At 39.1% G+C, this 144,179-nt stretch overlaps 1 protein-coding gene across 1 annotated transcript; it reads left to right on the top strand.

Moving 5' to 3' along the window:
• Positions 1 to 34,288: 34,288 nt before the first annotated feature.
• AEBP2 (AE binding protein 2) lies at positions 34,289 to 104,634 on the top strand. The gene is made up of 9 exons (XM_035028120.1): positions 34,289 to 34,974; positions 57,135 to 57,342; positions 65,461 to 65,568; positions 84,431 to 84,617; positions 88,544 to 88,668; positions 95,270 to 95,337; positions 98,773 to 98,886; positions 101,311 to 101,337; positions 101,886 to 104,634. The coding sequence occupies exons 1-9, from the start codon at positions 34,316 to 34,318 to the stop codon at positions 101,929 to 101,931; spliced, it is 1,542 nt and encodes a 513-aa protein (XP_034884011.1). The 5' UTR covers positions 34,289 to 34,315; the 3' UTR covers positions 101,932 to 104,634.
• The last annotated feature ends 39,545 nt before the right edge of the window (positions 104,635 to 144,179 follow it).

Raw genomic sequence — 144,179 nt, 5'->3', positions numbered from 1 at the left:
CCATTCGGGTCATGATCTCAGTGTTGTGGGATCCAGCCCCGAGTCAGGCTCTGCACTCAGCAGGGAGTCTGCTTCAGTTTCTCTCCCTCTGCTCCTTTCCCACCCTACCCCTACCCCCATCCCCCGTCGCTCTCTCTTTCTCTCTTGCTCAAATAAATAAATAAATCTTTTTTTAAAAAATAAAAATAAATAAAAGATGCTTTCTCTACCAAATCCTTATTTTCCTTCCAGAGATTTATCTCCACCTAGGATAGCCTGCCCTTGTGGGCTATTTCTGCAGCCTGCTGAACTGGGCCTACAAAGATGACAAACAAATTACACATTAATGAATCCTGGGCTGGCTGACAGGTTGAAAAAGAAGACTTCAAAATAAGAAATGGTTCTGGAACTATGCTGGAGGTAACATGGGTTCTAACATGGCTTTAAAACCCCATGAATGTTAGGGGCACCTGGCTGGCTCAGTCGGTAGAGCATTTAACTCTTTTTTTTTTTTTAAATTCTATTTATTTATTTATTTATTTATTTGAGAGAGCAAATGAGAGACAGAGAGCATGAGAGGGAGGAGGGTCAGAGGGAGAAGCAGGCTCCCCGCCGAGCAGGGAGCCCGATGCGGGACTCAATCCTGGGAGTCCAGGATCATGACCTGAGCCGAAGGCAGTCGCTTAACCAACTGAACCACCCAGGCGCCCCGAGCATGTAACTCTTGATCTTGGAGTTGTGAGTTTGAGCCCCATGTTGGGTGTAGGGATTATTTAAAAACAAATAAATAAGTTATAAAAAGAAAAAAAAAAGAATCCAGGCCAATTCACTCAGTTTGTTGGGTGCTGGTACCCATGAGGCCAAGGGTTTGCCCCCCAGGAGCCAGGAGATTCAGAGGATAAATTTCTTCCGTCATCAACACTCCTAATCCCTCTTTGCCATCTCAAAAATGAATGCTGTGAATTCCCAAGTGACTTTGAGGAGGCAGTGTAGACAGGGCCTTTTCAACACTCCTGGGGAAAGTGTGTCTTTATATTTTCGTAATGTATCAGCATCATCTTCACATTCAAGGGACTGCCCAATCTTAGAAGATAAACTCGAGAAACTTCTATGAAGTGAATAATGTTGAAGTTCATGTTCAAAGGCAACGTGCCCCTTGACAAAGGAGACGTGGACACATGAGAGACCCCCATTTGTAAGTGCTTTAGATCCTGATTTCCTTGTAGGTCACAGGTCTCTCTTCCCTTGCCAACCTCATACATAATGCAATGGCATCCGCTTTTGGTGAAAGCTTGATTGATTCCTTCTCTTTCAAAAGCAATCACGAGAATGAAGCAATTAAACTTAATAACATGAAGTAGAAAGAAAACAGCTCTGTTTGTGTTTCAGTCCTACCTCAGGAAGATCATGTGGCTTTTGCATAATCTTAAAGAATTTTATGACAATAGTTATATGGGTTTTTTGTATACTCTTAATTGAATCAACCTGTTCAAACAGCTCATAATTTATGAAGTTTAAGTGTTCTTAAGTAATTGAATAGGAGCTTTCTTGGTAGGATATTAAAGGGCATTTCAAGTGAATAAGGACAGCATTGTAGACATAACTTATGACTTGGGCTCATCTTACAAATAGGCAAACATTAGCGACCTAATGTCCTATTTTTTCCCAAATGATATAGAGGAACAAATCAGCAGAGTCACGCAGTGGAAGCGTGCTGGGCCCACAGAGCAACAAATCATTGTCATTTAATCAACAATGACTAATAAACTTCCCAAAATGTTCCTTTAAACATTTCGTTATTCAATCTGCAGGTACACTCAATACCTAGGTCTTTCTTGTCCTTATTAATCTGCCAACGTTATGCTTGTTATAAGAATAAAGAATATTTTTACACACTAATTGGAGCCAAAAAAATAAAATCCAGATTTTATTTCTCAATCTAATCTTCAGCAGGTTTTGGAAGTTTGAGTTTGCAGTTCACTTACAAGGGAAACCCCTAAGTAATTATTAGCTCTGAGCTGCTTCACATCACCTTACCAATAAATACAAGCCATCCATTGATGTAGGAAAAAGAAATTTAAGGTATTTCTGCCACTCAAATAGTATGTAGTGGTGTCAGCAAGGATGTGGAGCAACAGGAGGTCCCATTCCTTGTCATTGGGAATGCAGGATGGAAGAGAGTTTGGCAGTTTCTTACAAGACTAAACCTAACCTAAAACTTACCATGCAATCCAGCACTCACCCTGTTTGACATTTACCTGAATAAATTGAAAATTTATGTACATATAAAAAAAACTGCACCTGGATATTTATAGCAACTTTATTCATAATTGCCAAAACTTGTAGGCAACCAAGATGTCCTTCAGTAGGTGGATGGATAAATCAACTGTGGTACATCTAAACAATGGAGTATTATATTTAATGCTAAAAAGAAATGAGCTATCAAGTCATGAAAAGATATGAAAGAAATTTAAATGCATATTACTAAGTGAAAGGAACAAATCTGAAAAGACTACAGACTATGATTTCAACCCCACAACATTCTGGAAAAGGCAAAAAGTATGGAGACAGTAAAAAGATCAGTGATTCCCAGGGGTTAGAGAAGGGAGGAAGGAATAGGCAGAACAGAGAGGATTTCTAGAACAGTGAAACTATTCTGTGTAACACTATAACGGTGGATACAAGTCATTATACATTTGTCCAAACCTGTACAATTTCCCATACCGAGAGTGAACTCTAATGTAAACTATAGACTTTGGATGATTATGATGTGTCAATGTGGGTTCATCAATTATATCAAATATAGTGCTCAGGTGCGGGATGTCCCTAGTGTGGGAGGCAGCATGTGTGGGGGCAGGGGTTATAGGGAAATTCTGTGCTTTCTGCTCCATTTTGCTGAACCTGAAACTGCTCTAAAAGATAGTGTATTCTTTTAAAAAAATGTGTTGAGCGCTTCCTACTTCATGCTAAGCAATGTACTGTAGATACAAAGATGGACTAAGACAACATATCTGCCTTTAAAGAGCTCACAGTCTTCTAGGGAGACAGTCCCATACACAAAGAAAGGCTCAGTGCTCTACTGGAATTATGGAATTATGGGTGGTGCTATGATGGAAGTATATCCTGAGTTCAGGGAGATCCAAAGATGGCATTTTCTTCTATGGGATGGTGCATTATTATATAATGATTTATAAGAAATATATAGTCAGTCATTCAGATAATCAAAATCTTTTTCTCAGATATATTTGGCCTTCACCCACAGTTTCTGAAATCAGGGCCATAAATGTGAAATGGGTGTCTTCTTATCGATGAAGGTGACTTCTGCATCCCATCCAAGTGTGGGGGCTGCTGCCAGGATTAGAGGGTTGGAACTTTCAGTCCCACCCTGTCCCCGACCCCTGGGGAGAAGAGTGGGACTGGAGGTTGCCAGGGGCCAAAGGCTTAGTCAGTCATGACTATGTAATGAAGCCTCCATAAAAAAAACAGGAGGACAGCTTTTTTATTCTCTTTTTTTCAGAGAGCTTCCACACTTGGGGACCCAGAATGCTTGCACATGCCACCAGGCTCCATGAGGATAGAAGCTCCTTTGTTAGGGACCTCGCCCTATGTGTCTCCTCATCTGGCTGTTGATTTGTGTCCTTTGTATCCTTTACAGATATTGGTCAGGGTTCTCTTCTGTGCTACAACCAAACACACACACACACACATGATTCCTGGCATTATCTCTTTTCTACTGCCTAAAAATTGTGTAATTGAGAGGGAATAAGGGAGGTAGGTAAACCAGTGATATTTCACTTGCTCTTATGACAAGCCCAGAATGATGTCCAAATAATCATTGAAAATATTCTTTAAATGTTATTCTTCAAACATTTATTCAGTACCTATTAGGGACCAAATGATAAGACTGGAAGAGAGGACAGTTTGGTCAAATTCCTGAACTAGGTAATCAGCCCATGCTTCAGTGTCCAGCTTTTCTCACTTTATATTATGTCCTTAGGTGATCTTATGAGTATCTGTAGCCAGAGCTATCTGGAAGCATGTCTTTGCTGTGAATGAATATCCCCAGCTGCTTGTTTGACAGGCATCCCACTTGAATGTCTCAAAGTCACCTTTAATAGAACGTGCTACGCACTGAATTCACACACATTCACACTAACCCAGTCCTCCCCCAGTTCTTACCTCATGATTCCTTCATCACTCTCCTTCCAGCTACACAGACAGATCCCTAGGAGCTACCCCTGACATGCCTCTTCTTGCTTCACCTCTGCCATGCAAGCCACCTCCCCATCCTGCTACTGTTCTTTCATAGCCCTTGTGTATGCTCTTCTCTCCAGCTTTTCCTCCATCCCCTGGATCAAGCTTCCAACAACACTCACTTTGATTTATCTCCCTCAGTCCATTTTCCATCCTGCAGAGTGCTATTTTCAAAAATGGAAACCTGAGCATATCCTTCTACTTGAAACCTGCAGTACCATAAAAGATAAATACTTAGTCTTTGTCCCCAGTTCCTAGTGTGCAGCTCATAAAATGATTGGAAGCTCTGGAGTGATGACAATGTCTTTTGTATGCTATTGAGGTGACTGGTGGGGGGGGGGTGGCCTCCTAGATAGCTCCAGGGTGGAGGTTGTTCTCCAGCAGAACCCCTAAATTATGGGGTTTGGAGAACTTCTGGGTTGGTGAACACACATGGAGGTGCCGGAAGGGTGGCCCACCCACCTAGAGGGCATGGGACCTCCAAGTTCCTTCCACATACTTTGCCCTGTGCTGTTTCTTTCTTTTTTTTTTTTAAGATTTTATTTATTTATTTGACAGAGAAAGACACAGCGAGAGAGGGAACACAAGCAGGGGGAGTGGGAGAGAGGGAAGCAGGCTCCCCGTAGAGCAGGGAGCCCGATGCGGGACTCAATCCCAGGACCCTGGGATCATGACCTGAGCTGAAGGCAGTCGCTTAACCAACTGAGCCACCCAAGCACCCTGCCCTGTGCTGTTTCTGAGTTCTAGGATTTTTTAAGTTTTTAATTTTTTTAGTAATCTCTACACCCAACGTGGGGCTTGAACTCATGACCCTGAGGTCAAGAGTTGCATGCCCTTCCAAACGAGCCAGCCAGGTGCCCCTAAAGTTTATTTATTTATTTATTTATTTTAGTAATTAAAAAATACTTGTTTTATTTATTTTTTAAGATATTTGTATTTTATTTATTTATTTATTTATTTATTTATTTATTTTATTTATTTTAAGTAGGCTCCACACCCAACACGGAGCCCAATGCAGGGCTTGAACTCACGACCCTAGGAGTAAGACCTGAGCTGAGATCAAGAGTCAGATGTTTAACCAACTGAAGCACCTAAGCACCCTTTTAAGATTTTATTTTTAAGTAATCTCCAACATGGGGCTTGAATTCACGACTCCAGGATCAAGAGTTGTATGCTCCACTGACTGAGCCAGCCAGGCGCCCCTGAGTTCTAACTTTTATAAGAAGCCAATAATAGGAAGCAAAGCCCTTCTCCTGAGCTCTGTGAGTCATTCTAGCTAATTATCAAACCCGGGAGGGGGTTGTAGGAACCCTTCACTCATAGCTGGTCAGTCAGAAGGAAGAGTGGTCCAGACTTATAATTAGTGTCTGTGGTGGGAGCAGTCTTGTGGGATGAAGTCCTTTAACCTGTGGGAGCTGATGCTAATTCCAGGTAGAAAGCGTCTGCATTGAAATGAATTGTTGCACATCCAGCTGGTGTCAGATAGTTGAGAAAAATCTCCTTTGTTGTCGGAAGTGTTGTGAATAGACACTACTGAAACTCTTCAAAGGATTCCCATTAGTTTTGGGCCAAAGAGCAACATGCCTTAAGTGCCACATGCTTACTTCTTCAACCTTAATGTGGATGTTCTCCTCCCTCACCAATTCTCTGGGCACTCTGGAGTCCCCTCCGTCCCTTGAGCAGACCTCCTTGATCACACTTTCTGCAGATCTTGGCACAAATTTTGCTTCCTGAAGAACTTGTCTCTGATAGCCTCCCCCAACACACACCAAGACTAGCCCTGTTCCCCAGTCCATGCTCTCAAATCACCTTGTATTTCCCATCAGAACAATGATCACACTTCATAAATTATGTTCTCAATACATGCCACTCCATTAAAATAGAAGCTCCCATAAGTATAGAGACTGTGTCTGTTTTGTTCATCATTCTAACCCAGCTCTTGGCGTAGTGCCTGTTCTATGATAAATGAGTGAGAAATATTAAATTAATAGTATTTTATAGTATACTGAAGAGAAAAGCCCGCCAATTATTTTATGTGAGAGTATGAGCCCGCCAATTATTTTATGTGAGAGTATGAGCTCTGCCCTTTAAGATGCTGGGATGAAAAAGGGCCGCTGTGCCATTTTCTAAAAGTGCTAAATCTAAAAATAATCTAAACTATCTAAAAATAATAAATCTCCTTATAAAAGAGCCTCATGGATTAACTAAAATATCAAGTCATTTGCTTTGAATGAAATGATATATGTCAATATGTTATCTCCATCCTCCTCCGAAGCTCTGATTACAAGATTTATTTACCTTTGACTAAAGATCAAATTAATGGTTACATAAAAAGATAGTTTAATAGACAAAATGAGATGTACCAAGGAGCAATGGAAAGCAGACTGACTTTGGAATTCCAGGAACTCCAGGACTGGGGTGTGACCATGGGCCTGTTCCTTAATTTCTCTTAGTCTAAGTTTCCCCATACATAGAATGAGTTTAATAGGCTATGCAGATTAAAAATGAAATAATAGGGGCACCTGGGTGGCTCAGTCACTGAAGCATCTGTCTTGGGCTCAGGTCATGATCTCAGGGTCCTGGGATTGAGCTCCAGGTCAGGTTTGCTGCTCAGCGGGGAGTCTGCTTGTCCCTCTTCCCCTGCCCCTCCATCCACTCCTGTATTCTCTCTACCCCCCCAAATAAAGTCTTTTAAAAAATGAAATAATACATTTAAAATTCAATATTTTGGGGGTGCCTGAGTGGCTCAGTCAATTGGGCATCTGCCTTTGACTTGGGTCGTGATCCCGGGGTCCTGGGATCAAGTCCTGAGTTGGGCTCCCTGCTCAGCGGGGAGACTGCTTCTCCCTCTCCTTCTACCCCCCCCTCCAGCTCTCTCTTGCTCTCTCTCTACCTCAAATAAATAGGTAAAATCTTTAAAAATAAATAAATAAAATAAAATAAAATAAACTTCAAAATTTTGGGGCGCTTGGGTGGTTCAGTTGTTTAAGCGTCTGACTTTGGCTCAGGTCATGATCTCAGAGTCCTGGGATCAAGCCCCACATCGGGCTCCCTGCTCAATGGGGAGCCTGCTTCTCCCTCTCCTGCCCCTGCTTGTGCTCTCCCTCTTGCGATCTCTCTCTCTCTCTCAAATAAATAAATAAAATCTTTTTATTTATTTTTATTTTTTTATTTTTTATTTTTTTTAAAGATTTTATTTATTTATTTGAGACAGAGAGAATGAGAGACAGAGAGCATGAGAGGGAGGAGGGTCAGAGGGAGAAGCAGACTCCCCGAGCAGGGAGCCCGATGTGGGACTCGATCCCGGGACTCCAGGATCATGACCTGAGCCAAAGGCAGTCGCTTAACCAACTGAGCCACCCAGGCGCCCCTTAAATAAAATCTTTTTAAAAAATTAAATAAAAAATTTTTTAAATTTCACAAAAGTGGTGCCTGGGTGGCTCAGTCGTTAAGCGTCTGCCTTCGGCTCAGGTCATGATACCTGGGTCCTGGGATCGAGCCCCACGTCGGGCTCCCTGCTCAGCGGGAAGCCTGCTTCTCCCTCTCCCACTCCCCCTGCTTGTGTTCCCTCTCCCAATGTGTCTCTCTCTGTCAAATAAATAAATAAAATCTTTAAAAAAATTTTTTTCAGGAAAAATAATGGAAATCATTCTGAAAGATAGTCACCAGATAGAAGATACATATCATTATGAACATAAAAACTAAAGAAAAAAAGGTTATCCTGCACAATAGGAATAACCATTCAAGAGATCAAAAAATTGTAATAAAAAAAAGATCTGAGGGACGCCTGGCTGGCTCAGTCAGTACAACATGCGACTCTTGATCTTAGGGTTGTAAAATCAAGCCCCGTGTTGGGTATAGAGATTACTTTAAAAAATTAAAAAAAAAAAAAAAAAGATCTGAGTCATGATGGCAACAGAGCCCCTAAATTGCCTTAAAAATAAACTTAACAAGAAATAGAAAACATTAGTGAAGGAAGTGAAAGAAGGTTTAAATGGAGAGACATACCATATTCCTAAATTGAAATACAGTCATCCCATGAAATCAGCCTATGAATTCAGTGTCAATCCTCATTATTTCTCATAGAGATTCTTTATGTAAATTGACAGGCTGATTCTTAAATTCATTTGGTAGAATAAATGACAAGGAATAGAAAAAAACAATTTTAAGGAAGGAAGATTAGTAAGTAAAATCTTGCCCTATTAGATTCTGAAGCATAGCCTGGTGCCATAGTTATTAAAACCATTAAGATATTGGTATTTGATATAACAAAATATAGCCCCGAAAGAGAACAGTATCCGGAAAGAGGGAGACTTTCAAATGAATAAAGAAAGAGTGGGCGATGTCTCCCTATTTCATCATATTGAAGGAAAAATAGTAATCTCTTTCTCACACTGTTCCCCAAAATAAATTCCAGATGAATTAACCTTGAGAAAGTTAAAATCTAAAAAAAAAAAAAAGCAGGAAATATAAATTACCCATAAGAAAAAGTTTTTTAAAAATGACCTGAAATAACATATTTAAGCCTATCAGATTGGCAAAGATCCAAATATTTGCTAAGACACTCTGTTGTGACATGAGAAACAGACACAGAAACTCATATTTTGTGGTTAAGAGTATAAATTGAGGGGTGCCTCACTGGCTCAGTTGGTAGAGGTTGCAAATCTTGATCTCAGTGTTGTGAGTTCGAACCCTACGTTGGGTGTAGAGATTATTTAAAAATAAAATCTTTAAAAAAAAAGAGTATAGGGGCGCCTGGGTGACTCAGTTAAGCGTCTACCTTCAGCTCAGGTCATGATCCCAGGGTCCTGGGATTGAGTCCCACATTGGGCTCTCTGCTCAGCGGGGAGCCTGCTTCTCCCTCTCCCTCTGCTGCTCCCCCTGCTTGTGCTCTCTCTCTCTGTCAAATAAATAAATCAATCTTTAAAAAAACAAAAAACAAAAAAAGAGTATAAATTGATACAACCTCTATAGAGGCAATTTGGTGGCACCTATAGAAATTACAAATGCATATTTAGCCTAAAAATACACATGTACACATGTGAAATGACATACACTACAGCAGCGTGGTTCGTAATAACTGCAAAAGATTACAAAACACATAAATGGCCATTGGTAGGTAACTGGTAATATAAATACTAGTACATCCATACCATAGAACTAGCAAATAAACTGAAAAAACTCAAAATACCAATATAGAAATGTCTCCAAGATACATATTCAATTACTTTTTTGGCTAATTTAAACAAAATAAAACTAGACTTCACTTTCTTTCTTTTTTTTCTTTAAGTTTTTATTTATTTATGAGAGAAAGAGCTGGGGAAGGAGCAAGAGGGAGGGGGCAAACAGACTCCGTGCTGAGCATGGAGTCCAACGTGGGGCTCAATCTCAGGACCCTGAGATCATGACCTGAGCCAAAACCAAAAGTTGGACCCCCAGCCAAATGAGCCACCCAGGCGCCCTTAGACTTCACTTCCTAGAGCAGTTTTAGTTTCAGAGAAAAATTGAGAGGAAAATACAGAGCATTCCCATATACTCCCTACCCCAACACATGCACAGCCTCCCCCAGTATCTGGCACTAAGGTGATACATTTGTTAACAATCGATGAACCTATATTGATACATTATCACCCAAAGTCCATAGTTTACATTAGGCTTCACTCTTGGTGTTGTACATTCTATGAATTTGGACAAATATACAATGACATGCATCTACCTTATGGTATACAGAATAGTTTCACTGCCCTAAAATCCTCTGTGCTCTGCCTGTTTATCCCTCCCTCCCTTCTCTAACCCCTGGGAACCACTGATCTTTTTACAGTATCTATAGTTTTGCCTTTTCCAGAATGTCCTATAGTTGGAATCATGTAGTATGTAGCCTTTTCAGATTGGCTTCTTTTACTTAGTAGTATGCACTTCATTTTCCTCCATGGCTTTTCATGACTTGATAGCTCATTTCTTTTTAGTGCTAAATAATATGCCATTGTTTAGCACAATCTACCCATCCACCTACTGGATATCTTGGTCCTTTCCAAACTTGGGCAATTATGAATAAAATTGCTATAAACATGCGGATACAGGTTTTTGTGTAGACATAAATTTTTAACACATTTGGGTTCATTTCAAGGAGCATGTTTGCTGGATTATATGGTAAGAGTAGGTTTGGTTTTGTAAGAAACTGCCGAACTGTCTTCCAAAGTAGTTGTACTATTTTGCATTCCCACAAACAGTAAATGAGAGTTTCCACCTTCCCCATCTTTGCCAGGATTTGGTATTGTCGGTGTTTTGTATTTTGGTCATGGTAATAGGTGTTTAATGGTATCTCATTGTTGTTTTAATTTGCAATTCCATAATGACATGTGATGTTGAGCATCTTTGCCTGTGCTTGCCTGCCCTCTGTATATTTTTTCTGGTGAGGTGCCTGTTCAAGTCCTTTGTGCATTTTAAAATCTGGTTGTTTCTTTTCTTTTCCTTTCCTTTCCTTTCCTTTCCTTTCCTTTCCTTTCTTTTCCTTTCCTTTCTTTCTCTTTTTCTCTCACTTTCTTTCTTTCTTTTTCTTTCAAGGAGGGGGGCAGGTTGTTTGTTTTCTTATTGTGAGACTTTTTTTCCCCCAACACCAAATATATGGTGTCTTTTCCAACACCAGTCAATTCTCCAATTCTCTAATTCTCCGTGACCAACTGGGTGTCCAACAACTTGATTAAATTCCTGACTATCTACCTAGAGTCAGTATCAGATGCCACAGATAAAAAGGCTCACACTCAAAAGTCTGCCCCCACTTCAGATGCCAACTGCAAATGAGGTGCCCAGGCTATCCACACTTTTTGCCTAACCAACTACAAACTCAGGGGTTCCCATGAACCCCTTTTGCATTTAGTAATTTGCTAGAATAGCTTACAAAATCCAGGAAAACACCTTTATTATGTTCACCCATTTATTATAAAGGCTACAACTCAGGAAGAGCCAAATGGAGAGATGCATAGGCAATGTATAGGGATGGAGGGATGTGCAGCTGCAATCCCACTTGGGACACACACCCTCCTAGCACTTTAATGTGTTTACCAACTCAGAAACCCTTCCAATCTCTTTGTCAAGGGTTGTTATAGAGCTCAATCTCTAGCCTCCCTTTCCTCCCCCAGATTGTGGGTGGAGCTCAGTGTTCCAACCCTTTAATCACCAGGTCAGGCTCTCTTAGGACCCCTACTCTGAGTCACCTCATTAGTATAAACTCGGAACTGGTGCAAAGGGGCCAGTTATGAATAACAAGATACTCTTGTCACTTAGGAAATTCCAAGAGTTTTAGGAGCTCTGTCAGGAATTGGCGACAAAGACCAAATATATTTTTATTATACCCACTTGTCAAGTTTTAAGACTTCTTTGTATATTTTGGATAACAGTTCTTTATCAGATATGTCTTTGCAAATATTCAGTGGCTTGTCTTTTTATCCTTTTGGCAGCGTCTTTCATAAGAACAGAGTTTTTAATTTTGATGAAATCTAGTTTATCAATGATTTCTTTCATGGATCACCTTTGGTGTTGTATCTAAAAGGTCATCATCAAACCCAAGATCATCTAGGTTTTCTCCTATGTCCTTGTCTAAGAGTGCGATACTTTTGCATTTTACAATTAGGTCTATGATCCATTTTGAGTTAATTTTTGTGAAAGGTGTAAGGTCTGTATCCAAATTAATTTTTTTGGATGTGGATGTCCAATTGTAGATTTTGCTCCTTTGTCAAATATATTTTGAGGGTTAAGAAAAGAATACAGATTAATATTTTGCAATGTTATCCTTTGTATAAAAATAAAGATTGGGGTTTAGGGAAAATATATATGCAGTTACTTAAATGTCCATAAAATGTCTCAGAAAGCGTTATATTCCTCACTGCAACAAAAACAAAGCCAAAACAAGCTTATAATATTCATTTTGAAAAGCAAAATTGGGCAGCTAGGAGGTAGAGTTGGAAAGACTTTTCCTTTTGGAGGGACTGAGGTCAGGCTGCCCCAAGGTGGACCACTTCGTCATGAAGATTATTCTGAGCTGAAGGCAATCAAGACCCTGTGGGCTCAAAAGAAAAATCCCCCCCACCCTAACTACATAGAAGAATCTAAATTGGGGGTCTTTCCCAGAATTAAGGTTATTAGCAAAGAAAAATTTTTCTGAGTGACCCATCTCTATGGCAGGGCAAACATCTAATTACCAAACATCAGTTCTTCTTATTGCCCTGTGAATTGTGTTCCTTCCCTTGGAAGTCCCAGACCCCTACCCACTTCTCCTTAGTTCAGATGACATATATACTCCATTTGCCTGACTTTTTTTTTTAAGATTTTATTTAATTAATTAATTTATTTATTTACTTGACAGAGAACGAGCACAAGCAGGGGGAGCAGCAGGAAGAGGGAGAGGGAGAAGCAGGCTCCCCACCGAGCAGAGAGCTCGATGTGGGGCTTGATCTCAGGACCCTGGGATCATGACCTGATCAGATGCTTAACCGACTGGGCCACCCAGGAGCCCCTGCCTGACTGCTTTTGGATTTCAGTATCTGTGTGGATTCCCCATGCGTATGCTATTAACTTTTCTTTTCTTTCTTTTTTTTTTTTTTTAAGATTTTATTTATTTATCTGACAGAGAGAGACAACACAAGCAGGGGGAGTGGGAGAGGGAGAAGCAGGCTTCCCACTGAGCAGGGAGCCCGATGCGGGGCTTGATCCCAGGACCCTGGATCATGACCTGAGCCGAAGGCAGACGCTTAACGACTGAGCCACTCAGGCGCCCCTTAACTTTTATTTTCTTCTGTTAATCTGCATCATGTCAATTTGATTCTTCATTCAGTTAGAAGGACCTTGAAGGGGACAGGATATTCTTGCTCCCCAACACTGTAAACCCTTTCTCAGTTTGGATTAATGTGAATGAATACATACTGTCAAATGGCAAAAACAATTTAGTAGGGGAGCCTGGGTGGCACAGTCGGTTAAGCGTCCAACTTTTGATTTTGGCTCTGGTCTTGATCTAGTCCTGCATCAGTCTCCATGCTCAGCATGGAGTCTGCTTGGGATTCTCTTTCCCTCTCCCTCTGCCCCCTACCCCCAACGGTCTCTCTCTCTCTAAAATAAATAAATAAATCTTTTAAAAAAACCAATTTAGTAACAAATCTGATGTGCTTTATTCAAGGGAAAATAATCTATGGATTAGAGGAATACATATAGTGTCTCACAAGCAGTTGAGCATTCTTCCTGAGGTATGCTGGGCAAGAGGGAGTTTTATAAAGCGTCAGAAGAGGCAACCCAGAATTGGGGTATGATTGGCTAGGAGGTCCAGGATTGCCTTATAAGGTTAGCAGGTCCTATTTTCTAGAGTAAGGTAAGCTAGCAAAAGCTCAGTTAGCAGTTTGTGAGCAGTGTGGGGCGCCTGGGTGGTTCAGTCGTTAAGCGTCTGCCTTCAGCTCAGGTCATGATCCCAGGGTCCTGGGATCGAGCCCCACATCGGGCTCCCTGCTCAGCGGGAAGCCTGCTTCTCCCTCTCCCACTCCCCCTGCTTATGTTCTCTCTCTCACTGTCTCTCTGTCAATTAAATAAATGAAATCTAAAAAAAAAAAAAAAAGTTTGTGAGCAGTATATGTTAGGACTCTTTGACATGTGTTTCCTGTAAGTGCAAGCTGACTTACTTTTAGATTTGTGACATGGTCTGGGCCACGGGCACAGCTTCCATTTTGTGGATCCCAATATGTGAATTAACTTTATCAATACAAAAAATAAATACAAAAAAAATGCAAAAGTAAAGGTTTTTTTGTGTGTGTTTCTCTGCTAGAAGATATATCTTATGCGTATATAAGCAAATATGTATATATCTTTTTTTTTGCCTGGAGTAGAGTTTGGCATAAGATACGGGGAAATTAGGCCAGTGAAGAAAGACACCCCAAAACAAATCCAACCTGACAAAAAAGCCAGCAATCTTCAACTACTGATTTTTAATTAGCTTGCTTAATTTTGCAACACCAAAGCAAAAAAACAATTTTTCCTGCATCATTTAATCTACCTGCATTGGTATTTCTCTGGCAGGTGGCTACAAAATCACATTAGTTCAATTACAGAACTTTGCATTATATTAGGCACACTATTTCCCATGGGTCCTAATTAAATAAGATGGAGTCAACTTCCTGCCTACAGCTTTTGTGCTAAAAAAAAAAAAAAATCCCCAATGCATTATTCTACATATCCTTAGAAAAACAAAAGAAAAAGAGAATAAACATCTTCTTTCAAAGGGTTAAAATTCAGAATTTTTTTTTTAAACCCACTGGAAAATGGCTTCCACATTCCAAAGGATGAGGAAGGAAAACTATGAAATCATTTTGAATGGATTTGTTCAGCAGGGGAAGAGCTTGCTCATTTTCCACGTGGGCTGCCAAGTTCACCAGCCGTGGGGGGGAAATGATTTTACTCTTACTTTCTTACTTCATGTACATTTTAAAACTGTAGTCTTATGGAAATGAAAATCCCATTTGGAGATCAGATTCTTCAGATGGATTTAATTTATATACCATTTGACCAAGTCAATCAGACCAGGCTTAGTAGACGGCTTTTTTCATTATAACGTGGTAAGCTTTGCTTCAGAATCGTTTTTCCGTAAGTTACAGAAAGTCGATTTAGCAAGTACTGCATCTAATTTAGGTTTTGTAGCTAATTGTTTTTGGGCTGCATTAAAATTTTCTTCTGAACAATAATTCATATTACCTTTTTTATTTTATTTTATTTTTTTTAAGATTTTATTTATTTATTTGACAGAGAGAGAGATAGCGAGAGCAGGAACACAAGCAGGGGGAGTGGGAGAGGGAGAAGCAGGCTTCCCGCTGAGCAGGGAGCCCGATGCGGGGCTCGATCCCAGGACCCTGGGATCATGACCTGAGCGGAAGGCAGACGCTTAATGACTGAGCCACCCAGGCGCCCACCTTTTTTATTTTAAAGCAAACTTTCTGAATCACTGTCTGATTTCACCTTCTAAAATCTAGAGTACCCCCTAGATTCATGGGTAGCCTCAGTATGCTCCAGGGAACTGATTTCAGCCTGCATGTAGCTTGTTTGTGTCGTTCATTGTCAGATATGGGCAAGAATGGAGCCGAACAGGACAAGAAAACAGTACAAGCAGCCCCCTTCTAAGAGATCAGACTCTTTCTAAAATAGGGCCCCGCCCACCAAAATAAAATAAAAACAAAATAGGGCCCAGTGTCCTAACTTCACAGCTAAGCCTCCTTTTTTGTTGTTGTTGATCGAAAATATAAACGAATTCATTCACTCTCTCTTACAGAGCTGAAGCCTGTTGTACTTAACAGAAAATCACATACTAGCATGCGCACCCACACGGAAATGTGTGCCCTGGGATTAACCGAAGAAACTTTTGCAGCTATTCTTGCCCTTCAAGGGAAACTGGAGTAAAACACACCTCCTGCCACTTCATTATGTCAGAGGTTTGTGTCTCCCATTAGTAAATCCACAGAGAGCAGGGACTTCCTGCCAGCCAAATGGTGTAGATGGAATAGATTCAAATATTTGAGACAGAACCTGCTTTGTGTCTGGTCCTTTACAGACGGTTTCTCCAGCGGAGAGCCCCAGTTCAAATGCCTTGCTCTCTCCAAAGCCTATTAGTGCCTCTAGGAATTGCAGCTCTCTTGTTTCTAGGCTTTATCCACCCCTTCTCCGACCCAAACCGAGTTTTGAATTCTTTGCCAGAGACCTTACAAATCCTGGCACATAGTAGGGGTTCAGTACGTATTTGCTGAATCAATAAAAATACCGTATTATCATGTATGGGACCTGTTGGCCAGACTGCTGGTAGCGACCAGAACTGTTTCTGCCCAAGTGGACCTTGAGAGCTACAAATTCCTGGGGCTGGAAGCATTTGAAAGAGGTCTCGTTGCTGAGAGCTTGAAGAGAACTGTCAGTGATATGCTAAACTATGTAGATAGCCGCATTTCAGGCTGTGTAGGGGAGGCTTACTGTGCTTTACAAGTGCTAAGATGCAGAGTTTGTTTTGGGTAAACTAACTTTTGTTACTTAAACGAGAGTTAACTCCCATATCAATGGCAGAGAAGAAGTTGATGATGGCAGCGAGGAGTAGGTTCCTGAAAGCTCTTCAGGGAGGTTAGGTGTGAAACACACACCCATTTTGCTGACTGATAAACTAAAGAACTGGCAAAGCTGTTGGCAAACTATTAAAAGTCTGCGTGTGGGAGCTTATAATGTCAGATTTGGTACTGGATATTCTGAAAGTATTCAAGTCTGCTAAGCAGACAAACCTACCTATTCTCGTATTTCGTAAAACAGAGGAAATCGTCTTACGACCTAGTGTTCATCATTAGCTCAAGTGTTGTAAGAACTACACAGCTTATCTGAGAACACAGTATTAGGGATTGGCCAAAGGAGTGGATATAGCTCACCAACTCGGCATGGAAACCCCCCGGGCAGGCGGTGTGCATGACCTGATAGCCACATGGACTAGAGAAGAAAGATGACCATGTAAAGAGAGAATTTCCTCTTGTGCCTGCATTTCTTCACTTTTGCAAAGCCAGAGAAGCCCCTGGGCTCTGGTGAGGGGCTTCGTGCATCTCTAAATGGGGATTTTACAAATTCCAACCTCATGGTGTTGGGAGGATTAAATCCACGTAAAGTTTTTAGAACAGTGCCTGGCAGAAATGAAGACTTAATAAGCATTATTATTGGGGCGCCTGGGTGGCTCAGTCTGTTAAGCGTCTGCCTTTGGCTCAGGTCATGATCCCAGGGTCCTAGGATCGAGCCCCGCGTCCGGCTCCCTGCTCAGGGGTGAGCCTGCTTCTCCCTCTCCCACTCCCCCTGCTTCTCCCTCTCCCCCCTGTTTGTGCTCTCTCTTCATATCTCTCTCTCTCTCTCTCAAATAAATAAATAAATAAAATCTTTAAAAAAATAAAAATAAATAAATAAATAAATATTATTATTACTATGATCATCTCAAATGTTACTCTCCGGGTCCTGTAAGTGGGGGCGTGGCATATGAGAATACCGCCTCCTTCCATTTTTCTGTCCTAGGCACCTCTCCTCGCCCTAGTTCTGGCCTTGTCAGTAAACACTGAAGAGCTCAGGGGACCTGGATGGGTACAAAAGAGTAGAGAAGTGGTTTGAGGCCCAATCCTAGAGTGTTTTTAGAGTCATTTCTGAGACCTTGCATGTTATACTGTGGGTAAGTTTCTCAAAGTATGGTGTTGGAATCATCTGTGTTTTTATTTCATCTTTTAAAAAACATTTTATTTATTTATTTGAGAGAGAGAGAGAGGGAGCATGAGAGGGGGGAAGGATCAGAGGGAGAAGCAGACTCCCCACTGAGCAGGGAGCCTGATGCAGGACTCGATCCCAGGACCCTGAGATCAGGACCTGAGCTGAAGGCAGCTGCTTAACCAACTGAGCCACCCAGGTATCCCCATCTGTGCTTTTAACTTCAGAATTCCCGAACTGATTAGAAAGAAAGTTCCTCTCTATAGAGAATACTTGTTAGTCTGGCTGAGTTCTTTGGACACCTTCTTCCTCTTTGGGGAAGAAAAATGTGAGGGAGCTCCTGGCTGGCTCAGTCAGTGGAGCCTGCATCTCTTGATCTTGGGGTCAGGTTACTTTAAAAAAAAAAAAAAAAAAATATATATATATATATATATATATATATATATATGAAATAGATAAGATAATGTTGGTGAAAATATCTAGTAAAGTAATTGTGAGGTCTGTTGTTATCTTCAAAATATTGTAGCATATACATTGTGTTGCTATGGGTGTGCCATTTGGTTTAAACCATAACCCGGGGGCAGCCAGCGCTCTAATCCAGAAGTTACAAGTCATTAACAACCAAATGCAAGGCAAGATTCTCTTTGGATCTGGTATTTAAAAATCAACTGTAAAAGACACTTTGGGGACAAATGTGGAAATCTGAGTACAGACTGAGCATTAAAGGATATTACAGGATTACTGTTAATTTTATTAAGTGTGATCATGGGGAAATGTATTTAGGTTATAAGTGCATAGTAAAGTAATTAAGGGTGAAATGTCATGATGTATATAATTAACTCTATAATACTTGAGCAAATATGAGGAAATTATAAGAATTATTAAATCTAGGTGATGAGTGTTTGGGTGTTCATTATACTATTCTCTCTACCTTTCATATGTACAAAAATGTTAATATTGAAAAGCTAAAGGGGAAAAAAAGGAATTCACAGTGCAGGGTGGTGGTTTCCTAACATTCAGAGGTAGCTTTTACAAATGCTTCTGTTATCAGTATCTTGATCAACAATGATTCTTTGCAATTTGCCTACTAAATGTGAGAAATGGATTTTACCAGTAAAAACAGTAACTTGTTGACCAACATGATGAATGTTGGAAATGAGGGGGTTTTTTAGGGCAAAATGAAAAGATATTCAAGATATATGATTATCTAAAAATATTGCAGAGATTCTTCCTGCCCTGGCATAAGTAGGGTGTTCAAATCCCAAGAGACTTGTAGCCTGTATCCTTTTTTTTTTTTTTTTAAGATTTTATTTATTTATTTGAGAGAGAGAGAATGAGAGAGAGCAAGCACATGAGAGGGGGGAGGGTCAGAGGGAGAAGCAGACTCCCTGCCAAACAGGGAGCCCGATGAGGGACTCGATTCCGGGACTCCAGGATCATGACCTGAGCTGAAGGCAGTCGCTTAACCAACTGAGCCACCCAGGCGTCCGTAGCCTGTATCCTTAGCAATGATGCCCTAGGCTAAATCCTTTAAGGGGTCGGTCTCTGGTCAAAACACTGGAGCATTCTGGGTGCCTGACCCAATTTTCCCTCTGGAATCTTGGCTTTTACTTAAGAAGAAATTTTTTTGGTACTTGTATCTACCAAGAAGAACCTAAAAGTTGTGCCTACCCAAATTGACTCAGATTAATTTGCAAGAACAGGACTTGCGCATAATAGGTTTTCAATATTTTCTCATTGCTTCAGTTTCCTAGTTTTCAACTTTCTGCTATTTTTTTTTTTTTAATTCCTTTAAGTAAACTCCATGTCCAATACAGGGCTCGAACCCATGACCCCAAGATCAAGAGTCACATGTTCCACCAACTGAACCAGCCAGGCACCTCGACATTTTCATTATTTATTTATTTATTTTAAGATTTTATTTATTTATTTGAGAGAGAGAGTGAGAGAGAGAAGCAGACTCCCCGTTGAGCAGGGAGCCTGATGAGGGGCTTGATCCCAGGACCCTGGGATCATGACCTGAGCCGAAGGCAGACTCTTAACTGACTGAGCCACCCAGGCGCCCCTATTTATTTTTTTTATTCTTTTTTTTTAAGATTTTACTTTTAAATAATCTCTACACCTAATGTTGGGGTTCGAATTTACAACCCCGAGATCAAGAGTCACAGGCTCCACCAACTGAGCCAGCTAGGTGCCCCTACTTTTCACTATTTTAAATAATCTGAGAAATATGCTGTCTCCTTAGCTATATTTTCAAAACAATACCCCACTAGTCTCTTTCACTTACAGTATACTCCAGCTACAATTATTATTCAGCTATTAGCCAGATCTTCTAAATATACCCCCGTGCAACTTCACTTTCTTTGAAAAGAAGTTTTGGACATAGTGGAAACACCAGTGAAACCCGTGATGTCCTTGATCACCTATATTCCTCAGAGGTCGATGTCAAGGATGAATGCATGTTTCACTTCCCTTGTCATTACAAGTGTGCAGGAAAATCACACGGTGGTTTCCTTTACTCTCGCACTCACCATACTTCTGACACCAGATGGGTGAAACAGTTCTCAGACACCAGCTGGGTGTCCCACAATTTGATTCAGGTCTGACACTATCTACCTGGAGTTAGCCTCAGATCCCTCAAGTTAAGGCTCAGTCTCCTAACACTGTCCCTACCTCAGATGCCAATTACAAGTTCCAGGTTGTCACCTGTACTTCTGATCTACTGACTCTACATTGGTGTTCTCATGACCCCCTCTCAGGTTCATTAATTTCCTAGAACAGCTAAGAGAAATAAACTTACATTTACCAGTTTATTATATAATAAAGGATACAATAAAAGGTACTGATGAGGGGCACCTGGCTGGCTCCATCGTGGGAGTGGGCAGTTCTTGATCTTGGGGTTGTGAGTTCAAGCCCCACATTTTGTGTAGAGATTATTTAAAAATAAAATCTTAAAAAAAAAAAAAAAGATACTGAAAAACATCCAGATGTAGAGATACTTAAGGCAGAGTCCAGAAGGGTCCCAAATGCTGGAGCTTCTGTCCCTGCAGAGTTTGGGTGCACCATCCTCCCGGCACATGGGATGTATTCACCATCCTGTAGTTCAGGGATTTTTATGGAGGCTTTATCACATAGGCATGATAAATCATTAACTCAATATCTACTCCTTCTCTCCTCCCCAGAGGATGGGGGTGGGGCTGGACGTTCTAAGCTTCTAATCATGGCTTGGTCTTTGGGTGACCAGGTCCCATCCTGAATTTATGGGAGCCCACCAAGCATTGCCTCATTAGAACAAAAAGTGATTCTATCACCCAGGAAATTCCAAGTGATTTAGGAACTCTGGCTCAGGAAGTGGGGTCAAAGACCAAATTTTAGAACAAAAGATGTTTCTAGCACCTTTCTTTCTTTTTCTTTTTTTTTTTTTTAAATTTTATTTCTTGGGAAGCCTGGGTGGCTCAGTTGGTTAAGCGTCTGCCTTTGGCTCAGGTCATGATCCCAGGGTCCTGGGATCGAGTCCCACATTGGGCTCCTGCTCAGAACCTGCTTCTCCTTCTGTCTGCTTCTCCCTCTATCTACTGCTCCCCCCGCTTGTGCTCTTTCTCTCTTTCTCTGACAAATAAATAGATAAAATCTTTTTTTTTTAAGATTTTATCTATTTATTTAGAGAGAGAGTGCAAGCAGGAGCAGGAACAGAGGGAGAAGCAGACTCCCCGCTGTGCAGGGAGCTGCACTCAGGGCTGGATCCTGGGACTCCATCATGACCAGAGCCAAAGGCAGACGTTCAACTGACTGAGCCACCCAAGTGCTCCTTAGCACCTTTATTTCTTAGGAAATTACAAAGGTTTTAGGACCTCTTGGTCTGGTGTCAGGAATGAAGACCAAAACATATATTTCTTACTATATCACAATAAGATATGGAAAATGTCATTACTATAAAGTAGCAGTTATTAAAAAAATAAAGAAATAAAATAAAGTAGCAGTTATTAACACTACCAGATCATCTGTGGAACTATATATATATATATATAAATGGACCAAAACAGATAGCATTTCAAGTATATGCTGATATCTCTTTTTTTTTAATTTTATTTATTTATTTGACAGCAAGAGAGGGAAGACAAGAGACAAGCAGGGGGAGTGGGAGAGGGAAGAGCAGGCTTCCCGCTGAGCAGAAAGCCCACTGCGGGACTTGATCCCAGGACCCTGGGATCATGACCTGAGCCAATGGCAGATGCTTAACGACTGAGCCACCCAGGCCCCCCTGATACCTCCTTTGATATAAATAATATTCTCTACTACAAATGACTTAATAAAGTCCTGTGGGTTGTTTGTTTGTTTGTTTGTTTTCCAAGTAATCTGTATACCCAACATGGGGCTCGAATTCACAGCCTCGAGATCAAGAGTTGCATGCTCTACCAATTGAACCAGCCAGGCGCCCTCATAAAGTCCTCTTTTTACTTCCTTTTTTACCCAACTTAAATTTTCTTGTTCATGCTCCTGCTTATATCTTTAAGTCTTTTGTTTCTTTGCCCTTTTGATTTACTCTCCTGGCAAAACCCTGGTGCCAGAACAATCCAATACACTTGTCATAAACTCCTAAGAACTTCTTCAAGCATCTCCATCACCCCACTGAACAAAAATGTAAAGGTCCTCTAGCCTTACCAATCCAAATCAATTTTGGCATGAATCTCAGGCCCAAAATAGGACAGTTATAATCTCTTCCTCAAGGTATTTGGAGTCAAAATTCAAAGAGGCTTGTCAGTTTCTTCATGGCTAAAGAATTGAGCAAGAGTGTTATTGAACATACTCAATGGTTGGAATAGTATGCCCATACTATTCCCACACTGGCCATTCAGAATGATGGTTTACAATCGTGATTGTAAACCAGGTTACACTACAATGGTCTGGAAGCCCCTGATATGCTGTTTGTTGTCCCTGTAGTTGCTGGATCATGAGGAGAACCCAGAGGTCCTAAGGGAGATAGTGTCTTTCAGTATTCTAAAACCTGTATATGAAACTTGAGAGCTCTGTACAACCATGCTTCTTGCCATGTTGTTTTATTACTTCTGTTATAGTTTACTTTAAAACACTTCCTTATAAACAGTGTAATGTACTTGTGTGTAAATCAGCTTTCATCTACACCCTGGGGAAGGTTGGGTATCATTAGAGTTACCCTATTAGGAATCCACACTCTAGGGGAAGTTAGTTATAATCTGAAGTGCCCTAATCAGGGATCCATAATCCCCAGGTGGCTACTTAAGCATTTCAAGGATCTTTATTGAAATTTATATCAGAAGTTTCATTAATTAGCTTAAGGGACGTTAGAAATACATTTTCATTGGTGAAATAAATGATGTCCCAGATATATGGCTGGCTAGAAAGATGTCACAGCCCTGTCACTCATGTGAATGAGATGCAAGAAGATACCTGCCTCAAAACAAAACAAAACCAACCAACAAACAAAAAAACCAAGAACACACCTGACCAGAGTATAAGTTTCACAAGAGCAGGGATTTTTATTGGCTTTATTCATAGCTATATACCCAATGCTAAGAACAGTGCCTGACACATAGTAGACAATTTATTCAATACATGGTGAGTAAGTTGGTAGGAAGCCCAGCAATCTACCACCTTCTTGGTCTAAGTTCTATTTGATTCTGTGTTATCCATCTCTCCCCAATGCCTTCTAGTCCATTTTTGGGAATGACAGACTTGACAGACAGACCTGAATAGAAGGCTGGCTGATTCTCTGTTGGATATTGCTATGCCTACCTCAGAGTGAGTCTCTCATACAAGACTCATGTGGGCATACCTGAGGACAAAGTGTGAAGATGTCCTGAAACTTATATGAACATGTTATATGACTTTTTTGCCCACTTGGCCAATAAAAGTTTATACATTGGAAGAATTACGATGAAGTCTTGCTTTCCTTGTAATCTACCTCCTGCTATCAGTGCTGGGAGGAAGGCATGCCCAGCTTTCACTTAGTCCAATCAGTGGATGCTATTGACAGTTACTAATAGAAACTGATCATTGCTGGGGCACCTGGGTGGCTCAGTCGTTAAATGTCTGCCTTCGGCTCAGGTCATGATCCCAGGGTCCTGGGATCGAGCCCTGCATCGGACTCCCAGCTCCGCGGGAAGCCTGCTTCTCCCTCTCCCACTCCCCCTGCTTGCGTTCACTCTCTCGCTGTGTCTCTCTCTGTCAAATAAATAGGTGAAATCTTTAAAAAAAAAGAAACTGATCATTGCTAAAAAGTCAAATGGACTGAAGACAATTTGCAATACACAGGGAAAACTGAGGTAGAAGCACATAAAATTTTATATATTGGTGCCAATATAAATCAGTGATCTTCTTCCTCAAGAGAGAATCAGTGCTGTCCAACAACATGGAGGGTGAATACAGGAGCCTCTTGTCTGAGATCAGAATCAGCAGGACAGACGTTATTTGCCAGGAAGACTTCCTAGAACAAGAAAGAATGGGCCAAGGAGGTAGACTTGGGAACCAACATTTCAAAAACAGAACGATCAAGAAGAAACCGTGAAAGATACCAGCAATCTAGAAGCTGTGGCATTGTAGAAATAAGAGAGGAGAGGAAAAGAGGATGGAGCAGAGGAGAAAATGCAGCAAAGCGCACAATGCAGAATTTGGCCTGAGACTTAATTGCATTGCAATGTGATAGCAAGTTTGTAGGCGCAGAGCTGAGGAGTATCCTCCCGATTGAGTTAATGATTTTACTGAGAGTCATCTTAAAAAATGTGGGGATGAGTCCTGGGATCAAGTCCCTCGTTGGGTTCCCTGCTCAGCAGGGTGTCTGTTTCTCCCTCTCCGTCTGCCCCTCCCCCCCATTCGTGCTCGCTGTCTTTCTCTCTCTCTTTCAAAATAAATAAATAAAATCTTTTTAAAAAAATTTGGGGATGGATATCATTCTATAGTAGAAAGGCAGTATGTGGGAGGTAAGAAAGTGGAACAAACAAGTATAGTTCATATTTTAAGAAGTTTGGATGAAAAAGAAAGGAATACTTATTTGTAAGGATGGAAAAACTTGATCATGGGGGCGCCTGGGTGGCTCAGTCGGCTGAGCCTCCGACTCTTGTTTTCAGCTCAGGTTGTGATCTCAGGATTTATGAGATTGAGTCCTGCATTGGGCTCCACGCTTAAGATTCTCTCTCCCTCTCCCTCTCCCCCTTCTCCTCCCACTAGGGCACGTGCGCACTCTCTCTCTCTCTTTCTAAATAAATAAAGAAATAAAATAAAGGACTTGATCATGTTCATAAACTGAAAAGGAGCCAGAGTAGAGGGTGGGATTGAAGACACAGAAGAAGAAATGGAAGCTGATGGGTCAAGATGTAAAGTTTTCTTAATTGGAGTAAAGTTCATGTTGTCATTAAAAAGAGAGACCCAAAAATACAGTAGCTTGAATAAAATAGTTTATTTCTCTGCCATGTAACAGCCTGGTCAGTGTAAACTGGCCTCTAGCTCTACATGGCACAGTCACTCAGGGACCCATATTCCTTCCATATTATTTCTTCCATCACTGCATGTTGAAGGTGGGTTAATGGTACAGCTCTTTTCCAGCACATGGGGAAGGAAGTCAAGAACAAATTACATGGAGGTTGTACATATTATCTCTATTCACATTCTCTTGGTAAGAATTCAGTCATGGAACTAACATTAACTGTTAATATTTCCATAATTCAGTTTAAAATACCGTATTTCAGTTGGTTTGTGTGATATTATACCAACAGCGTAAGTTTTAATTCTATAGAGTTAACTAGTATACTAACAAAAAAAAAAATATCCCAGGTCAGTGGTCTTTAGCTAGCATTCTATCAGAAAGTGGCATACCCCGGAGGTTGCTGCTAACACATTTTTTACAATCAAGATCTCCACAAAGCCTCACTAAATGGCATAATGAATGTTATAAAAGGGTTTTGTATTGGGGAAGCTAGTGATTTGTTACACAGCAGGATGAATGTTAGAAACAGTGACATTAAACTTACTCAAGGTATAAAGCTTGTCTACAATAGTTAGGAGACTTTCCTTATGTTTGCAGATCAACAAGTTTTGTTTTATTATCTGATATCTTAGAGATTTCTCATGATGCTTGTCCTAAACTGTCCTATGCTGAGCTGTTGGGATTTCTGATTCCAAAATGGTAACTGCAGGGCACAGAATCCTGCCCCTGAAATGGTTTTATATTTCTCTTGAGGGTATCTTTCATTCAACATGTCACCAGAGCACCTAAAATGACAAAGAGAGCTGCAATTTCACCTTGCTTACACACTTGTTATATTTACAGTTTTTTGGTAGCTACTGCTCTCTACCTGAAAGAATCCAATATTTGGATGGACCAAATATTGCTTAGGTTAACTAACTGAATGTAAGGGAGCATAGGGGAGGCTGGGAAATGCCTCCAGCTAGGTAGCCAAGTGCCTAAGAAGAAGGTGAGGGTAGGGGGGAATCCCACCATGCATACATATATGGTCATTTTTTCTCTTTTTTTAGGACACCTAAGAGTTCACCACAGTAGAATGCTTAGGCTTGTTTAGAGAAGAAAAAAAATTAGTGTAGATATAGATGATTTTATAGATAAAGGAGGAGAAAATTGAAGGCCTCACTCCTGAGGGTCTCAGATTTCTAGGAAATAAGAAACCATGTTTGTCTGTTTATTTATTTTATTATTTCTAATTCTATCTATCTGTATCTCTCTCTCTCTATCTATTTATTTATTTTTAGTGATCTCTATACCCACCTTGGGGCTCCAACTCATAATGCCGAGATCAAGAGTCCCATGCTCCATGGACCAAGCCAGCCAGGTGCCCCTATTATTTTTAATTTTTAAGAAGATTTTAATTTGGGGGGTGACTGGGTGGCTCACTAAGTTGAGCATCTCACTCTTGATTTCAGCTCAGGTCATGATCTCAGGGTTGTGAGATCGAGCCCCACCTTGGGCTCTGCAATGGGCATGGAGCCTGCTTAAGTTCTCTCTCTCTCTCCCTCTGCCCCTCCCCCTTCTCTAAAACGAATAAACAAAAATTTAATTGAGAGTTTATTTGAGCAAAATTGATTCCAATCAGGGAGGACCAAACTGGAAGTGGTTAGGAACACTATCTATTTGTTCATTTAACATGCATTAATTAGGATATTGATTTGGCTGGTTTACAACAGACAGACAACATAAGACTTCTTTTTTTTTTTTTTTAAAGATTTTATTTATTTATTTGACAGAGAAAGACACAGTGAGAGAGGGAACACAAACGGGGAGTGGGAGAGGGAGAAGCAGACTCCCCGCCGAGCAGGGAGCCCGATGCGGGACTCAATCCCGGGACTCCAGGATCATGACCTGAGCCGAAGGCAGTCGCTTAACCAACTGAGCCACCCAGGCGCCCAAGACTTCTTTCTCATTACAAAAAATCTGAGTTATTGATCCAATGGAGTGGGCGGTATTGTAAAATGAGATCTTGATTCCTTCATCTTCATCTAGAGACACAGTTCCCTTCTCTCTGTGGCTCTGTTATCCTAGGGTGTGGTTCTGGTATGCATGGTTGCATACCATGAATCACCCCCACATTCAAGTCTCTGCCCCAACCCAAGGACAAGACACAGGAAGAGTGAGAGGGGGGAGGGCAACCGGCTTTCCTTAGGAGGATGTGATCTTTCTGCTCATACCTCATTGGTCAGAACTTAGTAACATGGCCAAATCTAGCTGCAAGTGATACCCAAGTGGGAGCGAGGTGGGAGGAGGATTAGCAGGTTCTGCAAAAAACAAAAACAAAATAAACCAACAAACCTCACTTTAAAAATTAATTTGAGGGGCACCTGGCTGGCTCAGTCAGTGAACATGCAACTCTTGATCTTGGGAGTCCTGAGTTCAAGCCCCACGTTGGGAGTGGAGTTTCATTAAAAAAAAAATTTTTTTTTGAGATAATTTACCAAGATGTATAAAGGGCTACAAAGTAGATATAAAACAAATAACAAAATAAGGGAGAATGGGAAGAACAGGGAGAAAAAGTGTATGAGTAAGGTTAGTGGTCAAAATAGATGCCATACATACATTCATCAGGAAAAGAAAGGGGTGGAACACCTTTTTTTTTGGCTTGAAGCCAAGGTAATTTATCCTAGCTGCTGAGTGCTTTTTTAAATATTTCACCCATTACGTATTTTGTTTAGTTTTTTCCCTCCCTTCTTAGAGATTTAGTACTAACTGGTATTGTAATTTGCAGGCTCTAGTAACTAATCCAGCAAATTCAATTTAGTAATTAAGAGTATTTTGAACATTGACAAAAGTTATTTGGTTAGCAAGTCAGATATAAAATACCTGAAAGGGGGCGCCTGGGTGGCTCAGTCATTAGCGTCTGCCTTAGGCTCAGGTCATGATCTCAGGGTTCTGGGACCGAGCCCCACATCGGGGTCCCTGCTCAGCAGAAAGCCTGCTTCTCCCTCTCCCACTCCCCCTGCTTGTGTTCCCTCTCTCACTGTCTCTCTCTGTCAAATAAATAAATAAAATAAATAAAATAAAATGCCTGAAAGCACAAAAAATGTGGTGTTCAACTTATTTACCTTTCACATTTGCCTACCCATCACTGCTAGTTTATAGGAAAGCATTTTTACTATATTCAAAATGAGGAACTATCCAAAATACCAAACATGTATATGATCTCCTTATTGTGGGAAGTTGTCAGCCAAATGCAGTTATGTCTCAAAATGGACACATTGACAAATTTTAACTATAATCTGTATGTGTATATATAACTATAAAACTATACATAAAACTATAGCCATTATTTGGTTGTGTTTTGGTTGGATGACAAACTGCAGGTTGGGGAAGATTTCATCTGATTTCTAGTTCTTTCCAGCTTTAGGATCCCATCATTCCTTCATTCTGTAAGATGTTCTATCTTTTCACGCATACTTTCTTTAGACCCCAAGTCCATCAGAGGATGAAGTCATCATGCAACTACCGATCTTGCTCACTATGGCAGTCTCAACATGCAGAATGAGGAGCCTGAAATAAAGGTGGAAAGGGTGCTATAGCTGCATGTTTTAGAGACGTTGTTTGTTTGTTTGTTTTTATTCTTATGTTAATCCCCATACATTACATCATTAATTTTAGATGAAATGTTCCATGATTCATTGTTTGTGCATAACACCCAGTGCTCCATGCAGAATGTGCCCTCCTCAATACCCATTACCAGGCTAACCCATCCTCCCACCCCCCTCCCCTCTAGAACCCTGTTTGTTTTTTAGAGTCCATCGTAGAGACGTTGTTTGCAGAAGTCTCTCGTGTGTGGTGGAGCAGGAATCTCAGCCTGAATCTCAGCTGGGTCTGTTGCTGGGTTCAAGCGTGTCTGGGCATGTCTGGCAAACTGGTAAGGCAGGCCTGAAAGAAACTGCTGACGTGGGGGCTGACACTGCTTCCTAGAACAGAACTCATTTTAGTGGAAAAGAATTAGACAGAGAAGCTCTGTAAGAAAGACTTAGTCATTGGATGGGGAGTAATAAATACAGCTTGGGGTAGTTGTTACTCAAATCTGTCGCCAATCTAGGCCCATGAAAGCATGTCTAGGTTCCTAAGAGGAACAGAGCTCTGAGTAAAACATAAAGAGCTGTTTCACTGAAAACCTTCTAAGATATTGGGCACAAGCAGTCTGCTTCGGGGTTCCCCTGAAAGAGGTCAACACAGTGGTCTCCCTTTCTTCAGGCTACACCATGGCTTTGCTGTTTGGCTTGTATCACAGATCCTGGTAAGGAGCCTGCAGTGCCTAGAAGAGCAGGGCAGGGGAGGGGGGCACTGGGAGAGAGGGGGCATGCAAATGTACAAGAGACCTCCCACCCCAGAGGCTCCCAGAAAGCTAGAGGTGTCCTTATTCTGTTAGCAGGCTTGGTAGGTAAAAAAGCAGGGAAAATTCAAGTTATTATTACTAATCTGCCCCCATTAGTACTGTGGTCGATGAGTTTGAATACTGTTCCCAATCAAATAGTTCTTACTCAGTGATGTGTTATTAGGTAACTTCTAATTATGCATAGAATCACACACTCTCCTAGTGGGAAGGAGGGAACTCTACAACAGTGATTTTCAATCTGTAAAGGACCAGTATTTTTTTTTTTTTTTTTAATTTCAGTGGACTGATACTTCTGCAAAATACAGGAAAGGTGAATTACAAGAATACTAGGATAAACTGATGACATCAAACATATAAGCCCCAATTGTTTATTATTAGATTCAGTAGGCATAAAATTACTCTGTCAAGGTGTTATGAAAGTTTCCAGAAGCTAATTTCAGTACTTGTCTAGCTACAGACGGGTCACAGTTTATGGAGGTGTTTATGGATGTGCACTGGTTGGTAGACCCTGCTTCTTGCGGGTTCATGTTTTCATCCCACCTCTCATCTGATGCCACCTGAAAGAACTCCATCATCCACAAGTCCGTCCTCTAGCCACACACTTCAGTGAGTGGGATAATGACATTTTGCGTCATTACCCATTGTGGTTATGGAGGAGAGTGGCCTTGTTCTAAGGAGATACATGCAGAGTAATGACCTCTGCAACTGAACCAAGGCTTAGAGAGAGAAAGGGAGAGAAGATAGAGGTGGGGGTTAGAGGAAAGAGGGAGGGAGATGGGGGGGGAGGGAGCGAGAGAACTTGTGGCTTTGATACCTGCCACCTCCATGTGTTTTTGTTTTTTTTTTTAAAGATTTTATTTATTTGACAGAGAGAAACATAGCGAGAGAGGGAACACAAGCAGGGGGAGTGAGAGAGGGAGAAGCAGGCTTCCCGCAGAGCAGGGAGCCCGATGCGGGGCTCGATCCCAGGACCCTGGGACCACTACCCGAGCCGAAGGCAGACACTTAATGACTGAGCCACCCAGGTGCCCCTCACTTGCATGTGTTTAATCCCCATTCACTTTCACTCTCTTCACACTTTTCTTCCTATCTCCTATACATTAGATACCCTTACAATTACCTTTTCTTTTTTTAATTTTTATTTATTTGACAGAGAGAGAGACAGCGAGAGAGGGAACACAAGCAGGGGGAGAGGGAGAGGAAGAAGCAGGCTTCCCGCAGAGCAGGGAGCCCGATGCGGGGCTCGATCCCAGGACCCTGGGATCATGACCTGAGCCGAAGGCAGACGCTTAACGACTGAGCCACCCAAGGCGCCCCCTTATAATTACCTTTAATCATATCATCACACCTTTAAAAAAATCTCAGTATATATCTCAGTTGTCTTTCAAAGTCAAATTTTTTTTTTTTTTAAGATTTTATTTATTTATTTGACAGAGACAGAGACAGCGAGAGCAGGAACACAAGCAGGGGGAGTGGGAGAGGGAGAAGCAGGCTTCCTGCTGAGCCGGGAGCCCGATGTGGGACTCGATCCCAGGACCCTGGGATCATGACCTGAGCCGAAGGCAGTCGCTTAACCAACTGAGCCACCCAGGCGCCCTCAAAGTCAAATTTTTTATTCAAGATTTTATGCAATCTAATCTTTAGGACCTTTTTAGTTTTCTAGATTGCTTACTCATGGTTGATTAACAGTCTCATGAATAAAATTTTATGCCTTTCCATGTTATTACTTCTCAGTCCTAGAATTCCCCCTCACACAGAATTCTATTCTATTCACTCTTCAAGATTCAGCTCAAATTAATTAAACTTAAATGTAGTTATATATCTTATTATACAAATTTGTTCAAGTCCTACATTCTTCTTGCTTTCCTTGATTAGCTCAGCTAAATGTTAACCCTAATTTCCAGGGTTTAATACAGTGCTTGGCACATATGCCTAATATATACTTTTTAAACTCTCTGATAGTACTTACTTTACAACACAGGATAATGCATTCCTGGTATATCTCAAAGAGTGGCTTTGAGGTTGAAATGTTTGAGGTTAGTAATTTGCATGGTATGTGTGTAAAAAGGTATCTGTAAACCATAATGCCCCATACTATTATATTTTCAATTGTTGCTTTCCCTTGAGGCAACATATGGAACGTATAACAGCTGTCCAAAGGCCTAAGGCAGTGGATAGAATGCTTGGGTACTCATGGTCTATGAAGACTTTCCAAGATGTGTATGAGCAGGACATTTTTTTTTTTTTTTTTTTTAAGATTTTATTTATTTATCTGATAGAGAGAGACAACACAAGCAGGGGGAGTGGGAGAGGGAGAAGCAGGCTTCTCGCCCAGCAGGGAGCCCGATGCGGGGCTCAATCCCAGGACCCCGGGATCATGACCTGAGCTGAAGGCAGACGCTTAACGATGGAGCCACCCAGGAGCCCCAGGACACTCTGTTTTAATGTAAGCAGTTCTCAAATCCTCACTTCCCTTAGGTGGCTGTTCTTAAAAGTGATCTGCCTAAAGATCCACCTCTGGGGTCAGAGTGTGAAGTTCTTTCCAGCCTTCTTTATCCCACTTGCCCCTCCCCTGCTTTACAAAAGAAAAGCATAATTCTTCCCCATCCCAAATCTTAGGGGTGGGTTGGGGGGGAAAGCAAAAATCTCCAGGTTGGGGACGTCTGGGTGGCTCAGTCGGTTTAAGCATCTGCCTTTGGCTGGGGTCATGATCCCGGGGTCCTGGGATCAAGTCCCATGTCTGGCTCCTTGCTCAGCGGGGAGCCTGCTTCTCCCTCTGCCTGCCGGTCCCCCTGCATGTATTCTCTTTCTCTGTTTCTCTCTCCCGACCCAGAGATCTTAAAAAAAAAAAAAAAATCTCCAGGATGCCAAAAAAGGAACAGTTGACTAGTGAATGAGAATGGGTAACACATCCTTTAGAAGTCAGGCGGTTTTCTGTTACTTGCTTTCAGCAAAGTTGAAAGAGAACCTAATCAGAGTTGTCAGCTGATAGATCATGAAAAGTATTTTTTTGTTAGTTCTTTATGTGATTTTTTTGGGGGGCATATAATTTGGAAGGAGTTCAAAGAATCAAGTGGCATTACTAAAAACTCCATTCATTTTCATCTACTTATTTATGTGAATAAGTTTGCTCATTGTGTACATCCATGGCATTGAAAACTAGGAATAGAAGTGATACTGAACTTGTTCTCATTCTACTCAACTACCGATAAACTAGTTGGGGGTGCCTGGGTGGCTTAGTCAGTTAAGCAGCTGCCTTCAGCTCAGGTCATGATCCCAGGGTCCTGGGATCAAGTCCCGCATTGGGCTCCTTGCTCAGTGGGGACCCTGCTTCCCCCTCTCCCTCTGCTCCTCCTCCTGCTTGTGCTTGCTCTCTCCCTGGCTGTGTTAAATAAATAAAATCTTAAAAAAAAAAAAATAGCTCAAGTTAAAAAAAGGTCCAACTCTTGATCTCAGCTCAGGTTGATCTCAGCTCAGGTCTTGATCTCAGGGTCATGAATTCAAGTCCTGCCTTGGGCTCCATGCTGAGTGTGGAAACTACTTGAAAAACAAACAAGCAAAAAACTGGTTGGAACTAGCAGTTCCATCTCTGTAACACGCATTTCCAACAAAAATTTACTTTTGTGTTTAACATAAGTATTTAAAGATTTATTTATTGTTTTAGAGAGAGACAGAGAGAGGGAGAGTGTGCATGCAGGGGTGGGGAGGGGAAGAGGGGGAGGGAGAGAAAGAATCTCAAGCATACTCCCTGCTGAGCACACAGCCCTACCTGGGGCTCAATCTGAGGACCCTGGGATCATGACCTGAGCAGAAAACAGGAGTCGGAGACTTAACGGACAGAGCCACCCAGGTGCCCCACTTATATAAGTATTTAAAATATGTGTTTTGATCAGTTGAAATAAGACTTCGAGTTTTCCTGTGATCACAGGAAATTAAAAAACGACCCTTAAATTTCAATTTATTTCATTTTATTACAAGGAAATATAAGATGATCAATAAAACAGTTCAAATATAAAATCTTTTATTAGGGTAAAATTCTGGAGGGAATATGGAATGTAAATATGAGTTCCAGAAGATAAAGGAAGGATGGAAATTGACCAAGTATAAAAAAAATTGTATTTTAAAAAGTGGATGTTGGTGGGTATTAAATCCCTGCGGTAGAGTTCACTGGCTTTATTTACAAGGGTGACAATTACAAAATATTGATAACATGCTGGAGACAAATGTAGATTCTTTTTAAACTGTACAAGGATGTACAGAATTTAGAGGACTCATGAGCTAAGAAGTTTGAAGATCTCGCACATAAGACACGTTTGCTCTGAGACTGACTTAACCGTTTCTTGGGTATTCAAACGAAGGTTGGATTGAAACCTGTGGCTCTGTGCTACGTGTGTGGACTTAGTACCTTGCATTGCGTTATTTATTTTTATTCATTTTAATCGTCTCTCCTCGTAGATTGCAAGCTCTCAGAAGACCAGGGGCTTGTTCGATTCCTGGCTCATTGCCCGTACCCGGGGGACACTCCCCAAACATCCCCGGAATGAATGACTTTACCGTGAGAACTCGGAGGGCTGTTAAAATCCCCGGCTAGCACTCAGGCTTTCGTTCTGCGTGTCCCGGCGGCTGCGAGGCGGGGGAAGGCGTGGGCAGGCCCCAAGGAAACTCTGAGCCCTCGGCGGGTCTGGGCGGGGGCCCGGCGGGGACACGGGTGGGGGCGCGGGCGCGGGCGCGGGCGCGGAATGCGCGGCCCGGGGGAGGCGCTACCTCGTGCCGCCGCGCAGGCGCGCAACCGTCTCCGCGTGAGTGCGCGCAGTCGCGCGCCTGTCCCCGCGCGGGCTCCGTAGCGCGTGTGCAGGCTGACGCAGCTCGCGGGCCCTCCTCCTGCTCTGCAGCGGCGTCGGCGGAGTTTTGGGCGTTCGGGAGGGGGCGAGGGAGCTAGAGTCAGGAGAGGGAGGCGGCGGCGGGGAGGAGGAGGAGGAGGAGGAGGAGCAGGCGCCGCCATGGCCGCCGCTATCACCGACATGGCCGACCTGGAGGAGCTCTCTCGCCTGAGCCCTCTGCCCCCCGGCAGCCCTGGCCCGGCGGCGCGGGGCCGGGCTGAGCCCCCCGAGGAGGAGGAGGAAGAGGAGGAGGAGGAAGAGGAGGCCGAGGCCGAGGCGGTGGCAGCGCTGCTGCTGAACGGCGGCGGCGGTGGGGGCGGCGGCGGCGGAGTGGGGGGCGGCGAGGCGGAGACGATGTCGGAGCCGAGCCCCGAGAGCGCCAGCCAGGCCGGGGAGGACGAGGACGAAGAAGAGGACGAGGAGGAGGAGGACGAGAGCAGCAGCAGCGGCGGGGGCGAGGAGGAGAGTAGCGCCGAGAGCCTGGTGGGCAGCAGCGGCGGGAGCAGCAGCGACGAGACGCGCTCGCTGAGCCCCGGCGCCGCCAGCAGCAGCAGCGGGGATGGGGACGGCAAGGAGGGCCTGGAGGAACCCAAGGGACCGCGGGGCAGCCAGGGCGGCGGCGGGGGCGGCAGCAGTAGCAGCAGCGTCGTCTCTAGTGGCGGCGACGAGGGCTACGGGACCGGGGGAGGCGGAAGCAGCGCGACCTCCGGGGGCCGGCGAGGCAGCTTGGAGATGTCGTCGGATGGGGAACCCCTGAGCCGCATGGACTCGGAGGACAGGTCAGTGCACTGAAGCGTTTTCCCTTCCCTTCTTCGTTTTACACTCGTGTGCCCCTCAGAGGGGGCCGGGGGGACTTTTTGCTGAGATCCCCCTGCTCCCCGAATCTTCGGCCCCTCCCCCAGGCTCTCAACTCGGAAATCTCTCCTGGCCGCCGCGCCCCTCTCGCTGCGGAGAGCCGCTTCCAACTCTCAAACCAATTCCCCCCCGACTCTCTTTCCCCGCCCTCTTTCCCCTCGCTCTGCACTCTTTACGGACCTACGGACAGCTCTAACTCAGAAACAAACCTCAAAGTAGGCCCAGATCCTCTGGCGGAGCTTAAGAGGGCCTTGATGTACACACCTCGGTACCCAGGGTTAGCTTCATCCGGCCGTGCTCGCGAACACTTGTCAGAACTATAATTGACAAGTGTTTTCCAACATGGCTGGTCTCGCCTGGATTTAACAGAACTTCCTTGTTAGGGAGGAGACCCCCCAACTATCACTTTTCACTACTTAAGGAAAAGACTAATCTTTTATATTGAATCAGTACTTCTAAAATTCCTCCTGTGTAGTCATTAAGATACTCTCCAGAGTGGTTTTAGTAACTTCTATATTTTTGTGTGTGTTTGATCAAATCTGGGAGAAAGTTTAAAACAGGTATAAATTAGTGTAGAAAGGAATAATGAATTGATGTCCTTTAAAATAATTTTACGGAATCAAAGAATTGGAATCGTAATAAAATACAGTCTGGAAGGTACATCATGATAGCATGTGGTTTATAATCCTTATATAATGCTTTAGCATGAATGTCGTAATTTTAGATGATAATATTTAAAGTCATGTATTGGAGAGATCTCCAGAAACTAGCTTTTTTCTAAAGCTTGTTAGAAATAACGTGGATACTGACAAAAATGCACTTCATTTTTTCCGAGACATTAAAATTTATTACATTAGTATGTTTTATTTGTTATTATCATTACTTCTGATCACTTTGGAAAACTTTATTTTAACTAATTGGTTTTTAAGGTACTTTTTAAACACACAGAGAGAACCACGTCATGAATTTTATGCTGCTTCTAGCATTTATTTTGACTATCAGTGTTTCGATGAACAGATTTTTAACCATCGGTATTGACTTGGCTTTAAAAGTTTAAGTATTCTAAAGTTCTAGGAATTCTGATTGGTAACTAATAAAAAGAAAACTTTGGTTTATGTTTAATGTTATAAGGAATACAAAGCTCTAAATATTATGAAAATACAGCATTAGATTCTGTTTGACGTTTACTTTAATATCTAGTGAAAAAATATTTTGGATGGGATAAAATAGACTGTACAAACCCTAGAGAAATTGTGCTGAACTGTATAGGCATGGCAGGAAGGAGAGTCTTCAAGACAATTTAAAATGGATGTGAACCACACAATGAAGCATGTTATTTATCATTTTATTATATCCTCCTTCATTGATACCAGTAGATATTTGAAAGTTGACATCAGTTTATAACGTTAGCATCTACCACAGCTCTTCCATTTACCTAGCGCGTGCGGGCACACACATAAACGCTTAGCACTGCACAGTTTAAATGTCTATCCCATTCTCAGAACTCTGGTGCAAGATAGGAATTATTTTGATTTCCATTTAACAGATGAAGAAGCAAGTTGAGTGTCTTACTCAAAACAGTAAGTCTAGAATGGAAGTGGTGGTAGAGCTGGATCTGAACAAAGGTTTTCAAGCCCCCTGCTATTTCCACTTCACAAGAGTTAGAATACTTCAACTTAAATAATAAGCTGTGTCAGGATTTTTTTCTTTTTTTTTTTGAGTTAATATCTATGCTACATCCCTTTAGGAGATGATGAACTATTGGTCAAGTAATATTTCAGGAAGTGGAGTTTTGGCTTCATTGCATATTTTAAGATACTCACTGGAATATCTAACTTTTACATAATCTTTCAGAGTAAGATATTAGAGCCACAAGTCCAAATAAGGTTAAAACTTGATAGTCAAACATACTTGCTCTTCTTAATTCTTAAACATTAGAGACCATAAAATATTGTAATCATTTTACTGTTTCAGGGTAATAGATTTATCACTTGTATGAAAAAGCTTTACTGGTGAAACTGGATATGGTGATTTTAATAATCTTCATTCTTAAATGACCAACCCCTTGTTGCCTTAAAATTTTTTTTTTTTATGAGTCCTTTTAAATTTGGAAAGGATTCATAGTTATTATGGACTGTCCTGCAGATTACACTAATCTATGTGGATTTTATAAATTGATTTCATGGTAGGAGGCTTTTATTTTTGTGACTGATGGAAGGATATCGTGATTTTAAAGTGCTTTTAAAAAACTTGGGGCATTCCTATCAATGATTTTATTATTAGAATTTACTGTTTTTTTTAGAATGCCTATTCAGTTTTTCTCTTACTTTGAAAGTAGATCATACTTTTGAGTTAACATACTTTAGAATTTGTTGAAATGTCTTATTTTAACTGTAAGTGCTTCTTTTTAAGAAACATTTAGATATAAAGGCTTAAGTATTAAAGCTCATGATCCAAGGTGTCAGTTTACAAACATGTATTGGAAGTGTTGTGTGGTGAAAAGAGACTAATTTATAAAATGAATAAATGACACTTGGTACAAAAACATTGATTATTTTCCCCATGAGAAAGTTATTCAAACCAGAGTAAGGGTGTTAGTGTGTTTATTTTGGTAAAGTTAGAAAACAATGTTGATACATAATTTATTTTCTTTAGGGGGATATTTAGCTACTCGAGACCACTATAAGCTAGCTTTTTTTTTTTTTTTACTTCAAACATAAGCTTAACTACTTTTTAAAAAATTACTGCCTTTTAAAAAATAATCACCACCGTTTTAAAGTTAATTTCTGAGACTAATTTTTGAATAGAATTTAAAATATTTCTGAAATTTTTTTAGTTTACAAATTAGTTCTAGCTATTGAATCAGATTATACATTGAAAGTATTCTTACCTTTTCTGTATAAGTGAATTGATAATAACTACTTTTGTGGTTGTCTCAGATATATATATAAAAAAATATATACACATATATATGTTCTTCTCCCCCTCCCCCCGCCCCAACTAGAATAGAAGCCAAGACTTGTTTTGAAAAACCAAGACCACTTTTAGATTTCTATCAGCCTTTCTGGGTAAATTCAGATGTCAGGCGAAAAGTGCACTTGTAAGGATGCGGTGATAGGGAAAGGCATATAGTATGAAACTTAATGATCAGGAAAGGCCACAAGCCCTTACCATTTTTTGGATCAAAATTTGGAAACCCAGTCTTAGGAGTTGCAAACTTTGAGGTGTAACTGACATTGCTCTGATGCTGGGAAAACAGGCTTATATTGCCCAATTTCTTAGTAGTATGATTGGGAAGATCTAATACGGAGCCTAAATTTCTAAATCCTATTAATGCCAGAAGGCTGGTTGCTGAAGTTATCATCAAGATTTATTAAGAATCTGTATGGTTGAGGCAATACAATACTTTTATGTAAAGTAATTTTTGCTCATACTTCATGATAAACTCCTTTCAGTACTTAACCTCTTCAGTTCTGAAGCAGCTGTCTGTAGTCTCTCAAATCATTCTTTTAGCTACCCTTTTAGTTTGATTAAATTTAGGGAAAAGAGCTTTTAATTTTTTTTATTATGTTATGTTAATCACCATACTTCACATCATTAGTTTTTGAGGGAAAAGAGCTTTTAGTAGGTCTCAGTTTTCATTGACGACCTGTAACTCCCAGTTAAGGAAGGCATGGCTCTGTGCCCAAAACAAAATCATGAAAAAACTGACAAGACTTCAGGATTGAATTTATGGAGAGATTCTAGGGGGTCATTTTACTTTAAGAAAAATTAAGACTACTATGTTGAGTCGATTAGAGAAACCTGTGTGTAAGTTGATTTGCTAACCAAACACAGGTATTTTCTGTGTGCTGAACTCTTTACTGAGTATTGTGGAAGATGGGAAGAAAAAATGCTTCCCACTTCATCTTGCATATTATTGTGAGACTTTTAATTCCAAGGTGTAGGTTTTTCCCTAGTTCCTAGCACAAAACTGCATTGACTCTAATGTAAACAAAGTCAAATTTCACACTTTGCCAATTGTATTAGCTATTTATTCCTGTGTAATAAATTTCTTTCAAATTTAGCAACTTAAAGGAACAGACATTTGTTAATTCTGAGAGTCAGGAGTGGATAGGCTTAGCTGGGTGGTTCTGGCTCAGAGTTTCATGAGGTTGCAGTGAAAAAGTTGGCCAGCACTGCAGTCATCTGAAGACTTGACTGGGGCTAGAAGTGTGTTTCCAAGATGGTTTACTTATTGTAGCTCTTGGCAGATCCTTCAGTTACTCACCAAGTCAATATTTGTTTGTGTGTCCTCATAACATAGCAGCTATTTCCCCTCAGAGCAAGTGATTTGAGAGAGCAAGGAAGAAGCCGCAAAGTCTTTTTATGACCTAAAATATTTGCTTATTTTTTATTCTTCCTATGTTTTCTTTTTTCTTTTTTTTTAAAGATTTTTATTTATTTATTTGACAGAGATAGACACAGCAAGAGCAGGAACACAAGCAGGGGGAGTGGGAGAGGGAGAAGCAGGCTTCCCGCGGAGCAGGGAGCCCGATGCGGGGCTCTCATGACCCGAGCCGAAGGCAGACGCTTAATGACTGAGCCACCCAGGCGCCCCTATTCTTCCTATGTTTTCATTTAGCGGATGAGTTTTTCCTGTTTTTCTTTTCATTCATACCCAGTTACACAATAATTCCTTCAGATTTTGTTCACCTAAGGCCACCTTTCAAAGCCCGTCAGAATGCCACAGTAAATCCTGGCTTTAATTTCTTTTTCCTTTTAATTCCCATGGATGTATTTTTGTTCTTTTCCTCCCTGCTTATGGCTCTGTTCTGTAGGTGGTGGGATGTAGAATATCTCTACATCTGTATACAGAGCATGTAATCTGAGTCCGTCTGAATTCAGATCTTTGTATTGCTGCCTGTATTATGATTTTAAGTTAAATCTTTGAGCCTTAGTTCTTTAACTGCGAAAAAGAGGTTTTACCATGAAGGTATTCTAAAGTCCAAATGAATTTCTGTTTGAGTCCTATGAACTTCTCTGAAGAATCCATGTTATTTAAATGCTTGGTTCATCCTTTTTGTTGTACAGTGGTATTTTTGAGAGCAGGGACAGTTTAGTTCATTTAGATCTAAACACAGTACCTTGGATTTGTGAGTACTTAATTATTAGAATTAAATTGAAATACCGACAGTAGCATTTATATAAATAAAGGAGATTGTAAACTGGGGGCCAGGAATTAGTGCCTTTGGTTGGATCATTGTATTTGGTGTTGGTAAGTTTAAAGTTTACTGGGTCCATGTACTCCAGTAAAGCCCGTGAGATCCTATTCAAAATTTCATGTGATTTCTCTGAGAAGATGTCAACAGCTTCTATCAGATTTTCAAGAGTTTGGTCCAAGTTAAGAACTACCTATTTAGGGGCGCCTGGCTGGCTCAGTTGGTAGAGCCTATGATTCAATCTCGGGCTCATGAGTTCAAGCCTCATGTTGAGAATAGAGTTTACATAAAACAACAAAACAAAACATGGGGCCCCTGGGTGGCTCAGTCGGTTAAGTGTCCTACTCTTGACTGCTGGTTTCTGCCCAGGTCATGATCTCAGGGTTGTGGGATCCAGCCCTACGTGGGGCTCTGCACTGAGCGTGGAGTCTGCTTGAGATTCTTTCTCTCTTCCCTCTGTGCCTCCCCCTGCTCACATGCATGTGCCCCCCTCAAATAAATAAAGTCTTAGAACAAAACAAAAACAATTTACCAATTTAGAGGAGATCCAGAGGTGCATAATAAATATTTATTAAATGATTGTGGACAAGTCTATAAAAAAAAAGTTGGAACAATTCTGAAATTGTGAATTTCTGTATACATATTTTTATAAATGAGTTTGGGTATGAAAAATCTGAAATGGATAATCACCACAGAGTTTTTCCCTAAATCATTGTTTGTTTTTTAAAAGATACTATTTATTTATTTGACAGCGAGTGAGAGAGTGAGGGACAGCACAAGCAGGGGAGCAGCAGAGGGAGAGGGAGAAGCAGGCCCCCCACTGAGCAGGGAGCCCAATGCCAGGCTCATTCCCAGGACCCCGGGATCATGACCTGAGCTGAAGGCAGAAGGCAGACGCTTAACTGACTGAGCCACCCGGGTGCCCCTCCTAAATCACTGTTAAGAAGCATTTACTGTAGGGGCACCCGAGTGGCTCAGTTGTTAGGTGTCTGCCTTCGACTCAGGTCACGATCCCAGAGTTCTGGGATCGAGCCCCGCGTCGGGCTCCCTGCTTGGCCGGAAGCCTGCTTCTCCCCCTGCTTGTGTTCCCTCTCTCGCTATGTCTCTCTCTGTCAAATAAATAAAATCTTGAAAAAAAAAAAAAGCATTTATTGTATAAAAATGCATAACATTTTATCAAAGTTAAGGAGGGAGAAAGTGTAGGGAGAGCAGTTGTTTAAGACTGATTTGAGTCAGAATGTGTGGTTTGAATTCTGGCTCTCACTTAAACTGGGTGACTATGGGACAGTTATTTAAATTACTTACCATCTTACTGTTCAGGTTTCTCATCTGCAAAAGGGGTCAATAATAGTTAATTATCCTGTAAGATTGTTATGGGGATTACATGTAGAGTGTTTGGCACACAATCTATTTTATTTGATTAAAGATTTTATTTATTTATTTGTCAGAGAGAGAGAGAGGGCACAAGCAGGGGGAGTGGCAGGCAGAGGGAGAAGCAGGCTCCCCACTGAGTAAGGAGCCTGATGCGGGACTGATGCGGGACTTGATGCCAGGACTCTGGGATCATGACCTGAACCAAAGACAGATGGTTAACCGACTGAGCCTCCCAGACGTCCCGGCGGCACACAGTCTATTTTTTTTTTTTTTTAAAGATTTTATTTATTTATTTGAGAGAGAGAGAGAGCACAAGCAGGGGGAGAGGCAGGCTCCCTGATGAGCAAGGAGCCCGATATGGGGCTTGATCCCAGAACCTGGAGATAGTGACCTGAGCTGAAGGCAGACTCTTAACCATCTGAGCCACCCAGGCGCCCTGGCACACAGTCTATTTTAAATGTTTACTGCATACATAGAACCCCTTTGTTTTGTGCCAGGTAGTATTCTAGGTGCAGGGTAAAGAGCAGCGAGTAAAACAAAGCCCCTGACTTCACGGGTGGGCAGACAGACTGCACAAATGAACTAGAAATGGTTAGTAATGATTTATTGTTGTTATGAAGCGATATCAGATCTGAATGCCAGAATGTACTAGGCCAACTGTTAAATGTGTGGCAGGTATCTGTAAATGAGTGCTGCAGAAACTTGCAAAAGGATATGCCAGGCCAAATACTTCATTGCAAAATCTACATTTTAATGGTTTTTTAACATATATATACACACACACACATATATTCAGTGGTTGACCTAAAAGGCCATATAATAGTTTTTAATATGTAAGTGAAGCTACTGATCTATTAGTAAAAATCTTTGGAGTGTATTCTCTAGTAATAGTAATGGATTTACAGTGATCTAATCACATGTTGAGTTCATTTTTATGATGGATAGTTTGCATTTGTGAAAATCATGGTTATATTGGCCTTGGAACTAAATGGACAATTTTGGGCATCAGAGGAGATGAGAGGGATGTATGGATGTTTAAAAAAGCCACATTTTGAGCATTTATTCCGATGGTTAGCATGGTGCTCTGTCTAGTGTTAAGAAAGAAATGTGATGGTTCCTCCCCAGTTTTTATTTTTTTAAAGTAGGCTCCATGCCCAATGTGGGGCTTGAAATCACTACGCTGAGTTTGAGTCAGATGCTCTTTACAGACTAAGCCAGCCAGGTGCCCCCAGATAGCTAGTTTTTAATGAGAAGACTAAAAAGATGATTCCACTGTTCTCTAGTTTTTCTGTAAAGCGTGACACAGTACATTAAAATAAAAACTGGCAAGTATTGTAGTCAATGGTTAAAGTTTTGGTGGGGAGGGGATTGGAGTTTAGGGTTAGGTGAGTGATGAGAAAATGTTTTTAAAGATTTATTTATTTGAGAGAGAGAGAACACAAACAGGGAGGAGGGGCAGAGGGAGAGAGAGAAGCAGACCCCCGTCCCCCACTGAGCAGGGAGTGGGACCCTGGGATCATGACCTGAGCTGATGCCTTAACCGACTGAGCCACCCAGGTGAGGGAAGGAGAAATTTTTAGAAAGCCTAAATGAAACATAGGAAGAATAGAGCCTACCATATTCAGGAGACTTCCTGCCTAGGTCAGAGGGTTCACATTGGAACTGAGAAATAAGAATGGCTAAAGTGGGATTTTTCATGCCAATAACAGATGTTGGCATTTTTGTCAGTGTAGGGGTGTGAATCAGTTTTTTGTTTTGTTTTTTTTTTGCCTCTCTCCAACTTCTCTTTGTAACTCCTAATCACATTCAGGTTTTATCTCAAACATTTTCACAGGCATGACCATCCCTGATTTCTTTGTTAGACACATGCTAGCACTCCCAAGTTCTTCATTGCCCTTGTTAAAATTTGAGTATTATTTACTGTTCATCTCTCCTGCTAGAGGTTATGCTCCCTGAGAACAGGAATCATGTCTCTTCTGATCATTGTTCTATCCAGAGCACCTGGCACAGTGCCTGATGCTTATTTTAGGTGCTTTTTTTTTTTTTTAAGATTTTATTTTTAAGTAATCTCTCCACCCAATGTGGGGCTCAAATTTACAATGCCATGATCAGGAGTTGCATGCTCTACTGACTGAGCCAGCCAGGCACCCCTTAGGTATTCTTAAATGTATTTTGGATGAATGATGAAACTTCTTTGTTACAGGAAAATTTGGCAAAAGTGGAGAGGAAATTTTGGGAGTTGGGAGACCAATTAGGAGGTGGTAGGAATAGTTACAGGTGTGAAATGAAGAGACTTGAACTAGGGTACAAGTTGGGGGAAAAGTCATGCTTGGGAAACTAAATCAAAGGAAAGAAAAACTAATTTCCTGAGTGGCTTATAAGAAAAATATTATGTTATTATTTTTGAGTAAAATGTTTTTTTCTTGAGGATTTCATTGGAACAATAGCTTGCTTATTTTTCCAGACACATCCGTCACTAAAATAACTCAAGGAAAAGTTAACCTTAACTTAGAAGGAATTATCATTTAACTTCTCAGAAGTTGTTTCCCTGTCTGTAAAATAGAATATCTTAGTGTTGTGATTAAATGAGATGGAATATGTAAAGGGCCTAGGGCTATATTTAATTCATAGAGTCATTTATGCTTCCATTTCTTATGCAGATAGATGTGGAAAGAAAACTTCTGTGAGAGTAAGTAATTGATATTATAGTACTGGCTTACTAGAGACTGCTTGCAAATCATTTCTCTGAACTTCAGATTGATTCCTTTTCTTAAAAGTGAGGGTTTTAAACAATGTAAAATAATTTGGAGCTCAAATTTGGTGATTCTGTTGTAGACTTGGCAAATGCTCTATTTTATCCTTTCGATAACCCAGAATATTGGAAGCATAGCTTTGCTATATCCAGGATCTCAAAGATACTTTACATAGGTTCTTCTGGGTTCAAAAATCACCATACTTTATGGTGTCATATTGAAATATCCATTTGTGTTTGTCTTTTCTAGGTTATAACATTTTTAAGAATTAAAATCTGGTTCAGTTTATTTTTATACTTCCATTCCCTACCAGCTGTACTTACCTATTGCACTGACCATATTCAGAACTTAATAATCGGTTGAATTCAACTGAATGTGGATGTATCTGATACGTATTTCTTCTTTTTCACTATCATAACTGTATGAAACAGGAAGGAGAACCGTTCTGTGCCTTTTATCTTCCCCAGTTCTTTTTTTTAAAGTTGGTTTACTTAAGTAATCTCTACATGCAACGTGGCACTCAGACTCACAACCCCAAGATCAAGAGTCCTCATGCTCTTGTGACTGAGCCACCAGGCACCCCTTCTCCCAATTCTTTTTAACAGCATATGTAGAAACAGTATTTGAAAAAAGTTGTGATTTTTGAAAAATTAAAAAAAGCAGACTTCCGCAACTAATATTTTGTTTCCCAACAAAAAAATAAATTTAGATACTATTTTAGGAGAAAACTACTATTCTGTACTTTGCTTATGAATCTGAGACTTTTGAGCTTATTGGAAGGATTTTATGAAGTTCACTTCATTGCGTCCTCACAAACTAATGAGGCAAGGAAGTGCAGACATTAGAACTTGCCCAAACTTACACCGCTCCTTGAGAATGCAGGCAGTCCTGGCTCTGGATGTGCTCTTAGCTACTATACTGCCTATATGACTCTTGTAACCAACCTTGACTGGGGAAGTTTAATTAAAATACTATTAAGTCAGTGGCTAGTTTAAATTTCAACTGCCTCTTTTGCAAAGAATAACTTAGGAGCTTGAATTCATTTACCTTTCTGAGCCTCATTTTCATTGGTAATTATAATATACATAGCCTAGAACCCTTTTAAGACTGTGAAGTATAAAAGTTGTTTTTAAGTGTTGTAGCTGTTCAGTCTTTAGGGGAATAGAGAGTCTTTATTGGCATTTTATTTAAGTTTAATGCTTTTCGAAGTCCCTGTCTTGCTTTCTGGTTTCCATTTATGTTTCAAATTTCTAAAAAGATGAAGTGTTACTAATTAGAGAAAATATAGAGACTGTAGAAGGGTATTTGTATTTCTCAGTAAATACATTTACTATATCATTGCTAAATTATAAAATTTTTGTCATTACTTTTTATAAATATTTGTTAAAGTACCGAGAGTGGATGAATCAGCAGATTTTTTAGTGCTTTACGTTCATGTTGGCAGTCATTTGAACATGTCTTTTGAGGTGTTGAGGACTCCTGTAGGCATTTTTGGCAGAAATGTGTGTACTGAAATCATCTGATAAAATCATTTTTATGATTTAACACTAACTTAAAAACAAGTAAATGTGATTGTTTCTTATAAAATGGGTGTTAGTCTTCATAGATTTTTTTACATACCGTCTTTGCATATAGGCATTTTCCTGGAAATCTTTTTGAAGGTAAAAGATTAAAAAAAAAGCAGGTAAAAGATAACTCCTTATAATGTAATTACATTGGAATAGAATGTTTTTAGTAATAGTCTTTTTGAAGGTAATTGCTTGCTGATCTGGTCTTAAACTGCGTGAAAAATGTGGGTGGAGTAATCTTAAAGAGCAATAGACTAGAAATGAGAAGCAGATTTAAAATGATGTGCACAGTGGCAATATACGAATGCAGCCTACTTGTTTTCCATAAGCTGTATTTCATCATTGTTGCATAAAGTCCCTTTTGACCAATTTAGTGAATGCTGCTGGGTCTTAGGGAAAAAATCTTTTGTTTTTATTCAGAGAAATAATTGTAGGGATGGAGAGTAGTCTTTTTCTTGATTAGAAAAACCCATTTTAGCTTTTTAAATTACAGTGATAATAGCTTGTAATTACAGTAACAATAGTAATAATAATATCTTGGTTTTGGCTAATGATTTTTAGTGTGCCTCCAATTAATTTTTATGATTATCTCAGTATGACAAAGCCATATATTTTACTTGCCTTAAATATCCTACTTAAATTTGTCACTAAAAGTATGTGAGTATTTACTGTGTGCAAGGCACTACACTACCTAGGCTTAGGAGTTTACTCTAAATGAGAGACTTTTAGGTGATTCATAGTACAAATCAAGCAGATCAGAAGGAGCAGAATTCTTTCCACCTTAGGTGAGTAGGGAGGGCCTTAAGGAAATGTGGCTTGAGCATATATAACGCATGTAATAAAACAAGCACTTGTCTTTACTTCTTTTTTACTTTTTTTTTTTAAAGATTTTATTTATTTGTGAGAGAGAGCACATGTGCAGAAGCAGGGGGAGCCTGCAGGCAGAGGGAGAAGCAGGCTCCCTGCTGAGCAAGGACCCTGGGATCATGACCTGAGCTGAAGGCAGATGCTTAGCTGACTGAGCCACCCAGGCAAACCTTTACTTATTTCTTCTGATCGCTTCTGAGCTTAAAGATCTAAAAGCCTTCAGCACCGTAGCAGTTTGGAAGGCAAAACCAGGAAGGCAAAAACAGAAATCTGATGTGATCTAAATTCCTTAATGGCATTTAAAACCCAATTTCATAATTTACTGTTTGTTCTTGATAAAAATCAAAGTGACTGCCCCTGTCCCTAGACAAATGAATATTTGGAGTTGAATTTTATGTTGGCACTCTTAGGCTCCTATCTGTTTTAGTGGCTTAAGTTCTAAATTTGGGACAAGTTCTATCTGAGGATAGTGTTGCTTTCTATGACCTTGAATTAATTTTTTTATGAAGCTAATTGGCTTGTAGGAATCTTTTTTTTTTTTTTTAAGATTTTATTTATTTATTTGACAGAGACACAGCAAGAGAGGGAACACAAGCAGGGGGAGTGGGAGAGGGAGAAGCAGGCTTCCCACTGAGCAGGGAGCCCGATGCGGGGCTTGATCCCAGGACCCTGGGATCATGACCTGAGCCGAAGGCAGATGCCCAAAGACTGAGCCACCCAGGCACCCCTTTTTTTTAAGAGCGAGAGGAGGGGCAGAGGGAGAGAATCTTAAGCAGGCTCCCTGCCCCGCTAGAGGCAGATTTGGGGCTCGATCTCATAACCCTGAGATCATGACCTGAGCCAAAATCAAGAGTGGGGCGTTTAACCAACTGAGCCACCAACTGAGCCACCCTGGCGCCCCAGGAATCAAATTTAATAGTTTATCTTGTTAGCAAAACTATATGCCTCAAAGAATCAAATTATATGTAAGTGTTAAATATCTTTTGTGTTGTGTGTGTTACAGATGTACAAAAGCAAAGAAACAACTTTCTGTATGAGCACACCAAGTGAAACTGTTATTTTGACATGTGATATGGGCTGCATTTCAGTATTTCTCAAATCTGTGGTTTGCCCATATTTTTCCTTTGTATAAATGTAGCAGCTGAGTTGTTTGGCATTGGTGTTTTGTATTTGTGTGACTTTGGGCAAGTCACATAATTCTGTGTCTCGGTCTTTTATCTGTTAAGATGAGGATACTGATGTTCCTATCTCATGTAGTTGTTGTAAACATTAAATGAGTTAATACATGTCAAGCATTCTTCCAATTACTATGGCTCCATGACAACCAACTCCAAAATTTAGTGATTTAAAACAATTACTTTGCTTACAAATCTAAGATCTGAGCAGGGCTGGGTAGGGTTAGATCATTCCTGCTCTACTTGGTGTCAGTTTAGAACAGCATAAAGGCTGGGAACTGTAATCACCAGAAAACTTACTTACCCACTCAACTATCTGTCACATGTGTGGTGCCTGGGCTGAGAAGACCGAAACAGCTGGGACTCCCTGGCATCTCTCTCTAGCTCTGTGTACTTTTTTCATGAGATCTCTTGAACATGGTGGCTTTAGGGGAGCCAGATTTCTTTATGTGGTAGTTCTGGTCTCCCAAGCTGTGTGTCCCAAGAGTGAGTCAGGCTGAAGCTGTAGTATTGCCTTTTATGACCTCGCCTTGTAAGTCTTGCAGTATCACTTTTGCAGTAGTCTCAGGCTTGTTCACATTCAAGGGGAGGTAATAATGACCCCCCAGCACCTTGATGCCATATTGTAAGAAAAGGATATGGGAAAGTGTATATGGTGTGGCCATCTTTGGGAAATAAACTCAGTAAGTTTTAGCTGTTATGATAAAGAATAGTAGCGCAGATTTAAATAGAGCACCTTTTGTGATGCAAATTTTGATTCAGTAGGTTATATGATCTTTTTTTTTTTCCTTAGGAGAAAGTCATAAAATGTAACAGGCAGGCAGTTCATAATATTCTTGAACTGCCTGTTTCTTTTAACTGGTTTAGTTTTGACTTTCAATCCCATTTTCAATGCCTAGAATAAGGAGCAGGGCACAAAATTATAGTCCATTGCAACAAATGGAGGTGAGGAATAGTAGAATTTCACTCTTAAAGTTTGTATATTCATATAATATCAGGTGTACAACTTCACACTTGTCAAGAATACAGGCTTGTCTTAAATGCTTGGCACTCCGGAATTTTAGCCTTTAATAATTTTGATTGTAAGCATGGGAGAGACATAGAGTAATCATTCTAGTAGTGAGTGGCAATTTCGTAGATGACAGGAACATCACCTGTTAGCCAAATAACAACTTACCTCGTTCTGTGATTAGATTAGGAATCTAATGTGGATATAATGCTGTTTACCTACAATTTGATAAATACCTTGAAAACTGTGTATAATTTACATATTTCTATGTAAAGCTATTACCAGTTAGAATTAAGCTAAGTTTATAATGCTTGCTCTGACCCTGTTAAATGTAACTTATAAATCATTAGAATTTTTATTTCTTTTTATCTCATGCCACTTTCTTCAGTCCATATGGAGGACCATGTTCATTCTTTTAAAATAAGAATTATAGAATATTTGTTTTATAGTAAGTCAGATAGAAGCTTACGAACCTAAGACTTTCTGAAGATTATATGGTTTTCATTGAAGAACAAAAATAAAACAGCCTTGATTCTTTAGAGATTAGGAAGGTTCTTTTGTGGAACCTCAATCAGTAACTTCGAGATCCTGAAGGAAGTGGTTAGATGCCTTGATCATCTTGTTTTCCTACTATATTCTTTTTTTTAGATTTTTTTAATTTTTTTTTTAAAGATTTTATTTATTTATTTGACAGAGAGACACACAGCGAGAGAGGGAACATAAGCAGGGGAGTGGGAGAAGGAGAAGCAGGCTTCCTGCAGAGCAGGGAGCTGGATGCGAGGCTCGATCCCAGTACCCTGGGATCATGACCTGAGCTGAAGGCAGACACTTAACGACTGAGCCACCCAGGCGCCCCTTTAGATTTTATTTTTAAGTAATCTCTACAGCCAATGTGGAGCTTGAATTCACAATCCCCAGATCAAGAGTTGCACGTTCCACTGACTGAGCCGGTCAGGTGCTCCTTCCTACTACATTCTTTAAGTTTATGGCACTTTTTTATCCTCTCTGTCACTCTGTATATGATACAGCTCCATGTTTTCTAACTGTTTTTTTTTTTGTTGTTGTTCCTAACTTTTTAATGTAAAAGTACTATCCATTTCATAACTTGTAGTTTGACAGTTTTGAGGACTATTGTTGAGAAAATAATCTAAACAATTTACAGACTGAGTAGTGGATGACATTTTTCCCCCAAATGAATTTTTGTGTGGAACCCCAATGCCTAAGACATATTAAAATGATATTTTATTAGTATTTATTTTTTATAAGTTCAAAAATTTTACATTAATTTATAAAGTCAGAACAGTAAAACTTAAGTGAATTTAAATTCGAAGTAGGTTTTGTAAATCAACATTACAAGTTTATGTCAGTTTTAATATTCAAACAAAATTTCCTTATTCTATTTTTTAAATTCTTTTTTTTGTCAGTCTCACCAGAGGTTTTCAGCTTTTTTTTTAAAAAAGATTTTATTTATTTATTTGTCTGGAGAGAGCATGTACAAGCAGGGGGAGTGGCAGGCAGAGGGAGAAGCAGGCTCCCCACTGAGCAAGAGCAGTGTAGGACTCGATCCCAGGTCCCTAGGATCATGATCTGAGCTTAACCCAATTAACTGACTGAGCCACCCAGGTACCCACCCCCCCTTTTTTTTTTTTTAAGATTTTATTAGAGAAAGAGGCAGAGATACTGAGAGAGATTACGAGCAGGGAGGAGAGGGAGAAGCGGGGGAGCCAACCTGAGGCTGGATCACAGGACCCTGGGATCATGACCTAGGCCTAAGGTAGATACTCAGCTGACTGAGCCACCAAGTGCTCCACCTTGTTCTATTTTGGCTGCTTAGTCTTGAAAATTTGACTTGCAGATATGGGCAGCTTGTCTTTCAGTCTCCATATACTACACTTAGTTCTACTGATCAAGAGCTATGAAAGGGGATTACTAGTAGGGAAATTTTGTTTGAAAAATACCATTACTTAATGATTTTTTTTTTTTTAAAGATTTTATTTATTTATTTTGACAGAGAGACAGCAAGAGAGGGAACACAAGCACGGGGAGTGGGAGAGGGAGAAACAGGCTTCCCGCCTAGCAGAGAGCCAGATGTGGGGCTCGATCCCAGGATCCTGGGATCACGACCCAAGCCAAAGGCAGACGCTTAACGACTGAGCCACCCAGGCGCCCCTAGAGCCTCAAACTTAAGCAGTAAAACTCTTAGTATTGTTTCATGTCAGCCCTTTAATTTGTTACTAGCTGCCTAGGAGGGGAGAGCATGGAGCAAGTAACTGTTGAGTCTTCTTGGAAGGTGTTTACTAGGTAAGGCATAAGGGTGTGATTTGCAAATCTAATTTTATGTAAATGGACGTGTGGAGGCCTAAATTAGATCTGCAGTACAGATCTGCAACTTTGCTAATCAGTGACATATTTATTAGGAAATTCTGATATTTTAAGTGTTTTGAGTGACAAGAGTAAATTATACTTGAATTGAAATTATATACCCATATACCTTCAGGCCCCTGTTCTCAACCCTCCTTTAAAGTTAGACATTTCAGGGGCACCTGGGTGGCTCATTTGGTTAAGCATCTGCCTTCGGCTCAGGTCATGATCCCAGGGTCCTGGGATAGAGCCTGTTTCTCCCTCTTCCTCTGCCTGCCGCTCCCCCTGCTCATGCCTTCTCTCTCTCTGTCAAATAAATAAAATCTTACAAATAAAGTTAGACATTTCAGTAACCTAGAAATTAGGAGCAGGGAGAAGAAAAGTATCCTTGGTATCTTACCAAGGAAAATCCACAATTCAAATGAATTTCCTCATTGGTAACTGAAAAGAAACCTCCTGCTAAGGCTTCTACTCATTGGGCCTCGGATTCAATTTCAAATTCAGCAATTACATTCAGAATAAAATAAAAATATTCCAGCTCAGAAACATACTCTTTCCAGTCTCTTTTAGGGAGTCATTTAAGCTTTGCTCCAGAACAGTGGTTCTCAAACATTTTGCTTTTAAAAACCCCTTTGCGTTCTTAAATATTGAGGAATATAACTTAGATCTCAGTAAGCTATTAAAAAAGTTATTGAAAAAATTAAAGAGCTTTTGTTTATGTGGGTTACATTTATCACTATTACAGGAGCAGAAATTAATACCAAGAACTTTAGAAACATTAATTTAAGAATAAACCAATATGGGGACGCCTGGGTGGCTCAGTCGTTAAGCGTCTGCCTTAGGCTCAGGTCATGATCCCAGGGTCCTGGGATCGAGCCTCACATCGGGCTCCTTGCTCGGCGGGAAGCCTGCTTCTCCCTCTCCCACTCCCTCTGCTTGTGTTCTCTCTCTCACTGTGTCTGTCTCTGTCAAATAAATAAAAATCTTAAAAAAAAAATAAACCAATATGTATATGTATTTTCTATCTTTTTTTTAAGGAGGCTCCCTGCCCAATGTGGGGCTTGAACTCACGACCCTGAGATCAGGAGTTGCATGCTCTACTGCCTGAGCCAGCCAGGCACCCCTAAACAGTATTTTCTTAGTGTAGAATAACTTTTCCAGTTAAAATTGAAGAGGGATGTTTTATATTTAATGTCTTTAATATCTGGCTTAACAGCTAGTTTTTCATATCTACTTTTGCATTCAGTCTGTTGCAATGAATTGTTTGGTTGAACTATACGAAGAGTACTTGGCCTCATACAGATATTTAGTTGGAAAAGGAAGGATATTTTAATAGCCTTTTTAGGTTAATTGTATGGCTATTTCATACAAGGCATAGTTTTTTCTTTTGTTTTGTTTTATAGTGTTTGCAGTGTAGAATCTGAAACCGGATCAGTGAACTTACTCTGTTACATGAAGACCATGGTCTTGTCCTCCATCATGATAATATAGCATCCTTGTATCACTTCCTCTTTTCCTGTATCTTGTCATTTAGCAAGCTGCTCTTTACTTTTCAGTGTTGGCAACCCTGTCAGCTGTGGTCATATCCACCACACAGATGTTTTGCTTGATAGTATTTGAGTTCTCAAAGAAGAGTCTGTTCTTACAGTGAGTTGGCCTTTGAATTCTCAGGGGAAATCATTTTCATAAAATCTGTGTACTTTAGATGTTGGGGTAAAAAAGTCTGGTGTGCTGGGTGTTTCTTAAGAGGAAAAGGGCCCATGGAAAAGAGGGTAAAGGGAATGTTGTTATGTTGAAAATGTCTCATGTCCTTCTCTAAATATTGCATTTGAATTTCCAACATGTGTTTTTTTCGAAACTTAGGGATTATCTGTTGTCACAGGTTGTGCGTGTGTGTCTGTGTGTTTTTGTGTATGCTTTAGTTTATCATTTTGCAATGGGAGATACTTCCTTACATAGTCTGATCAGTCTAACTTGGGTAATAATGGTAAAAGATCTTTTAGAGTCTTGCTACTTACACTGTTGTAGCAGTAGTCTCAACAAGTAGGTGCTTGTTAAAAATACAGTATCTTAGGTTCTACCCCAAAATCTACCAAATCAGTATCTATTTAATAAGATTCCAGGTAATTCATATAATATTGAGAAGCACTGCTTTAGATTATTATAATTATCTGAATAGTAAGAGTGCTTTTTCTGGCTTTGGTTTTTGTCCAAATACTAGTCTGCTTTTGTTCACATTTTACAGAATCAATAGGTGTTCATTGGGAAGGAGAACTGAGTGAAAACTTTTAATGTATTTACTATCCTAGGAATATTACAGGATCAAGTGAAAGGAATGTCCTCATCTAGTTCAGATCATCTTGATATCTTATTGTTACAGGAAGGAGGAGGACAGTGTTTTCTATGAGATCTACATCTAGCTCAGTGTCCTGTCAAAATCGGAGTTAACTACAGCTTGTCTCCTGTGCTCTCCTGCATCAGGACTTTTGCCCTTTATCAGTCTTAGGAATGGGGAGAACCACTGATTTCAGCATGACTGGGGCCAAAAGGGAGCCTGGAGGCTTAGGATTTGGGCACTTCCTAGAAATTGGAGGAACCTAAAAGGGCTATTTGGCAGGACTCCAGTTGGCCCTGCTAGGGAATGGGAGACTCTGTGGGTATTCTGCACGCGTGTGAAGGTCTCTTGAGTCTTCTAGGGCATGGGACCTGTCCCTTACCTCCTCTGCCACTGCATTTGCAGCTTAGTTGCCATTGATAGAATTCATGCGCTTAACATCAGCATTACACCATCTTTTTATGAGGATCTGTATCCACATGAAGTACTGTGTTTCAAGTGAAAGATACTGCACATAGACTGATGACCCAGTGCTTAGTGTTTATGGATATTTGGGCTTACAAAGTTCCCCTTCTATGGTAAAATTAATAAGCAGAAGTACATTAAGCACTGTGTAGATAGTCTTTATATTGCTAGTTGGATATGTTACAAGTAGGAGGCTCTTGACCTTTACTCTGTCCAATTTAAGGAGAAAATTGGTTTCATTTTCAACTAATTTTGGACTTTGACATGAAAGTAGTACATGCATGAGATTTAAAATTATACAAAAGGTATATATAGTCAAAGTTTCTCTCCTACTGACCCTCCCTTCCCCCCCTCCAAAAAAACATGGACAGTGTTTTGTGTATCCCTCAAAACAAGGTTTGCCTTTAGAGGATAGCTGTGTCTATATCTCCCTTTCCAACCTAGGTATGGAAATTAGAGCATTACTACCGTGTGTGCCTGCGTGCGTTTGTGCATGTGTGTGTGTTTACGCTTTGCTATACCTTAGAGATTGTATCATAGTAGGTCATTGAAATTTATCTCTTTCCCTAAGATTGTTTATAATTTGAGTGTGGTTGGTTGTTCACTTAAAACTATTAGTATTTTATTTGCCTTTGGAGTTAATTAGTATGGTTTACAAAAGTATGAGTTTTATAGTCAAAATGTATGAAACAGCAATAAGGAAAATAGGTAACCAACCATTTTGTGGTTAAGGGCCTCATGAAACTTGAAATTTCTAAGGCTCAAATTAAAATATGCATTTCAGTATAGAAAAACTGCCATATTAACAGTTTATTCCTGCAAAAAACAAAAAAACATGAATAAATGTTTAGGTATTCAAGAGCTGATTTGCATTTGAGAGTTGAATAGAGATTACAATGGAAAAAAACTGAATCTCCACACCCAGTGTAGGGCTGGAACTTACAACCCCGAGATCAAGAGTCACATGCTCTACTGATTGAGCCCGCCAATTACAAAGTTTTAGAATGAAGTTTTAGAGTTTAAATTTAGAACATATATATTGACTGGTAGATAGCCAGATGAACTTACGTGAATATTCTTTAAAGGGAAATCTGAGACATTTTTCATGTCTGAAGCATCCTACAAAAACATTTTTGCTAGTTTTTTTAAATGGGTGCATAGGATATTAGACACAAATTATTATTAAGCTTACTTAATAAGGGAGGAGGGAAAAACAAAACAGAAAGCTTACTTAATAAGTTAAAATTTATTTTGACTTTTACATACGAGCAAATAAGGTTGTGGTTTTAGGTGAATGTTCTTATTTTTAGATGTGTTCTGAAATAATTGTGGTTGAAGTATCATGTTTGCAACTTGCAGATGATTGAGAAAAAAAATTACAGCAAAAAGGACAAAATGTAAATTGTGAAGTTAAGATTTAGATACACTTTTCTGTGTTTTTGAAATTTTCTGTAATTAAAAACTTGGGAGTAGGGAAGCATACCCCTTAAGAGTTAGTATAACTTTCATAATTTTTGTTAAATTGCAAGCAGATACATAGCTTTTGATGGATTTTAGCCTGCAAACATTGTTACTGTTGACCCCTCTGTGGTTGAAGCTACTTCCCTGTACTTTCTGTATTGGGAAGATACTAAAAAATTTTTTTTAATGAATTGCTTTTAATTTAAAAAAAAGTTTATGTTTTTTAGAGAGAGAGGAAGAACGAGCACGAGGGGAGGGGCAAAAAGGGAGAGGGAGAAAACCTTAAGCAGACTCTGCTAGCGTGGAGCCTGCTGAGGGGCTTAATCTCACAGCCCTGAGATCATGACCTGAGCCAAGTTGGTTGCTTAACTGACTGAGCCACCCAGGCACCTCTAAAGATTTTTTTTTAAGATTTTATTTATTTATTTGATGAGTCACATATTCTCTTGACTGAGCCAGCCAGGTTCCCCTAAATTGATTGCTTTTAAAAGGAAGGCAAAACTGTGTTCATTTTATTAAGATATGAAATTTTGGGCATTCAGAATTCTATTACTTTTATTTCTACTAATATGTGATTTTCTTAATAAAAGGGTTACTAATATGTTATACTTTGTTTAGTAAATAAAAAGTAAAAAGGATTGATTGGCTTTTCAGTCCTTTTTTGTGGATTGAGATGAGTTTAAAAAAAATTGAAGGCCAGGAAAAGACATTTTATTTGGACTTCAGTAAAATCAGGGAAACTTTGATTGTACCCAGTTTTCTCTCTTCTGCTCATTTATTTAATTTTTTTAAAAAGATTTTATTTATTTGTCAGAGAGAGAGAGAAAGTGCGCACAAGCAGGGGGAGCGGCAGGTAGAAGGAGAAGCAGGCTCCCTGCTGAGCAAGGAGCCCAATGTGGGACTTGATCCCAGGACCTTGGGATCATGACCTGAGCCAAAGGCAGATGGTTAACCAGTTGAGCCACCCAGGTGTCCCTGCTTTTTTATTTAGAAGGGAAAATACAGCACAATTTCCCAAACTTCTTTGAGATGGAGAGAGGTAGGCTATGACAAGCAGTTGTGTCCTCAGATTAGTGAATAGAAGATAAGATTTTGGATTAACAAGTGACTGTAAAGATACTCTTGATTCTTAAGTATTTATAGCTAGAGTAGCTATTACTCTGTTACTGTATTGTGCTTCTTAGAACTGTGGAAGGGATGAAATGTGTTGAGCTGTGTGTGTGTGTATGCGTGTGTGTGTGTGTTTTCTGTAGGTTTTAGTATTGGGGAGTTCATGTCTGCCAAAAGTTGCTTAAATTATTCCATATCTGGTTTTGAGGTACTAGTGTTTTTTGCCTTGATTTGCACTTCATTGCCAACTAAATAATTTCAAAGCAGTGTTGTTTTCTAATAGAAAATATGGTTAGTATGCTTTGTATGGAGCAGAATGTCAAGTAGTAATCTTAATTATTTATAAGATCATATTCATGTTAGTGAATTTCTAGGAATAACACAGCCTTTTTTCTTCTTTTGTAGCATAAGCAGTACTATAATGGATGTAGACAGCACAATTTCCAGTGGGCGTTCAACTCCAGCAATGATGAATGGACAAGGAAGCACTACTTCTTCAAGCAAAAATATTGCCTATAATTGTTGTTGGGACCAGTGCCAGGCTTGCTTCAACTCTAGTCCAGATCTGGCAGATCACATCCGTTCCATACATGTAGATGGTCAGCGAGGAGGGGTTGGTTTTGTCATTTCTTTTTTTCACTCCCTGTTTTCATTAGTTTTATTAATTTATAATTGCTAGTTAGGCTTTTTTTCTCAAAGTGATTTGGGATTGTTTTTACACAGGCTTTATTTTTTCACAATTTTTTTCCTTTGGTTATTTCGCACATACTTGATGGAATCAAATAGAGAACAGAAGATGTGTTGGATTTTAATTTGCCTTTAGAAGAAATTAGACTTTCTAAAATATAGTGGGAAGAAATTCAGTTTTTAAAAATATAGTGGTAATACTAGACTTTCTAAAATATAGTGGGAATATAATAAATGAATGCAGCCTATTCCAGGTTTCTGTTTTGAGTTTTAGGAGTTGGCACTATCTAGGATTTCTTTTGTTAGAATGGTCCTAAATTATCTCTGATGCTGAAATTAACTTGAGAGACTATTGGTACCAGGATTAATATATAGAGTTCTGTTAAATGACAACTTGCATTCTTATTTGTGAATGAGAACTGATTGTCTTTTCCCAGGTCTTAGCAGAGCTGGCTTAGATAGGAAGTTATGATTAGTGAGTATTGACCTATATTTCAAAGGAATACGTTTAATTGTGTCAGTTTATATAATTTTTATTGGATAGTGAATTAAGAGCTAAGTAAATTAGGTGAGTCAAAGTATAATGGATCAAAGTATTATAATGTTACTTAAAATTTGTTTCAACTTTACTAGGTTTGTCTTGAATAGTTACCACACTTTAGTGCATTTTCCAGAAATTAATGTCACATTGTAAGTACAGATAATCTTTAGGCCACATAATTTCCTATCAGCCTGCCACCACTATTGAGATAATACTGATATTAAAATGGTTAAGGTCATTATGGTTTAAGTGAGTGGGTAACTATTTCCAAGGTTGCATTGATACTTAGATTGCATTATTGATCTTTAAAAAAAAAACATGCAACCATATAAGCATCTCTAACATTTTAACCGGTGGTATTTGTGCATTGAAATTTCTTCTAAGAAATCTTTGCCATTGTCACAATATGTTGTAATGTGTCAACAATCTTTTGATTACTTAAATTTGATAAGTAAAGATTTGTCTTAATAGATTTGATTTTGACAACAGATGGTATATTAATGAACTTTGCCCATCATATGGTATTTTCACCTTCTAACCCAGCCCAGCTCAATGGTTAGGTTACTTTTGTAATAGTCTTTTTTCCCTTCTCACATATTTCAGATTTTTAGTGTGAACTATCAACCAAGTTGGTTTCCTATTTATTATAGAGTTGCCTTTTGTGAGCCAGTGCTTGATGTCACTTGGTATATGTCACTAAGATAGCATTTTGAGCCATGGCATGATGCTTTTTTAGTTACTGGACTTAGCAACTATATATAGGATCATGGATTACTGGGCTTCTCTTAGTAGGTGTGGGAGAATTTCACATCTGTAAGTGTTGGATCCTACATGTTGAGGAGTTGGTACACAGCTTTATGAGAAAGTTTTTAGCCCTTTAAGGATCTGTAGAAAAAATGGAGGTGCAGACTGAATGTATCATGTAATCACTGCAGCTATATTTACTTTATTGATATCAAAGAGCTAGGCATGAAGTCTTGGTATTTCTATAAGTATAAACTTGTTAAAATGAACCTCCCTGCCCCCATGTTATTTCTTGAATGCATATTCATAAAATTACTTTATTATAAGATTATCTGGTTAATTTTTAAGACTAATGCTGTTTTGACCACAGAAAGGAGGCCTGATCTTTGAAGGACATTAATTGCTGAACTACAAATGTTAAAGAATCAGCAATGGAGAAAATACATTCAAATTATTTTTTACATACCAGTCATTGGTACATAGACTTAAGCTTTCAGAATGAAAGTATGAATGAAACTTTGAAAACTAGACACAGCTATATAACAGGAAATCTTGATCTGGTTTTGTGCTTAAAATAAAGTGGGTGTTGGCTGGGACTTTTTTTTTTTTGAATGGCCTCTTTGAAGGGAACTTTAAAAAAATCATTGTAACTGTTTTTAAGCATACAGTTCAGTGGCATTAAGTACATTCACATTGTTGTACAACCATCATCACTATCCATTTCCAGAATTTTTTCAGTTATCTCAAAACTGAAATCTGTACCCATTCAACAGTAAATCCCTAATCCTCCCTTTCCCCAGCACCTAGTAACCACTATTCTACTTTCTGTTTTCGTAACTTTGTTCTAGATATCTCATATATGTGGAAAACAGCTGATTTTCATGACAATTTTATTTTTTTAGATTTCTTATTTCTCTTCTTTCTACCCCAAGTGTTAAACTGTCTTGATGGAACAGAAACAAATGAGGAAAAAATTGGTACCTCTAGAGGATTTTATGCTTCTAATTATTAAAAGATGACAGTTTTATTGGAGCAGTAAGTTAGCAAGATCTAAATACTATATTAATCCTGTTCTTTTTCTCATCCCATTCTAATTGTCACCCTGGGAAAATAAAACCATCATGTAACAGCTTAGAAACTTCTTCCCCCCCCTTTAAACTTTCTATGTTGCCATGTCACATGGACTGTAACTATATTTGGAGGCTGAAATTGGGTAGAGTAGCTTTTCCAGACCTTTTCAAAGATCAAAGTGGGTAGATTCTTCTATTTCAAAAGTTAAACTAACCACTTAAATACCAAATTATGAATGTAACTTTTTTTTTTAAAAGATTATTATTATTTTTTTTTTTTAAAGATTTTATTTATTTGAGAGAGAGAATGAGAGCGAGCACATGAGAGAGGGGAGGGAGGGTCAGAGGGAGAAGCAGGCTCCCTGCCGAGCAGGGAGCCCGATGCGGGACTTGATCCAGGGACTCCAGGATCATGACCTGAGCCGAAGGCAGTCGCTTAACCAACTGAGCCACCCAGGCGCCCTAAAAGACTATTTATTTAGGGGGGCGGTGCACAGGGAACAGGAGAGTCTCAAGCAGACTCTGTGCTGAGCACAGAGCCTGATGAGGGCCTCAGTCTCACGACCCTGAGATCACTACCTGAGCCTAAACCAAGAGTCAGATACTTAACCAACTCCACCACTCAAGCACCTGAAATGTACCTTTTAAGGAACATTTATGAAAGTGCCCCTATTTAAAATATAAAAACAAAGAAGCTTAAAAAAAAAAAGGTAGCCTTTTTTCGTTAGGTATGGTAGAATTGTGTTCTTGGGTCCATACTTCCATGCATGACTGGATTTCAAAAACTGGACTGAACTATTTTACTAATCAAATTTCAAATTCCAGTGTCCTCTTAATATACACTGAAGTCTTGGTAGGTGGGAAAGTTTTCGTCTTGTAGGATTTCAGTGGTTCAGTGACATCCATTAGTGTTCTTTCTGTTTTAACTATTTCTCACTTTAAAAACAGTTGCCAGAAAGAAATCTGTTTCTTGATGTAGGAGTTATTTTACATGTGTCATTTTATTAAGTTATTTTTGTATATGTTCTTGGGTGTTTGAGGGTAGAGGTCCCAAGGGAGATTTGCGGGGGGAGGGATGATATTCAAAGACTTGAATGAGGTCAGTTACCTTTATATGCTATATAAAATGACATTTGTAGACACTCAGGGTTAAATTGGAATGCTCCTAGGAAGTGAAATTAGGAGGTCACTTTGAGTTTTGATTGCCTATCTGGTATCTCCTGAACACAACCTGAAATTGGTCATATCTTTTGTAATAAAGGAGAAATACTTAATTCTTGTAATTTGAGTGTTCTATTAAGTATTTTTGTCCTCTCTTTTATTAAATATCTTTTAACAGAGAAAATTGAAAATGTTCATTTAATGTGGCTAAAAATAATAAGATACAAAATTATAGCTGTCATTTTAGGTCTTGAAAGAGCAAACTGAATTTGAGACAAAATAATTACATATAAAAATACTTTGTTTCTCTTCTCTTTGTTCAAATCTTGTAAAAGAGTGAGCTGGGTTTTTTCCTAAGAAATATTAAAGCTTAAGGGATCCATGAAATCCTTCAACCCCTTCCTGACTGTAGATGGTGTATCTTTTGCTTTATATAAAATCTTTTTGTATCATTTTACTGCAAAAGAAATCTAATTCCTTGGTATACTAGCCTCTTTCCCCACCCCTCCATATAAATTATATTGCCTACTGGCTCTACTTAGAATATACTTGGCTGATTTTATTTTTTTAAAGATTTTATTTATTTGACAGAGACACAGTGAGAGAGGGAACACAAGCAGAGGGAACGGGAGAGGGAGAAGCAGGCTTCCTGCTGAGCAGGGAGGCCATTGTGGGGCTCGATCCCAGGACCCTGGGCCCATGACCTGAGCCGAAGGCAGATGCTTAACGCCTGAGCCACCCAGGCACCCCATACTTGGCTGGTTTTAATTTATCTTACTACTAACTGAATTTTCCTTACGCATACTTAGATTCTGTCACGTTGCATTGTATTCTTTTGCAGTAGATTTTACAATTAAAATTTTGTTGGATTCATTTGTACACTTCCAAGTGTGAAATGTTAGTGGCCAGATAGGTTTAAGTGCATGTATCTTTATACTGTCACAAGCTGTCAAAGGAGTAAGCCATGAATACAGTCAGAAAAATACCCCTGGTACATTTGGTCAAAGAAATTGACGAAGGTGAAGGAGATTTACACTTGGTCCCCAGGTTTGTACCATTCTTTTTAATTTGGGGCATTTTGGAGGAGTTCCCTTAAGGTAAAATTGACCTATTCTGATAGTCATGAGGAAGGTTTTCCAGAAGACTTCTCAGCAGAAAGCCCAAGCCTCCCTGTAACATTGAAATTTTAGACCTCTACATCTTTTAAGTTAGGTCATTATAAATTTGAAGATTCTTTGGTAGTCCAGAAATATTCTTTAGATAACTGTGTGGGGTTTCTTTTCTTTTTTTTTTTAAATTTTTAAAAAGATTTTATTTATTTGACAGAGACACAGCGAGAGAAGGAACACAAGCAGGGGGAGTGGGAGAGGGAGAGAAGCCGGCCCCCCGCCAAGCAGTGAGCCCGACGCGGGGCTCGATCCCAGGACTCCGGGATCATGACCTGAGCCGAAGGCAGACGCTTAATGACCGAGCCACCCAGGCGCCCCCCCCGTTTTTTAAGATTTTATTTATTTGAGAGCGAGAGAATGAGAGAGAGAGAACACGAGAGGGGGTAGGGTCAGAGGGAGAAGCAGACTCCCTGCTGAACAGGGAGCCCGATGTGGGACTCAATCCTGGGACTCCAGGATCATGACCTGAGCTAAAGGCAGTCGCTTAACCAACTGAGCCACCCAGGCGCCCTCTTTTCTTTTTTCTTAAGACAGTCTGGCAGAAAAATTTGGTGGTAGTTATTTTGAGAAAGGACCGCCAGTCTTTATTATAAACCCAATTTTTCTGTTAAGTAGTCCTTCTGAGAGAACTTATAATATATAATCTTGCATTTTCATCGTATTTTGGAGTTAGCAAATGTGTGCTCACAGTGTTTGAAGAAAAAGGAAATAGAGGTTTAGATAAGTATTCTTCCAGCATTGCTGCAAAGTGTGAAAGCTCTGGATAGAATTCAGGTCATTTACTTTTGTGCTATTTCTATTACTTTTCTTTTTTTTAAAGATTTTATTTATATATTTGAGAGAGGGAGAGAGCACAAGCAGGGGGAGGAGCAGAGGAAGAGGGAGAGAGAGAATCTCTCAAGCAGACTCCATGCTGAGCGCACCCTGAGATCATGACCTGAGCCAAAATCAAGAGTCGGACACTTAACTGACTGAGCCACCCAGGCGCCCCTATTTCTATTACATCTAATAATAAACCTTATATGTCTGCCTATCATGAGAGACTACACTATGCACCTCTGTGCCTCAGCATTCTAATTAATACAGCTAGATCTTAATTTGTTTTAAGATGGTATAGAGGAACCAAAGACAGATTTTATTTTTGAATAATTCCTTTCACATTTGGATCGGATTCCTATGGTGTTTGGTTTTCAGGGTTAATTTTTACAATGAGAAAGTTTCTAAAAATTGGGTATGAAAACATTTTTCAGATCCTGTGCATCTAAAAACTCACGTTAGAAGAAAGACCCTTTTGTCAGATTTTGAAGTTTTTTTTATCAAAGTGTCTTCCTAACACAGATTAGGGAAAAAATTCAGCTTTTAAACAGTTTTGTGGTTTTTATGGATCCTTGATGTGGTGTTGTGGTGCCTCTTTTGTCTTTGTGCAACTTTAGTGCTTCCTCTTCCCCTACCCCCCATCCCTGGGAATTATTTTCCAAATATTTCACCCCATTATAGCTAAACATAGTTAACTTTGGTCTCTTTTTACACTTACTTCATTTCCTATAAAATGTGTTAGGTTGAAGGTTATGGTTTTTCTTTGAACCTGAAGGTGTTTCTCTAATAATGTTACTAGACATTATTCCATCTAGAGTCTAGCCCATACCTACTCAGAGTGAAGGCTATTATCGAGTGGAATTACAGTCTGCCATTGTCTCCATATTCATGTTTATTACCAGGGAAAAAAATGAGAAGTCAGATTGTTGTTGCTCTCAAATGCAGTGGTTGGCTAATGTTAGGTAGGGGTAGTGTTTGAGTATTTACCTTTATTGTTTGAAAGTAACTCAGCACAGAGCTTACTTAAGAGTTAAGACAGCAGAATTCTTCACTGTTACAAAAATCATTACATAAATGATGTTAATTTTGTTTCCAGTTACTTTAAGGCATTTTTCTTTATGTGGTATGACTTGTGAGAGAATTTTAAACCAACCTGAGTCCTGTTTATTACTTAAATTGAATATTCAAGACTTAGAATCTAGTAGTCTTGAGTCAGGAAATTGATAGATAGCACTGATCATCTGCATGTGATTATTAAACATTATTGAATTAATTTCCACAGGATAATACATGTAGCTCTTAATTACTGGGAACTTCAGGAATCATTTTATAAACCTACACTAGGGTCAGGGATTTGAAGTATGAAGGAGGAAATGTAATGATTTCTATATCTGTTTAACTAAAAGTAACTAAAAGAAATTAGCCAATCTGTCCAGGAGTCAGGATATGTATCTAAACAGTTGTGTCAAACAGCAAAAGCAGTATTGCCTTGTTAGACCTATCTGATATAAAATGGTTTTGGTTTTCGGTAAAAATTCAGTTATTTTAGACTGTTGATTTTTCTAGGCTTTAAAAAAAGTTTATTTTAAACTGTTTAATGATTGTTTCTTCAGTTCTGTAAGTTTATTCTGTTCTACATACAGTAAAGTCTTCAAAGTGTCGCTCTATTTATAATTGCTCTTACCTTAGAAGAGAGCAGAGCCTATAAATGATTCTTTGAAGGTTATGATTACAGTGGATTCATACTTTTACTGATGTTGGGGGACAGTTTTCAGTGTTCCGTTTGATGGAAATATAATGTTAGAAAACTGATCTCTCATTAGTAGGAAGATGATAAAGATTAGATTGTTAGTTGTTAGATTAATACTTTCCAAGCCCAGTTATACTCAATTACGTGAATCCAGGAATGTGGATCTATAATGATGATAGAACAGTTTATACCCATTGCTTTTGTAACTGTATTAATTTAACATTTTGTATTAAATTTTGCTTCATAATCAAGATAATTAGAAATAATTTTTAATGAACACTAAAATTGAGTATTAGTATGCATGTGAGAATAAGGAATCAAGAGCAGAAAAATTTAATTTGGTAATTTAATTGCTTTACTAATTTTTTTAAGTTCATCTTTAAAAATTAATATTTGATTATTTTGATTTATTTTTATTGTTTCTTTATACCCTTATATTTTCCTGATATTTATGATTAATACATGCTTGTTCCCTCATGTAGTAAATATAAAAATAATGGTGTATAGTCCTGGTTCCTTAGGGATATATTGTTAATATTTTGTATATTTCCTTCTCAGTGACACTTTGGGATTGGTTTGTCAGTCCCCATTTAAGGAATTGGACCGCAGCCTTAAGGGGAAAAGGTTAAAACCATGCCTCTCATACTGGAAGTTCAAAAGTTTAAGCATTTTGACTGATTCATACATTAATGGCTCTTTTTGTCAATTAAAGACTTGCAACGTGTTCATTTGAATTTACAAGGAATAAAACTGTTGAAATGAATGATGAAAATTATGGCTCTTCTTTTAACAGGTATTTGTTTGCTTATGGAAAGGTTGCAAAGTATATAACACTCCGTCAACCAGTCAGAGTTGGTTACAGAGGCATATGCTGACACACAGTGGAGACAAACCTTTCAAGGTAAGTAAGCATATGTGAGTTGTTTTAACTTTTAGTTGGTGTATTTCTTAATGGGCATACTTTTGCCCTTCTTAAAATGTTTAAAGGAAGCACTTGTTTAGACATTCCTGTGGATACATGGAAGTTAAAAAATAGGTGGAGATAAAGATAATTTAATCCAATTCTTAAAATTTGGAGAACAGAAAAAAAGTGAGTTTAGGGTCTTCAAAATAGCTAATGAGCAGACCAATTTGAATACACGTCTTTAAAATTGGTGGCTTTTAATACTTTGTGCTCTTTGTTTTTTCACTGCCATAGGTTTCAGTCTTTTTATTAGTAAACAACACTGATTATTATACAAAAAAGTGAAATTGTACAACATTAAGGGGTTTGATTGTTTTCACTCAGTTTTGAGATCATATTACTGAGCTTTGTTGTAAATAACTGCATCAAATAGGTGTATTCTGAGAAATTGTATGAAGAGCAAGTGTTTATAAAAACCATTTTTCTATTTATCTTCACTAAAAATTGAACAAAATATTTTGATTTTTAATTATGGAAAGCATATACCATAGAGGTTAAAAGTTTGTGTTTAGAGAAGTTTAATAATTGTTAAATTCATAATCTGCTGGTATGTAAATACTGTGCCAGAAACTTTCCTTGGGTTTCATTAGAGAAGGAGATAATTCTTGTGGAGCTGCTTTTTAAAAATTACTCCGGTTTTTTTTTTTTGGAAAGACAGTCTTTAACAAGTTAAAAAAAAAATAATAGCTTATATTGAGAAATATTGCCCCCTGTTTTCTTGTTCCTTCTTCGTGAAATACGTGTCACTGTTACTAGTTTCCAGTGAATTCTTCTAGTATTTCTTTATGAAAGTGTAAGCAGGTAAATACGTAGTTTCATTCTCCTTTCTTACACGTAATCCAGTGAACTGTATACTGTCTATACCTTATTTTTTTAAATGAGCTTTTCATTTTGTTTTATTTTAAAGATTTTATTTATTTGAGAGAGAGAGAGCTCATGATTGGCAGGGAGGGACAGAGGGAGAGGGAGAAGCAGACTTCCCCGTTGAGCAGGGAGCCGGACGCAGGGCTCAATCCCAGGGCCCAATCCCAGGGCCCCAGGATCATGACAGATGCTTATCTGACTGAGCCACCAGGTGCTCCTGAGCTTTTTATTTTAAAGCAGTTTTAGATTTATAGTAATATAAAGATTACAGAGCTCCCTTATACCCTATACCAAGTTTCCCCCACTGTTAATATCTTTGTTGCATGTATGTGTACCTTGTTCTTTTAACTTACTTTATGCTAGAGATCTTTCTATATTTGTTCATAGAGAATGTTCTTTCAGTTTATTTAACCAAACTTGTATAAACACTTGGGTTATTTCTAGTCTTTGGCTATTTTAAATAGTGCTGCAGTGATAAATCTTTGACCATAATGTCATTTTGTACATGTATAATTATATATGTAGGAAAAATTCCTAAAAATGATATGAGAGGGTGGATCAAAGGTTATGTAAGTATTGGTGATTTTGATAAATATTGCCAAACTGCCCACCCTAGGGGTTGTGTCCTCATCATCATCATTAGAGCATCTGCCTTCTCAATAGCCCTGCTAAGAAGGTGGTGTCAAACTTTTGGATTTTTGCCAGTCTAATAGATGAGAAATTGCATCCTAATGTAGTTTGAGTTTGCTTTTCTTTCATTATGAGGAAATTTGGGGATCTTTTCATATGTTTAACTATTTGGGTTTCTTTTTCTTACAAATTTTCTTTATTTTTTATTTTAAAAAATATTAATTAATTTATATTAAGTAAGCTCTGTGCCCAGTGTGGGCCTTGAACTCATGACTCTGAGATCAAGATTTGCATGCTCTACTGGCTGAGCCAGCTAGGCACCCCTCTTTATTCTTTTTTAAATAAATGGTCTCATTGAGCTTTCTCTTGGCATGTGGGTCTTATATAACTTTAACACCCTAGTCTTTTTTGTGGTCATACTTTAGATCCTGGCCCTGGTAGGTACTGGAAGTGTATGATCTGGGACAGTTTTTAAACTTCCCATTTAAGGTGTAGCTAGTAAGAATAGTTACCTCATAGAGCTGTACAGTATGTATCCAGTAAATGTAGGAGCTTATTGTTGTTAAAGTAGAAGAATCATTTACTTTCTCATTTTGTGTATTTCCATAAATTTTTATTTAGAGCAGCAATCCTGCTGGTTGATTATGTTGTGCAGATCCATTTCAAAGCCTGTCAGATGCATTTTTTCTCCCAAATCCTCTATTTATGTATGTATGTCTGTATGTATGTATGTATGTATGTATGTATTTATGCATGCCCAAATCCTCTTTTTAGAAACGGTAGAAGATTGCCATTGGAGAGAGGGAAACAAATTGTTTTTAAAAGACAAAAGTTAAGGGGAATGATTTAGTGAGGCATTGTTCTGTAAGTCATAGGCATCATTTAATTTATTGATTGATTTTTTTAAAGAAGATTTTATTTATTTGTCAGAGAGTGAGCACAAGCAGGGGGAGCGGCAGGCAGAGGAAGAGGGAGAAGCAGGCTTCCCGCTGAGCAGGGAGCACAATGTGGGACTCCATCCCAGGACTCTGGGATCATGACCTGAGCTGAAGGCTGACGCTTAACCAACTGAGCCACCCAGGCATCCCCATAGGCATCATTTAAATCCAGAAAACATTTATTGATTGCTTCTCGGCCTTTTGGCTAAGATCAAGTGCAGAAAACATTTATTGATATCTCCAGTACATGGCAGTGTGCTAGGCACCTTGGAAGCAAGGTGAATAAGAAAGCCAGGCCTCAGCTCTTCAGGGAACTTAACATTTCTTCAGATGTATACAGCTCTAAATAGATTTAAGTAATGAAATGTTTTAAATGCTTTAATAGTGACCTGTGAAAGGTTGTCTGGAAATGGGGATTAGGGATCAATTAAAAATACTCTAATAAGGACTGGGAAGGAGTAGTAGAAAGTAAGTGGGAGTCAACTATAGAGAGAAGGTCATGAGGTGGTGATGTTTGAGGGATTCTCTTTTTTTTGAAAAAATATTTTGGTTACAATGTACAATGAAGTGTCTAAAGTATACTTAAGTGTTCCACAGCTTGATTGTTTCCATGTGCGCATGCACTGTGATGTATGCACCTGTGCTGCCACCACCCTGATGAAGAATATTCTCAGTAAAACGGAATTTCTTAGTTCCCTTTCTAGTCTGTTCTTCTATCCTCTAATCTCCCCCGGCTCTATTATGATTTCAGTCATCCTGGCTTAGTTCTGGCTGCAGCATTTTATTTAACCTAATTTCTCTTGGCTGTTTACCTATGAGTGGAATTACCAAGTCCTAGAATAGGGCATTTTTAGCTTTGGAAACTACAACTCTTATCCAAATTGGTTGTATCATTTTACATTCACACCAGTGAATTAGAGTTTTAGTTGCTCTGTATCTTGGTATTATCAGTCTTTTAATTTTAGCCATTCTGGTAGATTTGTAGTGGTATCTCATTTTGGCTTTAATTGTACTTCCCTGATGAGAAGTGAGGTTGAGCACATTTTCAGGTGCTTATGGCTATTTGAATTTCCTGTTTTGGGGAGGTGCCTATTTAAGCCTTTTCCTGTTATTTTATTGAATGGCTTGTCTCTCTCTCTCTTTTTTTTTTTTTTTAATAACATGAGCATTTATTTTAATTTTATTATTTTTTAAGATTTTATTTATTTATTTGACAGAGACACAGCGAGAGAGGGAACACAAGCAGGGGGCGTGGGAGAGGGAGAAGCAGGCTTCCCTTGGACCAGGTAGCCCAGTGTGGGGCTTGATCCCAGAACCCTGGGATCATGGTCTGAGCCGAAGGCAGATGCTTAACAACTGAGCCACCCAGGTGTCCCTGGCTTGTCTTTTATTATATATTTTTAAATATATTTTGGATGCAATTTCTTTGTCATCTATATGTATTGCAAATACCTTCTCCCAATCTGTCTTTGGTTTCCTATTTTGTTTATTTTTTTTAAGTAATCTCTACACCCGGTGTGGGGCTCAAACTCACAACCCAGAGATCGAGAGTCATGTGCTCCACCAACTGAGCCAGCCAGGCACTGCTGTCTTTGGTTTCCTAATGGGATCTTTTGAAGAATAGTTTTTAATTTCAGTGAAACCTAATTTACCAACTTTTTTTTTTTTCTTAAATAGTGCTTTTTGTATTCTGTTTAAGAAATTTTTGCCTACCCTTAGTATATGAAGATGAGGAGGGTTGGGGCTCCTGGATGGCTCAGTTGGTTAAGTGTCTGCCTTCGGCTCAGGTCATGATCCCAGGGTCCTGGGATCGAGTTCCGCATTGGGCTCCCTGCTCAGCTGGGAGCCTGCTTCTCCCTCTCCCTCTGCCCCTCCCCCTGCTTGTGCTTTCTCTCTCTCTCTCTTTCTAATAAAATCTTAAAAAAAAAAAGGGGGTATTATAGAAAATCTAAGAGTTTTGTCTTAATGGTTGTAGGGAAATCATTTGAGGCTAATATTTAAATATAATTTGCATACAATAAGGTTTAGCAAGTGTACAATTCAGTAGTTTTTTAGTGTGTTCATAGTGTTCTGCAGCCGTCACCACTATTTACTTACAGAATTAATAGCTTTTGAGAGAAAGAAAAGGAAGCATAAAAGAATGAGTGGACTATTTAGGGAGTAGCATTTCTTTCTTATTATTTTTTTAAGACTTATTTATTTGAGAGAGAGCAAGAGCGTGGTGGGGGGGCGGGCAGAGGAGAAGGGAGAGAGAGAATCTCAGGCAGACTCCCTGCTGAGCGTGGAGCACTCTGCAGGGCTCCATCCCATAATCCTGAGATACTACCAGAGCCAAAATCAATTGTCGGACACCTAACCAACTGAGCTACTCAGGTGCCCCTTGAGTAGCATGTTTCATATATGTATGTGATACTTTATTGTGGCAATTTGAAATATTTTTAGAACTATTTCTGTAGATTGGTGAGCTTGGACTATCTAGAAATTAAATGTATAAGCAATTGACTTCAAAAAGTTTTTCATATTTACTGTTACAGTATTTGTTGTATAATGAATAAGGGGAACGTAGGGGTCAGAAATAATCATGATTAGCAGAGGCTTTAATGCTATTTTGTGCCTTGCATATTACCCATATATTTTTTTGCATTACCTATTTTAACTAATTCTTAAAATAGTCTTTGAAGTAATTACTGTTGCTCTCATTTTAGATATGAGGAGACTGAGGTAAGAAGAGATTAAATTTTTTTTCTTTTTTTTTTTCTTTTTAAAGATTTTATTTATTTGACTGGGAGAGAGAGAGCACTTGTAGTCAGAGCTGCAGGGAGAGGGAGAGGGAGAAGCAGACTCCCTGCTGAACAGAGAGGCTCACTTTGGGGCTCGATACCATGACCTGAGCTGAAGGCAGTGGCTTAACCAACTGAGCCACCCAGGCGCCCCAAGGTTAAATATTTTCTACGGTCATGGCTAGTTGGTGGTAGATTGAGGACTTCAGAGGCAGTATTAATTCAGGGTCTTAGTCCTTAACCACTCATGCTCTGGTGCCTCTCAATAATTTATAATGCAGAATAGCCCCTGTGCAATATATGGATTGTGTACTGTGTTTCGATTACTGTTATTATCTCTTACTATATCTTATTCTGGAATTTGATTATCCTACGGAGTTTGCATTGTATTTTGGGGCCTTTTTCATTATATTTACAGTATGCTTCAAGCATTCACCTAAGAGTTCAGTTTTATTCATACCTTAAAAAAATATCAATGTGGCTGCTCTGTAGTGGTGCTTTGGTGTGGATAATTGATAAAATCATCTTGATGATGAATTTTTTAAAATGTGCACTGTCTTTACTGAAAATATTTAAAGTTGTTTATTCTTCAGGATGAAGTCTGAATAAAGAAAAGGGATGGAGAATAGGGAAAGGAAGGGCTAAGTATAGCACCTAACGTTGCCTGATTATGACAGACTTTGAAATTTCACAGCCAACAAAGTTTTTTCTTAATTCCCAGTAGAGTCTTGCTCTTCCACTTTGTCACATGGAAATAAGTATGTTATAAATGTAATACCAGCTACTGTTTGAAAGATTTGATACTAAAAACCTTCAAGAAGATAGTGGTACTATAACATCTATAGAAAACCATTGTTTATTCTGTAGTACATACTGGATTTCTTAACCTATGTATGAAATCAAGAAATAAATTGAATCATTTTGCACCTACATGTAGCTTATGTCATCATTTCTATATTGGGCATTGTTTCACATCAATGAATATTACTTTTTAATGGTTGTATATTATTATTATTATTTTTTAAGGTTTTATTTGAGAGAGAGCATGAGTGGTGGGGAGGGGCAAGTGGAGAGGGAGAAGCAGGCCCCCCCCCCCCCCCCCACGCTGAGCAGGGATCCCAATGCGGGGCTCGATCCCAGGATCCTGGGATCATGATCTGAGCTGAAGTCAGACGCTTAAGAGCAGCTGAGCCACCCAGGCACCCCTGGTTGTATGCTATTCCTATGAGATAGTTTATCATATTTAAATCAGTCCTTTTTTTTTTTTTTTAAAGATTTATTTATTTGAAAGAGAGGTGGGGGAGAGGGAGAAAGAGAATTTCAAGCAGATTCCCCACTGACTGTAGTGCCCAACACAGGACTTGATCTCATGACCCTGAGCAGAAATTAAAGAGTAGGAGGCTTAACCGACTGAGCCACCCAGGTGCTCTTGATTAGTCTTTTTTTTTTTAAGATTTATTTATTTGTCAGAGAAAGAGAGAGTGAGTGCACACGAGCAGGGGCAGTGGCAGGCAGAGGGGGGAGGGAGAAGCCGGTTCTCTGCTGCAGGGAACCCGATGCAGGACTCAATCCCAGGACCCTGAGATTATGACCCGAGCTGAAGGCAGATGCTTAACCAACTGAGCCACCCAGGCATCCCTAATTAGTCCTTTCTTGATGGATCTTTTTTGGTCCAGTTATCCTCAATATAAAGAACAATGTAATCAATGAACATATTTTATAAACTGCTTTTGGGAGCTAATATAAATTCCTAGAAGCTATTTCACTAGTTCAGAGAGTTGATGTATAGGCTTGCTTTTGATAGGTATTATTAAATCCCCTTCCAGAAAACCATACTGATTTATAGTCCAACTAGCAGTGTATATAATAGTGCTGTTTCTCCAGTCTTCCTGAAGCTTGGCAATAATTATTGACATTAATAATTGGCATTATTTTATCTTTGCCAATTTACCAAGCACATTTTTTTGATTACTAGCAAGATTTGAGTATCTTTACATGTTCTGGCTATTGGTATTTTTTTCTCTAAATTGATTATTTGGTTGCTTTGCCCTTCTTTTGGAGTTTTTCCTCCTGATTTATATAAACCTTAATATTAAATGTACATATTTCCTGCATGTAATAGATACTTGGTCTGGATTGTCATTTCTCATAAACTTTTGTGTGTTCTGCCATCAAGAAGTTTCTGTGTAGTGATATTACCATATATTTCTACATATATGTAGATATATGCAATGTAAACACAATGTAAATATATTTTTATATATTTGCATTACTCTTTTTCCTGTATTGTTTTTGTATTTTTATTTTTAAACGGCTTTATTTATTTATTTATTTAGTATGAGCAGAGGGAGAGAGAGAGAATCCCAAGCAGACCCCATACTGAGCATGGAGTTTGATGTGGGGCTCAATCTCATGACCCTGGGATCATGACGTGAGCCAAAATCAAGTCAAGATGCTAACCGACTGAGCCACTCAGGCGCCCCGATTTTGTTATTTTTATTTTTATTTTTTTTTTAAAGATTTTATTTATTTGAAAGAGAGAGAATGAGAGAGAGCACATGAGATGGGGGAGGGTCAGAGGGAGAAGCAGACTCCCTGCCGAGCAGGGAACCTGATGCGGGACTCGATCCAGGGACTCCAGGATCATGACCTGAGCTGAAGGCAGTCGCTTAACCAACTGAGCCACCCAGGCGCCCCGATTTTGTTATTTTTAGAATGGAAATCTTGTTAACCTACTCATCTTTATTAAGTAGGAAAAACATCATTTCCCTGCTGTGATAGGAGTTAATTTCCCCCATTTTGACATTGTTTTTCTTGACTTTTTTTATGGTGTTTTTTTTGAAAGGCAGAATTTTTAAACTGAATTTTGAAATAATTTCAGCTTCCAGAGAAGGTGGAACACTCATGTATTTTCTCTGTCACACATTAATGTATAAAATGCCATATATCCTAACCCCGATTTACCAGTTGTCATTTTGCTACATTTGCTCATATCCTTCCATCATTTGTCTCTCCATCTGCCTGCCTTCCTCCTACCCCAATCTCTCCCTCTTTCTCCTTCCCTACCTACCTACCTACCTACACACACACACACACACACACACACACACACACACGCTTTTTTTTGGAGAACAGTTGAGAGGAACACAATCCCTAAATACTTCAGTGTGTGCATTTCCTAAGAACAAGGATATTCATTTACATAACTTCAGCATAATTATCAAGACCCAGAAATTTAACATTGATGCTATTAGTATTGAAGTTGCACTAAGTCCCAATAATATCCTTTGTAGTCGTTGTTTTTCCTCTGTTTAGAATCCAGTTGGGGATCAAGGATCGCATTTAGTTTTCATGACTCCTTTAAAGTTTCCTCAACCTTTTTTTTAATCTTTTATGTCACTGATAGTTTTGAAGAGTAAAAACCTTTAATTTTATATACTCCCCATTTTGGGCTTGTTTGGTGTTTTTGTAATGATCAGATTTGGTTAATGCAATTTTGGAGAAAGTAGAACAAAAGTCTCACTGTATCACTTTAAGGGGTACCTGATGACAGTTTGTTCCATTATAGATGATGTTACCTAGATCACTTGATGGAATTGGCTTTCATATGTATCCTATGAAAATAATTGATGTTAGCTCATTATGAATTTTAGTTTTGTAAAATCAACATACTCCTAAAATGTAAATATAGCTGCTTTGCTAAGGGTTTTTGTAATATTTATCTTTGATAATTAAAGTGCAAAGATTCTTCCTAGATAAGATTTCCCCACCCTATGTTCACTTTATCATGTATATATACATCTGCATAATGTATACATTTAGGGTTTGTTAAATGTAGTGAAACATTTTAATTATTAAGGGTTTGGAAAACGTTACATGTTTTGGGATGCCTGGCTGGCTCAGTCAGTAGAGGGGGTAGGACTCTTGATCTTTTGGGGTTGTAAGTTGGAGCTCCACATTGGGTGTGGAGATTACTTAAAATCTTTAAAAGAAAAAAATGACATGTGTTTACAGTAGTAGGGTATGGGAATATTTTAAACTGTTCTTGGCCTTTTTTTTTTCCCTTTTCAATTTTAATTTTTTTTTTTTTTAAAGATTTTATTTATTTATATGATAGAGAGAGACAGCGAGAACAGGAACACAAGCAGGGGAAGTGGGAGAGGGAGAAGCAGGCCTCCCGCTGAGCAGGGAGCCCGATGTGGCACTCGATCCCAGGACCCCGGGATCATGACCCGAGCCGAAGGCAGACGCTTAACGACTGAGCCACCCAGGCGCCCCTCAATTTTAATTTTGATTCTTGTTAGTTATCTGGTGTTAAGCTTTATGACAGCTAAGTGGCTTTAATCCTACCATGCTTAGAAATACATATATTACTTAACTGAGGAAAATAAAAAGTAATGATATGCAATATGTTTAGTGATGGTTTTGATTTCCTTACTTTATTGCTAATGAGGCAGTGGTTTGTCTTGGTAGATTTGTATATGTTAGAAATTACATAGTTGTACTTTTTATTAGATAAGCTTATTAATATGTACTTTTACTTTGCACACACATTTCTCCCCTCTGCCAGTATTTGTTTACTTTGAACATAGTACAGTTATTTACTTGTCTTGGGTTAATTTATTTATTGTAGCTTTTCCTCAGCAACTAGTCTTCTATAGCTCAGCATGATTGATTACGTTCATAATATTGACATATTTGAATGACTTCTCGTTGTGTTGGAGTAGTGCTTGAAAAACTCAGACTTTTTTTCAAGGTTGGTACATTAAATAGCCTATCTTTTTAGGTGTTTTGGAATCAAGATCCTAGCCTAAATTGTTGATAAAGAAAAAAGAAATTTTATCAAATCAGACTTAAACTATGATATCCTTATAGTTGTGCATACAAGTTAATTTTGGTAACTTGTTGTATAGTGAATGATAGATACTGTTATTGCATCATCACTGTGATGGATGATGAAATAATTTCCTTCTCTTATTCCTTTATGACCTGTTTTGTAGTAGTAGTTGATGCCGATAATTTTATGTATGTATGTATGTATTATAGTGCCTGAGGGGGGCCCCCAGCTTTTTGAGATATAATTGACAAATGAAATTGTAAGATATTTAAATTATACATCATGATGATTTGATATGTATATACAGTTGTGATGAAAGGATTTTCTCCATCTGATTAACACATCCATCACCTCATATATATAGCTTTTTTTTGGTGAGAATCTTTTGATTTTTTTTTTTTTAAGATTTTATTGTCAGAGAGCTTGCTAGTGCACAAGCAGGGGGAGCGGCAGGCAGAGGGAGAAGCAGGCTCCCTGTTGAGCAAGGAGCCTGATGTGGGACTTGATCCCAGGACCCTGGGATCATGACTGAGCCGAAGGCAGACGCTTAACCAATTGAGCCACCCAGTCATCCCGAATCTTTTGATTTTCAACAGACATTCTCTGTAGTAACACGAAGCTTTAAATACCCTGTGCTGCTATCTTTCTTTAATTTGTCTTTGACATTTTGTATGTGTGTCTGTATTTTTTTTTTTTTAAAGATTTTATTTATTTGAGAGAGAGAATGAGACAGAGAGAGAGACCGTGAGATGGGGGAGGATCAGAGGGAGAAGCAGACTCCCTGCTGAGCAGGGAGCCTGATGCGGGACTCGATCCCGGGACTCCAGGATCATGACCTGAGCTGAAGGCAGTTGCTTAACCAACTGAGCCACCCAGGCGCCCTGTGTGTCTGTATTTGAAGCTCTCATGTTCCCTAGCCTTGGCAGCCAGTGTTTAGGATGCTCCCGCTGACCAAACGTGGTAATATTTGACTATAAAGAATAATAACTGCAGTGATCCCCATGATTCTAAAAGACAAAAAAATGATTCCCTTTCTTCCTCCAAAAGAAAAACTTAATTGGTCACCATTGGAGGATGATCGTGATCTCATTATTTAGAAAGCTGGTAAGAATCAAGTAGTATTTCTTTTACTGTGTGAACTGTGCTGCCACTGGGTGTCCAAATCCTGTGCTTGAGTTGCATCTGTGACCAATTAAATTAGAATCGGGGGCATGCAGCCAGGCATTTTGCTGTAATGAAAAAAATTGGATGACTTGGATGTGCACCTAGGCTTAAGAACCACTGTTCTACAAGGTATTTCTCTTATGGGGTACCTTGTACTAAATAGCATTGCTATGGTAAATGCAACTACCAGTTCAGTGGTCCTCGAAAAGGGAGAAAAAAATAGAAGGACAAAGAGTTATGCTATGTATACTGTGTGCATGTTGCATTTGGGATCTTGTTTTTATTGATGTAAACTTTCTTTTCTAGGCCTCCTTGATGTCGCACTTGCCTGTTCTTCATCCTTCCCACCCCTATTTCCAAACTCATTGGCTGCTCTGTCTAGTCACCTTTGCTGGCTTCTGCTCTACCTGACTTCTAAATGTTGGAGAGTGCTCTCTTAAAGTTCTTACCCTAGGTGTCCTTTGGTTTTAAATACTATTAAATATTATTTATATACTGATTACTCTCAGATGTTTATCTCTAGCCCTAACAATATTCCCTCTTGGATTCCAGAATGGAATATTTGGCTTGGATGTCTAAGAGAGTATTTTTTCATTTCAGACATGGTTCTACTCTAGACTCAGTAAATAGTAAGATCATCAAGGGCTCTGGCTTTAAGAGCCCTGTGTCATTCTTGATTCCTCTCTTAAAGAACTTCTCCTGTACTCCCATAAATGCATTAGCAAATCCTGTCAATTTGAGCCTCAGTATATTTTGAATATGACTACTACTACTCTCCCTACTCTTTTTTTTTTTTTTTAAAGATTTTATTTATTTATTTGACAGAGAGACAGCGAGAGAGGGAACACAAGTAGGGGGAGTGGGAGGGGGAGAAGCAGGCTTCCCACGGAGCAGGAAGCCCGACGCGGGGCTCTGTCCCAGGACCCTGGGATCATGACCCAAGCTGAAGGCAGACGCTTAATGACTGAGCCACCCAGGCACCCCTCTCCCTACTCTTTTATCCCCAGTTATCTTCTGTGATTCTATTAGTCACTCAGGTTTTTTTTTTCTTTTTTAAGATTTTATTTATTTATTAGAGAGAGCCCAGTGCACAAGAGTGGGGGAAGGGCAGAGGGAGAGGGAGAAGCAGAGAGTCTGCTATGGGGCTCAATCCCAGGACCTTGAGATCATGACTTGAGCGAAAGGCAGACGCTTAACTGACTGAGCCACCAAGGCACCCCTAGTCACTCAGTTTTAAATATTTGGTAACTCCTCACTCTCTCCAAATTAAAATCCCTATTTCCTAGCATGATGCATAATGGGGTCTTCATATCTGTTATTTACCTGCTTAACTCATTCATTCCCTTACTATAATGATCTAGCTATACTATATACTGCTTGTAGGTCTCAAGTGGATCACGCTCATTGTGTTTTTTTTTTTTAAGAAATTTTTCTTTTTAAAGGTTTTATTTATTTGACAGAAAGAGACATAGCAAGAGAGGGAACACAAGCAGGGGAAGTGGGAGAGGGAGAAGCAGGCTTCCCGCTGAGCAGGGAGCCCGATGCAGGGCTCAATCCCAGGACCCTGGGATCATGACCTGAGCCGAAGGCAGAGGCTTAACGACTGAGCCACCCAGGCGCCCCATCATTATGGCTTTGTATAGGCTGTGCTTTCTGCCTGGAATTTTTTTTTTCCCTAAGCTTTTATTTATTTATTTGAGAGAGAGAGCATGAGCACGAGTGGGGGGGGCGGGGCAGAGGGACAAACAGTCTCCCTGCTGAGCAGGGAGCCCAATGCAGGGCTCCATTCCAGGACCCTGAGATCCATGACCTGAGCCGAAGTCAGATGCTTAACCTACTGAGCCACCCAAACACCCCTGCTTGGAATTTTTAAAAGCTTTTTATTTTGGAAAAATTTTAGATTTACAGGAAAGTAAGTTGCAAAGAAAAGATAGTACAGAGAGTATCCATATACCTTCACTTACTTTGTTTCCCTGGGTGTTACCTCAGAGTACTTTGGTACATTTGTCACAACTAAGAAACCAACATTTCTATCTGGAATTTTTATTTTTCTTTAGATCACCTGCTAATAAATACTACCCTATCTTCTGTGAAACTGATGTTTTCTGCCCTGTGTTTCAGTAGCCCCTCCTAGATTTTCATAGCACTTCTCGTAATATATGAATAAGACAGTACTAGCAAAGATAGTCTCATTATTACTACATTCAAACACATTTGGAAAAAAAAACAAAACCAGCGATTCCATGTTTCACATTTTAGAACAGCTACTTGACCACAACAGTAGCCAACATGAGTATTTCAGTAGATTTGGGAGATAGATCATTTAAAACATTGGGTGTTCAACAACCAGATTTTTCCCTGATTGTTGAAATCAGAACATCAGAGTGGTGGCTTAAATTCAGGGCTCATTTTATGTGTTGGTGAAAACATGACTATTTGAACATTAAAATCATACTCAGCACCATGAGATGCTCATGTTGAGAGGAATGAAAGGCCATTTGAGGCAATAGCTCAAATGTCTCTCACCTTGTTCTCTGTGATATATACCTAATGAATGGAATATTCATTAGATGATGCTTAAAATTATTTTCTCTTCTAGGGTAAAAGAATTTGTATTTAAATGAAATGTGTGTAATTCTGTTATTTCTTTTTTTTTTTAAAGTACTTCTCATTCTAAATTCTCATTGTACTTTTGTGTTTTCTTGTTTAGATTTATTTATGATTCTTGATGGATGAATGGTTAAAATCAAAACTGTTTTCTTTTAGAATTCTCATTATTAATTTCCAGAACATTGAAGCGTTGCTGATTAAAATACACTTGTGACGGGGCGCCTGGGTGGCTCAGTCGTTAAGCGTCTGCCTTCGGCTTGGGTCGTGATCCCAGAGTCCTGGGATCGAGCCCCGCATCGGGCTCCCTGCTCGGCGGGAGGCCTGCTTCTCCCTCTCCCACTCCCCCTGCTTGTGTTCCCTCTCTTGCTGTCTCACTCTCTGTCAAATAAATAAATAAAATCTTAAAAAAAAAAAAAATACACTTGTGATATTTACTCAGTTCTAGATGCTATCAGGGCCTGTTCGTTGAAGTATTGAAGGATTCTGGGACAAAATGAATCTGCTAGCCTACTGGGACTCTTATATTTAAGGATTTTCCTGGGTGGAGTTATATCACAAAGTCCTTCTGAATTTAAACCTGAGGGCTTGAATCTGAACTGTCATCTCTTCCTTAATTGTAGTCAGGTAGCTATTCTAAAATTTGAAATACAGAGTTTTTCAACAAATTTGTTTGAATAACTAATATTAAACTGGGAATTCCAGAGCAAAGATGGTCTTATTTTATTGTATTCCTTAAATCATATGACACAAGGACCACAAAGGACAATGTATGTTTTTAACTAGGTGTTAGGAAATACAGGGATGATATCTTCTAAAATTAAAAAGTAAGAGAAATAAATACTGTATGGCTTTATTCTGTGGCAGTACTGTATAATAGAAATATGTATGAACCAAATAAATCATTTCATATTTTCCAGTGCTTCATTAAAATAATTGAAATAGATGAAAATAATTTAAGCAGTATCTTTGACTTAACCCATTTTATTATTTCAACATCTTAGCAGTATACGAAGTTAATGAAAGTTTTTGCTTTTTTGGGTACTAAATCTTCAAAATTCAGTGTGTATTTTTTTTTTTTTTAAGATTTTATTTATTTATTTTGAAAGAGCGAGCAGGCACAAGCGAGGGGGAGGGGCAGAGGGAGAGGGAGAAGCAGACTCCCCGCAGAGCAGGGAGTTGATCCCAGGACCCAGGGATCATGACCTGAGCCCAAGGCAGACGCTTAACCTACAAGCCACCCAGGTACCCTCAGTGTGTATGTTATACTTAAAATTCTTTACAATTTGTAATAGCCACATTTCAAGTGCTCACTAACTATATGTGTCCAATGCCTAAAATGTATTGGACAGTGTAAAATTAACTCATTAGGGTAATTCTACTTAAGCATTCTCAGTTCAGATGCTAAACGTTTCATCTTTATTTAGATTTCACAAAATTTGCAATTGGAGAGGTAGATTCACATACCAAGCTGTTCAGATATACTTAAAAGTTTTTCAGTAGTGAAATTGAGTATCAGGTATTCAATTGAAAATTAAAGTGGAAGGGGCTGGTCTTACTGTTACAGTAAAAAGACATTACTTTTTTTTTTAATTAAATGGTTATTAAGGAAATAAAATAAAAACCACAGTGAGTTACTACCTCATACTAGGATGATTTTAATAAAATAAACTAAAAATAACAAGTGTTGGCAAGGATGTGGAGCTAGCTGATGGTTATACAACATTGTGAATGCACTAAAGACCACTGAATTGTACACTTTAAAATGGTATGTTCTATGAATTTACCTCAATTAATAAAAATTAATTTAAATAAAATTAAAGTTTTGTTTCTTGGTTAGAGTATTCTTAAAGTTTTAAGTAGCAACATTTGCCTAGTGGATTTTGTAGTAGACAGTGTTCTATTGGTAATCTATAGGAGATGGAAATTTTTTTTTTTTTTAAGATTTTATTTATTTATTTGACAGAGAGAGACATAGCGAGAGCAGGAACACAAGCAGGGGGAGTGGGAGAGGGAGAAGCAGGCTTCCCGCGGAGCAGGGAGCCCGATGTGGGACTCGATCCCAGGACCCTGGGGTCATGACCTGAGCCAAAGGCAGACGCATAACGACTGAGCCACCCAGGCGCAGGTGCCCCTATAGGAGATGGAAATTTTTAAAGCATTATTTCTTGGCACTCAAAATATACATAGTAAATTTTTAAGTTCTGAGAATTCAGTAACCATTAGTTGCTAAACTTCTCGTTGTCAGAATCTGTAGCTGAACATTCTTGATGCAGGCTCTCTGAGGACACTATTGATAGGGTCATTGTAAGAATTAAATGAAATACTAATTTTAAAACACTGGATAGGGGGCACCTGGGTGGCTCAGTTGGTTGAGCGACTGCCTTCGGCTCAGGTCATGATCCCGGAGTCCCGGGATCGAGTCCCGCGTTGGACTCCCTGCTCGGTGGGGAGTCTGCTTCTCCCTCTGACCCTGCCCCGTCTCGTGCACTCTCTCTCACTCTTTCTCTCTCAAATAAATAAAAAATAAATAAAAATAAAAATAAAACACTGGATAGGGGTGATTGCTCCTTTCTGTCCCTTAACCCCTGAATGTAGTTGAAGTTGTCATTTCATATGTCTGCTGACCACATGTCAGCACTTTAAGGGTGGGAACTTAAGTATTCATTCTTAGACCTTTAGCTTTTTTCTTTTTTTTAAGATTTTATTCATTTGAGATAGAGAGCACGAGCAGGGGCAGAGGCAGAAGCAGGCTCCCCGCTGAGCCAGGAGCCCGATGTGGGGCTCCATCCCAGGACCCTGGGATCATGACCCCAGCCGAAAGCAGATGCTTAACGACTGAGCCACCCAGAAGCCCCTACTTTTAGCATCTTACATAGTACATAGAATAGGTAAATATTTGAACTAAAACCTTGACTCATTCCTCTGCCTCTTAGTGTGCACCTTAGAATGGGCAAAGATTTTTATTAGTAATGCTGAGTACCATTAGAGCCCATGAAATGTCTCTTGTCTATCAAAATAAATAGAATAATTATGAATGGCACTGTATAAGGAGCTTGCTGTGAAATATTTCAGCCAGCATCAGTTTTATCAGAATCTCTAAGTAGTTTAGTTCTTCAGATATATTTAGAAATAGGATTTGTAAGGTGCTTCTGGATATATATATATATATATATGCATGTATTCGTAGAAGTATATTGTTGCCTTCAGAATGAATGGAGAAAAGATGAATTGGGATAAGTATCTAGATAAGCAGGAAAGTGTCAGGATATCCTCAGAGGAAGATGGGCTTTTTATAAGTTGGGTAGATTTAGAGGGACTTTCTAAATAAAGGTACGATCTCTACCAACAGAGTTGTATTGTGTTTTTAAAAGTTTAAAATGGTAAAGGTGCCTGGATTGAAAGAAAGAGCCTGGAAACATGTAGATTTTTTATGGTATTATCTAGATAAACTCTAATATAAGTTGAACCACCTAGGACTAATGTGATGGATTTATTTGGTATTCAGCATGACCGATGTCATGCTTGGAGTTTGGTTGTTAAGTCAGAAGCTAAGTAAATTGGATGAGTTATTACTAGAAAAGCCACCAGAAATCCAGCTGTGGATTTTACTGTTTGGGGATCATTTTGAAAATGGTGTTTGTTCTAATTAGTAACATTTATTTGTTAGAAGTCACACACTTGTACTGTAGCTAATTTGTGTACTATGATTTTAGTGATATTCAAACATTCTGCATTCATTGTGGGATAGTGCTCTGCCAGGGGACTTGGAGAGTTAACCTTTTGTTTTCTCAATCTGGCAAGTGCAGAAGGCTAAAGAGCATTATTTAATGGAACTTACAGAGAGTTGCATAAGACCAACCCTGGGCATAAGTCTTCTCTGAGCAGCTGGATCTAGTAGTTCAAAAGTCAGTATCCCTGTCTATCTTCCCGTTAAAACAGTGTAGAACAGTAGGGAGGCTGCCAAAGGTCTTGAAGTAGTATGTATCATTAAGATAAAAATAATTTTAAAAATCTAGGAGTCCTAAGTAGTTGTTAGGATATCTAATTCTTTTTTTTTTCCTAAGCTTTATTTATTTATTTTAGAGAAAGTGTGTGTTTGGCCGGAGGGGCAGAGGGAGAGAGAGAATCCCAAGCTGAGCGCGGAGCTGATGTGGAGCTTGATCCCACTACCCATGAGGTCATGAGCCATTACCAGCTGAGCCACCCAGGCACCCCAGGATATCTAATTCTTTGATTTAAAAACAACTTTGGGGGGCCTGGGTGGCTCAGATGGTTAAGCGTCTGCCTTCGGCTCAGGTCATGATCCCAGGGTCCTGGGATCAAGCCCCACATCGGGCTCCTGGCTCAGCGGGAAGCCTGCTTCTCCCTCTCCCTCTGCCTCTCCCCCTGCTCATGCTCTCTCTCTCTCTCTCTCTGTGTCTCAAATGAATAAAAAAAAAAAAACAAAAAAAAACCAAAAAGCAACTTACTAGGGCGCCTGGGTGGCTCAGTCGGTTGAGCTTCTGCCTTTGGCTCAGGTCATGATCCCAGGGTTCCAGGATCGAGTCCTGCATCAGGGTCCTTGCTTGGCAGGGAGCCTGTGTCTCCTCCCCTTCCCCCCCCCCCGCCCCGACGAATAAACAAATGAAATCTTAAAAAAAATAAAAACTTACTGTTTCTCTTAGGAAAGTGATTAATTGAAGACCCATATTTTTTCTGGGAAGAACATTCACTATTTTTGTCTTGTGTATAGCGGGAAGCGCAATAAACTGGAGAGTTGTGAAACTATAGAGTTTTCTTCTCCAGCTCTGCCACTGCCTAGTGTGTATTATTTTGGGCAACTTATAAAAATAAAGGATGTAGTAGTCTTATAATTCCTATCTGGAATAGTTCTATAGTGTTACTGATTTACTTGTGAAACTACAAAATATTCCCTCATTCATATTATACTTGTGCCCTACATGGCATCCCTGACATCCTTTTTTATTTTTATTTAGTGTGTTGTTGGTGGCTGCAACGCCAGCTTTGCTTCTCAGGGAGGGCTAGCTCGCCATGTACCCACACACTTCAGTCAGCAGAACTCCTCAAAAGTTTCTAGCCAGCCAAAGGCCAAAGAAGAATCTCCTTCTAAAGCTGGGATGAACAAAAGGAGAAAATTAAAGAACAAAAGACGACGCTCATTACGTAAGTGTTTCACTAAAAATCTGTATGTGTATTAGATAGCTTTTGTTTATATCTTGGGGCATTCATGGAATTGAGGTTTTACTGTTCTTTAACTCTGCTTGCATGTTTTGGTTAACAATAATAAACAGATAGGATCCCTTGGGTGTCAGTGTGAGAGTTCAGTGTGATAAATGTTTTATCTTAGTAGTTAAGGGAGGGTAAGTATATGTGGCCTTAGAATATAAAATCTGTGTAGAATTACATTTTGATGGCTCCTTTGATTCTGTTCTAAAATAAGAAAATTTAAAATAGGGCAATGTTGGTATTTTAGAAAATTTGGACATGTTAAAGGTAATAATGAAATAAAAGTAACTAGTCTGCCCCAAAGCGGTATGTGTGAATAGCAAAAACTATTTGTAGTATGTGTCTCAGTACTTAAGTCTATTGTAACACCTCTTATGTGCTCCATTACCAGATTATGAAATGTATCCTCAATATTTAAGATAGAACACAAGATGATGAGGCTTACAAATGCAGGGAGCAGGAATTGACTTAGAACCTCCAGAGCCTAGCACTGGCCCTGGTTCTTAGTGTCAACTGGCAAATAAATATGTCCTAAATGAAGAAGTATGATTGACTGCAGCTGTCATTGAAAGGGAGTCCACTGCAAGGGTGAACTAGAAAGAAAAAAATAGATTGCATTGTACCCTCCTTTCTCTTGGGATTTGATTATAGAAGAGACTCCAGGCACTAAACCAGATTAGAAGGTTTGTCTCTAGAATGTTAACATTTTTTTGTTACTACAAAGCTGCAGTGGACAAATGAACAAATCATAGGTGACAAACTTTTCTAAACTCTTAAGTTTCTTGTTGAAATAAACAAGTGTATTTTTCAGAGTTGGCTATTGAATTTAGGTTATGGATCCATTTTCCTTTTGCCTTCCATTTTGTAAAAACAGAAATGACATCTGTTTATTTTACTTGACTATTGATTTGGGTAGCTTGCAATCACAGAAAATTGCTAAATATATATTATGGTATTCGAAACTGAGAATAACTTTCCCACCTATTCCACTTAATAACCTCATTATTTTCTTCTGAGTGTATACATAGTAATCATTTAAACTTACTGACTTTTTCACATTATTTGTTTGGTAATACCTCGACAGTTTGCTAGTTCTCTTAAGGAGAATGGTTCAGTTAAGTATCCAGTCCTCACTTAGAAATGGAGGGACCGGTGGCTGCTTTTAAGTCTGGCCTCTTTTGAGAATGTTTTTTCCAATATTAACTAATAAAACGGGCTACGTAGGGAGAGTGGTGGGGAGGGAGGTCTTGTGGTAGGTGAAAAAACCTTTTTGTTTCCTGTTTTATGGGGGAGAATGAGGATAATCCTGAATATATGAACTTTAAAAGATCCAAGACCTTTCACTGTGAGTAGCCACTATTAAGTGCTGTGGTTTGAATGGCAGAGCTGCTGCCATTGCACTCCATTCCTTCCTTAAAAATATACAAGTCTATAGTAGTGTACTAAAATCACTTTGATAGTACCTTCTTCATGCAATTCAGAGAGGTCATTTTCACTTAACTGGGTGAAATGTATATTAACAAATAGTAGAACTGTAGCTCTTACTGTTTGATACAATTTTGACATACTTTAAAGTGGAAAGAATAGTACAATAAATAGTTGTATATCTTTCATTTAGAGAATATGCCGTATTTGATTTATCTCCCTGCATACATACTTTTTTGTCCTGATTCCAACATACAAGAATGCATCTCCTAAGAATAAAGATATTCTTTTACATGGCCATAATACCATTCTTGGGGAGATACCCATAATACCATACCAAAAAGGCAAAAAGAAATCAGGTAACATGTATAGTTTTGAGCCACAGTCTTTATTTTTGTGGTCTCCAAAGGTTTTTTGAGTGTATAGCTCCTCAGTTAAAAAAAAATGCTTGAGCACCCAGTCCCAACATCTGTGCTTATATAGTGCACACAGATAATGCTACTGATACACATTATAAAGCAGGTACCAAGAAGGGCATATTGAAAAACATCAAGATGAAAAACAAAAGTAGTGATAGTACTTTCTTCCCTTACCCTAAGGGATCATGACACAGACCTGCTTTGGAGACTATTGTTCTAGTTTCTCTGTTTCCTCTACGTGCTTATCCTGCTCAGGAAAAAGCGTATTTGGAGAGCACGGACAGAGTAGAGTACACTTTTTTTTCCCCCCAGTAGGCACAAATCTGATAGGAAGGGGATTTGTTTTTCCTTTTGATTTTTTTTTTCCCCCCATAAACGTCAAATATTTTTTTCTGATTTACTGTTGCATTCCTAGTCTTGTGGGTTCTGCTAGTTTATTATTTGATGTTTTGCTTATTTCCTTTTGAAGAAAAGTCCAGTGAAAAAATAGCTATTCATTATTGAGTATGCCAACTGGTGAAAACATTTCCCACAAAAGCCCTGGTGGATTTGTGTAGATGTTCTGAGAACTCCATGATTAGCAGAGGCAAATCCACCTCACGTAGTAAATCAGAATAGTGTGGTAAATCAGCATACATGTAATTCAGAATAGACTGTACCAGGAAATCAGGCCATTTCATTTATTGTCAATAAAATTTAATTTTTAATTACAGATGATCTTGAAAATTTTCATGTATTAGTAAGCTCCACAATTGTAAAATATGAAATTCACTTTCCTTATTTTGAGCAACATTCTTATTAGGAATAAAAATAGCATAATTTATAATAATACTAGTGGGATTAAAACAGAAATTTAAAAAATGTTCTTACCAAACCAAATTAAATCTTCAGTGTATAGTTTTGTTGTGATTACACTAAGAGATTGCTTACTCCAGATTTGTGAACTTATTTTAAAAAGTAGTATAAGCTTATTAATATAAACCACTTTGTGATTTAAGACATTTTTCATATGCATTTGTTTTACTTAATCATAGTCTATAGCTGTTGTATATTCATTTCACAAATAAGGAAACAGGTTAAGTAGATTAAGCAGTTGCCGAAGTCACACAGCTAATAACTGGTGGAGTTGGGAGTTAGAATTTTGGCAGACTCATTGGCACTGAAAACTGTATTTATAATTTTCTTAGATTGTTGTTAGAGTTATTTTTTTTCTTTGAATATTTATTTATTTGAGAGGGAGAGGGAGAGCAAATCCCAAGCAGACTGCCCACTAAGTGTGGAGCTGATACGGGGCTCAATCTCAGGACACTGTTCAGGACCTGAGCCCAAACTGAGTCAGATGCTCAACCATCTGTACCAGCCAGGCGCCCCCGAAGAGTTACTTATATTCAAGAAAATACTTGCCAAAAACTCCAAAATAATATTACAGGTTTTTCAGATTTGGAAAAAAAAATTGTTTTTAAATTTATTTAAGTAATCTCTACACCCAACGTGGAGCTCAAACTCACAGTCCTGAGATCGAGTCCTTTGCTCCTCCAACTGAGCCAGCCAGGTGCCCCAGATTTGGAAAATTTTTGATCACATGTTAATACAGAATATTCATGACGTGTATTTTATATATTTGGGTGTGGTGAATTAGATCTCAGCATATTGATAGATGAGATACTCATCAGATTGTTGAAAATACAGGACTGGTGCTCAGGAGAGGTACTGAAATAAAATATGAAATTATATGGAAAAGATAGTAGCTGTAGTGTGGAATCATGAGGCCTAAGGTTAGAACCTCACACACCAATGGGCATAGTTAACACACATTCACTCATTAGTTGGAAGTCTACTTTTGTGTATCCTTCTTGTCAGGTAGACCCTGTGTTCTGAAAGCAAAATAAAATTTTTTATTTAAATACCAGATACGTATGTTAATTGTTTCAGTCCTTCTTCTTACATATTTTTGTGGAAAATCTTGGCAGATTGTTGCATTTTTCTAAATATTCTTTACCTTTTTGTATTGACTTTTAGCACGACCACATGATTTCTTCGATGCACAAACACTGGATGCGATAAGACATCGAGCCATATGCTTTAATCTCTCAGCTCATATAGAAAGTTTAGGGAAGGGACACAGTGTTGTTTTTCATAGTACTGTAAGTATTTGTTATTGTTTTTTTTTAATTATCAATGTAGGTTTGCAAGAACATGTATTTTGACTTTCACAATCATATTTCTAAACTGCTCAAAATCTTAAAATATATTTTAACAAAATCACAAAAAGTTCTGCTTTATCAGTATTTTAAAAATTACATGTATTGTTGGTTATAAAGCAAATACAGTTAACTCTTAACATGGGTTTGAACTGCACAGGTCCACTTAACACAGATTTTTTTTCAATAAAGATAGTAAAGTACCGTAAATGTATTTTTCTTCCTTATGATTTTCTTAATATTTTCTTCTAGTTTATTATAAGATATGGTATATAATACATATGATGTATAAAATATATTAATCGACTGTTTATGTTATCAGTAAGGCTTCTGATCAATAGACTGTTGTAAAGTTCTTGGGGAGTCAAAAGTTAAACGTGGATTTTCGATAATATGGGTGGTTGGCAGTCCTAACCTCTGCATTGTTCAAGAGTCAACTGTATTTTCCACAATTCAACATTTTGATGATTAAATTGAATATTTTAGCCTTTAATTTGAGCTATTTAGGAATATTGGGGTGACATTTGGGCTTGTAGGCATTTGAAGATCAGGCTCTAACCTTAAACTAGGTGTCTTTTCTGCTTTCCTCATTTGTAAAATTAGAATATTAGACTCTTTTTAACTCATAGCCATAAGTGCTTACATGCTTCCCCCTCACCCCCCAGAACACATCTAAAGTTGGAATTAAATAAGATAACGGCCACAGATTAAAGATTTGTGAAGGAGGGAGTTTTTGTTTATTCTACTGATGTATCCCAAATTTCTGTAATTGTGCCTTGACACATAGTAGGCAGTCTGTATATTTGTTTGAATGACTATGTTCAGTATCAAGTTCAAATTTCAAGTGTCAAATTTGAAAAAGCAATAAATACTTTTATTTTTGGTTAGCTAGGAAGTAACAGAGAGTTGTTCTTTATTCCCATGCCCCTTGCCATTTTATTATCCAGTCATCCTTAAATTGGTGTATTTTGGTGTAGGTAAGTTAGTAGAGATAAATTTTAGACCAGACCTTGGTGATTTGAAACCCTGGAGAAAGGGATTGTTTAATTTTGACTGTTGAAATATAAAATATACTAAATTTAGGTTTTCTTTCTTTTTTTAAAGATTTTATTTATTTATTTGAGAGAGAGAGAATGAGAGAGAACACATGAGAGGGGATAGGGTCAGAGGGCAAAGCAGACTCCCCGCTGAGCAGGGAGCCCGATGCGGGACTCCATCCAGGGACTAGGATCATGACCTGAGCCGAAGGCAGTCGCTTAACCAACTGAGCCACCCAGGCGCCCTAGGTTTTATTTCTTATATCAGTCAGAATGCACAAGAATTAAATACAAAAGATCTATTATTATTATTATTGGTGCAAAAATGTGGTTTTAGTATAGCATGGAGACAGGACCTGTGGGCAGAAAGAGCTGCCTAAAAAAATCAGTATTGATACCAGTTTCTCTACTGGTTTGAATAGTTTTTCCATCTCCTATAAATAACTCTATTGCATTGCATTTTCACTTTTTCTTTTATGTATACTTCCAGTGAAACATTCCCAATTTTGATTATGATTACCAGAATGAAGGGCAAGAAATGTAAAGATTAGACCGAAAGCAAGGGACATTTTCTGAGATTGGAGCATGTGTTATGAGTTTGGGTTTGAGGAAAGGTGCACCGTTATTTATTCTCTTTTAAAGAACATTGGATTAAAAAAAGAACATTGGAAATATAGTTATCTAAATAAGAATGAAAGGGTTGAAAGGAAAATTAGAGTTTGAGAAGACAGTTAAAATGACTGTATTGGGAATTCTGTTGGGATTCAGCAAGATCAGGTACTTGTTCAGCAGTAATGGTTAAAGTCCTCCCTTCTTGTTGTTGTTATTGTTTTTAAAATATTTTATTTATTTGAGAAAGAAAGAGAAGAGAGCACAAGTGGGCGGAGGGGCAAAGGGAGAGGGAGAAACACATTCCTCGCTGAGCAGGGATCCCGACACAGGGCTCCATCCCAGCACCCTGGGATTATGACCGAGCTGAAGGCAGATGCTTAACCAACTGAACACCCAGGCGCCCCTGAAATCCTCCTTTGAAGTTTGGTAACATAGGTTTATGATTTGGTAGGTCTATAATTGTTCTTTTTTTCAAAGGTCAGTAAGTAAGATGTGGTCACCAGACCCAAAGTATGGCATTAGTACCTGTTTGTTCATTCACTTAAATATTGAGCACCTACTGTGTACTAATGATACAACAGTGAACAAAACCATTAAAACAAAACAACTGTGTCTAGTGGAAGAGACAGGATAAACAAGATGAAATAGTAGTAAATTGCAAAAACTTACAGGAAGTGGGGGATGAGCCATTTAATTATTAGGGGGATGAATGTCATAGCTAGAGGGAAAATCAAATATAAAATTGAAAAATAGGAATATGTTAAGTATGTCTGAAAATATGCCAAGTATGCGAGAAGGCAGAGAGTAGGAGTTAAGTCAGAGAGGTAATAGGGGGAGAATCTTGTTGTACTAAGACTTTGGTTTTTATTCTTTGTGTGATTGAAAGCCATTGAAGAAGTTTGAGTAGCCATGATCTGATGTGATTTTTTAAGTTTTGTAATTTTTATTGAGGTATAATAAATATAAACTGCACCCATTTAAAGTACACAGTTTTATGAGTTTTGACAGTTGATCTGTGAAACCACCACCGGCCGCCACAGTTAAGATATAGAACATTCCCATCACTCAAAAGTTTTCTAGTGTAAAACTTCACTGATCTCTTTCCTCTCATGTGGATTTTAATGTGCTCACTTGGGTTTCTGTGTTGAAAACAGAATGTAGGTCAGGATGGGGAAAAGAGGATCAGTCCTTTTAGTACCTGAGGTGAGAAAAGGCCAGAATGGTTACAGTGGAGATGCTAAGAATTGTTAGATTCTGAATATCTTTAGAAAGTAGTACTGACCATGGGTGGCTCAGACGGTTAAGCGTCTGCCTTCGGCTCAGGTCACGATCTCAGGGTCCTGGGATTGAGCCCCACATCGGGCTCCTCCTCCCTCTCCCTCTGCCTGCTGCTCCCCCTGCTCGTACTCTCTCTCTAATTTTAAAAAAAAAAAAGAAGTACTGGCCAGAATTATGGATGGATCAGATGTTGTGTTTGATAATGAAAGTAAAGGATAACTCCACTGTTTTTGGCCTGGGCAACTGGACAAAAGAATGGAGTTGCCATCTAACAGAGAATTTGGGGAGAGCAGATTGAGGGAGAGGGCAGTGTCAAGAGCTTAATTTTTGACACTTTCAGTAGAGAATCTGTTGCCTCTTTCACTTAGCCAGATGGAGGTAAGAGTTTGAGCCCAGAGGAGAGGTGTGGCTACAGATACAAATATGGACATTTTCAGCATATTAGTGGTACTTAAAGGAATCAGACTGGATATGGTCACCTAGGAACTAAGTATAAATAGAGAAGTGTAAGGAATGAGGTTTGGGGCTTATCACTGATTTTAAAGGGCAATAGGTCTGGTGAAATAATGGTTTAGTAATGAGCAAGTATCATGAATATTAAGGAATAATGATGGTGACGGTGAATAAGCTTGTGTTTTGAAAATGAAGCACCAATGTTCACATGCTTTCATTAGAGCAGCTTTTTTTTTTTTTTTTTTTGAAGATTTTATTTATTTATTTGACAGAGAGAGATATAGCGAGAGCAGGAACACAAGCAGGGGGAGTGGAAGAGGGAGAAGCAGGCTTCCTGCTGAGCAGGGAGCCCAATGTGGGACTCGATCCCAGGACCCTGGGATCATGACCTGAGCCGAAGGCAGACGTTTAACGACTGAGCCACCCAGGCGCCCATTAGAGCAGCTTCTTGTGATGAAATCTTTAGGTTCACCATGGGAAGAACAGAGATGATCAAAAGAATGAAGGAACTGAAAACTGGTGATATTAGGAGTCTGGAAAAAAAATTTTTTTAATTCACTGTGTCAAAATCGTCTGTGAACATGAAAATCAGTTTTTTAGCTGTAGAAAATATCTGAGAGGTTTTAAGAACATGATACTTAATGTTTGCCGTACAATAAAAAACTAACGAATAAGAGTGATTTGCACCCTGAAGTCACATCAGGGATGCATGAATACCTTGAACTGAGGAAGAGCCACAAAGGTAGAGTGTAATCTGAGGAGTGCTTTTTCCTGAGGAAAGTGGAAAGAAGAGGTAACAGTATGGGAAAAGGTACTTCATTGGACACAATAGAAAAGAAGGGGGTTATGTGGACCTCCCATATTCCATGACTAGGAAGGTTTTGATGGAGGCGGTGTTGTGTTAAATAGAATCATTTCTTTTTTTTTTTTTTAAAGATTTTATTTATTTGACAGAGAGAGACACAGCGAGAGAGGGGAACACAAGCAGGGGGAGTGGGAGAGGGAGAAGCAGGCTCCCGGCCGAGCAGGGAGCCCGATGCGGGGCTCGATCCCAGGACCCTGGGATCATGACCTGAGCCGAAGGCAGACGCTTAATGACTGAGCCACCCAGGCGCCCCCACTTCTTTTTTTTTTTTAAAGATTTTATTTATTTGACAGAGAGAGACATAGCGAGAGAGGAAACACAAGCAGGGGGAGTGGGGAGAGGGAGAAGCAGGCTTGCCGCCAAGCAGGGAGCCCGATGCGGGGCCTGATCCCAGGACCCCAGGATCATGACCCGAGCCGAAGGCAGACACCCGACAACTGAGCCACCCAGGCGCCCTGAATCACTTCTTTTAGTAGGCAGACTATTCAATATTAACTGCAAATTTAAGTTTCCTAGCATCCAAATAAGCAATTAGAGGAAATAACCATACTGATAATGAAACAGTTTGCAGAAAAATAGGTTGTGAGGTACATACTGTGCAGCTGCCCTAATTTGTCTTACTTCTTTAATTGAAACGTTTTCTTTTGAGCCTTCTCCAGAAGAGGTCAGCAGAATCCTAGTTACCAGTTAGTTGGCTTGCTGTGCTTGGTTGGTTTGCATTGTTTTCATGTCTTATTTTTTTGTATAGGTATTTTGTTTCAACATTTTCAGATCTGTCTTTGGGCTCTTAAATTAATCTCATTGCCAAGTCTAGAGTTAGTGTTGGTTTTTAAATAATGGGAATAGAGGTATTTTTTTATAAAGTGCTGTTTTTACTTAGTTCTTTTTTTTTTTTTTTTTAAGATTTTATTTATTTATTTGAGACAGAGAGAATGAGAGACAGAGAGCATGAGAGGGAGGAGGGTCAGAGGGAGAAGCAGACTCCCTGCCGAGCAGGGAGCCCGATGCGGGACTCTATCCCGGGACTCCAGGATCATGACCTGAGGCGAAGGCAGTCGCTTAACCAACTGAGCCACCCAGGCGCCCTTTACTTAGTTCTAATATAGTTTGAGGTGGCTGCTGCTTAAACTTGGTAAAAATACTGAGATTTAGATTATGAGAACACTAAAGTGCTAATTCTGTTAATATGGAAGTTGTAAGAGTTATAAAATAACAATTTTGGTCAGTTATTTAAGCATTTCCTTAAGTTTTCAGAATCTGGTAATGAATGTCAAGTATGTTGCCTTTTTTTACGTTTTATATTATTTGGTCTTTTTATTCAGTTGATCCACCATTTAACTTTGATCTGTAGATTCCTTATAACTGAACCTAAACACTGATCGGCTAATGTTTCATTTAAAATAACAGACCAGGGCGCCTGGGTGGCTCAGTCGTTGGGCGTCTGCCTTCGCCTCAGGTCATGATCCCAGGGTCCTGGGATCGAGTCCCACATCGGGCTCCCTGCTCGGCAGGAAGCCTGCTTCTCCCTCTCCCACTCCCCCTGCTTGTGTTCCTGCTCTCGCTATATCTCTCTCTGTCAAATAAATAAATAAAAATCTTTAAAAAAATAAAAAATAAAAATAAAATAAAATAACAGACCAACCAGCAAACAGAAACATCCAAGCAAACAATAAATATCTTAGTCATAAATTAGAGACTTTTCCTATCTCAGCTGTTGTTATTTTTTCTTTACTCTTTTACTTGTTCTTCAAGAATATTCCAGCCAGGGGCGCCTGGGTGGCTCAGTTGTTAAGTGTCTGCCTTCGGCTCAGGTCATGATCCCAGGGCCCTGGGATCGAGCCCTGCATCGGGCTCCCTGCTTGGTGGGAAGCCTGCTTCTCCCTCTCCCACTCCCCCTGCTTGTGTTCCCTCTCTCGCTGTGTCTCTCTCTGTCAAATAAACAAAATCTTTAGAAAAAAAAAGAATATTCCAGCCAATACGGATTTTTGGCTGGCAGTCTAGCTGATCTTCAGACTTTAATTGATAGTAAAATAAATAGCATTTTCAGTCCCTTAATAAAGTTAACATGGTATTAGTATTTGGCAATGCAAAACTTCAACTCCTTTTTTCTCTTTTTTGTGAAAATACATTATCAAAGGTGAAGCTTCTCAAAGCAGGTCAGAACAAAATATTGTAGTAATAAATGGTCTAGGATATGAACACTTAAAAAATCTTGATTAGGATCAAAAGTACTTTTTATTGATATATTAAAATAATGTTCTACAAATCATTTTTATGATCTCTTTTATATCATTACTAGGTAATAGCTAAGAGAAAAGAGGATTCTGGAAAGATAAAACTTTTGCTTCATTGGATGCCTGAAGACATGTAAGTATTTGGAATACTGTGTATAATGAATAGACTCTTATTTTTATTAAAATTTTATACTAAAAAATTACTTAAGTTACTGGATTTGAATATCATAAAAGAATTACAGAAATTAAACTGCAAAACATTTTGACTTGTCAGTATTAAAAAGATAATCTGTGAAAGCTCTTTTTTTTTTATGACTTTTTTTTTTTTAGTCTTTTTTTTTTTTAAGATTTTATTTATTTATTTGACAGAGAGAGGCACAGCGAGAGAGGGAACACAAGCAGGGGGAGCAGGAGAGGGAGAAGCAGGCTTCCCCGCGGAGCAGGGAGCCCGATGCGGGGCTCGATCCCAGGACCCTGGGATCATGACCTGAGCCGAAGGCAGACGCTTAACGACTGAGCCACCCAGGCACTCCTTTTTTACTGTTTTTAATAAAAGTTGTAATAGCATCATTTTTAGGATGTGATTATGTGATTATTTTTAGGATTTTTCAGTGACCCTTAGGTAGTATGCAAGCAGCCTTAGTTGTGCCTTTGTTTGAATTGTTTATTTAAAAAATTTCTAAATGTTTTCTACCACACAAGGTATTTTGAAGAAAAATCAATTGGCTAGTTTTCTAGCAAGTTATGTTTTTCTGGCCCACATGCTCCTTAATTAGACGTTTCTTTCTTTTCTTTCTTTTTTTTCCCCAAAGATTGTTATTTATTTAACAGAGAGAGCGTGCACAAGCAGGGGGAGGGGCAGAGAGCAAGGGAGTAGCAGGCTCCCCAGTGAGCAGAGAGCCTGATGGTGGGGCTCCATCCCAGGATCCTGGGATCATGACCTGAGCTGAGGACAGATGTTTAACCACCTGAGCCACCCAGGCATCCCTTAATTAGACATTTCATGTTCAATTTTCCTTTTATCTTTTCATTAAATTTTTTTTTTTTCTTGTTAGAAAAGGTAATGAAAGTGTATCATAGAAGTTTTGGATAAAATAAAAAACTACCAAGAATAGAATAAAGTTAAGTGGATGGAATCTCATGTATCCTTGGTTTTTCAGAAATCAGTAGTATGTGGTTAACATTTGTCTTTGTTATTAAATACCTTTCTATAATATTTTCTCATTCTAAGGAGATGTTAATGAATGTGATGTGAATTAAGAGTTCTTATTCTTTTTTTTTTTTTAAGAGAAGGGAGAGAATGGGGGTGAAAAAAGGGGCCGAGGGAGAGAGAGAAAACTAAGCAGGCTCCATGTTGGGTGTGGAGCCCGGCGTGGGGCTTTATCTCAAAACCCTGAGATCATGACCTGAGCCGAAATCAAGAGTCAGATGCTCAACAGACTGAATCACTGGTGCCCCATGAATTAAGAGTTCTTAAATAGATTTGGGAGTTTACAATACATGCTAGCATATTGGTAAAGAAATCTAGCTTTTTTTTTTTTTAGATCTGTGACTATCAAACTGCCATTAATGTAGAACATATTTTCCACCACTTTCCCCCCTTCCCACCCAGGTTTTGTGGAAATGCTACTGTAAAAATTTTTTTTTTTTTAAGATTTTATTTTATTTTATTTATTTGACAGAGAGAGAGAGACAGCTAGAGAGGGAACACAAGCAGGGGGAGTGGGAGAGGGAGAAGCAGGCTCCTGGCCGAGCAGGGAGCCCCGATGCGGGGCTCGACCCCAGGACCCTGGGATTATGACCTGAGCTGAAGGCAAACGCCCAACAACTGAGCCACCCAGGCGCCCCTACTGTAAAATATTTTGAAATGGCTTTGTAAAATTTATTTAATGAGCTCCTTTTTTTTTTTTTAAGATTTTATTTATTTATTTGAGAGAGAGAATGAGAGACAGAGAGCATGAGAGGGAGAAGGGTCAGAGGGAGAAGCAGACTCCCCGCTGAGCAGGGAGCCCGATGCGGGACTCGATCCCGGGACTCCAGTATCATGACCTGAGCCGAAGGCAGTCGCTTAACCAACTGAGCCACCCAGGCACCCCTAATGAGCTCCTTTTTAGCTGAAACATTAAAGTTACCCATTTTTCTCTACTGTTAAGAGCTATTAAAATCAATACGCAAACTGCAAAATGTTAATGGTTTTCGATACACATTGCCTTCCTGAAAGTTTGTGCCAATTATAATCCCACCTACTACATTAGAGAGCTTATTTCTCTGGCTTACTATTAATACATTGATTATTATCACAAATTTTGTATTTCTATGATTACATATAATTTTTAAACTTTTTATCTTTGGTGAATTGTTGGGTTTGTGTCCTTTGTCTCCCCTGTCCCTTTTTCCCCAATGAATATTCACCTGTTTCATACTGATTTGTAAGAGCTCTTTTTATATTAAGGTTAAAAACATAGTTCCTTTAAGATATATTGAAATATATGTGTATTCTTAGTATTTTGGAAATTGATCAGTCCAAATATCAGAATGCTTTTATTTGAATTTCCTGGTAGGATTAGCTTTCTTTGAATTCAGGATTTGATCACTTGCATTTTTTTACATGGGTTTTAATCTAGTGGAGTGTTTGTTTATTTCTTCATTAAAAACCTTGGTGTCAGGGGCACCTGGGTGGCTCAGTTGGTTAAGCGACTGCCTTCGGCTCAGGTCATGATCCTGGAGTCCCTGGATCGAGTCCCGCATCGGGCTCCCTGCTCAGCAGGGAGTCTGCTTCTCCCACTGACCCTCCCCCCTCTCATGTGCTCTCCGTCTCTCTCATTCTCTCTGTCTCAAATAAATAAATAAAATCTTTAAAAAAAAAAACAAAAAAAAAACAAAAAACCTTGGTGTCAGGGGCGCCTGGGTGGCTCAGATGGTTGGGCGTCTGCCTTCGGCTCGGGTCATGATCCCAGGGTCCTGGGATCGAGCCCCGCGTCCGGCTCCTGGCTCGGCGGGGAGCCTGTTTCTCCCTCTCCCTCTGCCTCTCCCCCTGCTCATGCTCTTGCTCTCTCTGTATCTCTGTGTCTTGAATGAATAAATAAAATCTTAAAAAAAAAACACAAACAAACCTTGGTGTCAGCATAAGGAATATAGTCAGTGGTACTATAATAATGTGATATGGTGACAGAGTAATGTAGAATTGTTGAATTTAATATGTAGTACACCTGAAACTAATATAACATTGTAAGTCAACTGTAATTCAATAAAAAATGAAAATAAAAAGCAGTCATTGTCAAAATGTCATCAAGTCAAGCTCAAATATGAATTTTACTCCATGAATTAAGTGTTTTATAATGCATGTTTCCAAGTTTGATGTGGCTTTGCCACCAGAAATTCCTAACTCATTCCCAAATTCATGCCTGAAATTTCACTGCCATTTTTTAGCTGAGACTCTGCATCCCATTGCTGTTCTTGGCTCCTGAAAAGCTTGTTAACCCAGCAGAAAAGTCTGGGTAATGTGAAGTTATATGAAGAGTAAGCTTAAGATTAATATTATTTCATTTATGACTTGTTTTTTACATAGTCTGCCTGACGTGTGGGTGAATGAAAGTGAACGACATCAATTAAAAACTAAAGTAGTTCATTTATCAAAGCTACCCAAAGATACTGCCTTGCTTTTGGATCCAAACATATACAGGTAATTTAATTCTTGATTTGATGTTTTACTTTTTGAATTGTAATCTTAAATCTCCCTAAATTTTGGATATAAGGTTAGGACTTATTTTTAAGTACTGAATTTCAGTACCAAGCATAGTTTGCTTTCTGGAGCTTTGTATATGGAAATTACATCACAAACGTTTATAAATTTGTAGGATCCAGAAAGATAATATTTTGGTAAAGTTTATATGCCACTTTACTTCCCGATTTATCTTACGTAGTTTAGATTGTAATATATATAGTATTTTGAAAATAAGTGCCTTTTGTTTAAGTATGTAATTCTTTCTATAATACCAGACTTCTGTGGGTCTGGGAATATATCCCATGTGCCCTAAAATACCATAAATGGTTGAATCTTTAAACTTATACTCCACCCAAACTTTTTAGTAGAGCAGTTTAAATATTGTTGTGTTTGTTTTTAAGAGGTAGCTCAGTGTTCACATTGCTAATAACTTTCTGATCTGACCTTTGTTTTAGTGTGCTGTGCTTATGAAGGTATAGGGGGGGAAGGAGAAGAGACCAACATTTCTGACTATGTGCTGAGTCACTTTGCTAGGTGCTTTACATATACTTCATCCTCACAGCAGCCTGTGAAGTAGGTGTTACTATCTCTGTTTTACAGATGGGAAAACTGAGGCAAGAGTTTAAGTAGCTTGCCCAAGGTTACACAGATAGTATGTGACTGAACTCTCCTTACTGCCTCATCCAAATGACATATACTAGGGTGATTCAGAAAGTGGTGAAAATGCTTAAAAGCACTCTTCATGAGCAAACTTCCTGTGTTTTTAAAATCAGTTTTAATTTGATATGTATTTTGCATAGGGATAGGTTGAATAAGAATATAAGATAGAATATAATAATTGATAATCCCAAATATGAATTTTAGCTGTCATAAAGAGACCGTGATCTATGCCAAATTCTGAAGCAGTTAAACACTTTGAAGGTTCTGTTCATTCTATGACTCAATTTTTGGAATGTTATTCAGTATAATAGGATTTCTTGTAATTGGAGATATCTTCTGAGAATGAAATTTTAACATAATGGGCCTTGCCATGTGGAAACATTGAGACTCTTGAGTTTTCCCTACTCCCCTCCCAAATTTATTTTAAATGTCTTCTGATGAAGGTGCTAATAATACGTACCATAAAAACTTGTTTTTTTGTGGGATGAACTATGTTAACAAGAGGTTAACTAGTGTAGTAAATAGTGAAATTACCTTAAAGGAGAAGATTGAAGAAAATCCACTACCAAAAATAACGCGAAAGTAACGATTTACCTTTCTCTTTATAAGAAAATAATTGAATATTCTTTATTTACTGGTACTTAATTTAGGGTTTATTTCTGCTTACTCTTTGAAGGTAGTAATTAAAATTAGCATTCTAAAAGAGTGATATTTTGGGAAAGCCACCCTGCTATTAGAACTGGTTGTAAACATCCCTTAGGCAGAGGGTTGACAAAGGGGCATGAATCTTAATTATAAGATTCAGACTAACTTCTGTGTTTCTGCCCTGCATTCTACTTCCCCCTCTCTAAGGGTCTTCCTTTTTCACAGACCAGCTTATTTTTGTAATTCTTGTGTATATAGGAAGCGAATTAGATATTTTAGTGAATATTTTTAGTGACTTAAAAAAAAAGCATTCAGGTGCGGAACTACTGTCCAAAAGGGCGTAGGAATTCCATTGCATGTTCTCAAAAGTGTACATCTACAGTTCTTACGGATTTCATTTTTGGGTAATGAACATGTTCTTAAGACATATTAAATGCATCTGTGGAGTTAATTTTCTTTAACTGTATTTCACCCCCCTCCTCCAATCCCTGCCCTGGTCTTAACATTTAATTTTGAGTTTAAACTTTCATGCTTCTACTGTTCCGGAAATTAGAATTGAGTCTTTCCTAAAGTGGTACAGATTAATAGAAGTGGCTACATTTGCTGTGGTGTAACATGTGAGCAAGGTCTGGGTTTTGATTTTGAAAACTTGTGAAATGAGGTAAAAAAGCATTTGTTCTAACTTGTTTTAGGAGAATTACTTTGTGGCTTATACACATCTCAAAATGAAACCATGACAAACCTTCCAAAAACATACTAACTTCAAAATGAAACTAAAAAGAACATAATTTATTTAAGATTTAAGCATCAGTTTTAAAGTCCTAGTTGGTTAAAGTGCATGTGTTAAGCATGAGAATCTCTTTCAGAATCAGGTTACATAAAAAGGATTTATTAAAAAGCTGTATTAGGTAACTGAGTTTGCATCCATTAAAGTGTGAATGCTTTGGAAATAAATTTTAATGATCAATGATTATCACATTGCCTATATCTTATTTAATGTTTTTAATGTCTCTTTTGTAATACTTAATGTGTTTTGATTCAGTTGAATAAAAGAATATTCCTTTTCTCTTTTTTTAGAACAATGCCGCAGAAGAGGTTGAAGAGGTAAAAAATAAATAAATACATAAAAAGCAAACAAGCGGGGACACCTGCAGTCTTAGTCACTGACAATGGGTTTAGTAAAAGTTGCACATTAGAGTCAACCCCTTTCCTTTTTTTTTTCTTAAATCCAGTATTTAGAATAATATTTATGCTTAGTGTAAACATTCTGTGAATGAAGTAGGCTCTTCTGTGGAATATATTAATATATTACTGTATATCCACATTTTCATGGAATGGTACTGTGGGAGACTGAGCAAACACTTTTCTGGCAACTTAGTGGAACAGCTTCTTAAAGGCTTTGCATGCTTGCTGCTTTAAGCTGCTTTTTTTCCCCCCTTTTAGCGATTACAGTAGTTTATATTGGAAAGAAAACAATTACAACATGTGCCCTTAAAAATACCAAAAGCACTGTAAGGATATTTGTCTTGACAGTGTCTATTGATTTGAAGTCATATTAGGAAATATTTAGACAATGAAAATTATCAAGAGATAATTTACCTTTCAATTATGATAAATAGATGTGATTGGTTGCCATTTGTGTTCTTTTGCAGAACTCTGATAAGAAAAGTGTTCAATTTGTATTTAAGCAAACAGTGAACGACATTTGCAATCAACTAAAAATTCGTCTATCGAATTAGGGCTGAAAATTTCTGTTAAAGAGTGTTGCAGTATGTCTGGTGGCTCCCTTTTCAGGACTAGGGTTTTCTCATGGAGTACAGTATGTTAATATTTACCTATATAACTAATCTGTTAACGGTTTTTGAAAAACCTCTATTTCAAATTATTTGAATAATCCTCATATTTTCATTTTAACCTATATAAGCCTCTAATTTTTTTTTTTCTGAGGAAAACATTTGGTTTATGAGTTGTTTTTTCTTAACGTAAGAAAAATTGTATTTTTTTTTTTTTTAAGTTTTTTCAAACTGAATCCTTTATGCACCAAAGTTGGTTTTGAAAAGGAAAATAAAATCACTTTCTTGCTTGGTAAGCAAGAAGCCATATGGATTTTTTTTAACTTACAGAAATGGAAATATGTGTAACTTGTTAGTATTGTATCAAACAAATGTTGCATAGAGATAATAGAACATTGCTTGTAAATAATTCAGCAGATTTGTAATATATTTTTATATTATGAAATGTACTGTAGATGTTTTTCTAGAGGCATGAAAGTTAAATGTATATATTATGGGTAGAAATAATATTGAAGGATATTGTAATTCACTAGTGCTGCCAGAGGAATTGTTAATAAAGCACCTTCTTTAACAATAAATGTCTTTGCAGACTTAAGGGACTATGTACTACTGTTAATATCTATAAGAACAAAACACATTGAACATCCTTCCAGAAAGTCTTTGAGGGAGGACCTATACCCATAATAGAATTATGGCACTCATTTCTGACAGTGACCGTGAAATCAATTATTTCCTTACTGTTGGAAGGACATATTGTAAAGTATATGTGGTTATATGCAGTCAAACTGCAGAAAATACTCCTGATTGAGGAGTTTTCACTTTACTACAGTGATATAAAAACCAGCAATTTTTACACTAAATTTTTTAAAGAATAGACAAAAATATAGAATTAAGCCTTTGGTTCCAAAATGGGAAAGGTTCCATGATACATAAGTCATTTCTCATTTACTTTAAAAAATTTTAAAAAGAATAAAAATTATGGGAGACTTTATTCGTTAACAGTGGGGTAAAGAGCTATATACATGAAATGAGTCATATAAAATTAAATGAAGTGCAAATAAAAGCACTGCTACTAGAAGACATTCTGGAATGGTTGTTTAATAAGGGTATTATCCATTTGATCTGTAGCAAATGTGATTTTATTTTTGAAAAGAAAAGAAAAGCAGTGTGTTTTACTTTTTTTTGTTTTCTTTTGCTTAAGCACTTCATCAATTGCTTTATTCTGTATCTACGAAGTAATCTGCAATCTCCTTTGTTCTTTTAAAATTTTGATTTGTTATAAAATTGCCAAATAGAAGTGTTTCAGATATATAGTTTGTACCTGTATTTTTTATTTTATTGCCTCATGTTCTTGTAAGTCATTCTTAATTGACCGATGATTGTAGACCTTGCCTGAGTATTTTTTCTAATAAAACAAAGCAAATCACATTTAGCTTCAAAATTGTAACAATTCAATTAAAATTTAAAACGACATCTGAAATACACATCTCATATTTTCTTTAACGGCACAGCAAATAAATTAGTTTTTTCATTGTTTGGAAATATTTAGATGTCAGAATCAAATTTCATGGTTATTGATTAGCTAGCCTCTGAGTACTCAATCACTTATGGTACTTTGCTGCTTATCTGACTTTGGTCTGATACTATATATTAACACACCAAAAAGAATATGGAATTAAAACGAAATAGTTTTATAACTTGTATATATACACATGCAATTAAGATTGGGAAATAAGTGTGAAAATTTTAACCAAAAATAGTTCATTTAGTGATGTTTACCATTTATATTCTTCCTCCTAACCCCCATATATGACGTATTTGGAATATGGCACCTGAAATTATCAGTCTCTTATTCAGAATCCATTGTATAGTTCAGCAGCAGGCAAACTGCAGCCCACAGGCGTATCCATTCATGTCCGCATTGCCTGTGACTGCTTTCTCCCTGTAGTGGCAGAGCTGAGTAGTGAGAACAGAAGGCCTGCAAACCCAAAATACTTCATCTCTGACCTTTTAAGGAAAAATTTGCCAGTTCCTGGTATAGTCGATAAAATTTTTGAAAAAACACACCTAAAAAACACACAAATTAATCTACATTTTAATCTTACAGTACTAATTTTGGTAATAAGCCAGTACAGTAAATTTCAGTGAAAGTCATTTATACTTTTCAGTAAATATTGCTATATTAGGTACCTGCAACAAATGGTGTTTTTTAAAAAAATTTACATTGAAATTTCTTAATAGTTACCAACATTTCACCATTTGTGTTTTTGTATCCTTAGGACTAAATGAGATTTTGTAAATCAAGATTATATTTAAATCATAAGGCACATCTCCTCTATATAAAAGAATTTTGGAAGTGGAAAATACTGTAAAATTGAAAGTTGTTTATTTTTCTAATAAACTTTTTCCTATATAAATCTTCCCTAAAGTGGACACACATGACTTCTGAATTTCAGATGAAAGGAAATTAAGATGAAGAGTAATTACCTCTCAATGCATATTTTAAGATTTGTTTTACTCTGATTGAAAGCATTGATAATCATGTCAGTAAATCTTTGACTGTAAAACTTTTTTCCCTTTCACACCTTAATAAAATGTTTTAAATATACAAGTACTCTAAAAGGATTAGAATTTGCCACAGTTATTTAAAACATCTTTTATCGTTTGCTATTTGAATTCTTGTTTTAATAATATATGATTAACAGAAGTATTAGATACTCAGATAAAATTTAAAATGGGAAAATATGGTTGAATAAATGTAAAATAGTTGGTGGGGGCTTTCTATATGCTTAATTTTTTTTTTAAGTCTTTAATACCTCTTCAGAGTTCTTTAAAAGGCAAACACAAATCCTTAGTTTAGGTAGCTGCTCAGTATGAAAAACTGATATTTATCTGTAAAACAAGGCCTAGGGTTGCAGACCTACAAGGAAATGCTAATAAACATATAGTCTTTCTTAGAAAGGCAGTTAAATCCTGTATATCATTTGAATGTTTGGAGTTTTGTTTTAAGACTTTATTTTTAAGTAATCTCTACAACCCATCACGGGACTTGAACTCAAAATCCTGACATCAAGGGTTGCATGCTCCACCGACTGAGCCAGGCACCCTCAATGTTTTGGGTTTTTTGGGAGAGGTAATGGTACATTTTGAAATGAAAAATATTCTTCTAGAATATGTAGAGACTATTTCTTTCTCTTTTTTTTTTGAGACTATTTCTTAAAAGGATAAAATTTATTAGAAAATTTTGTACATTTTTTTCAATTCTTTTTTTTCTTTTTAAGATTTTATTTTATTTGACACAAAGAGAGACAGCGAGAGAGGGAACACAAGGAGGGGGAGTGGGAGAGGGAGAAGCAGGCTTCCCCCTGAGCAGGGAGCCCGATGTGGGGCTTGATCCCAGGACCCAGGTATCATGACCTGAGCCGAAGGCAGATGCCCAACGACTGAGCCCCAGGCACCCCCTTTTTTTTAATTCTTAAAGAATTTGTGACTTGGTGGAGGATTTTATAATTCCAGCACTAACAGTTTTATATTACTATTTTTTAAAGATTTATTTGTTTATTTGGTGGGGAGGGGCAGGGAGTAGGAGAGAGAGTCTGAAACAGACTGTGCTGAACGCAGAGCCAGACGTGGGGCTCGATCTCGCGACCCTCATCACCACCCCGATCACAGCCTGAGCCGAAACTGAGTTGAATGCTTAACCGACTGTGCCAATCAGGCGCCCCAACAGCTTTAATATAAATAAGGGTCTGCAGCATTTTTTTTTTTCTTTTTAGGTTAAGAATATTTTGTCATTTCTAATGGTGGTTATGAGCCTCAGGAGCCTTAAAAATGTAATGAAATACTGTATTTTTATTTTTAATTAAAAAAAACCTTAAAATATTTACATAGTCCAATTTATTTTCTGAATCAGGTTTGCATAGTGTATAATACATGGTTCTATTACCCTGAAAATTAAAAAGGAGTTGTAAGTAGCTACAGCAGTAATTACCACATTTTTTTTCTAGGTCAGTATTCTTTTCACTATACCAAACTGCTTTTTGCAATGTGTGAGAAGAAATAAATGTACACTGTAATACCACTGTAAAGTCGTTTTCAGTGTTTCTGCCGTAGCCAGTCCCTAGCATGATCCATGGCACAAAATAGTCTATAAAATAGTCCGTTTGTTGAAAGAGTGTTATAGGTGAGTACTTGTTACAGGAACATATTTTGGAGAATTATGTCCATAAAACACCAGTAGGGTTGAAACAACCTGGCTTAAGCCACACTGTGGTAATGTTTATGTACCTTTATTTATGGACCTACAAAGGGAGCTATACTTCAGTTTGAACATTCTCAAAGGATTATTGGTGTTACATATTCAATTGTAATTAACCATTTTGGGTTTATTAAAGGGCTCAATTTAGTTTTTGGTAGAGCTCCATTTTCTTTTTATAGTAAGACCTCAATTTATGATATGAATAACATTTTTAAAAATTTAAATCTAATTAGCCAATGTATAGTATATACTTAGTTTCAGATGTAGTGTTCAGTAGTCAGTTGTGTATAACACCCAGTGCTATGAGTAACATTTTTAAGTAATAACACTACTTTGAAGGAGTTACCCAGTATTTGATTTCTTTATTTAATATTTTGTCATGGTCCCAGAGCATTGTCCCCCAAAGGACCTATTTTCCTCCTCAGTATTTATATGCCTCTGCTAAAGAAAAATCTCTGCATTACAAATCTTAGGAATTAAGAAATTGCCAAGCACTTATATGTTCCTATTAAAACCATTTCAGGAATTCATTTATGCCTAATATGTCTTACATAAGATTATTACATTTTGGGCCTTTTTCCTTTTAGAAAAACAGTTTTCTTAGAGACTGTGTAGCAAGGGAATAATAATAGATTGTAAAATGTGGGCATTTACTCTTGACAGCTGGGCCCAGTGTAAGTAGTTTAGTATAAACATCATCGAGCATTGCAGAAGAGTAGGTCAGAAGATTCAAAGGTTAGGTCTTCCTGAATTTCATAAATTAAGAGGGCCTAATTGGTTATCTTCTTAATATTTAAATATTTTCTTAATACCTGCATAATAGCTTTAAAAGAGTGTAGTGTCATAAATGTCATTCTTTATAGAAATTAAGAAACTTATCTAAGTTTCTGTGTATCTCCTCTGTGTATGTTCTTCCCTAAATCAACCAAAATACCTAGTTTTCTATTCAAATGTAATTCAGAATAGTCAGCACTTCATTCAAAATTTGTCTTCAACATCAGTAGTATTTAAAAAATATATTTTAGTTTATTTATAATTGCCAAAATGAAGAAATTAGTAGTGCAGGAAATAGTGATAAAAGTGAAAATCCTCACTTTCAACTGACCACACTTAGCTGGTCTCCAGATAAATATTTTGTTGAATCCTTCCCCAACTACTACTGTGCTTGCTTCTTAAATTGTTACACACTCAGTTCTAGGATTTGGCTTTTACTCAAGACCTCTGTATAGATCTTTATTCTTTTTTATGGCCAGGTATGATGTTCCATAAATTATCTAGTCATTCCCTACTGGTTCACATTGTTTACAGATTTGCTGATTAATACAGCAACATCCTTGAAAATATAGTTGGAGAGATTTCTATATTGTAGTCTCCTGGGAGGGATGATTAGCTGATTTAAAGAGTTAAATGAGTTGTGTCTATTTTAAGTTTCGGTATTGCCAGAATGTTTTCCTGAAAAGGTGCTGCCAACATAAACTGTCAACTGGATGTGAATGTGTTTTTCCCCTTCAGTGTACCAATACTTAATATTATCAACCTTTAAATTTTAGTCTGAGGTGGAAAAGTGGGTTATGAGAATTTCCTGGGTTTGATTCTCAGTTCAACTGAAAACTTTGTGGTTTTGGAGAAGTTGAACTCCTTGTGTCTGTTTTTTCATTTGTAAAATGGCATTCTGTTATTACTTGATAGGATTTTATACTCCTTGTTTTGATGAGCATGGTTTGAAAGAGTACAGTCTTAATCTTTATATCTTTTTACCCCCCTTTTTAAAAAATATTTATTTTATTTTTTTAAAAGATTTTATTTATTTGACAGAGGGAGACACAGCGAGAGAGGGAACACAAGCAGGGGGAGTGGGAGAGGGAGAAGCAGCAGGCTCCCCGCTGAGCAGGGAGCCCGCGGGCTCGATCCCAGGACCCTGAGATCATGGCCTCAACCAAAGGCAGACGCTTAACGACTGAGCCACCCAGGTGCCCCAAAAAGATTTATTTTAGAGCATGCAAACAAATGGGGGAGGGGCAGAAAGAGGGAGATACAAGCAGACTCCCTGCTGAGCGTGGAGCCCAACTTGGGGCTGTGTCCTATGACCCTGAGATCATGACCTGAGCCGAAATCAAGAGTCTTAAATGATTGAGCCACCCAGGTGCCCCTATATCTTCTTATCCCGTTAAACCCACTCTGGATGCATCCTTTCTTGTCATTGGAAGAAATCTCATGTAAGTTCCTTCATCTTTCTGATTATTCTTGGGGAATAAGCTCTCCAATCATGTGTAATCACAAAAATAAGCTCATTTTCATCTTATTAACTTCAATAAGTATTTTATCTTTGAATCAGTTTTAATTGTACAATTAGGTGAGTTTCACAGATGCACATAACCATGAAATCAACAACAATTAAGACACATTTTTATTTTTTTTTAAAGATTTTATTTATTTGACAAAGACACAGCAAGAGAGGGAACACAAGCAGGGGGAGTGGGAGAGGGAGAAGCAGGCTCCCCGCAGAGCAGGGACCCCGATGTGGGACTCGATCCCAGGACCCTGGGATCATGACCTGAGCCGAAGGCAGTTGCTCAACCGACTGAGCCACCCAGGTGCCCTTAAGACACATTTCTATTGCCACCCATAAGTTGCCTCTTGCTTGTCTGTAGCGTGTCCTCTGCAGCCCAGCCCAGCCAACCACTGAGCTATAGTCTCTTAATGTAGATTGGTGTGCATTTTCTGAAATTTAAATAAATAGAATCATACAGAATGTACTCTATGGTATTTTGCTTTCACTCAGCATAATGATTTTGAAATGGAATGATAAATACTCTAAATATTTACATTTTCTGCTTATCTAGTGATCACATATTTTCTGTGTTTTCTATTTGTATTTTAAGTAGGTAGTGGGGGCACAAAATTATCTGAACTCTTCGGACTTAAGATTATTATTCCAGATCATTACTTGAGATTTATTAAATGGAAAAGATTTCTGGGATGTGATTAGGCACTGTTAAAGATATTTTAAGGCAGTTTTTAAAAATAGTTACCTGTTTAATCGTAACTTAATAGTTTTTAAGGTAGTTGTGTGGCCTAAGATGGAAGTCTTTAGGTATTTATACTGGAGATGTTAGAGCAAGTATTTCTAGCAAAGAAATTTGTTGCTGTTGTACTAGGGATGTCTTGAAGTTAACTGTTAGCCTTCCGATTTAATAAAATATTAATGGAACGCAGAATCTTAGAGTCTCTGAAAGTGTAAGGCGCTGCTCTGGATACTAGGGGTTTAGCAGTGAACAAAATAAATGTTCTTGATCTCTGGAACTTAAAAGTGTGTGGATGGGAGATGACAGGCAATATGTAAATGAGTAATACTAGAACAAGAGGGAGTGAGGTGGTATAATTTACTATGAAGGAAAACAAAATGGAGGGAGGGATAGAGAATTTGTGATGCAATTTAAGTAGGATAGTTCATTAAGTCCTATTGATGGGTGATACTTGAACAAAGCCTTGGAGGAGCTGAGTGGGAAGCCATGCAGGTATCTGAGGGATGAGCATTCCTGGCAGAGAGAAGAGCAAGTATAGAAACCCTTGAGGCAAGATCATTTATTCAAATATACATTCGTTTCTTACGTTGTCCTAGCATGACTGCAGGTATTGGTGATGCTGCATTTAGCAAGACATTAAAAAACATTAAAAAGTAATTTTATCTTTGAGGGAAGGGGAAGCCATTGGAAGGATCTGAGCAGAGAAAAGTTATGTTCTGCATTGTTTTTAAGGGGTCATTCTAATGACTGAAGAATTGACTATAAGGGAGCAAAGACAGAGGCTGAATGAGCATTTAAAAGGCCGTAAGTATAATCTGGAACCAGAATGTGTGGTGGTAACAAGTTGGAACTTGGAAATCCATTTGGAGGTAGGTTTGCTGAGGCTTCCGATGTGGTATGGGAGTTAAGAATGTCTCCAGGTTACTTTGGCATGAAATATTGGAAGGCTAGAACTGCCAGCCTCAGTAGTGATGGGAAAGACTGCAAGATGGACAGGGTTTGGGGAGAGCTGAACTAAGCTTTGAATGATTTATATTGGGCTGCTTATCAGACAGCCAAGGCAGAGGTATCATGAGTTAGAGGAATTTATTTTTTTCTTTAAAAAAAAAAAGATTTTTACTTATGAGAGAGCGTGCGTAGCGGGAGGAGCAGAGGGAGAGGGACAAGCGGACTCCACGCCGAGGGCCAAGCCCAACACGGGGCTTGATCTCAGGACCCTGAGATCATGATCTGAGTTGAAACCAACTGAGCCACCCAGGCGCCCCGAGTTAGAGGAATTTATAGTGGAAATGATTTAAGGTAGAAGACTGGTGAATGCAATTTACGTATTTTCTTTGAAAATCTAGGTGAAGTTGCTACACATTCATAAAGATGAGTTTATCATTTCACTTCCAATGAAGAGTTTATAAATTCCTTGAGAGTCGGCTTGAGCAAGAGCAGGACCCTGGGTGCTTTCGGAACAAGCGGCGAGCTTCAGTAATTCCACCTAAGGCCTGGTAGAAACAGATACTACTTGATATGCATACCAGCTGCCAAATGGTGGTAAAGAATGATCAATGGTTCAAGTTGATTGTGTTAAAAAATTTGAGTATAGTAAGACAACTGCTTATCCTTACATCCTGTGTACCAAAACCCAATTAAATCACTTTTTTTTTTAACATGGGAATGTTTTATCTGGTTTTGTTTTTTGAATTTATTTATTTGAGAGAGCGAGAGCATGAGTAGGGGAGGAGGGGCAGAGGTGAGGGAGAAGCAGACTCCCTCCTGAGCAGGGAGCCCGATGCGGGGCTCGATCCCAGGACCCCGGGATCACGTCCCGAGCCGAAGGCAGATGCCCAACAACTGAGCCACCCAGGCGTCCCCAGCCAGAAATTTTTTAAAGTTGAAATTTAGTTGACGTATAATGTTACATTAGTTTCAGGTATGCAACATAATGACTCAACAATTCTGTACATTACAAAATGCTGTATTCTCTATGCTGTGTTTTTCATCCCTGTGACTTCTTCTTTGATTTATTTCACTTAGTGTAATACTCCCTAAGTCCATCCATCTTGCAAAGGATGATCTCTTTTTTATGGCTGAGTAATATTCCATCATCTTCACATATATATATGTACACATACACACCACAGCTTCATTTATCTACTGATGGACACTTAGGTTGCTTCCATATCTTGGCTATTGTAAATAATTCTGCAATGAACATAGGGATGCATATATATTTTAGAATTAGTGGTTTTGTTTTCCTTGGGTTAAATACCTAGCAGTAGAATTACTGGGTCATATGGTAGTTCTATTTTTAACTTTTTGAGGAACCTCCATACTGTTTTCCACAGTGGCTGCACCAATTTGCATTCCCACCAACAGTGCACAAGGGTTCCCTTTTCTCTACACCCTCACCCACACTTGTTATTTCTTGTCTTTTTGATACTAGCCATTGTGACTGATGTGAGGTGATACGTCATTGTGGTTTTGATTTGCATTTCCCTGATGATTAGTGATAAATGAGCATCTCGTGTCTGCTGGTCATCTGTGTGTATTTGGAAAAATTTCTATTCAGGTCATCTGCCATTTTTTAATTGGATTATTATTTTTTTAGTTGTAGGAGTTCTTTATATATTTTGGATATTAGCCCCTTATTGGATATCATTTGCAATTAAGTGAATCATCTTAAATCTTTTCCTTAGTAATGTGGGTTAAGTAGGCATTAACACTACCACTTCAAATAGTAGGAATAGTGAACATTTATCAAACACTAAGTGCCAGACTCTGTTCTGAGTACCTCAGATACATGAACGCATTTAATCCCTACAATAACTCTGTGAAGTTGGTGTCACTCCATTTTATGGTGGAGGAAACAGTTGCAGAGAGGTTAAATGATATTTCCAAGATCACATAAATAGTAAATATTTGGAGAAGTTTCTTGGGGAATTTGTGAATTCTCCCAGAATAATCCCAGAGGAAGTGACTTTCAACCTGGACATAGAAGGGCCAGGTGGAATTTGCCAGAGGAAATGGCATGTTCAAAGAAGACAAAACGTTTAGTACAATTGTGTAAATATTTAGTACCCAACGCCTACTTAAACTACTTTGAACAAAAATGAATATTTTCTGTTCATACTTCACAGACTTGAGAGTAGGGGGAAGATGGCAGTAACATAATTTCTGTACGGTGTGAAGTGCCATGTTGGAGTTATGGCTGGGGTATTGTGGAGCACAGCAAGTATTTGACCATCCTGAAGCACTAGACAGGCAGCATTCAGTTACCTTTTAAAGATGATGACCAACTTAGTGCTAGAGAATGGAGGGGGAGATGGACTGGTTTAACCCAGGGGATCTCCATGTGCCACAGCAAGGAACAGCCTGGGGTCGGGGGTTGGGGCCGGTGGTAGTGGTGGGTGGGGGTGGGAAGTCCGCAGAGGTAGGGTCCCCTGCTGAGGACCTTCCCTCCATGTGTCACAGTTTGGGCTCTATGTGGAAGATTGATGGGAGCACTTTAAGGCTTCAGCAAGGGAACTGTTGGTCAGATTTGTTTTGGCCACCATGCCTAGGAGTAGATACCAAGCTGGGTTTGGTGGAGCAGCGATGCGAAGACTCATCCAAAGGCTGCTGCTGTGCCTTGTTGTCCAGAGAGTGGAAAATAAAAGGAGTAATCAGGGGCGCCTGGGTGGCTCAGTCGGTTAAGCGTCTGCCTTCGGCTCAGGTCATGATCTTCGGGTCCTTCATCGGGCTCCTTGCTCAGCGGGGAGCCTGCTTTTGCCTCTGCCTGCCGCTCCCCCTGCTTGTGCTCTCTCTCTCTCTGACAAATAAATAAAATCTTTAAAAAATAAAAACTAAAAAAAAGGAGTAAATCAATATTCAGAGATGTTTAAGTTTTACTGAAAAGTAATTTTCCAAGGTTTGAAAATAATGGAATTCACTACTGGGAAAGTTAATATCAGATTTTAATCAAATATACTATCAAATTCAGACTTGCTTTGGAATGAGGTGAGGGACTAGAATAAGTGTCCTTTTTGGAGCACTTGGGTGACTCAGTTGGTTAAGCGTCTGCCTTCAGCTCAGGTCATGATCCCAGGGTCCTGGGATCGAGTTCCACGTGGGGCTCCCTGCTCAGTGGGGAGCCTGCTTCTCCCTCTGCCTCTGCCCCTCCCCCAGCTCGAGCTCGCTCTCTTGCTCTCACTCACACTCTCTCTCAAATAAATAAAATCTTAAAAAAAAAAAAAAAAGAACAAGTGTCCTTTTTGCTCTGTGATGATCTGTACCATTACATGTTTTCTTTTAAAATGGGATATAAAAAAGTAATGGAGTAATACAGAATATAGTACATGCTCATTTTATCTTTGTGAGAGATAAAACATCAAAAATGCCCTTAAAGTCCTTAAAAGTGGTCTTGCCTTGTGGCGCCTGGGTGGCTCAGTTGGTTGAGCGACCAACTCTTGATTTTGGCTCGGGTCATGAGATCGAGCCCCTGTCAGGCTCTGCCCTCAGTGGAGAATCTGCTTGAGATTCTCTCCCTTTCCTTTCCCCCCGCCCACCCCGGCCCTGTGTATGCACTTTCTCTCTCAAAAAATAAATAAATCTTTAAAAAAGTGATCTCGCTTTTATAAGGTATGTTATATTCAAACTGGCAGACAAGTCCTACCTGGATGTATTTCCAAATAGGGAAAATATATAACCTCATTACTGTGGGACTGAGCCAAAAATTGTTTTTTGTGTTCAGCATCATGGCTTATTTTGTGACATTGTGCAAATCCCTTAGGAACTTAGCAACATAGGGAATATTTCCTAAAATAGAGAACAATATTTAATATGGAAAAAGTAGTTGCTATGTAGAGTTACAAAGAAATTTGAACATGAGACAGAAATTCAAAGCAAATTTAGTTAATATCAGTTCAAATTTTGTCTGCTAGGAAAAGGAAAAGGAAAATATAGAAGTGAATCATAGTGAGCAACAGAGATGTATGTAGTGGGCATTTCCTGTTAGGTGCCCTATTATGAAGATTGGAGGTTGAGGTACTTTTAAAATGCTCTCCTAGGATCATTTCATCCATCCCTTCGAGAAAATGGAAAACTAATTGTTCTTTACCTTTTTATTTCCCCTCTTGTTTTGTTTATTTTTTACTTTTTTTTTTTTGAGAGAGCGTGTGTGTGCGTGTGCATGCGTGCAAGCAGGGGGCTGGGCAGAGGGAGAAGGAGAGAGAATCTTAAGCAGTCTCCATGCCCAGTTCGAGCCCGACTCAGGGCTTGATCTCATCACCCAGAGATCATGACCCGAGCTGAAATCAAGAGTCGGACACCTAACTGACTGAGCCACCCAGGTGCCCCATCCCCTCATGTTTTAAAGGTTTCGTACTATTATGATGAAGCAAGATACTATTGTTTAAAAAACTAGGGTGGCTCAGTCAGTTAAGCATCTGCCTTTGGCTCAGCTCGTGATCCCAGGGTCCTGGGATCAAGCCTCGCATCAGGCTCCCTCCTCTGCCTGTTCTGCTTGCTGCTCCCCCTGCTTTGCTCCCTCTCTCCGACAAATAAATAAATAAAATCTTTAAAAAAAATAAAAATAAATATAAGATACAAGGGATTTTTTTTTTTTTTTAAGATTTTACTTATTTGAAAGAGAGCACAAGCAGGGGGAGTGGCAGAGGGAGAGGGAGAAGCAGGCTCTCCACTGATCAGGGAGCCCAAGGTGGGGCTCGATCCCAGGACCCTGGGATCATGACCTGAACCGAAGGCAGATGCTTAACTGACTGAGTCACCCAGGTGCCCCGAGATATAGGAAAGTAAGGTACAGCTGGGGTGATGTCCACAAAATGCATGCTCTGGAATTGTATACATTTATGAAAGATTGGCTATAAACTTGTAGTTTTAAGCTAATTTATGAAGTTAGTGTAAAGAGAAAGTTACATGATCCATAGTGTTTATACTGTCATTAAGCATTAGAATTGGCTGGACAGAGAGCTGGGTGAATTTGCATATCCTTCATATTTAATCTTGACAATTAACATATGAAATATGGGTTTCACTATTTTTGTTTTATAGATGAGTTACTTAGGTAACTTTCCCAATACTTTACAGCCAGCAGGTTGCTGAGCCTGATTCTAAACCCAGAGACCTTAGTACTATGCTTTTTTTGGGGGGGGGGGGGGAAGGAGGAGGGCGGAGGAAGAGGGAGAGAGAGAATCCTAAGCAGGTTCCACACCCAGGGCTGAGCTCATCTCATGACCTTGAGGTCATGAGCTGAGCCAAAACTGGCAGTCAGACACTTAACTGATGGAGCCACCCTGGTGCCCCACTACTATGCCTTTTTCATAAGTGGTAAATTATTTGAATGTATTTGTCAAGGCTGTGTTGAAAGCCTTAAATAAGCATCTCAGGAAGAAATCAATTAGTGTCAAGGAAATCTTTTTTTTTTTTTTAAGATTTTATTTATTTATTTGACAGAGAGAGACACAGCGAGAGAGGGAACACAAGCAGGGGGAGTGGGAGAGGGAGAAGCAGACTTCCCGCTGAGCAGGGAGCCCGATGCGGGACTCGATCCCAGGACCCTGGGATCATGACCTGAGCCGAAGGCAGACGCTTAACGACTGAGCCACGCAGGCGCCCCATGTCAAGGAAATCTTAATCAAGTTTTCCTCATCTTCTTGTCTGCTTCCAAACTATTTCCACTTACTAATGCAACTCTGATTGCCTAGGGATTGAAATTACTTAAAATTAAAAAAAAAAAATTTTTTTTTAAAGATTTTATTTATTTGACAGAGAGAGAGACAGCGAGAGCAGGAACACAAGCAGGGAGCCCTATGTGGCTCGATCCCAGCACCCTGGGATCATGACCTGAGCTGAAGGCAGATGCTTAACCAACTGAGCCACCCAGGCGCCCCTTAAAAATTTTTTTTTGAAATTACTTTTAATTTATGACATATAACAAGGTAAATAGGGTTAAAAAAAACAAAAAGCAACAGTGGAAGTTTTTTATCTTCACTTATTTCTTGTTAATGTTCTTCCTTTATGCAGATCTGAGTTTCTGACCTATATCATTTCCTTCTCTCTGAAGAACTTTTCTTTTTTTAATATTTAATTTATTTTTAAGTAGGCTCTACACCCAACATGGGGCTTGAACTCATGACCTCAAGATCAAGAGTCGCATGCTCTACTGACTGAGCCAGCCAGGTGCCCCTGAAGAACTTCTTTTAATATTTCTTGCAAGGCAGGTTACTGGCTACAAATTCTCTCAATTTTTGTTTGCCTGAGAAAGCATTTCTCCTTTACTTTTTTTTTAATTGAAGTGTCAGTGACATACAATATTACATTAATATCAGGTATACAACACAGTGCTTCTATATATATATGGACACTTAACTATATATATATAGTTATATATACTATATATAGTATAGTATATATACTATACTATATATACTATACTACATATAGTATATATAGTATATAGTATACTATATATATATATACTATAGTATATATACTATATATAGTATATAGTATACTATATATATATACACCCACACATTATGAAGTGATCAGGATAAATCTAGCCACCATATGTCACCGCAGAAAATTGTTAGCGTATTCTCCATGCTGGACATTGCACCCCTATCACTTACTTATTTTATAACTAGAAGTTTGTACTTTTTAATTCCCTCCATTTTGCCCCTCTTCGCACCCCACCTCCCCTCTGGCAACCAGATTGTTCTCTGTATCTATGAGTCTGTTTCTGTTTTGTTCATTTATTTTGTTTTTTAGATTCCACATATAAAGTGAAATCATATGGTATTTGTCTCTCTCCTTCACTTTTGAGGGATAATTTCACAGGATACAGAATTTTAGCTTTTTTTTTCTCTCAACACTTTAAATATTTCATTCCACTTTCCTTAATTGTGTGGTTTCTGAGGAGATGTCTGATGTTATTCTTATCCTTGCTCCTCTATGGAGAAGGTGGTATTTTTTGCCCCTGGCTTCTTTCCAGAATTTTTATCTTTGATTTTCGGTAGTTTGAATATGACATGCCTAGTTGTAAATACTTTAGGCATTTTATCCTGCTTGTTCTTTGAGCTTCCTGTGCCTGTGGTTTGCTGTCTGACATTAATTTTAGGAAATTCTCTGTCTCCATTGCTTCAAATATTTCTTCTGTTCATTTCTCTCTTCCTTGTCTTCCCATTGCATGTAGCTGTCCCACAGTCCTTGGATATTCTGTTCCCTTTTTCTTTTCTTTTTTCCTTTGCTTTTCTAGTTTTGGAAGTTTCTACTGATAGATCCCCAAGCTCACAGATGCTTTTCTCAACTGTGTCTGGTCTACAAATGAGCCCATCAAAGTCATTCTGCATTTCTCTTACAGTGTTTTTGATTTCTAGCATTTCTTTTTGATTCTCTTAATTTCCGTCTCCGCTTACATTACCCATCTGTTCTTGAATGTTGCCTGCTTATTTTCATTAGCATATTAATACTTCTTCTCTTACCATACTCGTTTTTTAAATTTCTCAATCAGATTATTCCAACAGGCTTGCTGTATCTGGGTCTGGTTCTGATGCTTGCTCAGTCTCTTTAAAATGTGCTTTTTGCCTTTTAGCCTCCATGTAGTTGCTGAAAGCTGGACGTGATGTGCCTGGTACAAAGAACTGTGGTATTTGGCATCAGCAACATAGTGGCGAGGTAGGCGGAGGGGAAGGGTGTTATATAGTCCAGCTGTTGGGGGAGCGTGGACTCCCAGGCTGTGACCTTCACAAGTGCTTCCTCGTTCTCCCTCCTCAGCTGGGGCAGGATGGCTAGCCGAGGCTGGAGTTGGGTATTGACCTTATCCCACCTGGAAGACTTCTCCCAGGTCAGTGAGGCTCTCATAAAACTATGTAAGTTTAGGCTCTTGAGGACAGGTCTTGTTAAAAATTGAAGAACGCGTTGGGTGTATTTCAAAATTCCCTCCTTCTGCCAAAAGCAGGAGAGGACTTTTTTCTGTCTTCGCTCCGCAAATCTGTTAGAATTCCTGGAGATAAAAGTTAGAAAACTGTAGGAGGGCCTTCCCTAAGACTGCATGCCCTTGCAGTTTTTACCTCTCAGACTTACCCACACTCCACCTTAGCAATTTGCCAATTACGGTTTAGGTGTTTCTACCTCAGTGCTGGTTCCCAGGGAGGTTTCTGCTCCAGGGAAGTTGTGATTCTCTTTATCCACCTGTCTGTCTCTCCAGTTTTGGGAGCAGTGGCTTGCCCTGTGATCCCAATACTCTGATGGATCTAAGAAGAGTTGTTGATTTACAATTCAGCTTTTTCACTTGTTAGGACAGAGTGATGACTTCCAAACTCCTTACACGCCAGAATAGAAACCAGAAGTTCAAACTGTTAGAAATAAATAGTAATCTGTTGTTGATTTATCCATTGCTCTGGTGTCATTACTGTAAATGAGAGTTAAGTATATACAAGGGTCAGAGATGTGTTTTCAGATTGCATGTTATGTAATTTATATCATCTTACATTAAGCATTCTCAGGCAAAATTAAAGTACAGTATTCTCATTTTTATGATTTTTAAGTTTTGTTTTTCCTCTACAATCTATTCAAAGTAGAGGAACTTGAAGAAAAAGGAGGAATCAAGTGAGCAACAAGGAAGGCTCAAATGAGGACCAAGAAAATACAGTTGTTCAGTACTTATTGAATTCCTACTATGTGCAGTGTTCTGGGGATGCAGGAATGAACAGAACAGAAGGCCTGCCCTCATAGAACTTAACGTTCTGTGGGGAGGTAAGGGATAAGCCAACGACGTATATGAAGTCAGTGATGAAGGCCAGGCAGAGAAGTGAAGCAGCCTGAGGAACTAGAAAGGTAGGTGCTGTTTTAGTGAGCACAGTCAGGGAAGTTCTCTTCGTGGTGGTGACGTTTGAGCAGAGAGGCCTGGCTCACGTGGGACGTGGGACGTGGGACGTGTGGGAGAAGCACGTTCTGGGCAGAGGGTGTAAGTTCCAGGCCTGAGATGGGAGCGGGCTCGGCCCGCTGCGTGTAGAGAAAGCCGGCCAGTGTGGCGGGAACCCAGCGCGTGAGGGGAGACCAGAGGCACGTCAGCCTCTGTTCTGTAAGGAATAGTTGGGCGCTTTCAGGTCTCCGTCATAGCTGCTAATCTTTGACCTTGTAGCAGGAAAGTAGCCAGACGCGTTACAAAGACGAAAGGGGATGGCTGTGTTCCAGAAAAGCCTTTTTTACAGAAACATGCCATGGGCCAGATTTTGCATGTTGGCCCTAGTTTGCTAACTGGTAATTTAGGGTCTCATTAGGTCATTAGAGAGAGTGCTTTGAGTTTTATTCTAAATATGACCAGAGTCACTGGAGGGTGTTGAGCAGGCGAATAAAGTGAAAGGACTTACCTTAAAAGGATTACTGGTTGCTTCCTGGGGAACAGAGTGTATTGTTCACACATGGAAGCAGGGAAAGCTGTTGGGGGTTTTGTATGAGTTGAGGAAAGAAATGGTGGCTTCACCTGAGGTAGTAGCACTGAGGTTGGCAAGAGGCGGTAGGAGATGGAGTGTGTGTGTGTGTGTGTGTGTGTGTGTGTGTGTGTGTGTAGAGGGTGACTCTAAGCCTGTTTGAGCAGCTGAGTTAGAGGTTGGGGAAGAGTTAACAAGCATGAGATTTGGTGAAGAAATTGAGTTGGGTTAAATCTGAGATGCCTGTTAGACATGTCAGTGCCAGAAGTGAGTAGGCAGTTGGATATATTCCATTCTTCTCTCTTCTAGGAAGAGAGGTGAAGGTGTGAAGAGTGAATGGAATAAGGAAATGTAATAGAAATACTGGACAGCTCTGAAGTAAAATGAGGTTTGTTAGCCTAACTTTCAAGTGAGAGCAGATATCATTACTGTGTACATTTCCCCCCGGCCATAGTGAGCTATATGGGTGCAGGCGTGGAATTAGTGGAGGGTTGGTTCTAACTAGAACTTGGATTTTATTAGGCAGGTAGAATGGAGGAAGAGATTCCCAGGAAGATACGTGGTCTGTGGAATCTGATTTGGGTAGGGAGTGAAAAATCAAGAGATCGTAGGTTCTGGTGGGGTTGAAGAACTATTGGACTCATTGTCTCTAGTGGAAATGAACCGGAAAGGCAGGAGTCTGGTCGGAGTGGGATGCTTGAAATTAAGACTTCGCTCACGATACATTAATTGCTATGTTACATATCCAAAAGATCACTCTGAGAGAGGGCGATTGAAGAGAGAGTGAGGATGTGATCAGTGGATGTAAGGAAGTTGAGTCACTGAGAGGCTAGAGTGTGCCACTTATCCCTTACATGCATTTTGGAATCAGAATGATCGTAAGAGTAGTAGTGGAGATCAAGACTACGCTTGTGAATGATGGGGAGTGAGCTGGAAGATAGTTGTAACTGCTAATTCCCATCAGCTTTGACTTTGCACCATCAGTTAACTCCTTGATGTCTGTCTCCTTCTGTTTGTAATGACGGATCTGTGACCTGCACGATAGCAGATTAAGGGCTCGGAAGGGGAAGAATGGAAGTTTCCTCCTAGTGCAATGATTATCTTTGAGCATCACTCACTTCAGGCCTGAGTTTAATGAATCCATTGATCCAGAACATTCTTCAGTGAAACAGTCACAAAGTTGTCAACAAAATCAGAAAGCCAAAATCATAAATGCTCTGTTATTGTAACTGACTTTTGTATCTTGTGATTTATTTGCTATATTTTTCAGTTTCTACCATAATGTTTTATATTTTAAAAGGTTCAATAAATTGTTATTGAATGAATATAAAAGACTTCCTAAAATTAACTTTTTTAAAAAAAGATTTCATTTATTTGTCAGAGACAGCGAGCACAAGCAGGGAGAGTGGCAGGCCGAGGGAGAAGCAGGTTTCCCGCTGAGCAGGGAGCCCCATGGGGGGCTTGATCCCAGGACACTGGGTTCATGCCCTGAGCCAAAGGCAGACGCTTAACGACTGAGCCACTCAGGTGCCCCTAAAAGATTTTTTAAAAATTTATTTATTTGTCAGAGAGGGAGAGCGAGAGAGTGCGCAAGCAGGGGAGCGGCAGGCAGGACAAGCAGAATCCCTGCTGAGCAAGGAGCCGGATGTGGGACTTGATCCCAGGACCCTGGGATCATGACCTGAGCTGAAAGCAGACGCTTAACCGACTGAGCCACCCAGGTGTCCCCATTTACTAATTTTTAAAAAGATTTATTTATTTTAGAGAGAGAGGGAGAGAGAGAACACAAGCATGCGCACGTGCAGTGGGAGGGGGAAAGGGAGAGAACCTTCAAGCAGACTCCCCTGCTAAGCACCGAGCCTGAGGTGGGGCTCAAACTCATAACCCATGGGATCATGACCTGAACCAAGAGTCGGACACTCAAGCGACTAAGCCACCCAGGTGCCTCCTGATTTTTTTTATATGTAAATGACTCTAAAGGGTGTAAAATCTTTCTGTTAATAAGAATTTTGTAATCTGTAATACTGAACAACCAGTATGTGTTATAGCTAAACATATATATATATATATATATATATATATATATATTATTTTTTTTTAGAGAGAGAGAGAGAGAGAAAGAATGAGCGGGGCAGGAGGGGCAGAGGGAGAGGGAGAGAAAATTAAGCAGGCTCTACACTCAGCACAGAGCCTGACGCAGGGCTCAATCTCACAACCCTGAGATCATGACCTGAACCAAAATCAAGAGTCAGTCACTTAACTGACTGAGCCACCCAGGCGCCGCAGCTAAAGTATATTTAAAATAAGATATGGGGCGCCTGGATGGCTCAGTCGTTGGGCATCTGCCTTCGGCTCAGGTCATGGTCCCAGGGTCCTGGGACCGAGCCCCGCATCGGGCTCCCTGCTCAGCGGGAAGCCTGCTTCTCCCTCTCCCACTCCCCCTGCTTGTGTTCCCTCTCTCGCTGTGTCTCTCTCTGTCAAATGAATAAATAAAATCTTTAAAAAAATAAAATAAAATAAAATATGATCAGGCTTATTTAAAACTCAATTGGGTCAGGAGGAAGCAGGAAAATGAATTCATTTCTGATAAGGTTTGCAGTTTGATCTTCTCTCTTTCAAGGATTTCATAGTCTCAGATACAGGTATTTCTTGTTTTCCTTTAAGTAGCTCCTGAAAAGTGATCTGTAAAGGAGAATTCTCTAATCATGATGCTCACTTTTCATTAAAAATGTAGAGCTGTCAATTTATTCCCATAAAAAAAAATCAGTCCAGGAATAGGTGAAGGCCTAGAGTGTATATAGAGGTATATTGAGTTTATAGAACATTTAGAAGGCAGCAGGGGAAAAAAAATCCTTTATCTACAAGTAGTCCTTCTCCTGACTGATAGCGTGTGGCCCATAGCAAGTGCTCAAGAAGTATTTAAGTGAATGATGGTGCTGTGATAATGTTAGACTTTGTTTCTAGATTCTTTTAAAATTTACAAATCTCGTAAGAACCCATTAAGGGCCTTCGTGATCAAAGATGGAGACAGTTTACCTGTGAAAACAGCACTGGAATGTGGCTGGCTTTAGAAAGGCTAATGTTTTTTACAAATTTTACTTGCCTACTTGCGCTTAAACAACTTTCATTTACAGCCACAGTTTTGTGCAAACTGCTTCAATTTTGCGGTTGTAGATTTTTACTCTTTATCTAATGGAAAATACCTGAACTGATTTTTAGTAGGTGCTATACAACTAGCTGAGAAATGTTCCCTTGGCCACGATTAAGAGGAGAAATTGGGATAGCTTGTGTTTTTCACCCACACACAGCCAGAGAGAAGTAAGAAGAAAACTTAGGATAATACTTGGAAAATTGGTGAAGAAATCTCTTAAGTCGTTTGCAGTCTTTGTGTACAGAGTATTGAAGAGGAGGGTTTTGGTCCTAAATCAATGATTGTTTCAGGGACAAGACTCAGCCAGACTGATTGATCCCACAGGAGACAGTATATCATGTGTGAAGGAAGATTTCCTTTTTGGTTTACAGGATCATCTAATTCATAAAGAGGAAATACGTATCGAATCTGAATTTAAGTTGTGTTGGCTTTACTTTGGGGGGAGAAAACAGATCCACATTTCAAAAAACTCTAACACTCCAAATAGTTAAATTTTTACTTAAAATAGCACCTGGATGACATACAAGGGAAAATGGTGATTTCATTTTCAGTAGCGTTCACTGTATTTCTTTTTACTTGAACCCCTTTGTAAGAGAACAAAAAATTAGAGTGATTCCTAGCCAATAAAGTACATTTTCCAAAGTATGAAATAATTTCCTTGAAAATTTTCTCAGTATGAAAGTAACATAAAATACAGAAAAATAAGCAAAAATTTATAATCTAATCATGTTTTAAAATTAAATTAAAAAAAATTTTTTTAGAGAGTGTAAACGTAAGTGGGGGGAGGGACAGAGAGAGAGAGGGAGAGAGAATCTTAAGCAGGATCCACACTCAGCGTGGAATCCAACACAGGGCTTGATCTAAGGACCCAGAGATCATGACCTGAGCCAAAATCAAGACTCAGACGCTTAACTGACTGAGCCACCCAGGCACTCCTATCTACACAGATTTTTTTTTTTTTTTTCCCACATTAGGTTAGTAAATGATCCTGGCTATGTTGAGCACCTTCACATCATTGGACTTGTAGTGCTCATGGAATATCCCATTGTAAATGTGTTCTGTACTTCAGTTAGCAGGTCACCTGTTGTGAGTATTCTAGTTTTCAGTGTCTCCCCAGTATAAAGAATGCTTTCATAAACATCCTTGAACTGAAAACTTTGAGTGTGTATTTGGTTACTTCCCTAAATTAAATTCCTACAATGGGAATTATTATCTCAAAGCGTAGACACATATTTTAGTCCTGGTGTCTTTTGTTATTTGCATTCTAGAAATGGTAGGTGGCATTGTTTTTTAAGTGCCCTTCCAATCATGAATATTGTCATTAAAATTTAAAAAAATTAAGTATGAAAGACAGCTCATTGTTTTAATTTTTATTTATTTTACTCCAATAAAGCCTGGGTATATTATTGTGCCTGTTGATCAATTATATTTATTTCATTACTCATTTTTGTAAGAATAGTCATCCTTTTTGCTTGTATATTGCAGGCAGTGTGTGTCTAAGTTTTGTTATTTTTATACAGATTTTTAATCAAACCTCAATCCTTTTCATTATGGATCTTTTCCTGTTAATTTGCAGAAAGTCCTTTCCCATCCAATATCAGAATAAGTTGTTTTCTTCAGGTTCTTTCTTGGTTTCGTTTTTAAAAAACAATTGTTTAAAATTTCAAGCATATTTAAGAGTACAGGGAGAAGCATAATGAATCTGTGGCATCCATCCCTCAGCTTTAGGATATATCAATATGTGGCCAATCTTATTCCATCTATAGCTGCCTCCAGACCCTCTTGGCACATTTTGAAGCAGATTTCAGACATCTGAAGCAGATTTAATCTACTGATATTTAGGGTTGTATCTCTAAAAGATAAAAGGGCTTCACTTTTTAAAACATAACCACAAGACCATTACCACATGTAAAGAGTTTAGGTAAAGAATCCTAATATCCGTCATTCAGTGTCATTTTCCTAATTATAATTATTTTTAAAAGTTTGAAAATAGGAATTGAGTAAGATCCATACATTGCTTTGGTTGGTATGTATTGAAGTTTCTTTTTTTTTTTTTTAAAGATTTTATTTATTTATTTGAGAGAGAGAGAATGAGATAGAGAGAGCATGAGAGGGAAGAGGGTCAGAGGGAGAAGCAGACTCCCCGCTGAGCAGGGAGCCCGATGTGGGACTCGATCCCGGGACTCCAGGATCACGACCCGAGCCGAAGGCAGTCACTTAACCAACTGAGCCACCCAGGCGCCCCTGTATTGAAGTTTCTTTTAATCTGTAGGTTTCCCCTCCATGCCTCCCTTTCCTTCCTCCACTCATTTTTTGTTGAAGAAATGGCTTTAAAATTTTTTTGACTCTCGGGGAGCCTGGGTGGCTCAGTCAGTTAAGCGTCTGACTCTTGGTTTCAACATTGAGCCCCCCAGTGGGTTCTGTGCTCAGCCTGGAGTCAGCTTCAGATTCTCTCTCCCTTTCTCTCTCCCTCTCCCTCCCCCTCTGCTTCTCCTTCCGCTGGTGCTCTCTCTCTCTAAAGTAAAGCAAATAAATAAATAAATAAATTCTGAAAAAAATTTTTTTTTACTCTGTAATGCAATTGATTTTTTTTTAATGTGTATTTTGAAGCTGGGGTCCATCTCTTGTCCCCTGCTTCTAACAGTTAACCAGTATCATTTAAAATAAAATCTTAAATAAATAAATAAATAAAATATAAACTTAAATTCTTCATTGAAGTGCCACTTTTATCATATAGAAAGTATAAGAAAAGTGACATTTCACATTAATTGAGAAATACAGAATTTTTACTATGTAAAAATCCATTGGACAAACTGAGAGTTCTAGAGGGGAGGGGGGTGGGAGGATGGGTTAGCCTGGTGATGGGTATTAAAGAGGGCACGTTCTGCATGGAGCACTGGGTGTTATGCACAAACAATGAATCATGGAACATTACATCAAAAACTAATGATGTAATGTATGGTGATTAACATAACATAATATTTAAAAAAATCCATTGGTGTTTTAATTGGAATTGTAACAAATATATTAATTTGTGCAGGATTGACATCTTGACAATTTTGAGTTTTCCTACCCAGGAACATGTTGTATCTTTTTCATTTATACAAGTGTTCTTTTTTTTTTTTTTTTAAGATTTTATTTATTCACTTGAGAGAGAGAGCACATGAGAGGGGGGAGGGTCAGAGGGAGAAGCAGACTCCCCGCAGAGCAGGGAGCCCGATGCGGGACTCGATCCAGGGACTCCAGGATCATGACCTGAGCCGAAGGCAGTCGCCCAACCAACTGAGCCACCCAGGCGCCCCCCCCCCCACAAATGTTCTTTTGTTTCTCACAATGAAGTTTTGTTTTTTCTTCACTTTTTTTTTTTTTTTTGGCATTTTGTCCCATTTGCTTCTCTGTGTCCACCCTGGCTTCATATACATATATTTTGCTGAACCATTTTTTTTTAAAGATTTTATTTATTTATTTGACAGAGAGACACAGTGAGAGAGGGAACACAAGCAAGGGGAGTGGGAGAGGGAGAAGCAGGCTTCCCGCCGAGCAGGGAGCCTGATGCGGGACTCAATCCCAGGACCCTGGGATCATGACCTGAGCTGAAGGCAAACACTTAACCAACTGAGCCACCCAGGCACCCCTTTGCTGAACCATTTGAGTGCTATTTGTAGACATCACCCCTAAATACTTCAGCCTGTATCTCCTAAGAAGATACAATTAATCACATTCAAGAAATTTAATATTAATGCAACACTATTATCTAATTGTGTTCAATTTCCCCCAGTTGCCCTGGTGACATTTATAGCTGTTTTTAAAACAAGGACCCAACCAAGGAGCAAGCAGTGCATTTACTTGTTATGTCTCTTTATTTATTTATTTTTAAAGATTTATTTATTTACTTGAGAGAGAGTGCATGCATGTGCACGCAAATGGGGAGGGGCAGAGGGAGAGGGAGAGAGAATCCCAAACAGACTCTGCCCAGGCATGGAGCCTGACTTGGGGCTTGATCCCATGATGCGGAGATTATGACCTGAGCTGAAACAAAGAGTTGGGCGCCTAACCAACTGAGCCATCCAGGCACCCCTTGTTTATGTCTCTTTAAATCTCCTTTAGGCTAACCAGTATAGTTCAGTAGCTTAATTATTATTATTATTATTTTGCCTTTCACGACACTGACAAGTTTTGAAGTGTCCAGGTCAGTTATCTTACAAAATGTCCCTCAATTTAGATTTGTCCAACAGCTTTGTCGAGATTCAGCTGGAACATTTACCTACAGCAATACATACAGTAATACATATGTGATGTTTTGGCCATTTCAGTGCAATACATGAGGGGGTACATGATAGCGGTTTGTTCAGGTATTTTTGGAGTTTAATCATCTGGCAAGCTGTTTTCTGCTGTGTTTCATTAAATTCTGTTTTCCATCAGTCTTTCATCCAGTGGTTTTAATATCCATTCATAATTATGGCCTGAGTCAGTTATGACTATGGTAGTTATAAAATGACAGTTCTCTATTTCTGTCATCTTTATGTATTTATTTGTTGGTATTCTTCTGTCTTCTCTCTTCCCTTTCTTTTAGACATGTCCCCATTTGCTGAGCACTTCCTTTATGGCACAAGGAATTGTTCAATTGTTCATAAGACTTAACTTATACTTTGTTCACTTTGTACTTTTCCTGACTGTTTATCCAAGGAGCCCTGGTTCCTTTTAAGGGAGAGAGTATTTAGAAATCATAGGCCTGGATGTAGAATATTTCCATCATCCCAAGCTTTCTTTCTTTTTTTTTAAAAATGTTTTATTGTTATATTAATCACCATACATTACATCATTAGTTTTTGATGTAGTGTTCCATGATTCATTGTTTGTGCATAACACCAGGGGCTCCATGCAGAACATGACCTCTTTAATACCCATCACCAGGCTAACCCATCCCCCCACCCCCTCCCCTCTAGAACCCTCAGTTTGTTTTTCAGAGTCCATCGTCTCTCATGGTTCATCTCCCCCTCTGATTTCCCCCCCTTCATTCTTCCCCTCCTGCTATCTTCTTTTTTTTTTCTTAACATATATTGCATTATTTGTTTCAGAGGTACAGATCTGAGATTCAACAGTCTTGCACAATTCACAGCGCTTACCAGAGCACATACCCTCCCCAGTGTCTATCACCTAGTCACCCCATCCCTCCCACCCCACCCCCCACTCCAGCAACCCTCAGTTTGTTTCCTGAGATTAAGAATTCCTCATATCAGTGAGGTCATATGATACATGTCTTTCTCTGATTGACTTATTTCCCCCAGCATAACACCCTCCAGTTCCATCCACATCATTGCAAATGGCAAGATCTCATTCCTTTTGATGGCTGCATAATATTCCATTGTATATATATACCACATCTTTATCCATTCATCTGTCGATGGACATCTTGGCTCTTTCCACAGTTTGGCTATTGTGGACATTGCTGCTATAAACATAGGGGTGCACTTACCCCTTTGGATCCCTATTTGTATCTTTGGCATCCCAAGCTTTCTTTTTTTTTTTTTTTTAAAGATTTTATTTATTTTTATTTGAGAGAGAGAGAATGAGAGAGAGCACATGAGAGGGGGGAGGGTCAGAGGGAGAAGCAGACTCCCTGCCGAGCAGGGAGCCCGATGCGGGACTCGATCCAGGGACTCCAGGATCATGACCTGAGCCGAAGGCAGTCACTTAACCAACTGAGCCACCCAGGCGCCCGGCATCCCAAGCTTTCTTATGTCCCATTCAAGTCTAGTCCCTTACCCTCACCTCAGTCCCAAGCAAATCCTTATCACGTTTCTGTCACCATAGATTAGGTAGAATTCTTTCCCAGGGTTTCACATAATTGGAATCATGTTGTATGTTCTCTTTGGTGTCAGGCTTCTTTTGCTCAGCTTGTTAATAATTTGCCCCTGTGTACTGTTGTGTGGTATTCCATTGCATGGATATACTGCTATTCACCTGAAATGGACATTTGGATTGCTTCCATTTTTTGGCTATTATAAATAAAGCTGCTATGAAGATTTGTGTCAAAGTCTTGTGTGGACATAGGTTTTCATTTCTCTAGGGTAAATACAACATGTGGAATCGGTGGGTCATATGGTAAGTTTAAGTATGTTTAATTTTATAAGAAGAAGAAATAGCCAAACTGTTTTCCAAAGTGGTTGCACCATGAGTGAATGTCTACCATCAGTGAATGAAAGTTTGGATGTTCCATATCTTCATCAACACTTGGTATTGTTTGCATTTTTAATTTAACCATTCTAACTGGTGTCTGGTGTGTAGTGTTGTGTTATCCCTGCTTTTATTTTGTATTTCTCTGATGACTAATGATGTTGAGCATCTTTTCATATATGTATTGACCATTTATATGTTTCTTTGATGTTTGTGTGCAAATCTTTTGTGTATTTTTAAATTAGCTTTTTTGGCTGTTTCTTAATTATTATATTGTAAGAGTTTACTATATATCCTGGATGTACTTTCTTATTGTTCAGATAGATGTATATATATGTAATGCAGTTTGCTTTTTAATTTTTTAATAATATCTTTTGAAAAATAGAAGTTTTTAATTTTTTTGAAGTCCGATGGATTCTTTTTTTTATTTTTTTTGTTTTTGATGGTTTGTGTTTTGTGTCCTAGCCAAAAATATTTTTGCCTACTTCAGGATAATAAAGATTTTCTCCTGAAGTTGTATAGTTTTAGCTTTTATATTTAGTTCTATGTGCCATTTCAAGTTAAGTTTTTTGTATGGCATGAAGTCTGAGTTCATTTTTTCTACTTAATATCCAGTTGTTCCAGCACCATTTGTTGCAAACACTATTTTCCCCCGTTGGATTACCTTGACCCCTTTGTAAAAAATCAGTTGATCTTGTATGAGTGAATCTATTACTGTACTCTTTATTCTGTTCCATTGATCTCCATGTTTATCCCTATCCCAATACCTCATTCTCTTGATCACAGTAACTTTATTTTTTTTTTAAGGATTTCATTTATTTTTGCAAGCAAGAGAGAAAGAGAGTGTGCGTGTGAGCATACAAGCGGTGGTGGGAGGGGGTAGAAAGGCAGAGGGAGAAGCAGGCTCCCTACTGAGCAGGGACCCCAACTCGGGACTCTATCCCAGGACCCTGGGATCATGACCTGAGCGGAAGACAGACACTTAACTGACTGAGCCACCCAGGCACCCTGATCATAGTAACTTTAAAGTCAGTTCTGAAATCAGATGGTGGAAGTCTTCCAATTTTGTTCCTCTTTTTCAAGATTGTTTTTGGCTGTTTTAGTTTTTTTGTGTGGGGGGTTTTTGTGGTGTTTTTTTGTTGTTGTTGTTTTTGGTTTTGGTTTTTGTGGGGGGTTTTTTTGCATTTCAATATACATCTTAGAATCAGCTTGTTAGTTTCTACAAATAGACTTGCTAAGATTTTGATTGGGATAGTCTTGAAACTATAGATCAATTTGGGGAAAATGACCAGATAACAGTATTGGCTTCCAAGTGATGCATATAACATATATTTCCTTTTTTTTGTGTGTGTGTGGGGGTGTTTTTTAAATTTCTTTTGGTTAAATTTTATGGTTTTCTTTGGCTAAGTTATGTATATGTTTAAATTTATCCCTAAGTATTTCATGTTTTTGATGCTATTGTAAGTGATATTTTTAAAAAATTACTATTTCCAGTGTTTGGGTTTTTTTTTTGCCTACTCATTTATTTTTATTATTTTGAATATATAAAATTTAATACCATTCAGAGGTCAAAACTAGATATTAAAAAGGTGTGCTTAGCAGTCCTGTTCTATCTCCTGCCCTTCCTCTTTCTCATCCACTGCCTATATACAGCAATTTTATTAGTTTCTGTTTCAATCTTTGAGGTAGAATTACTCTGAAAGTCCAAACACTCTAGAAACTATGGTCTGGCGTAGCTCTCTTAGTTTTGGAGGGCAGACATTTTAGAGTCAACATATAGCTTGTTAGAAAATGGGGAGGGGTTCTGACACCTTTCATTTTTCCCTGGAGGTAGAGGTGATGACCCATAATGGCAGGTTCAAAGAACAGGCTTTTCCTAAAACATATATTACATAGTAGGTGAACGTAATTTCTGGTGAGAGAGATGTCCTACAGGACTCTAGCAAGCATTTTATGTTTTCATGCTTATTGCCAATGTAAATACGGTAGTCCCTTCTTATCCATGGTTCCACTTTCCAAGGGTTCGGTTAGCTGTGGTCAACTGGGATCTGGAAGCAGATGATCCTCCTTCTGAGATATGGTCAGAAGGTCAGTGGTAGCCTCACACTACATCACAGCACCTATGTCCTTCGCTTCATTTCATCTTATCATGTAGGCATTTTATCATCTAACATCATCACAAGAAAGGTAAGTACAGTTCAATAAAAAATTTGGAAAGAGACCACATTCACAGAACTTTTATTACTGAATATCATAATTGTTCTATTTTATTATTATTGTTGTTGTTAATCTCTTACTGTGTCTCACTTGTAATTAAACTAGATCATAGGTAAATATGTATAGGACAAAACATGGTATATATATAGAGTTTGGTACTATCCACGCTTTCAGGCATTCACTGGGGGTCTTGGAATGTATTCCCTGTGGGTATAATGTATATATGATATGTCCTTTAGGAAAATATTAGTAAAAATTGGAAATATTAGAAAAAATTATCAGAAAAAAATTGGATAAGGTCAAAAGACAACAGCAATAGTTTATTTGTCCTGTTTGTTAGCCAAAGGAGATGTAGTAGACATAAGGGTGACACATCATTTCCAATTTTGTAGACATACGGGCTACTCATCACTGTTTCGCCTGTCCTCCTGCATGCTTAGTGGATTATATCTCATCTCCTTGAATTACAGCCATGTGAAATATGAGTGGAAATAACATATTTTCAAGTAAACGTTTAAGGAGATGTTTCAAGGAAACCTTTAAGGGCTGGAGCCAAATTTCCCTTTCTTTTTTTTTTTTTTAAAGATTTTATTTATTCATTTGACAGAGAGAGAGATAGCGAGAGCAGGAACACAAGCGGGGGAGTGGGAGAGGGAGAAGCAGGCAGCAGAGAAGCGGAGCAGGGAGCCTGATGCGGGGCTCGATCCCAGGACCCTGGGATCATGACCTGAGCCGAAGGCAGACACTTAATGACTGAGCCACCCAGGCGCCCCCAAATTTCCCTTTCTATCTCCTTCCCCCTGCTGCTATGACTTGCATGTTTCAGATGCTGGAACCTCTGTGTCAGCCTGGGTCCCTGATCGAGGAAGCATGGAGCAGAGACCTCACTGACAGGCAACAGGTATATAATTTGAGTAAGAAATAAACCTCAATCATTTTAAGCTACTGACAATAGGGGTTATTTCTTACTGCAGCATAACCTACTTTTTCCTGACTAATACAGGAGAAATTTATTAATTTCATGGTGGATATTGGAGGTTGGGGGCTTCAGAGAAACTGAACCAAGGGTCTCCAAGAACAGATAGATGGGGAGATCACAAGTTCAGTTTGGGGCCAGAACTAGGAATTAGCAACAATCTGTCTAAAAAGTGAAAAAGGTATTATAATATGGATTTATTGCTATGGAAATGTAAATGAGTTTAAAATTTAGTTTCTTGTGATGGGAAGGAGCCTATGGAGAGGACAAAGTTGAAGATACGGAAATGAGGGAAAATAATGGCTAATATGTCCTGTAGAAGGCTGGAAAAGATGGGGTCTCCAGAGCACAAGGGGCTTAGACAGGAGGAGGAAAGGAAAATTGGTAGGTGCAGACACAGGTAGGTTTATAGATCTGCTGGGGGAGCTTGAGGGATAATAGTTACAATTGCTAACACTTAATGCTTCCCACCCCAGCTACTGATTCAAGTGCTTCACAAATTATAACTCGTTCAATCCTCCTCACAACACTGCTATGTGATAGATATTCTTTTGTTTTTATTTATTTATTTAATTTATTTATTTGAGAGAGAGAGAGGGTGGGAGTGAGAGAGATCATGAGCAGTGGAGAGGAATAGAGGGAGAGGCAGTCTCCCCGCTGAGCAAGGAGCCCGATGCGGCACTCGATCCCAGGACCCCGGGATCATGACCTGAGCCGAAGGCAGACGCTTAACCGACTGAGCCACCCAGGCGCCCTGTGAGAGATATTCTTATCCCCGTCCTACAGTTGAGGAAACTAAAGAAATTCTTGATAGGTGAATTCACTTTGTCTTAGAAGTTAAGGGTGAGGTAGGTCATCTGCTGAGGTTGAAGGTAGAGGTGCAACAGGAATAGCTTTTCAAAATCCATCCACCCTCACCCCTAAAACTACTTCACATTTTTTTAAAAAATACATATTTGACTAGGACAATGGATATTTTTTGAAACTTATGTATATTATAAATGAAAATACCTTTACATAGCTTTGTCACTTTAGTCAACACGTAACCTACAACCTAAGGATGAATTGTGAAACTGTGCAAATTCAAGCTCAAGATCATTCTTTTAGCCTCTTTACCAATCGCATTGCTGCTCCTAAATCCCTCTTATAACAACTCCCGAGCTGCTACTGACTGAGGAAGTGTGGAAATTTGGAGAGATTGAGCGTGAGAGCTAGCCAGGAAAAACCAGTGTTCTCTCACATAGGCCAGGACCACCCAGTCCCTGTCTTTAAAGCTGTCTGCCCCTAGAAGTTTTTGTAAAGCTGCCCATCTTTGTCAGAAAGGCTTCTCTCTTCTCAGAAGTCTTTTTATTCCTGGTTAGTCAAAGCTCCCCTCTCTCGGCATCAAAGTTTGTGGTTTTTAAGTGCCTGTGCTTTTTACTTTTATTTCTTCTCCTTTCACAATCGTAAGGATTTCATCTTACAGAATTTTGGGTTTTGATCTCCTGCCTGAGTGGTTATTTCTTAAGAAATATGAGAGGTCCCACTTTCCTCCCACTAAATGGGTCTCATGTATCAGTTAAGGGAGTAAACAGAGAAAGTGAATATTGGTTCCAGCATTATGACCATTTAGACTGATCTGAATATCCTTCTTTTTTTTTTTTTTAAAGATTTATTTATTTGACACAGAGAGACACAACGAGAGGGGGAACACAAGCAGGGGGAGTGGAAGAGGGAGAAGCAGGCTCCCCACCAAGCAGGGAGCCCGATGCGGGGCTCGATCCCAGGACCCCGAGATCATGACCCGAGCCGAAGGCAGACGCTTAACGACTGAGCCACCCAGGCGCCCCCTGAATATCCTTCTTAGCATAAGTTGATATTGCTCCGGAGAGAGATAGTAGTGGTGGTTTCTGTTGTAGGTAGGTGTGGGGATGCAGGAAGTGGGTTGGGATGCGAGTTGTTCTTGACGATGTAGACAAGACACTTGATTTCTCCCATCCGTGAAGGGTGTAGGAGATGAAGACTTAGCCTAGGTGAGTCAGGGAGTTGGAAATGAGATCCCTGCATCAAAACAGGACTCCTGGGCACCTGGGTGGCTCAGATGGTTAGGCGTCTGCCTTCGGCTCAGGTCATGATCCCAGGATCCTGGGATCGAGTCCCACATCGGGCTCCCTGCTCCTTGGGAGCCTGCTTCTCCCTCTGCTTCTCTCTCTCTGTCTCTCATGAATAAATAAATAAAATCTTTAAAAAAAAAACAAAAAACAAAAAACAGGACTCCTAAAGGCATCTGGAGAGAAGTCTCAGAGGATGAATGAAATCTGCTCAAATGAGGCATCAATGGGAAGAACTGAGTACAGTAGCCACGGCCGCTGAGATGGAGAGGAAATGAAGATGAGTTAATCTTTGTTGAACTAAATTGTGACCATACGCTTGTGAAAATAGATTGTGGTTTGTAGAGAAATTATTTGGTAGAGAGAATTTTTTTTAAAGATTTTATTTATATATTTGACAGAGAGAGACACAGCGAGAGAGGGAACACAAGCAGATGGAATGCGAGAGGGAGAAGCAGGGAGCCCGATGTGGGGCTCGATCCCAGGACCCTGGGATCATGACTTGAGCTGAAGGCAGATGCTTAACCAACTGAGCCATCCAGGCACCCCAAGTAGAGAGAATTTTTTAAATACTTCTATCACAGTTGTGAATTATTAAGGAAAAAGTAATTGATGCCTTGGGTTTTAAATTTTGCTGCCAGGAAGCATAAAGTATCTCTGATTACCACTCCTACTCAGGAAATGAGCTTAGCATTGTTTCTTAAAGGTCTGAGTTGTTCTACAACTTGCTTTTACCTTACAGCCCCATAGGGAAAGTGCTGGGTTTTTGTATTATTTTTTAAAGATTATTTATTTGAGAGAGAGAGAGAAAGAGAGAGAGCATGTGAGCACCCGGTGAGGGGGAGGGAGGGGCAGGGGGAAGGGGATGGAGAATCTCAAGCAGACTCCCCACTGAGCGCGGAGCGGGCCCCGGGGCTCAATCTCATGACCCTGAGATCACGACCTGAGACCAAACCAGGAGTCAGGCACTCAGCTGACTGTGCTGCGCAGATGCCCCAGGTTTTTGTATTTCAGGCCATTGATGGAGAACAAACTGGATGACTCAGAGCATAAGAGGAGGGCGGCAGGGTTAGTTGAAGGCTGACTCTGGGAAGAAACTCCCTTGACTTTGGGAAGAGTCAGCCTGCAGCGCTCCGGACTGTGTGTGGAGATTGGACAGTGAGGCTCTTGGTTTTGAGAGCGTCACTGAGTATCTCTCCAGGTGAGCCTGAGGTAAGAGGAAAGGACAGCTGGGATTGCATCTCAGAGCTGCCTGGGGGTGATGGTGACCAGTTTGTCAGCACTGTCAGTGTAGAAGGAACATGGTTACCACGACAACCACTACAGACTAAAGCCCCTCCCCTCATTTTCCAAACCCTGTATCATCTCCAGGAATTCTTGTATGATCTTAGGGAACCAGATGGGAAGACTTTCCCCCAAATACCTGCCTTCCTTCTAAACCATGTTACATTGAATTTTCCATTAATCCTACTAGGTGAAAGTAGGTTGGGAGCAAAACCAAATTAATTTGATTTGTAAAAATTTTAAAAAATGAAACTTTACGTCTTATTACTGAGCCTCCTGAAGCGAATTCATACCTACTCACCTCTTTATAATTAAAACCTATGGGAGTCAAATGAAAAACCGCTTTGCAAACAATGTTTTACAAAGCACTTTGCTTTTGAAGTATTATTTTTCAACGATTAATTACTTTCTCTCACTCTCTCTAATTAAGAAAAAAAATTCCACTCCCAAGTATATAATGTATTCATTCATTCAGTAATATCCAACCTTATAATGAAACAGGATTATTCTGTTCTCTTTATTTTTTTCCTCTATCTTTGGATGGAGAGGTCTCTCTGGCATGTTCATTTGCCAGTTGATCTCAAGTGCCCTGGTAGAATGAAGCCTACCTACAATGCATTTATGTGTTTAGGTATTTATTTATTTACTTATTTGCACTTTTATAGCACTTATTATAGGCCATATAAAGCCAGTAAGCATTTATAAATAACAGCTTATTAAAACTCTGACAGGTCTTGACATATGGATTATGTGGAGACTCTTGCTTTTCTACCCTTTTATTCTCCCTATGGGAATATTTAGCTGGTGGAGAGAAGCTGTTTTGGACTGATTTCTATTCTTCCAGCAGTCCCTGCCCTCCTGTTTTTTGGTGCCGTTAAGCATGCTGTTCCTTCGACCTGGAGCACTGTCCACACCTTTTCTCTTGAATACCTGGCTTTGATCATTCATCCTTCTGATCTTGGCTTGGGCATCATAGCACCCTTTCCTGGTGCCTCTCAATCTCACTTAGGCTTCCCTGTTTTAGCTTAGGGTCCTGGGGCACCAAAGGACTGATCATATTTTGGGTCTACCTGTGTCACTGTGTCTTCTTCACTAGACTGTCGGCTCCCTGGAACCAGGAACCTTATTTCTCACGTCCTCCCCTTCCCCCGTTCTGGTGTTTATCTTGCCTGGCACCTATTGGACACAAACCCAACTGATGTGGAATTACAAATAAATGTTATCCTCACATGTATTCTTGGCTTTTGTTATGGAGACGTTCAAAACTCAGTTTCTAGTTACTATGAAAAATAGCAGATGTTTTCTTCTTTTTTTTTTTTTTAAGATTTTATTTATTTATTTGACAGAGAGAGACACAGCGAGAGAGGGAACACAAGCAGGGGGAGTGGGAGAGGGAGAAGCAGGCTTCCCGCGGAGCAGGGAGCCCGATGCGGGGCTCGATCCCAGGACCCTGGGATCATGACCTGAGCCGAAGGCAGACGCTTAACGACTGAGCCACCCAGGTGCCCTGTTTTCTGACTTCTAAGACAAAGCTTGGGGGGTAGTTGTGACCCAACTCTTGTTCAGAAGGATGAGCTACAATTTGAGTTTAGCTCATCACATGTGATAAATTCATTGATGGGAGAACAGGAGCTGAACTCCCTGATCACTTGAGCCAGGATAATCGTACTGTTGAGAATCCATCATTAGTTGCCCTGGTGGGGAAAAATCAATTGTGTCTAATTGGTGATGAGTTTTTCTTCGGATAGAATGTATTTTGGTGTTATGTGAGTATTTTTAAAGAACTGGTTGGTCTATTCCTCCACAATGGAATTATCTAGGAATTTAAAAGTCAAAGTGTCAGCATGGATTGGGAGCTTGTTAGAAATGCAGAGTTTCAGATGCCCCCGTAGACTTCCTGACCCGGAATGTGCATTTTAACATGATTCCGAGGTGACTGGTAGGTCCCTCAAAGTATGAGAGGCACTGCTTTAGGATTTAATTACATCACAGACAATTGAGGGGCCCTAAGCAGAACCATTTGTAAATATTCATTTATTCATACAACCACAAAACAAATATCTTTTAAGCATGTAATTTTTATTAGGCATTAGTAGTTTGGGCAATAATGACAAGAATAATGTAATAGGCCCTTTACGTAATGCATTATACTTAATTCTCACAACAACCTTGAAAAGAAGGTGGTATAAGATCCATTTTACAGAGAAGTCGCTGGAGTTTGGGTAGCAGGTCCATGATAGATCAGCAAGTCTGTGAGTGAGCCATGATTTGAGCCTGTCCCATCTGACAAGTCCCCTATTTTGCTACCTCTTTTGTCCTAAAAATAGAGGGTGCAAGATCTTCTACTTTGAAGTCCTCGATAATCATACAGCTCATTTTTGGTGTACATTAAAAAAAAGTGAAACATTATCTGGTTACTTACGTACTTAATGTGCTAAGCCTTCTTCTGGAAAAAGCAGGTAGAGAAGAGAAAGCAGATTCCTAAATAAAAATGTTCTCCTTCTCTGTCCACACCAGATACAGTAAATGGAATAATATACCATTTGCCTCACAATCTTTTGTGGAGGAGTAAAATTAATTTCAAACCACTAAGTCTGAAAAATCCCCGGAGAGCTGCATTGCTCTGTGTTTTGTGTCAAATCTTTCGTTTGACCTCCAGAGTCTACTAAGGAGTTCAGGTAAAAAAAAAAAAAAAAAACAAAAAACCCCAAAAACAGGACAGTGGTGCATCTGTGTGGCTGTGAGCTGGCTGCTGATTTCTCCGGATCTCAGTGCATATCAGTAAGTAGGTGAGTAGACAGGGAATACAGCCTGGGTGTGGGGGCAAGATAGCAATTTTTATTTCCACGCACAAGTCAACTTGCTTCGTGTCAACAGAAAACTGCTTGAGGACCTGCTCTGTGTCTCCACCTTTTTGTTTGGCTGGAGAGAGATTCCAGCAGCAGGCAGCAGATGCCATGAAGTGCCTTTGATTTCTTCTCCAGACTATTGGGGCATGCATGTTTGCTGGACAGTAAACATTGTTTTTAATGATATAGTTGTATTTTCCAATGCAGCAAGAAAGCCTATTTATGATTTTAGCCCCAAGAAGCAAAGAAAATTGTTTCCTTTTTTGTGGAAGGAGGAGGAGGAGAGAAAGAGGAAGAGGAAGAAAAAGAAGAGGAAGAGGAAGAAGAACAAGAGGAAGAGGAAGAAGAGGAAGAAGAAGAAGAAGAAGAAGAAGAAGGAGAAGGAGAAGGAGAAGGAGAAGGAGAAGAAGAAGAAGAAAAGTACCATTACAAAATCTTGACTGATTCAGGTGAAGAAGAAGAAGAAGAAGAAAGAAGAAAGAAGAAGAAGAAAAGTACCATTACAAAATCCTGACTGATTAGGCCAAGCAAGGAAGATATACTTCAGGCTTTGTGGTAGATATACTGCAGGCTTTCCTAAGGCTAGGGAAATGGAATACCCAAATGTAGCTTTATTTAGGATTGCCATAGGTTCCATGAGCTTGCTTTCTGTTCATCAAAGGAAAACTTGCCTTTTGAAGGAATGTGGTGCACACGCTCTTAATATAACATGAAAGGAAAGGTTCTTTGTGCCAAGAAGTCACTCATGTGAGATGGAATTCTTTTAAACAAATCTGGTGGCAAGCTTTTTTTGGAAGCTTGAAGGAAGAATGAAATGACTTAAAATTTTGTTCGTGGCAGTCACCCTCAACCCTTCGAATGGAGTTAGCAAAGTCAGTCTAAAAACACAAACTCAGCCCTTGCAGCTCTTATTTCGTGCAGCCAAAATGGTGTGCAAAACCTGTTCTGGCTAATTTGGATAGCTTTCCAATGGTGGTGATGATTTTTAGATTTATGGCAAGTTTTAGATCTAACTAGAGACACAGCACATTTGGAAAAACGAGGCATGAGTACTCCTGGCCTGGGAGTAACTGGCCCATGCCTCCCAGAGTAATGATGTTCTGAGTTCAGAACTACAAAGGTAGGCAGTTCAGCATTGAGGGAAACAGTCTCCTTTGGAGGTTTTTGTTTTCCCTACAGCCAAGGACTGAACTTTTTTTTTTTTTTTTAAGATTTTTATTTATTTATTTGACAGAGAGAGACACAGCGAGAGAGGGAACACAAGCAGGGGGAGTGGGAGAGGGAGAAGCAGGCTTTCCGCGGAGCAGGGAGCCTGATGTGGGGCTCGATCCCAGGACCCCAGGATCATGACTTGAGCCGAAGGCAGACACTTAACAACTGAGCCACCCAGGCGCCCCGATCTTCTTTCCTTTATTATGTTTGGCTCCGTACCTTTTTCTTTTCTTTCTTTTTTTTTTTTTTTTAAGATTTTATTTATTTGACAGAGAGAGCACAAGCAGAGGGAGAGAGAGGGAGAAGCAGGTTCCCTGCTGAGCAAGGAGCCCGATGTGGGACTCGATCCCAGGACCCTGGGATCATGACTTGGGCCGAAGGCAGCTGCTTGACCGACTGAGCCACCCAGGCGTCCCTCCGTACCTTTTTCTTAACCAGTGGCCCCATTTACAAGTAACGTTTTGCTTGGGGCATCTTGATGCTGTTGGAAGCACCCAAACTTGCAGCCTTCTGTTCCCAAGCCTCAGGAAAAGTCCACTGGTCTTCATATTTGCAAGTTTTTCCCATCCGTGAACATTCCTCTTTAACATGGAAACACACTGTTTCCATCTCATCCCTGCTTGCTTGACCTTCCATATCATTGATGATTTGTAGACACAAAGAAGGCACGCGGCCTCTGCATTCTTTTTTCCAATGTGGGTCTTTTCTCCATTTGGAGAAATGGTGGCCTGTCGTTTGTGAAGCCCCTCTGACCTTGACCTTTGGAGGGAATTCAACCAAGGCAAGAACTCAGCCAAGAAATTAAACTATCAAAATTCTGAAGAGTGTACAAAACACAATATCGGGGCATCTATCTTCCCAAATGAGGGCGCAAATAGTTACTTCCCTCAGCAACCCCTGAAAGTTACTTCCCTCAACAACACAAGCATGGCAGGCAATATGAGGATGTTATTACTTTTTTATTTTTCTTTTTAATCAGGAATCTCCTAGGGTGAAAAAAAAGTAATTATTTTGTTCACATGGGAAGTGGTAGCCATCCTAAGTCCCCCTTTCTCTCATTCTTTTTTCTTTTTCTGACTCAGTAGAACACAATTGTTTGAAGTTTGTTTGCATCTGCTGTCATAAAGGGCAGAGTTTAGCCCTCTACCCAAACACATGAGAATTGTTTGTAGATTTATGACAAACCCTAGACCTGCCTATGGTAAAGAATGTGTATTTATTTCAATATGAGAGGCAATCCCTTGAGAGCATTGTGTGGGAACCATGCTGTTTAAATATTTTTATGCTGGAAAGCCTGTCTTTTTCAAATCATTCTTGGCTTCCAGCCCTGGAGAGTGAAGCTTCATCTGGAGGGGCAGGAGAAAAATACTGGGTTAGAAATCAAGAGATGTAAAGTCCTAGCTCCATCTCTGCTGCGGATTTGCTTTGTCATCTTGAGCACATCATTTTCCCTCCCTCTACACCTTGGTGGAATGATGAGTGGAATGATGTGGTTGAACTGAGGCAGTGCATTTGCACTTCCTTTTTTTACTTTATGTTTTTCACAGCAGTGTCCTCTTTTCAAATGTAATCTTACACAAACTCTAGTACATAATATAGATAAAAGCTATATTTTATTATATCATTTATGAATTTTAAATTATAACCTTTATTAAGAAGTTAGGCAATGAGGATGCCATTTTGGTGTTCGTAGACGATTGAAATGGGAGTTGTAGTAGTTTCCTGGGGCTGCCGTCACAAACTACCACAAACCAGTGGCTTTAAACAACAGAAGTTTATTCTCACATAGTTCTGGAGGCTAGAAATCCAAAATCAAGGTGCTGGCAGGGCCATGCTCCCAGTGAAGTCTCCAGGGCAGGATCCTTCCTTGCTTCTTGCAGCGTCTGGTAGCCCCTTGGCCCTCCTTGGCTTGAGGTAAACTAACTCCCACCTGCCTGATCATCTTCCCATGGCCGCCTTCCCTCTGTGTGCGGCTCTGTGTCTTCACCTGGCGTTCTCCTCTCATATCTGATTTCTCTTCTTATAAGGACACCAATCTTTGCGTTAAGAGAGTAGAACGTTATCTTAACTTGATTACATCTGCAAAACTGTATTTTTAAATACCGTCACATTCACAGGTACCGGGGGTTAGAATTTCAACATATCATTTTGGGGAAGAGTTATAGAATATAGTATATAGTTATATTAATGTAAGTATTTATTTATTTTGTTTAGTAGCACAGTATTGAGAAAAATACTGGTCCACACTAATTGTAATTTTTTTTTCACATGTCACCTTGCAATCCCAATCTCCATCTCTTCACCTACACTAATCCAGAGGTCTCAAAGGGCCACATTAGGAAATTGACATATCACCGTTAAATTACTGAAAATATCCAGAAAAGACTCACCTTTCTTAACTAATGAGGATTCACTTTTTTTTTTTTTAAAGATTTTATTCATTTATTTGACAGAGAGAGGCAGTGAGAGAGGGAACACAAGCAGGGGGAGTGGGAGAGGGAGAAGCAGGCTTCCCGCGGAGCAGGGAGCCCGATGTGGGGCTCGATCCCAGGACCCTGAGACCATGACCTGAGCTGAAGGCAGACGCCCAACGACTGAGCCACCCAGGTGCCCCAAGTGTTCACTTTTTAAAAGGACTTGATGATTGGATTCCTGAGGTCACTTAAATCATCACTGTATTTGGCTGACACTATGTTTTCAAATGTCATAAAACCCTGAGTTATTCAGTGGTGCCATCTCAAAACATCTCCTTAGTGGCATGTTCTGACATTCCCTTAAAATTGCAAAAGAGTAAAAATAGTGTTACATTGTATTGAGTCTAAATTTGGTTTCAGTTTTGTTGCTGACACTTTCTCTGCCACTGTGAGCAGGAATGGAACGTCGGGACGTGAACTACCAGCATGAACCCATTCAGCTGGTTAAAAATAGCATCTACATACTCCAGCTGGTTACAACTAAATCACATTTGAGAGATGTTTAATTAATGGAGGTTTTTATTTATTTATTTTTATTTTTATTTTTTTTTTTTTTTAAAGATTTTATTTATTTATTTGATAGAGAGAGACACAGCGAGAGAGGGAACACAAGCAGGGGGAGTGGGAGAGGGAGAAGCAGGCTTCCCGCAGAGCAGGGAGCCCGATGCGGGGCTCGATCCCAGGACCCTGGGATCATGACCTGAGCCGAAGGCAGACGCTTAATGACTGAGCCACCCAGGCGCCCCTGGAGGTTTTTATTTTTAAAGCACAGAAGTTATTTACATTTTAATTTGAAATATCTGTAGCAGAACCTTATCTTGGAACTAAAAACTTCAATGTAAAAACATACATTCTGGAACTTACCATCCTTATCATTAAAATAACTGAAAAGTCCCCAGTTTAAAGACTAATGCCTTAATAAATTTGACAATTTTTACAGCTTATCAAACTTCTTTCGCAATGCCGGGTAGACAACTATTTGGCACATGTACGATGACCACAAGCATATTTCAGCCACTGCTTTTATCCGAGCAATTCTTTTTATGTCATCAGAGTAGATACATTTTTTGACAAGTTATTCAATGATATATTATAATCTAATCTAAAAACCTAATTTTTTTTCTCCAGTTGTGTATTATCTAGTAAGTCTTCCTTGTGTTCATTTTATAAAAAGTAATCTCTGCTCCCGACGTGGGGCTCGAAGTCACAACCCCAAGATCAAGAGTCGCATGCAGGCTCCACTGACTGAGCCAGCCAGGTGCTCCCTGTTTTTGGTTGTTGTTTTAATTTTATTTATTTATTTGAGAGAGAGTGAGAGAGAGAGAGAGAGATCACCAGCAGGGGGAGGGGTAGAGGAAGAAGCAGACTCCCCACTGAGCAGCGAGCCCGAGGTGGGGCTCGATCCCAGGACCCTGGGGCCATGACCTGAGCCTAAGGCAGATGCTTAACTGACCGAGCCAGCCACATACCCCGGTGTTTTTAGAGTATTCCTTGTGTTCATTTGTGTGACTCTGTATAAAAACAAGCAAAACACAGACAACTGAAAATCCGTATTTTCATTTATCTGAATCTTAAAACCTGAACTTCGAAGGAATCCAGCAGATATGTACTTTGTGTATTTGGGGGTTAGATCCGTGATGGGAACCAGCATCGGTATGGGCCCTCAAAGGTATTTGGAAATATGTGGGGGCAGTTTTGGTTGTCTCAGTACCTAAAGGCACACCTGACACTTGGTTTCCTCCGGCCAAGGAAGCTAAGTGACTCACACTTGTCTCACTTGAAATGCCGGCAGAAAAGAAGGGGGATTATGTTTTTGTAAATATCTTCTTATTTAACGTAACTTGGACTTCAACAAGCTCTTTTGGGTAGAATTTGTCTTTTCCTCATTTGTAACTTTGGATGGGCCTGTTAAGGAGTTTTCATTGTCAGATTTCAATTTTGTTCATATAAAATTTTAGTTGATGACACTAAGTAGTTCAATTAATCAGGAATGTCTGAGTTGCTTATTTTTTGGAACC

Source organism: Mirounga leonina, unplaced genomic scaffold, assembly GCF_011800145.1.
Source record: "Mirounga leonina isolate KUSES-001 unplaced genomic scaffold, KU_Mleo_1.0 Mir_201, whole genome shotgun sequence".
Lineage (NCBI taxonomy): Eukaryota > Metazoa > Chordata > Mammalia > Carnivora > Phocidae > Mirounga > Mirounga leonina.
Note: the sequence above shows the minus strand (reverse complement) of the source record. Positions and strands in the feature narration are given on the sequence as shown.

Excerpts from the sequence above, each read along its gene's own strand:
- AEBP2 (XM_035028120.1), top strand. The coding sequence starts at position 34,316 with ATGGCCGCCGCTATCACCGACATGGCCGACCTGGAGGAGCTCTCTCGC. Across the intron at positions 34,975-57,134 it reads CGCATGGACTCGGAGGACAG|CATAAGCAGTACTATAATGG; the intron begins GTCAGTGCACTG and ends CTTCTTTTGTAG. Across the intron at positions 88,669-95,269 it reads GTGTTGTTTTTCATAGTACT|GTAATAGCTAAGAGAAAAGA; the intron begins GTAAGTATTTGT and ends TATCATTACTAG.